The 144,179-nt window shown below is 38.2% G+C and overlaps 1 long non-coding RNA gene across 2 annotated transcripts; it reads right to left on the bottom strand.

Annotated features, from left to right (window-relative positions):
* Positions 1 to 72,266: 72,266 nt before the first annotated feature.
* LOC140608431 (uncharacterized) lies at positions 72,267 to 141,254 on the bottom strand. Of its 2 annotated transcripts, XR_012010466.1 has the most exons (4): positions 141,115 to 141,248; positions 125,756 to 125,849; positions 121,992 to 122,053; positions 72,267 to 72,438 (listed from the first exon to the last, which is right to left on the bottom strand). It is a non-coding gene; the product is annotated as an uncharacterized lncRNA (long non-coding RNA). The 2 variants fall into 2 exon arrangements; XR_012010467.1 differs by lacking the exon at positions 125,756 to 125,849 and having other exon boundaries at positions 141,115 to 141,254.
* Positions 141,255 to 144,179: the final 2,925 nt, after the last annotated feature.

The following is a 144,179-nucleotide window of genomic DNA, read 5'->3' as shown; positions in this document are numbered from 1 at the left end:
TTTTGTTTTGTTTTTATTGTTACTTTCAAAATCTCTGACTTTTGACAGTTATAATGTCTCAGTATAGACTTCTTTAACCTATTTAGTATCCCATAGGCTTCATTAATCTGCATGTTCATTTCTCACTAGGGATTTGGGCAGTTTTCAGCCATTCTTTGTTTAAATAAGCTTTCTGCCCCTTTCCCTCTCTTGAGAGTCCCATGACATGTATATTAATTCAGTTAATGGTATCCTGTATGTCCCATAAACTTTGTTCACTCTTTTTCATTCTGTTTCTTCTTTTTGTCTAACTAGGTAGTTTTAAATAACCTATCTTTGCATTTACTGATTCTTTTCTACCTTATCAAGTCTATTGAATTTTTTTCAGTCATTGTATTCTTCAACTCCAGAATTTGTTTCTCATTTCTATATCTTTGTTGAACTTCTCATTTTATTCATATATTGTTTCCATGATTTGGTTTAGTTGTCTATTTCTGTTCTCTTAGGTTAAAGACCATTATTTTAAAGTCTTTCTCAGGCATTTCGTAAATCTTCATTTCTCTAGAGTCATTACTGGAGTTTTATTTTGTTCCTTTGGTGGTGCTATGTTTCCCTTATTCTTCATTATCCTTGTAGCCTGTATCAGTGTCTGAACCTTTGGGGAAAGAGTTACCTCTTCCAGTCTCTGCAGGCTGGCTTTCACCATTCAGCCTGGCCAGAGATTCTGGGTGGCGTCCATGGGCAGCCTGCAGCCACCCTCCATAGGCAAACGGATCTGTTACTGTGGTGTTCAGGTGGGCAGGCTTGGTACTGGTATCTGCAGGCGAGCAGACCCACTGCTAGAGGCTACATGCAAGCCTGCTTACCAGGACCTCAGACCAGCTATTGATCTGCACACTGGTTGCTGAGAATCCCATCCCCCCTTCCTTTGTTTTTAACTCCCCTAGGTGATCTAACTGTACCAATTCCCTCAGTGTTCTGAGTAAGGAAACACAGAAGCAGGCCTCTCAGGTAGTGACCCCAAAGGCTAAGGGAACCAAATATTCACTTTATTTCTCTTTTTCCAGCAAAGGGGGACTTATGGCTAAGGGGATCTCTTTCACACTATGCTATGCTGGCATAGGGGAGGAGAGTGATGAGGTAAAGTGAAACTGTTCTCCTTACTCTTTTGGTGTTTTTAAAAGTTGTCTCTGTGCTCCACGGGGTGTTATATTCTCTCACATGGATTCTAGAGGTCTCACAAAGGAGTTTTCATGTGTTATTAGTTGTTAAATTAGTATTTTTGTGAGGGATGAAGATTGGAACTTCCTATTTATGCTATCTTGCTGATGTCACTCTCTTCTTCACACTTATGACACTCTATTACGAGTGTTATTTTTTCCTATGCAATATATTTTTTATTTCTAATAAAAATACTGACAGGATAGCAAACCATTTTTAAAAGGCAAAATTTCAAACTAAGTATTTATGCTGAGTGATATCAATGAACAATGTCAGACTTCCTGAAAAAACAATTGAAATGGACCAATATTGTATTAGTGGACATTTCTCAACGGTAGCTTTCCTTTAGAGAGAAGGAATTTCTATAGTAATTTCTTAGAACCTTAATAATTCAGAAAGTGCTTTATCAATATTCATACCTTTGACAAGATGGCAATTTTAACTTTAAGATATCCTCTGAAGCTCATTTTAACTTGGAAAGAGTTAATCACCCTTCTCCAAAGTCAGAGTGTTGACCAAACCCTTCTAGATTTAAAATCATAGATCTAAAATGCAAAACTAAAAGTCTAAAGAAAAATATCAAAAACACCAGATGAATTGCTTATTCATAATTTTTCTAAAAGAGTTTAGGGGACATTTCCAAACACTAAATATTGAAGTAATGAAGGTAAAGAAACAAGTAACAGGAAAGATAAACCAGAACTACCAAAAATACTAAGTTGTTTCACAGACCCAGAAACTCTGATTCTGATAAGTAGAATATTATGAGGTAAGAATACACTGAACATTCTTTTCCTCCTACCAGAGAATCAATTATAACAAGAAATATCTTTTGAAATAGCTATATTCAGGCATTACCCAGAGAGATGCTAGAGTTAAAAGCACAGAGCTGGCTTTGCAACCAAAAGTATTACCTTGTTGAGTCTCAATTTAGATCTTATAATCCTAGTAAAATGCCACTCTTGCGATAATGCCAAATCCCAAGGAAGCTTTCATTTAGACTTGTTTGTCTGAGTGATTTTTTAAAAGATTTTATTTATTTTTTTGAGACAGCAAGAGACAGAGAGAGAAAAAACATGAATGGGGGTTGAAGCAGAGGGACCCTGATGCAGGTGATCCCTGGGATGATGGCCTGCTCTAAAAGCAGATGCTTAGCCAACTGGGCCACCCAGATACTCCTGCCTGAGTTATTATTGATCTACTTTTCACTGCCAAGAGGAAAGACAGTTATACCCCACTCCTCAAAATGACTCCTTCCCTTCAGTGCAGTAAAGCAGAAAGAGCTTGGGCTTCTCTATTAGATGTATGTCTGCAGGCTTCACTTCCTTCACCTATAAAATGGAAAGAATGAGTCCATATATAGTTGTTGTGAGGTTTAAATGAGATAATATAAACCAACCATGTAGGATGCAGAAGATTTTTAAATAAATATTAATGTTCTACTTCCAATTGGTCTTTAGTGAGTAATCAATTTCTTTCACATCATTGTAAGAGTTACAAATTCATCTCTCAAAAGAATATTTAGAATTTAGCAAGAGGCTCTGAGGACTTACAAGACTTATGGGCACCAAAGACAATTACAAAAGTGCAATTTTTGGCTGTTCTTCAGCACATACTTTGTTTCTTTCTTTTCTTTCTTTCTTTCTTTCTTTCTTTCTTTCTTTCTTCCTTTCTTATCAGTACTGAAAACACAAAGATCAATAATATAGCATGTGTTCTCAGTGAAAGTAGAATAGCAATAGGATAATGTTGCTCAGAGGATAGCAACAGGATACTGCAAGGACAAGAATAAGAGATAAATTTTCCATAGAAGGAATGCAAAAATCATACCTTAGAATAAGAAAAGATAAGGGAATTTCCTTCCAGTAGATCTCTTGGTTGTGGGCATTTTGGCAGGAAGATTAAGCAATCTTCTGAACCCTACCCTGGTCCTTATGATCATTGGCTGTGAGGCTCCTAGGAACTTTAGCACAAGATTTTTTTTTTTTTAATTTGTACAAGAACTATCTTCTGCATTGATGATATCTTTGACTTTAGAAAACTGAGTAGGGTTCAGTTAAGACACAAATAAGAGAAAGCTGACTGCTAATTCCATAGAAATAGTTTTAGCACAAGAAAAGAGATAAAGGGAATCTTCAGATATTTTACTGTTCAGTCTAATTCATCAAAATGGTAAAGGAGAGTTTCTAGTAAGAATTGCTATCCAAAGAATGTATATTTATTTAGCTGAACTATGCCTGGTTCTGTATCTGGTGGAAACCTGAGAAAGAAAATAAAAAACTCCAGCGGTAGTAAACAGATATTGGCCATTGCAATTTCTTATTGTTGCAGAAACAAATCACCACATTTGGTGGCTTAAAACATAAATTTATTAGAGTTCTCGGGGTCAAACATTGGAAATTAGTCCCACTGGGCTAAAATTAAAGTGTTAGCAGAGATATATTCCTTCTGATTATAAGGGAGACTATTTTTGTTGGTTCTCTACCACCACTCCCCCCAGCTTCTAGAAGCCACCTACATTCAATCTTCAGCCCTTTAATTTTCAAAGTTAGCAAGATAACATATTAAAATTCCTCTCTCACTTTGATGCCTACTATCAGGATCATATCTCCCTCCTGGACTCTTACAATGTATCTCTCTCTTACAAGGACCCTTGTGATTACACTGGGCTCACCTAGATAATCAAGAGTGATCTCCCTTTTCAAAATCCTTAACTTGATTAAATCTGCAAAATCCTTTTCTGTGTATTCTAAGATCACATATTCATAGGTTTCAGGGATTAGGATGTAGACATCTTTAGGAGGCCACTATTTTGCATACTATAGTTGGGATTTGAGAATGAGGATATCAGCAATAACAGAAGCACAAAAATAAACACTGTGATAAACAAAACTGGGATTTCAGCTTTGCCTTCTTACCATTATGTAAACACATTTGCCTTTCACCTGGTGAGTAAGCAGGTCTGCCACAAAAATTATTTTTAGCCCCAATGCCAAGGGGAGAGTGAGATATTGATTTTGTAAGATACCATGAGATTCTATTATTTCTTCAAACCCACCTCCACCTGCACCCTTTCCCTTACCAGTAACCTTGACTCTGCACATTTACCACTGAATGATTACTTGCCTTACTTATAATGTAATCCAGCCATTAGAAGATCATGATAAATTTCTCTGTCCATCTATTTATCCTTTGTTTTTTCTTGACCACATTTCTGATAGATCCAAGGTTGTGAGTTCAGATTTTCCTCACCTTTGGCTCTAGGTAGACCTGAGCTAGCAGCAAATTAAGCACTCTATTTGTTTTGCCACTCATTGGAAGAGTAACGGGAGCATCTCTCTCACTGCAGCCATTTCACTTATGTGTTTCATATAAATAATGCCACTCTTCTCATACATAAACATCTCATTGGATATAATGTGCTGGAGACAGATGTTCACAGGTTGCCCAGTTATCAGAAATCTCTCCCTAGTTTGTTGTCCTGTAGAAGAGCTGTAAATCTAGACCTCTGGTTGATAAGGAAACAAAAATATCCATAGGAGGCTATTAAAGAAATTTCCCATTATCCTCAAATCTGACCAAGACAAAGAACTGAAAACAATAGATATTAAATATCCCAAAATACAGATCTGAGAATTGTCAGTGGATAGAGCCTATTTCCCTCCTTTCAAGTTTCAACTTGTCTCATGGTGAAAGTACATCCATTCAAATGTGTACTATATAATATAGATACTATTTTGAAAGTTGTGTCAACTAAGAAGTAGAACTGCTTATGTCCTATAAAACAACTGTAGGTTAGTGAGGAGATGAACAACACAAAATGTAGAATTTACATCATCAGTGAGGAGACTGGGAAGATGGTGGAGTAAGAGGTCCCTGAGCTCATCCCATCCATATTTACAACTAGATATCATCCACATCCAAATAAATAAGCTAGAGAATGAAGTGACTAGTGGCAGAAAAAAACTCTACCACTAAATGTAGAGAAGAAGCTGCATCTGAAAGATTAGGAAGGTTAGAGTCAGAGGGAAGCTGTCTGCAGGAGGGAGGGAGCGGCACACAAAGGTCAGAGAAAGTCCTTGTGCCAGGGAACTCATGTTGGAGATGGTGGGAGACTGATCCCCAGAACATTTGGCTTTGAAAACCACAGGGGCTTTAATCCCATGAATGTGTATAACCCATGGGACTTGGAGCCTGGGTTTTTCAAAGTCAGCTGACTCAGCACTGGGCAAGCAGAGGCGGCCAGTGATAGCTGGATCCCTGCTCTTAAAGAGACAGCAACCTGCATGGAGAGGTGACATAAAAATGGTAGTTTACACAATGACAGGGGGCAGGGGGTAAGAGGGACATAGATCTGTTCATATTCACTTCAGAATATGTTGGGGGACTTCTCCCAAAATGAGAGACTTGTGGGTTTTCCTCCCTTAACCACAACATAAACATAAAGCCTGTGGGACATGGAGCTACATAGATACTTGCTACCTAATCTGTTAGCCATGTGTCATGCCCATGAGATCTCCTGGGGACTTGCCCACTCCAAACCTGGTAGCCTCAGCCCTGAGCTCAGGGAAAATTTTATTAAAGTTGCATTTGTGCCATGCCCAGCCCTGGGCTCCCAGTCACTCCCATGCAGCCCTCAGCCACTACAGTGCTTTGAGGGACCTGGCTAGGACTAATGACCCAGCACTAGTTTGCTAACACTGCCTCCCTGCTCTCAAGTTGCTAACCCTAAAGAGCAGGCCTGCCTGGAACCTACAAACACCACAGAGAGCAAGCACAGCCTACAACATTTAGAATCAGTGCAGACAAATGCACAGAAAGGAAAAGTGATCCAGACACAACAGCAGAGCATAAGCAACACACCTAAGATACTCTCCTGAAGTGCCAAGTTCTGGTGAACAGGGGACACTGCACTGCAAACTGAAACAGGAAGAAAGAAAATTTGAACAGACTGATAACCAGCAAAAATATTAAATCAGTAGTCAAAAAGCTCCCAATAAACAAAAGTCCAGGACCATGTGGTTTCACAGGGGAAGTCTACACCAAACATCTAAGTAAGAGTTAATACCTATTTTACCTCAAACTATTCCAAGAAATAGAAAAGAAAGGAAAATTTCCAAATTCATTCTATGAAGCCAGCATTACCCTGATGCCAAAACCAGATAAAGACACCACTAAAAAAGAGAACTACAGGCCAATATCCCTGATGAACAGGAGGTGCAAAAATCCCACCCCCCCAAAAAAAAATACTAGAAAACTGAATTCAACAGTACCTTAAAAAATCATTTCCCATATTCAAGTGAGATTTATTCTTGGGATATGGGTCAATATTTGCAAATCAATGAGCTAGATCACATCAATGAAAGGAAGGATAAGAACCATATGATAATTTTAATAGACACAGAAAAAAATTTAACATAGTACAACATCCATTCAGGATAAAAGCCCTCAACAAAGTAAGTTTAGAGGGAACATATTTCAACATAATAAAGGTCATATATGAAAAACCCTTAACTAATATCATCCTCAATTGGGAAAAACTGAGAGCTGGACCTGCTGACCAGGAACAAGAGAAGGATGTCCATTCTCACCACTTTTATTCAACAGAGTACTAGAAGTCCTAGCCACAGCAATAAGACAGCAATAAATAAAAGACATCTCAATCAGTAAGGAAGTAAAACTCTACTTGCAGATGACATGATGCTCTATATAGAAAATGCTAAAGACTCTACCAAAAACCTGCTAGAGGAGGAGCAAGATGGCGGAAGAGTAGGGTCCCCAAATCACCTGTCTCCACCAAACTACCTAGAAAACCTTCAAATTATCCTGAAAATCTATGAATTCGGCCTGAGATTTAAAGAGAGACCAGCTGGAATGCAACAGTGAGGAGAGTTCGCGCTTCTATCAAGGTAGGAAGACGGGGAAAAAGAAATAAAGAAACAAAGGCCTCCAAGGGGGAGGGGCCCAGGAGGAGCCGGGCTGAGGCCGGGGCGAGTGTCCCCAGGACAGGAGAGCCCCGTCCCGGAGGAGCAGGAGCTGCACCGACCTTCCCGGGGGAAAGGGGCTCGTGGGGAGTTGGAGCAGGACCCAGGAGGGCGAGGATGCCCTCGGGCTCCCGGGGACAGTAACAGCAACTGCGCGCCCAGGAGAGTGCGCCGAGCTCCCTAAGGGCTGCAGCGCGCACGGCGGGACCCGGCGGGACCCGGAGCAGCTGAAGGGGCTCGGGCGGCGGCTCCGCGGAGGGGGCTGCGCGGCCCGGGAGCGTGAATCCAAAAGCGCAGGCTCCGGAGCACAGGGCGCCGGGACACAGCCCAGGATCCGGCCTCCCCCGGGACAGGCAGAGGCCGGGAGGGCCCAGGACAGCAAGGACGCTCCTGCCCCAGCTGAGCAGATCAGCGGCCCCGCCCGGGAGCCTCCAGGCCCTGCAGACGGAGAGCTCCGGAGTTCCTGCCGGAGCTGAATCCAGGTTTCCAGAGCTGCCCCGCCACTGGGGCTGTTCCTCCTGCGGCCTCACGGGGCAAACAACCCCCACTGAGCCCTGCACCAGGCAGGGGCACAGCAGCTCCCCCAACTGCTAACACCTGAAAATCAGCACAACAGGCCCCTCCCCCAGAACACCAGCTAGACGGACAACTTCCAGGAGAAGCCAAGGGACTTAAAGAACACAGAATCAGAAGATACTCCCCGGTGGTTCTTTTTTTGTTTGTTTGTTTTTGTTTTTGTTTTTGTTTTGTTTTGCTTTTTGATTTGTTTCCTTCCCCCACCCCCTTTTTTTCTCCTTTCTTTTTCTTTCTCTTTTTCTTCTTTTTTTTTTTCGTTTTTTTTCGCTTGTCTTTTCTTTCCTTCTTTCTCTCCTCTCTTTTTCTCTTTTTCCCAATACAACTTGCTTTTGGCCACTCTGCACTGAGCAAAATGACTAGAAGGAAAACCTCACCTCAAAAGAAAGATTCAGAAACAGTCCTCTCTCCCACAGAGTTACAAAATCTGGATTACAATTCAATGTCAGAAAGCCAATTCAGAAGCACTATTATACAGCTACTGGTGGCTCTAGAAAAAAGTATAAAGGACTCAAGAGACTTCATGACTGCAGAATTTAGAGCTAATCAGGCAGAAATTAAAAATCAATTGAATGAGATGCAATCCAAACTAGAAGTCCTAACGACGAGGGTTAACGAGGTGGAAGAACGAGTGAGTGACCTAGAAGACAAGTTGATAGCAAAGAGGGAAACTGAGGAAAAAAGAGACAAACAATTAAAAGACCATGAAGATAGATTAAGGGAAATAAACGACAGCCTGAGGAAGAAAAACCTACGTTTAATTGGGGTTCCCGAGGGCGCCGAAAGGGACAGAGGGCCAGAATATGTATTTGAACAAATTCTAGCTGAAAACTTTCCTAATCTGGGAAGGGAAACAGGCATTCAGATCCAGGAAATAGAGAGATCCCCCCCTAAAATCAATAAAAACCGTTCAACACCTCGACATTTAATTGTGAAGCTTGCAAATTCCAAAGATAAAGAGAAGATCCTTAAAGCAGCAAGAGACAAGAAATCCCTGACTTTTATGGGGAGGAGTATTAGGGTAACAGCAGACCTCTCCACAGAGACCTGGCAGGCCAGAAAGGGCTGGCAGGATATATTCAGGGTCCTAAATGAGAAGAACATGCAACCAAGAATACTTTATCCAGCAAGGCTCTCATTCAAAATGGAAGGAGAGATAAAGAGCTTCCAAGACAGGCAGCAACTAAAAGAATATGTGACCTCCAAACCAGCTCTGCAAGAAATTTTAAGGGGGCCTCTTAAAATTCCCCTTTAAGAGGAAGTTCAGTGGAACAGTCCACAAAAACAAAGACTGAATAGATATCATGATGACACTAAACTCATATCTCTCAATAGTAACTCTGAATGTGAACGGGCTTAATGACCCCATCAAAAGGCGCAGGGTTTCAGACTGGATAAAAAAGCAGGACCCATCTATTTGCTGTCTACAAGAGACTCATTTTAGACAGAAGGACACCTGCAGCCTGAAAATAAAAGGTTGGAGAACCATTTACCATTCGAATGGTCCTCAAAAGAAAGCAGGGGTAGCCATCCTTATATCAGATAAACTAAAATTTACCCCAAAGACTGTAGTGAGAGATGAAGAGGGACACTATATCATACTTAAAGGATCTATTCAACAAGAGGACTTAACAATCCTCAATATATATGCTCCGAATGTGGGAGCTGCCAAATATATAAATCAATTATTAACCAAAGTGAAGAAATACTTAGATAATAATACACTTATACTTGGTGACTTCAATCTAGCTCTTTCTATACTCGATAGGTCTTCTAAGCAAAACATCTCCAAAGAAACGAGAGCTTTAAATGATACACTGGACCAGATGGATTTCACAGATATCTACAGAACTTTACATCCAAACTCAACTGAATACACATTCTTCTCAAGCGCACATGGAACTTTCTCCAGAATAGACCACATATTGGGTCACAAATCGGGTCTGAACCGATACCAAAAGATTGGGATTGTCCCCTGCATATTCTCGGACCATAATGCCTTGAAATTAGAACTAAATCACAACAAGAAGTTTGGAAGGACCTCAAACACATGGAGGTTAAGGACCATCCTGCTAAAAGATAAAAGGGTCAACCAGGAAATTAAGGAAGAATTAAAAAGATTCATGGAAACTAATGAGAATGAAGATACAACCGTTCAAAATCTTTGGGATGCAGCAAAAGCAGTCCTAAGGGGGAAATACATCGCAATACAAGCATCCATTCAAAAACTGGAAAGAACTCAAATACAAAAGCTAACCTTACACATAAAGGAGCTAGAGAAAAAACAGCAAATAGATCCTACACCCAAGAGAAGAAGGGAGTTAATAAAGATTCGAGCAGAACTCAACGAAATCGAGACCAGAAGAACTGTGGAACAGATCAACAGAACCAGGAGTTGGTTCTTTGAAAGAATTAATAAGATAGATAAACCATTAGCCAGCCTTATTAAAAAGAAGAGAGAGAAGACTCAAATTAATAAAATCATGAATGAGAAAGGAGAGATCACTACCAACACCAAGGAAATACAAACGATTTTAAAAACATATTATGAACAGCTATACGCCAATAAATTAGGCAATCTAGAAGAAATGGACGCATTCCTGGAAAGCCACAAACTACCAAAACTGGAACAGGAAGAAATAGAAAACCTGAACAGGCCAATAACCAGGGAAGAAATTGAAGCAGTCATCAAAAACCTCCCAAGACACAAGAGTCCAGGGCCAGATGGCTTCCCAGGAGAATTTTATCAAACGTTTAAAGAAGAAATCATACCTATTCTCCTAAAGCTGTTTGGAAAGATAGAAAGAGATGGAGTACTTCCAAATTCGTTCTATGAAGCCAGCATCACCTTAATTCCAAAGCCAGACAAAGACCCCGCCAAAAAGGAGAATTACAGACCAATATCCCTGATGAACATGGATGCAAAAATTCTCAACAAGATACTGGCCAATAGGATCCAACAATACATTAAGAAAATTATTCACCATGACCAAGTAGGATTTATCCCTGGGACACAAGGCTGGTTCAACACCCGTAAAACAATCAATGTGATTCATCATATCAGCAAGAGAAAAACCAAGAACCATATGATCCTCTCATTGGATGCAGAGAAAGCATTTGACAAAATACAGCATCCATTCCTGATCAAAACTCTTCAGAGTGTAGGGATAGAGGGAACATTCCTCGACATCTTAAAAGCCATCTATGAAAAGCCCACAGCAAATATCATTCTCAATGGGGAAGCACTGGGAGCCTTTCCCCTAAGATCAGGAACAAGACAGGGATGTCCACTCTCACCACTGCTATTCAACATAGTACTGGAAGTCCCAGCCTCAGCAATCAGACAACAAAAAGACATTAAAGGCATCCAAATTGGCAAAGAAGAAGTCAAACTCTCCCTCTTCGCCGATGACATGATACTCTACATAGAAAACCCAAAAGTCTCCACCCCAAGATTGCTAGAACTCATACAGCAATTCGGTAGCGTGGCAGGATACAAAATCAATGCCCAGAAGTCAGTGGCATTTCTATACACTAACAATGAGACTGAAGAAAGAGAAATTAAGGAGTCAATCCCATTTACAATTGCACCCAAAAGCATAAGATACCTAGGAATAAACCTCACCAAAGATGTAAAGGATCTATACCCTCAAAACTATAGAACACTTCTGAAAGAAATTGAGGAAGACACAAAGAGATGGAAAAATATTCCATGCTCATGGATTGGCAGAATTAATATTGTGAAAATGTCAATGTTACCCAGGGCAATATACACGTTTAATGCAATCCCTATCAAAATACCATGGACTTTCTTCAGAGAGTTAGAACAAATTATTTTAAGATTTGTGTGGAATCAGAAAAGACCCCGAATAGCCAGGGGAATTTTAAAAAAGAAAACCATATCTGGGGGCATCACAATGCCAGATTTCAGGTTGTACTACAAAGCTGTGGTCATCAAGACAGTGTGGTACTGGCACAAAAACAGACACATAGATCAGTGGAACAGAATAGAGAATCCAGAAGTGGACCCTGAACTTTATGGGCAACTAATATTCGATAAAGGAGGAAAGACTATCCATTGGAAGAAAGACAGTCTCTTCAATAAATGGTGCTGGGAAAATTGTACATCCACATGCAGAAGAATGAAACTAGACCACTCTCTTGCACCATACACAAAGATAAACTCAAAATGGATGAAAGATCTAAATGTGAGACAAGATTCCATCAAAATCCTAGAGAAGAACACAGGCAACACCCTTTTTGAACTCGGCCATAGTAACTTCTTGCAAGATACATCCACGAAGGCAAAAGAAACAAAAGCAAAAATGAACTATTGGGACTTCATCAAGATAAGAAGCTTTTGCACAGCAAAGGATACAGTCAACAAAACTCAAAGACAACCTACAGAATGGGAGAAGATATTTGCAAATGACATATCAGATAAAGGGCTAGTTTCCAAGATCTATAAAGAACTTCTTAAACTCAACACCAAAGAAACAAACAATCCAATCATGAAATGGGCAAAAGACATGAACAGAAATCTCACAGAGGAAGACATAGACATGGCCAACATGCACATGAGAAAATGCTCTGCATCACTGGCCATCAGGGAAATACAAATCAAAACCACGATGAGATACCACCTCACACCAGTGAGAATGGGGAAAATTAACAAGGCAGGAAACAACAAATGTTGGAGAGGATGTGGAGAAAAGGGAACCCTCATACACTGTTGGTGGGAATGTGAACTGGTGCAGCCACTCTGGAAAACTGTGTGGAGGTTCCTCAAACAGTTAAAAATATAGCTGCCCTACGACCCAGCAATTGCACTATTGGGGATTTACCCCAAAGATACAAATGCAATGAAACGCCGGGACACCTGCACCCCGATGTTTATAGCAGCAATGGCCACGATAGCCAAACTGTGGAAGGAGCCTCGGTGTCCAACGAAAGATGAATGGATAAAGAAGATGTGGTTTATGTATACAATGGAATATTACTCAGCTATTAGAAATGACAAATACCCACCATTTGCTTCAACGTGGATGGAACTGGAGGGTATTATGCTGAGTGAAGTAAGTCAGTCGGAGAAGGACAAACATTATATGTTCTCATTCATTTGGGGAATATAAATAATAGTGAAAGGGAATATAAGGGAAGGGGGAAGAAATGTGTGGGAAATATCAGAAAGGGAGACAGAACGTAAAGACTGCTAACTCTGGGAAACGAACTAGGGGTGGTGGAAGGGGAGGAGGGCGGGGGGAGGGAGTGAATGGGTGACGGGCACTGGGTGTTATTCTGTATGTTAGTAAATTGAACACCAATTAAAAAAAAATTAAAAAAAAAATTTTGCAAGGGAAACAAAAAAAAAAAAAACCTGCTAGAACTGATTTTTTAAAAGTTCAGTAAAGTTGTAGGATACAATATTGATGTACAGAAATCTGTTGCATTTTTACACACTAATAATGAAGCATCAAAAAGAGAAATTAAGGAATCAATTCCATTTACAACTGTACTCAAAATAATAGTATACCTAGGAACAAACCTAATCCTAAAACTATAAAACACTGATAAAAGAAAATTGAAGATGACACTACAAAATAGTCATGAATTGGAAGAATAAACATTATTAAAAATGTCTATACTACCTAAAGGAATCTACACATTCAATGCAATCCCTACCAAAATAGCAACACCATTTTTCACAAAACTAGAACAAACAATCCTAAAATTTGTATGGAACCACAAAAGACCTGGATAGAGCAATCTTGGGAAAGAAACGCAAAACTGGAGGCATCACAATTCTGTGCTTCAAGTTATATTACAAAGCTGTAGCGATCAAAAAGGTATGGTACCAGCACAGAAATAGACACATTAATCAGTGGAACAGTATAGAAAATGCAGAAATGAACCCACACCTATATAGTAATTTAATCTTTGACAAAGCAGGAAATAATATCCCACGGGAAAAAAAGATGATCTCTTCAATAAATGGTGTTTATTTTATTAAAACTGACAGCAACATACAAAAGAATGAAACCAGACCACTTTCTTACACCATACATAAACATAAATTCAATAATGGATTAAAGACCTAAAAGTGAGACCTAAAACCATAAAAATTCTCAAAGAGAACACAGGCAGTAATGTCTTGGACATTGATTGTGGCAACATTTTTCTAGATAGGTCTCCTGAGGCAAGAGAAACAAAAGCAAAAATAAACTATTAGACTACATCAAAATGCAAAGCTATTGCACAGCAAAGGAAACAATCAACTATATTAACAGGTAACCTGTAGGATGGAAAAAGATATTTGTAAATGACATATCCAATAACAAGTTAGCATCCAAAACATGTAAAGAACTCAGGCCATTCAACACCCCAAAACCAAATAATCCAATGAAAAAATGGGCAGAAGGCAGGAACAGACATTTCTTCAAAGAAGCCATCCAGATGGCCAACAGACACATGAAAAGATGCTCATCACACTTACTATCAGGGAAATGCAAATAAAAACTACAATGAGCTATTACTTCACACCTGTCAGAATGGCTAAAATCAACAACACAAGAAACAACAGGTGTTGGTGAGCATGTGGAGAAAAGGGAACCACTTGGCACTGTTGGTAGAAATGGAAACTGCTGCAGCCAGTCTGGAAAACAACATGGAATTTTCTCAAAAAGTTAAAAATAGAACTTCCCTACAATTCAACAATTTCACTACTGGTTATTTGTCCAAACAATACAAAAAAAACACTAAATAAGAGATACATTGCACTCCTTTTTTTATTAGGGCATTATTTACAATAGCCCAATTATGGAAGCAGCCCAGTGTCTACTGACTGAAAGTGGATAAAGAGATTTTATACATATAATATATATCTATTATTCAGCCATAAAAAGAATGAAATCTTGCCATTTGCAACAACATACATGGAGCTAGAATGTATAATGCTAAGCAAAATAAGTCAGAGAAAGAAAAATACCATATGATTTTGCTCATATGTGGAATTTAAGAAACAAATGATCAGAGGATAAAAAGGGAGAGACAAATCAAGAATCAGACTATTAATTATTCACAACAATCTGATGATTACTAGAGGGAAGAGTGGTGGGGGATGGCTTAAGTAGGTGATGGGATTAAGGAGCAGACTTGTGATGAGCACCAGGTGAAGTATGAAATTAATGAATCCCTGTATTTTACACCTGAAACTAATATAACACCATTAACTGGAGTTAAAATAAAAATGAATTTATGACAGAAGTTTCTAGAAGTCCAATTTTGTGAGGCATACTTGTACATCACACCTATGGTTTAAAACAAGATGTTGACTTTCCTATTTGTAAGAAAAGCCAGCCTCATTGTGGTCCTTTTTGGGTTTTAGAGACAACGCATACCCCATTTAGTCATTCTTCTGTAATCCATTTAGTAGGTTATTTAGAATGTTATCAGTTTTGAGTGGCACTGCTCCAAGTGACCTTGGAAGGTAAGGCATATGACCCAGCAGATAAAATGTTACTAAAATTATTTGTGGTGATGCTATGTGTAGTGTCTGGCATGCCCCAATAAAGCCACAGTGCAAATCGCTGGACTTCTAGAACAAAGCTGTGTTCTCTGTCACAGGAAAATATCTCTCTTTGGAAAGCAACTCCTGATGTGCTGACTGAGCATCTAAACCTAAACCATCATGTGATGGTACAAGTACAGAGGCCCATAATGAACTGGTATTAGCAAATTCAACCAGGCATAAGGTTGGGGAACACAACACATTCATGTATGCTACAACTGGTACACTCAGGAATAGGCTTCCTTAGGGCCAAGGGACACAAGTTACATAAATTGTTTGTCAGTTCCTGTTACCTGCCTCAAATGTCTCTCCCTCCCCTCATTCCTCCTGAGGCATTCCCTATAACCAACTGACAGAAGAAAAAATCCTGCTTGAGATTCACACCTGGGTCAACTTATTGTCTTGGTGTAAGGCAACAACATACTGCTCCCACATCATAGCCCAACACAAGGGTTGCATAAAAGGAAAGTGAAGGAAATCCTTCTTAGGTAGATGTGAGAGCAGTACATTGCTTTTTCTGCTTGATGTGGAGGAAACAGTGGCCCATGACACAGATACTCATGGACTCCTAGGCTGCAGTGAACGACACAGCTGATGATATCTGGGAGGTTGTAGGCATCCATGGGGACATTCATCTGAGGGAACATTAACCATAGTTTAGACTGATAGCAGTGGGCTATGAATCTTTGTATTTCAGGTGTATGCTCACCAAACAGAACCCACTACAAACAAGATTCTCAATAACCAGTCCAACAGGATGACTCAGCCACCCCAGTGCTTGTGAAGTGGGCCCATACATGGAACGTCATGGCAGGGATGGAAGCTATGCATTTAATCAACGAGGCTGATCTTCTGACTTCCACTGTTGTTTAATTTGCCAACAGCCTTGCTGGCATTGAACCCACAATAAGACAATATCCCTCGAGGAGTCTAGTTAGAGCCTTAGTGTCAGGGTGACTGTACCAGGTCACTTCTATTCTAAAGGGATAGTGATTTAGGCTTGCCAAAATTGATAGTTATACCAGTCTGACTTCCCCACTTCCAATGCCTCTGTCAGAACCACCATTTTAGGATGTCACTTGCATGGAAACTTGTGCAACATTACATCAGATGAAGGGGCCTATTTTACAGCAAAAGAGGTATGACAGTGGGCACCTGCCAAAGGTATCCACCCAAAAGTTGATGTTCTAGTAGAATGATATACAAGGGACTATTAGAAGTTTGGCTAAGATGTCAGCTTGCAGACAATACCCTGTGGGGTTCTTTTGTCCAGAATGCAACGTATGCACAGAACAGACTGGGGAATGTATCCCTAGTATTTAGCATGCATAGATTTACAGTATATTTGGAACAAAGAGCCACTGCCTCCCAGCTTCACATCATATAAGTGACCTGCTTGAAAAATGTGCACTTCCAGTCTCAACAAATTTGGTCTCTGCTGGATTAGAAGTCCTGGTTCTCAACTGGGGAATGTTCCAGCAGAGGAACAGAGTAATGATTCCACTGAATTTAAAGCTACAACCACTATTCTGTCATTCTAGGCTCCCCATGTCAGTGGATTGGCGAGCAAAGAAAGGAATAAGAAAGGAGTCACACATGAGAAGATGCTCAGCATCACTCCTCCTCATCAGAGAAATACAAATCAAAATCACAATGACATACCACCTCACGCCAGTCAGAGTGGCTAAAATTAACAACACAGGAAACAACAGATGTTCCCAGGAAACACAGGATGCAGACAAAGGGGAACCCTCTTACAAACTGGTGCAGCCACTCTGAAAAAACAGTATGGCGGTTCCTCAAAACTTAAACTCCCCTATGACCCAGCAATTGCACTACTAGGTGTTTACCCAAAGGATGCAAAAATACTGATTTGAAGGGGCACATGCACCCCGATGTGTAGAGCAGCATTATCAACAATAGCAACTATGGAAAGAGCCCCCAAGTATCCACCAACTGATGAAATGAATGGATAAAGATGGTATGTGCATGTGTGTACGTGTGTGCGTGAAATATTACTAAGTCATGAAAAGGATGAAATCTTGCCATTTGCAATGACATGGATGGAGCTACAGAGTGTTATGCCAAGTGAAATAAGTCAGAGAAAGACAAATACCATATGGTTTCACTCATGTGGAATTTAAGAAACAAAACAAATGAACATAGGGGAAAAGAAAAACACAAAAAAGAAGAGAGGGAGGTCAACCATAAAAGAGACTCTTAAGGAGAGAGAACAAACTGAGGGTTGCTGGAGGGGAGGGGGCAGGGGGGAAAGGCTAAATGGGTGATGGGTATTAAGGAGGGCACTTGTGATGAGCCCTGGTGTTATACATAAGTGATGAATCACTAAATTCTACTCCTGAAACTAATGTTACATTATATGTTAGCTGACTAGAATTTTTTTAAGAACTTAGGAAAAAAAAAAAAGAAAGGAGTTACTATAATTACAGAGTTAACAAACCTTAATTATCCTAACATAGTGTGGCATCTATATAACTAGGGCAGAAGAGAGATGTTTGGAACTCAAAGTATTCAACCGACTGTTTCTTTCTGATCTCATGATCAGAAATAATGGCAAAAAGGCAATTGTAGTATTAACAGTTCAAATAGAGAAAACTAAAGGGTCACTAAAGGTAATTCAGATGAAGATCTGAATTACCTCACCAGATAAACAACATAGACCTGATGAAATGCTTTATGAGGGTAAGAGAAATCCAAGATAGATGATTAAGTAGGAAGGTGATGCATATTAACTTCAACCTTGGAAGCAATTATAGCCAAAAAGACTATATAACTGGTTCCATTAACTATTTTACATTCTATTTTTGTAGCTATTGGTTGGCGCCTACCTTGAGAAGTCTGTAATGGATTGCACTTAATGGAGGGCACGATCTGAGTGGTAGAAGGGGGGTATAAATACGATATTGTATCCCTCTTATGCTATCCTTCACATTTTCATGGTTTTAATTCTCATTTCAGTCATGGCCATGAGAATGTCCTTCCTTTCCTGGTTTACTTTCTCTGGTCCCACTCTGCTGCTTACTTTTCAGATATCTTTCCTATACACAAAACTTTGTCTAAGCCTTGCTTCTCGGTGAGCAAAGCTGAAACAATACCTAAGTCATACCATGTAACACATCTGTGCAAAAATCTCTAAAGATTTTCATCTCATTCAATAAAACACAAATACCTAGACTTGATCTATATGCTCCTGTGTTATCTAGTTCCTACTACATTTGTGACCTCATAGGGCAGAGACTGCTAACTGCCTACTCAATATCTATTATCCCCCTTTTTTCCCCTACTGAAAGTACTCCAATGTTAGGAGGATAGGTAATTTTCCCAGCTAAAATACTTCATTGGTCGCATGGCCATACATAGCTTTCTTCGCACCTAAGGGTGTTTGTGTGATATAGTTGTGTCCACTATGGACACTTCCATAACTATATCACACAAACACCCTTAGGTTTTAGATATAACCTTAGATATAAACAGAAGTTGCTGGGTAGCTGGGTAGTTTTCCAGAATGAAAAACTAAAACTATTTTTTTATTAGGAACTGATAAGGAACTGATTCAGCTGGCATGTGGCCTTTGGCCCTTCATCTTTCACTTTCTTTCCACCTGAAAGCTACAAGGGAAAACAGGAGGGGTCCAGTCATCTCAAAATCACAAATATATGCATTGAAGCTTTATACTTCGACTGCTGTAGAGAAAACCTAAAAAGAATCTGGGTTCCCGGTGGGATCATGAAGCTTCCATATTAGATTCTTTTACATGATGCAACTAAAACTTCTGTTTGATTCAGCCACCGTAAATGTGGTTTTCAGTTGTGCGCAGCAGGACATAGTCCTAACTGATGACTCCACTCCAGCTCTAAGAGCTTCTTTTTAATCTTCAAACACATCAAGCATGCCTTTGCCTCAGATTTTGCACTTACCATTTCTTCTGTCTGCAGAATTCTATCCCCAAGTGTCCACATGACTCTTGCCTTCGATTCATTCAGGGCACTTCTACATGACACCTCATCAAGATTACCTTAATGATCCTATCTAAGCATAATGAGATACCATTAATACCCACTAAGATGACAGTAATAAGTACTGTCATGGATGTAGAGAAATTGGAAACTTCATATAAAGCTGGCGGGAACGTAAAAAAGATGCATCCATTTTGAAAAATAGTTTGGCAGTTCTTCAAAAGGTTAAACATAGAGTTACCATATGACCCAGCAATTCCAATGTGAGGTGGACCCAATAGAACTGAAAACACCTGTCCAAACAGGAATGTGTACAATAATGTTCATAGCAGCATTATTTGTAGTAGCCAAAAAAACTGGAAACAACCCAAATGTTAATCAATTGATAAATAAACAAAATGTACTACATACATACAATGGAATGTTATTTAGTAATAAAAAGGAATAAAATACTGGCAAGGCTACAATATGGATCAATCTTGAAAGTACTACCTGAAATGAAAGAAGCCAGTCACCAAAGGCCTTACAGGATTCCATTTGTATGAAATATCCGGAATATGTAAATTCATAGAGAACAAAAGTAGATCAGTAGTTACCAAAGGAAATGGCATGTGGGGAGTTTAACATGACCGCTAATGATTATGGTCTTTCTTTTGGTGGCAAAGAAAATGTCCTAAAGTTAAAAAGTGATAATAATTGAACTGTGAATTAAATACTAAAACCCACTAAATGATTATCATTTTAAAAGGTGAATTTTATGGTGTATGAATTATACCTCAATATAACTCTTATTTTGTAAATGCTATAGTGGTATATGTGGGTCCATTCAGTGTTTTCAATAAAATCACTTATGTGTCAATTACTTTGCTTGTTGAAAAAATGAAGCAAGTTCTAGAAATATGAAGTGAATAATTTCTATGCCTTATCTAGATTTGTGTTTCCTATCTTATGTACACTTTAAATGTATAAATTGTAGGGATGCCTGGGTGGCGCAGTGGTTGAACGTCTTCCTTCTGCTCAGTGCGTGATCCTGGTCCTGGAATCGAGTCCCTCATCAGGCTCCCTGCATGGAGCCTGCTTCTCCCTCTGCCTATGTCTATTCCTCTCTCTCTCTCTCTCTGTCACTCATGAATAAATAAATAAAATATTTTAAAGAAATAAATGTATGAAGTGTAGAGTATGTAAAGTAGCTCAATAGAACTTTTAGATGGAAAAAAAAGCAAATGTGAAGAAAAGAACTGTATTCTTACAGAAGAATCTCCTTAGGGTAGGCTCTTGAGAGTCACGGTTTCTTTTTTTTTATAAATTTATTTTTTTATTGGTGTTCAATTTGCCAACATATAAAATAACACCCAGTGTTCATCCCATCAAGTGCCCCCCTCAATGCCTGTCACCCAGTCACTCCCACCCCCTGCCCACTTCCCTTTCCACCACCCCTTGTTTGTTTCCCAGAGTTAGGAGTCTCTCATGTTCTGTCTCCCTCTCTGATATTTCCCACTCATTTTTTCCCTTTCTCCTTTATTCCCTTTCACTATTTTTTATATTCCACAAATGAACGAGAGAGTCACTGTTTCTATTGGCTGTGCCAACCCTGTGACTGAACTCTTGTCCTTTTGAGTAAATGAGAAAATAACATTTGTATAACTGGTAGGAATGGTTTTGAATGTCAACATATTACAGGCCTTAATATTATAAGCTAGACACCCTCTGGTCAGTACAGTTTGACCTTGGTTCCCTCAAATGAGCATCCATCTGAGGTATATGGGCTTCCTCCCCTTAAAAAAAAAAAAAAAGTAAACAAAATTCAAGTGGAATGCCAACTCTTTAAGAGGTGTGGCATAATTTATAGCTGAAGGAAATTTTTTCTAGTGCTCCCTTCCTTCTACTGGTAGGGATGGGGAAAAGGACATAGTAGAATTTCAGTCCACCAGGGCTCTATGGCTAAAAAAACAGAGACTGAGTAGGAGAGCCCTTTATTTCCTTAGCACATAAGTGGGTCTTTGAATATGCCAAAGTACCTGGCAGTAGAAAAGAGGAAGAGGCTAAGTTACTCTACCCAATCAAACACAAAGAGAATGGCAATTCTTGGGAAAAAACCCTCCCTCACCACTGCCACTAGAAAAGGGAACACAAAGTACTGAAGTAGGGTAGCTATATGGTTGAGCACAGTCTTGAGGAAGAGATGTCAGGAAGCTGGAGCCCTCAGAAAACAATGGCCGGCAAGCATTTTCTAGTCATAGGAGAGCCAAAACAATTTACACAAAACAGAGATATCTGATATTCAATTTAAGGCTGTTATGTATTGTTGTGACATAAGCCAAAAAACTTCAGTAAAGTGTGCTGCATTTATAAATGTAGCCGGGGGAATTTGGGGGATGAACTAATCGCTATAGAAAAACATCTGTGCTATTTCAGGGCTGGTGTGACATAGAGAAAAGAGAACACTCATAGGAGTAGACAGGATTTTAGAAATAGACGTAATCAGAAAACATAAGGCACCATAATCCGCAGAAATTATGGGACTGGCATAAAATACCCCATAGGACTTGAGAAAGGAACTAAAGCCAATTTTAGTTACATTTAAATGACAGAATGACCTCAGCTTACATCTAGCCTAGAACAGCTATATTCACTTGAAAATAAGGCATGCTGAGCACAATTTTTCATTGAGGATTTTAGACTGTATTTGGGTATTGTCATTATAGAGATTAGTCAGAGCAGTGCAGATGGGCTTGTTAGCAAAAAGATGTCCAGTTCACCGAATGCTATTCCTCTTCAAATTTTCTTACTGTTATTTCAGGTCAGGAATGAGATTGTGCTTTGTGATTTTAATCTCAGAATAGCTTCTTACGTGTTCTCTTGTTAAGAATTATTGTTGTCAAAGATATCTTTCCAGCTTTTCTATTTAATAATGCATCAGCTAGCTCTCCTTATCCTAATGCGCCACGATATTTTACCTGAGAAAATTGTAATCAAATTCTCTAATAACTTTTTAGAATCTTAACTAAAATGAATTTTTATCAGAAAAGGATTGGAGGGATACAAGTACATGCATCTATGAAATGACATTAACTCCATACTAATTATTTTTGAGATCAGAATATTTTCAATGTTATTTGTTCCCCCTGACTAATAATTTCACAGACCTTATATAATGACCACTGTTATACAGATTTAATTTTATAAAAGAAATATCATTTTGATTTTACTAACACATGGCAGACAAAACTCTAGAGTTATCTAAATAAAACCTGGTTCATTATGGCATGAGATGATAAGATTGATATTTCACTATTGACTGTTGGCTTAGCTTTTTTGAACTTCTGTTGAACACTGGAAAAAATAAAAGGAATCGCCCCAAACTTAGCACTAAATTGTTCTCTGTATAGAACACACCCAACTGTTCCTTCCTCCTACACATACAACCCAGGTAAATTACATTTCCTTGGAATCAGGAAGTAAAAAGTTTTCCGCCTCCCTCACTCGGTCACCAGAGTCCATTAATGCTACCTACTAGATACAGCCTCCTCCTATTGCTATCTCTTGTAGCGTTGTTAACTGGCCATCATGACACTGATGGGTGACCTCCTATTTGGGCATAAAGAAGGGCATTTCTCCTTCTTTATTCTGATGCATGGGGTGGGTGGGCAAGGGATAGATGGGCCTCAATACAGTACAGAGACTGTACTGTTCAGTTTTGATGTCAATTAACTGCTCTAAAAATAGTAAAATAAATAAATAAAAACTTACAAACAAACAACTTCCAATGCCACTATACTGTTCAAAAGATATATTCCTAGATCCCCAATGTAGAAACCTACTTCCTTATCCTTTTCCTTCCTACACTATCTCTAGGGGCCTGTCCCTCACAAACAATGAGCTCAGATCACCCTAAGCACAACATCCTCTGATGGACGCTCCTCCTTATCTGTCACTCACAAGGCCTTTCTTGTTCATTCACTCAGAGCCAATTACTCCTTCCTGTACATCTGCTATGTTGAGTAGAGCCTTGAGCTCTACTTGATAGCAAGCATCTCATTGCATAATCATACATTAACACATTTCACTTCCTCACTGTGCTTCTTTGAAACCAAGAGTGAGTCCTATTCACTTGCTCTTTTCAAATGCCTAATTTTAGGTGTTTTAAACTAAAAAAAAAAAAAATGTTTTATGAATAAATGAGGCCTGATGAGGAACAATTTAACAAGGTCTTTAATCTTCCAAAGCCTCCCAGCTACTCAAAACCTTTGCCAGCTCCCTGAGGCCTCCTCACCCTTTTGTTCACAGTGAGAAAAATGTTACTGAGAAATTTGTGACCCTAATGTGTGTCCTCTCTTATCATCTTTTCCCACATTTCTCTGAATCTATTCTCACCAAAGTCAATGACTTTATATCTGCCAAATGGGAGGCCACCCCTAGATCTTTAAAGAAGGCCAAGGCCAACTGAGCCAAATGTAAATTAATTCCACAAAAAAATATATTCCTATCCACCTTTGTAAAGTGCAGAGAAGGGGAAATTCCAATGTGTAGCCACTGGGAAGGTAGATTCATATAATCACTCTGAAAAAGCAGAAGAAGAACTACCTAAGTAAAATGAAGATCTGCATAGCCTCTCTGACTCAGCAACTTCTCTTCTTGAAGTAAATCTCGGGAAAATTCTGGCACATGTACTCCAGACAACACACGCAAAGAATCCTTAAAGTAGTTTAAAACATAGGAAACAATCCAAATGTCTATTCCAGAAGAAATGATAAATGGGTTGTAGTATATTCTTCTAATGGCGTAGTATATGGTACTGTAAATGAAGAATAAAATATGACAAAAACTATTATGGTTTAAATAAGCAAAATGTTAAGCAAAAAAAAACTCAGAGAAACATTTTTATGACATAAAATTGATATACATTTCAAAAATGTGCAAAAAGAAATTGTATATGATTTAGATTTTAAATACATGTGTTAAAACCCCAAAGAAAGAGAATAAAGCCAAAAATTCAAGATAATGGATCTATTTTAGGAGTAAGTTTAAAGAGGGGCATAGGAGCTTCAAAGGTATGGGTTTATGTCCTAAGCTCAGTGCTAAATACGTGTGTGTTCATTTTACATTTAAGTAAAACGAGTAGTGTTGTTACACATAAGTAATATCAAAACATCCTTACAGATTTCAATGTTTTTAATGTGGAAAGGTGAGAAAAAAAATTACCTCTAAAATGACCACATTATTTTTCTGGCAAATAGGAGGTTTATACAGTATCTGGGATAAAATATATTTCTTTAAAATTTTTTCAAGGTTAGTAAGAATGAGAGAGATTTTCAATAGAAACCCATCCCAAAAGAAAACAAGTAGTCTGAAATGCATCCTTTTATGGGTAAACTAGCAAAATTTGGTTCTTGGAAAAGGTCTTTTTTATTATTTTCTAATGACTCACCACTGATACCCGCTCAGTGAAGCAACAGAAGCATAGCTTTGTCTTTTCTAAGTACAGGAGGCTGAACTCAACATTTTCTTCACAGAAAAAAATATCTTTAAAAAAGTCCATTTTGTTTCAGTAGCCTTCTTCCTGATTTCCACATTTATAATTGTAGTAAGCATCATGTAATATCATAGTTGGCATTAAACTAATACAAATGAAGGAGGACTGAAAATAAGAGTGGCCATTGAAATGCCACCAGCAGTTATCACCTCCTGAGGAAAAGGATGGACGTATAAAAGAAATTTCACTTTTATGCTTTCTTCCCTTCCATAATATTCAAATCTTTTACAGGTATGTGCTCTTTTTGGAACTTACAAGAGCAAAAAGATACCTTGTATGTATTAATTTATCTACTTATTTTTTTTCATCTTTCATTAACATTTTATTATGGACATTTTTCTATAGTATACACCAAGATTTACAACCATTTTTACCCAACCGTTTTACCCATTCATAGATCCATGTTATATTTAACTATGTTGCAGGGACCATTATTTAAGAATTAAATGTAGGAAGGGAGTTTCCTTTCCCGTTCCACCCAAGTTTAGATAATTAAGGCAGTGACCCAAATTTGCTTCTCTTACCTCACATGCTTGCCCCCTATGTCTAGTTCAGGCAGGCAGAGTTCTGTGACTAGTCATTTCCCCAGGACCACTTGGTGTGGACAGAGGTGGTTCTCCAGGAGATAAAAGCAGTTCTTTGTAGATATGAAGGAAGGAATGCTTGGCAAACAAAAGCAACATACATCTACTACAAAGTGAAATCTCTGTTAATATATATTGAAATATTTAAAGATAAATAATGCACTTTTAAGGAGTGTTTTAAAACCAATTATTCCAATATTGTCCATTATAGAAAAAAATTATATTCCAGGGTCAAATACACACTGCACTGAGATTTCAGGTCTCTAGTCTCTTTTAAATTCTTTTTTCTTTTTTTTTTGTAAATTTATTTTTTATTGGAGTTCAATTTGCCAACATATAGTATAACACCCAGTGCTCATCCCACCAAGTGCCCCCCTCAGTGCCCTCACCCAGTCACTCCCACCCCCCCACCCACCTCCCTTTCCACCACTCCTTGTTCGTTTCCCAGAGTTAGGAGTCTCTCATGTTCTGTCGCCCTTTCTGATATTTCCCACTCATTTTTTTCTCCTTTCCCCTTTATTCCCTGTCACTATTTTTATATTCCCCAAATGAATGAGACCATATAATGTTTGTCCTTCTCCGATTGACTTATTTCACTCAGCATCATACCCTCCAGGTCCATCCATGTCGAAGCAAATGGTGGGTATTTGACGTTTCTGATGGCTGAGGAATATTCCATCGTATACATAGACCACAGAATTCTTTATCCATTCATCTTTCGATGGACACCCGAGCTCCTTCCACAGTTTGGCTATTGTGGACATTGCTGCTAGAAACATCGGGGTGCAGGTGTCCCGGCGTTTCATTGCTTATTTTTAAGGACAGTTTTAACGTGTCTTCTCCAGTTCAAAAACTAGGTTTTTCTAGTAACTGTGGTATTTTTGTGTAAGGCCAAATTATGAAGCAGGTGAAGTTAGCCAGTAGTCACCTTCCAGTCTGCCTTTCTTTCTGTAAGCATGTGTCATACCCTTGACCTAATCCACCCTCTGGTCTCTCCTCATCGCTCTAACTCTCCTCAGCATTTCCCCTTCTTTTTCTAAATTCCCATAGACTCCTTACTCTGAGATTTCAGCTAGTGGTCACTAGAGTATCATAGGCCCAAATGATATGATTGTATATGATCAATCATATACCTTTGCTACTCCTCTGAAAAACACAAATTTCAGATTCCATAGTAGAGTTAAATACCACCAGTCCCCTAAAAACAAGATTCAGATTTCATTTACCACAATATATTGACCATGAGTAACTGCATAGAGTATACACTTTGCGGCTACCTCTTCAGTCTGCAAATCACTGGGTAAGCAAATGTGCATCAGGGCTAGTGACTGAGCATGTTACGTCTTTCACCTTATTATAGTGATGAGTCGTTGTGCATTTGTTACCCCAATCCCTCCATTGGCAGCAAATGTACAGTCACATTGCCTCCCCTCCCAGAGGCGGACCCGCATGATGTTTTACAAAGACAGCTACTCAAAAGAGGGACCTGACCAAGAAAGATAAAAGCACAGCAAAGTAATGCCAAGTGCTAACTCTGGATATGAAAATCAAATCCAGCATAAGTCGTGTGATGGAGGAAATAGCTGATCATGGCAACTTTAATCGTGGGGTGGTGCAGAGACTCTAGACACGCAGTGGGGGGAATTTATTGAGAGCAAAGTTACTGACATGAGTCAGAGAAGGTGAAACTGGTGAAAATCTTCAGATTAAGGGACTTCTGAGATATTTTCTAACTTTAAAAGAGGAAAGGATTAAATGTTAGAAGCTGATCCAAACCTAGAGAGGAGTATAGCCAATAGCCACTGGCTAAGGCATAGACAAAATGCTCACTTCATATCATAGATTATGCAACAACAAAGCAAGTACTATTCAAACTACCCTTGATACTCTTGTTTTTTTTACCAAAAAAATTAATTCTTGGGGCACCTGGGTGCCTCAGTGGTTGAGCATCTGCCTTTAGCTCAGGTTGTGGATCCCAGGGTCCTGAGATCCAGCCCCACATCTGGCTCCCTGCAGGGAGCCTAATTCTCCCTATACCTACGTCTCTGCCTCTCTCTGTGTGTCTCTCATGAATAAATAAAATCTTTTTTTAAAAAAAGTTAATTCTTAAAGCCTAATGATTTAAATTACAGTGCACCAAATGTTTGTTATAATTATATAGGGAAATAAATAAAACTAAGTTTTTAATGTCGTAACAAAAAATTTTGCAAGGCACGGAACATGGAACATTCTTGATTTTTTCATTGCACACTTTCAGCCGGCGTGATCATCTTTGCAGTTCTGTGCTACCACTGTGAGGAGTGTGGATTTCCTGTATTTGACACTAAGGTCAAGTAGTCTCTGCTACTACTCTAATTAAAACAGCTGCAGAAGACAGTAGGACCAGCACAGACTGTAGATGGGAAGACCAGGGGTAAAGCTCTGTAAGACTTGTTTGCTGTGACCTTTGCTTTTCCACTTAACCTCTCAGCCTTAGTTTCTTCCCCATTTTTAGAAAAGAGATGTCAGGAATACCTCATTTGCAGCATGGTTGTATAGGCTAGATGAGGCAAGGGAATGAAAGCATTAAATTACAAAGCATAATACAAATACTAAATTCTATTAAAAAGTCTAAGATTTGCAGGTTAACATCCTGTCCCCTTAGACGCAGCACACTCTAAGACACAGCAATCAGTGATATATACCCTTCCAAAAAATTTAATCTTAAATAAGAGGTTTTCAAACAATATTTTAGCAACTGCTAAAGACATTTAAAAATAGAAATCATTCCTGGAACTTCAGTCCTAAGCCAACTTCTGTTTCCTATCCCTAAGTCCTTATTAATGATACTTAAACTATCCTCAGAACTAAATGTATGTCTCATATTATCATTTGGATTCCAAACTTCTTGAGGTCTTTACCTGTTCTTAAATAATAGCTCCCTGGGGACCCCTGGGTGGCTCAGCAGTTGAGCATCTGCCTTTGGCTCAGGGCATGATCCTGGCACCTGGGGATCGAGTCCCACATCAGGCTCCCTGCAAGGAGCCTGCTTCTCTCTCTGCCTATGTCTCTGCCCCCCCCTTTCTCATGAATAAATAAATCAATCTTTAAAAAATAAAATAAAATAATAGCTCCCTGTTGCACTCCTGAATTGTTCCTTTGACTTAGTAAAGTGAGGTTCCATTTTACTAATGTTAATTATTCTCAGTACATAAAGAAATATAGAAGGGAGAAAAAGAGGAAAATGTTTAATTGCCTTGAAAAATGAGGTGTTAATTTTAGCTCGAAACCCGTGAATTTTCCAGAAGACTCATCATTTCAGAACTGACATTGAGTGATATGGTTGCATAAAACACAAAAAGTGTCCCTTTTGGAAGGAGTGAATGAGCTAGGTTCCTAGTAAAATTTACAAATGATCCCAATTCCTATCAACTTAATTTGCAATTTTAGGACATAGCAATGATCTCAAAAGTACAGAAATGTCCTTATACAAGGCCCAATCCTCGGCTAGGTAATAAAGTCAAATATGCCTTTAGTACTTATCACCTTTCATGTATCAAGGTCATTAATTAGATGACTTACTTATTGGGTTGACTCCATATAAAAGCTATCAAGGATTGGATCTCAGGAGAAAGAGAATGCGGTTAAGATCCCAAAAACCGGAATCCTCTACCAGCTGGCTACTCAGGCCACAGCTTCAGAAAGGAAGTAAGTAACGAGTACATTCCTAATAAATAGTCTTTAATACTATCTAGAGGTCTGAACCACAAGGCCCTTGTTGAATGCTCTGTGGTCTCATCTCCTGATCTGGGTCCTAGTCCACCCCAAAGCCTAATCAGAAGCAAACCAAATGGTTTTTTGTTTTTTGTTTTTTTTTTATCTAGAATTTCAATCTGATCTTGGTCTAGAGACTTTCATCTTGCAACCATGAAATTGCCTCAAGTCAAGACAAGCATAAGACAAGTCAAGGAAAATAGCTTCTTATCTAAGACCCCAAAGAAAACTCACTTATGCCACGCACACCAAGCATCCCTTTACGCCAAATCCACATTTAGCCATGTTTGGCAGGGGAATAATCCACTACTTCTACTCCCACCCCAAGCAGGGGATACGCTAGCATTTTCATTTCACACAAGCTTCAAAAGAACTGTAGGGTCCTTCTAAAAGGAAAATGCTACAAATGAGGAAAAGGCCAGATCAAGAAAGAAGGAAAAACCATACAGATGCAAGAGCTCACCCCATCAAAAATTCCTCCCCCAGCGTCAAGGCCAAATCCTTACCATTTCACAATCCTTCTTGCTGGTGGAACAAGGAGCAATTCTCTGACTCTCTGGACCTTATAGCACTGCCACTCAATCCAGTGTAAAATCTAGCTCAAGTAATTAGAATTCACAATAGGTTTCTCTAAACATTTGCCTGCTTGTACATCACACTCAGGGATATCTCCAGTTAGCACCTTTATTTTCCCCAGCATAGGCTCCACTGCCTTTCCTCAAGCGTTTTAGGAAATTGTGTAGCCATAGCAAACTCCTGCAAGTCTTGGTCAAGATCATGATCTCCTAATTTTTAAAATTATCATAATTCTTAACCACTTAAAAGTAGAGAGAAGAGTCCAATGAATTCCCATGTATCCATTGGCCAGGCTCTACAATGATCAACATTTTGTTAATCTTTCTTGGTCAATTATACCAGGGGTCAACAAACTTTTTAAAAATATTTTGAACTCGGTGGACCATATGGTCCTTGTCACAACTATTTAACTCTGCTGTTGTCTTGTGAAAGCCACCATAGACAACACATAAACAAATGAGCATATCTACGCTCCAATCGGATTTTATTTATAAAAACAGTCTAACCTCATCACTCACAGGCAACCACTATTGTGATTTCTATCTTCACAAATTACGCCTGTTCTCAAGCATTATGAAAGTGTACTCTTTTGCTTCTTTCATTAAGCAAAAATTTGAGACTTCATGTTGCTGCAGCAGTTTGTCTCTTTTATTGCTGAATAGTATTTCACTGAATGAAAATAACGTACTTGTTTTGTTTATCCCTTCTTTCACTGACGGACATTTGGGTTGTTCCCAAGGTTTTTGCTATTGGGAGTAAAACCACAGTTGATATTTTTGATTAAGTATTTTCAGAGAAATAAGATTTAATTTTCTTGGGGGTGAAATCGATCTATCATAAAGCAGATGTATGATTGACTAAAAATGAATACTACAGTGGGTATATCATCTCCAAGAATGTACAAGAGATCTCGTTGCTCTACATCCTTGCAAACATTTGGTATTACCAGTCTTTCAGAGTTTAGCATTATTAGCAATTATTCAGTGATATTTCACTGTGATTTTTACGTGCATTTTCATGGCAAGTACTGTCATTTCTTCAATATTGGCCATCTAATGCATGACTTTTATGAAATGTCTAAGACTTTTTAGCCATTATTAAAGTAAGTTGCTTCCTTTTTAGTCATTGATTATAGAGTTAAGAATTACATATTTGAGTCTTTGGTCAGATGAGTATATCGGGAATATTTTCTCCAAGTCTGTAGCTTCCTATTCTTTTTTAATAGACTATCCTTTAGAGCAGTTTTAGGTTTAAAGAAAAGTTGTGCAGAAAGTAGAGCAAACCCTTTGCCTGCTCCAAATGCTCAACCCCCACAGCTCCTCTTCCTAACATTATGTATTACTTCGGCAATAGAATATCAATATTGACACATTACGAACTAAAGACTGTAATTTAGAGTTTACTTTTTTGTTGTTGTTCAACTCTGTGGGCGTTGACAAAAGCATGTCACGTATCCTCTTTTACCGTATTATACAGAATAGTTTCATTAACCTAAAAATAGCCAGGCTCCACTTACCCACTAATTCATTCCTACCCCTCCCTCCCCATCACCACCTGGCAACCACTCATCTTCTTGCCGTCTGTAAACCTTTCCCTCTTCTAGAATGTCATATAGTTGGAATCATACAGACTGGCTTCTTTCATTTAGTAGCATGCATTTGAGCTTCCTTCATATTTTTTTCATAGATTGAAAGCTTATTTCTTTGTATTCCTGCATTATAGTTCATTGAATGGATGTACCCACATTTTGTAATCAACATTCATTTACTGAAGGACATCTTGGTTATTTCCATATCCCTAACTCTGTTTCTCAGGCCCAGGACCTTCACAAATCCTCAGTTTTCTCCAATCCCTGAGGTGAGACAGAAAAGCTGGTGCCACCTGGAGTGGGATGTTTGCCTTTCCCAACATGGAAGGCTAGGAGGCAGTGGAGCTTTGTATTTATCTTTCTCTACTTCAAAGGCTAAAGGGGGCTGGAATTGGGTATTTTCTTTCCCCACATGGGTTAGGCTTTGGTAAAACACACTTTGGTTGGGCTGTGGTAAAATCGTTTCCTTTATTTTATTATTTTATTTATTTATTTGTTTGTTTGTTTCAGTAGAATTCAGTGATTCATCACTTATGTACAATGTCCAGTGCTCATCACAACAAGTGCCCTCTTTAATACCCATCATCCAACAATCTTCAGTTTGTTCTCTATCATTAAGAATCTCTTATGATTAGTTTTTCTCTCTCTCTCTTTCTCCTCCCTCCCATATGTTCATTTGTTTTGTTTTTTAAATTCCACATATGAGTGAGATCATGTGGTATTTGTCTTTTTCTGGATGACTTATTTCCCTTAGCATAATACACTCTAGCTCCATGTCATTACAAATGGCAAGATTTCATCCTTTTTGATGGCTGCATAATATTCCATTGTATATATGTGTGTGTGTGTATACACCTATATGTATATATATGTATACACATATGTGTATACACACACTATACATCACATCTTTTTTGTCCATTCATCAGTCAATGGACATATGGGCTCTTTCCATAGTTTGACGATTGATAATGCTGCCATAAACATCAGGGTGCATGTACCCCTTTGAACCTTTTTGTAACCTTTAGGTAAATACCTGGCAATGCAATTGCTGCGTCATAGGGTAGTCTTATTTTTAACTTTTTGAGAAACCTCAATACTGCTTTCCAGAGTGGCTGCACCATTTTGCATTTTAGCCATTCTGACAGGTGTGAGGTGGTTTTATATTTCACCATGGTTTTGATTTGCATTTTCCTGATGATTAGTATGTTGAGCATCTTTTCATGTGTCTGTTAGCCATCTGGATGTCTTCTTGGAAAAATGTCTATTCATGTCTCCTGCCCATTGTTAACTGGATTTTTTAAAATTTGTTTTTATTGAAGTTCTATTTGCCAACATATAACACCCAGTGCTCATCCCATCAAGTGCCCTCCTCAGTGCCTGTCACCCAGTTACCCCAGCCCCCCAACCTCCTCCCCTTCCACAACCCTTTGTTTGTTTCCCAGAGTTAGGAGTCTGTCATGGTTTGTCTCCCTCTCTAATTTTTCCCACTCAGTTCCCCTCCTTTCCTTTATAATCCTTTTCACTATTTCTTATATTCTTTTAAAATTTGGCCTTTTTAAGATCTGAATCCTCTGGCAGTTTTTCAAAAACAGTTGCTTTTCCTCTCCCTTGCTGGAAGCCAGAGGGGATTTTTCTCTGATTCCCATGACAACCTGGCGGGGGTCCTCGAAATAAAACTCACAAAAATATGGGGCCTCCTCACATGCACCCTCAGGAGGTTTAATCTCTTAAACTAGTCCACTCAGTCTCAGGCAATTAGTCAACTATCCTTTAAGTATTCCTGCCAGTTGCTGGGTACAGGGAAGTGTTCAGCTCCTGATAAATTTGATTCTCTATATCTTCTCTTCTCTCATGTTTCAGGACAGCTATTTGCTTTGGGACTTCAATTCTCTGATGCATCTAAGAAGAGTTGTTGATTTTTAGTTTGTTCAGTTTTTCCTTCTTGTGACAACCTCCAGGCTCTTTACATGTTAGATTAGAAACTGGAATTTTCTTACTTTTAATTAACAGTGTCTTTTGAGAACAGAAGGTTTAAAATTTCAATTAACTCCAGTTTATTTTTTTTCTTTCTTTTATAGTTAGAGCCTTTGAAGTTCCATACAGAAACTCTGCCTGATTTCCAGTTTGCTAAGATTTTTCCTGAATTCTCTTCTGGAAGCTTTATAATTTTGGCTTTTATATCTAGGACTATAATCCATTTCATGATAATTTTTATACATCATCGGGAGTATGAATCAAGATTCACTTTATTTCCACACATATCCAGATGGTGATACAGCACTTATTGAAAAAACTATCCTTTCTTCATTGATGCCTTTTTCAAATACTTGACTCTCTCTATATTTACATGTATATGGGTATATTTTTGGACTCTTTTCTGTTGCAATGATCTATCCTTTCTCCAGAATCATAGTGTCTTCATTACTTTATCTTAAAATCAGGTTATGTGGGGGCGCTTGGGTGGCTCAGTCAGTTGGGTGTCTGATTTTTTATTTTAGCTGGGGTCATGATCTCAGGGTCACAAGATTGAGCCCTGCATCAGGCTCTATGCTTAGCAGGGAGTCTGCTTGAGGGTTCTCTCTCTCTCTCTCCTTCTGCCCCTCCCCCCCACTTGTGTATGTGCTCTCTCTCTAAATTAAGTATTTTTAAAAAATCAGGTAACATAAGTCCTCCAACTTTATCCTTTTGCATACAAATTGTAAGATCAGCTTGATGATTTTTACTTAAAACTGTGGCATTTTTTTACTGATATTTCATTGAACCTATAGATTAATGGGGGGGGGCAATATTAAATCCTCCGAATCTACCAAAATAAATTCTATGACTTACCTCACTTATATTTATAGTTTCATTTCCCTATCTGTACATATAATCTTCCTTAATTTCTCTCAAATATTTTTTAGTTTTCAATGAGGTCTAAGATTTATCCCTATTTGTTTTTTTATGATTTTGTAAGTATTTTTAAATTTTGTTTTCTAATTATTTTTGCTAGTATTTATCACATCTATTACAGCTGGATTTATGTAGATTTCTTCATGTTTTCTAATAGTCTATGATATGCAAAGGTGGGGATATCAGCATATTAATCTGGAATTTGAGTTGTGGATTTGTGTTTTTCATCAATTTTTGAAAATTTTCAGTTGACATCCTTTCACATATTTTTTTCTGTCCCACTTTCTTATTTATTCTTTTGTTTTGAGGTTTCCAAGCATGTTAGGCCACTTGATTAATTGTTCTATTGCTATCCAACCCTCTCTTTAGTCTTTTCTCCTTCAACTGCTACACTTTATATAATTTGAATTAGGCTATTTTCCACTTTGCTTAAATGTTCTTCAGTATTCTGTTCTTAAAACCATTTATTTCTTATTTTAGATATTTGCTTATCAAGGGTTTTTATGTTATTTTAAAGTTTTTCTATGCTGATATTATTTCTCTTTTGACCCATTCTATGTTTGCCCAGAAATCCTTAAATATTTATAATAATTTAAAGATCTTCATATCTGTTAGTTCCAATATCTGGTTCACCTATGGATTGGTTCCTTCCTCTGTCCACATCCCCAATTAAACTCGGATCCTATATTCTTCCTCTTCATGCTGAGTGATTTTTGATTAATAAGCAGATATTATATATAGAAAAATAGTGGAAATTGGGAAATATTGTTGCATTGCTTTCTTTTTCTCAGAGCAGGAGTTCCTACATGTGGTGGCTAAAAAGATAGAAGCAGAGGGCTGCAGCCACCACAGAACTATCACTATGTGGGCCAGTCCTATCTCCACTGTATGCCAAGAACTTTTCCTTCTTGCTTTCTTGCTTCCTTTCTCTCTCTTTTCCTCCTTCTCCTCCTCCTCCTCTTCTTCTTTGTTTGAACATTCAAAAGGCTCTTCACTTGACAAAAATGAGTTCATCAAGTCTTTCTCCTGTCTCTCTTAGACAATCCTATAGAAATCCACATCTTCAAGAGTACCTGAATGGCACATTTAGTTAAGCCTCTGACTCTTAGTTTTGCCTCAGGCCATGATCTCAGGGTGGTGAGATGAAGCCCCACCTTGGGCTCCACACTCAGCCTGAAGTCTGATTAAGACTCTCCTTCCCTCTGTCCCTCTCTTCCCTTCCCTCTCTCTAAAATAAATAAATATTTTTTAAAAATAATAACACATCTTGATTCCCAAAGATCAGATTAGGTTAAATCAACCTATTTATTTAAAGGTGAAACACTAAATTTTAAGGGAAACTTTGAAAAGACTATAAATGTTAAATGACAGACTTGGAATGTTCAAACGAAAATCAAAGATAAAATTATAAGATGGTAAATCACCTAGCATTGGGTTGTATGATTCACACTCTAGGTGCTACGGAAACTTCTCAATTATAGCTGAGATACACTGAGAACAAATCAACCTTAAGCTGAGACTTACGAAGAATGCTAGATTCGCATTTATGAAAAAGCAATCCTTGGAAGGGAAATGGGTCTAGGGACAGGAGGAGTGAGTGTGCTCCTAGAGGGGCTCAGTTATTGGAGTTATTGGCCACATGCATGGTTTGGGTAAGATGACGAAGGGAGAGCTGGATAAATCAGGCAAGTGAAACCAGTTGAAAAGGGCCTTGACTTATTGAGAAAGTTATGTGAGTTTCAAACTCTCCATTAGACCATACACTCAATGTAGAAAGGAATTTGTTTACTATTGTTTGCCCAGTGCCTGGCCCAGTGTCAGACAGGCATTCAAATAAATAATGAATAACTGAATTGATTCAGGTCAAATGGCTAGTTCTCTTTTTCAATATGAAGCTCAAAAACTGATGCAAATGAATATTTGTTTAACCAAACCTAAAGGCTATCTCATCCTAAGCTACTGTAGAGTTTTAGTCTTAGTAATAGGGGAACCGTTTTTCCCCAAAGTGCTACAACATTGTACAATAGCTTTGGAAGAATAGAAACTGTTTTAATTATATAGCATCTGCATGAATCTGGATGTGGATCTGTAACATCAATAGGAACAATTTTTATACTCAGGGATAAATTATTACCTATACGTGTGGATGTTTGTGAGCTTTGACTGTTTGGGGTGTATACTTTATTTGGGAAGCCACTGCTTTCCTCCATAAACATTTAACTCTAAGGAGGCTGATAATGATTATATTTAATTCCTTTGCCCGGGTGTGTACATAACCCATATTCAGACTAAGCCAATCATAGTAAATTGCAGGGTAAATATTTTTGGCTTAGTGGACCAAAAATCAAGAGATTTTAAAAGACATCTAAAATTTAATCATTTTAAAATGTAAAATATCATTCTTAGCTTAAGGTTTAAAAAATTAAAAACAGATAGTAGGTTGCATGTGGCCCACAGACCACAGCATGTCAAGTCCTGGTATATTTCATTCTCCTGGTTACAGTGATTGTTTCAGAAGCAGACATGTAAGTCAATCCAGTACAATGAAAGTTCATCTGGGACTTTTTAAGTTAGTACTAGAAGAATCACAGAGCTAAATTATATAAATCATTCTGCCTGTACCATGTCCTAAAGAGGAGAATAAGGCCCAAACTGAGGAAAGCAGACACACTAAGTAAAAGAAAATGAGGGATCCCTGGGTGGCTCAGTGGTTGAGCATTTGCCTTTGGCCCAGAATGTGATCCTAGAGTCCCAGGATCGAGTCCCACATCAGGTTCCCTGCAGGGAGCCTGCTTCTCCCTCTGCCTGTGTCTCTGCCTCTCTCTCTCTCTTTCTCCTGAATAAATAAATAAAATCTTAAAAAAAAAAAAAGAAAGAAAATGAGAACACAGGAGAGCTGATTATCTCATTATAGTCCCAAGATTCACTTGTGTTGAGAGCTACCCACATTTCTTATTAAATAGGCCAATTAACTCCCTTTTAGGCTTATGCTTTGTTTAATTGGGTTTCACTGATCATCAAAAGATGTACACATACACACCACACATAATATATATGGTATATAGATAGACATATATTTGAACACATACATATAAATTTACAAATACATACATATGCATATATTCAATTAACATATATTGAAGGCCTAATATTCACCAGATAATGTGCTAGGCACTAGAGATTCAAAGATATGAGATGCCTGGGTGGCTCAGTGGTTGAGTGTCTGCCTTTGGCCCAGGGCCTGATCCTGGAATCCTAGGATCGAGTCCCATATCAGGTTCCCTGCATGGAGCCTGCTTCTCCCTCTGCCTGTGTCTCTGCCCCCACCCCCTCTATGTCTATCATAAATGAATAAATAAATCTTAAAAAAGAGAGAGAGAAAAAAAAAGATTCAAAGATAGAAGACATATTTATGCATGAATAAGAACATAATTTCTTAAAATTCTGAGTTAAGATGGCATTCTAAGCACATATTTTTTTATTTCATTCTCTCCAAAAGTCCCTCTGAAACAACATTAAGATTTTTTTTTTTTAGGGCATAAACTTATAAGGACAAACAGAATGATAGAAACAATAAATTCTGGTAGCTAGTAAGCAGGTGATTGAGAAAGCTCTTTTTTTTTTGTGGCCAACAGCAGAAAAACCTAAGTGACTCAATCATGACCAATAGTGAACAAAGCTAAAAACTAACTTGATCTATACCCCAAACAGAAACCCCAGAAGTTTCAGAAGTTAACAATACCAATTACCTCAGCAAGTGAGGATATAGTGGCCAAAAAAAAAAAAAAGATGGATGACAATCTGTCTGAAATTCAGATCCCCAAATCATTGTCCTCAATATTGGAATTACCTAGTACCTTGGGGAAGGTACCTCACCCAAATGGGGTTGAGAATAGAAATATCACATGATCACAGAGAGGTTAAGTGAATATTTGCATCCAGAATAAGGAGATTCACACCTTCTTCTGCCCTTCAGTTCCTTCTCTAAGGATTCTAAGCAACCCAAAAGGCTAAAGAAACTCTCATCATTAGACAATCCAAGGAAATGTCCCAGCCAGATACACTAAAGTACAATCCACAGTTAAAGGGTTTCAAAGTGAAACCCATTAGCTCAGAGACATCAAATAGGTTTTTATTGTCTAAGTCTTGAACATGGATAATCAAGGATTAGCAAATATCTGAAGAAAAGAATCATGTAGCTATAGTACTCCTAGCAAGGACCAATAGGATCATGTAGCAATAGTGCTGCTAGCAGAAACAGAGACTCATCTAGGGAACTATAATTTTAAAATAGCAGCCACTAATGTACTCAAAGAAAAAACAAAGGAAAAAAAGCCATTTAAAAAGTACATTCAGAGAACAAGAAAGGACTCTTATAAATCTAAAATATCAGAGAACTGGAGACACCTGGGTGGCTCAGTGGTTGAGGGTCTTCCTTCAGTTCAGGTCATGATCCTGGGGTCCTGGGATGGAGTCCCACATCAGGTTCCCTGCAGGGACCTGCTTCTCTCTCTGCCTCTCTCTCTGTGCCTCTCATGAATAAATAAAATATTTAAAAAATAAAATAAATTACTAGAGAAATGAATAATACTATAGTATAGAAGATAAATTTATATGAAATTACCCAAAGATATGGAAAATAGGAGGGAGGGGAAGAATTTTATCACACTAAATAAGAAGTTCAATATCCAAATAATGAGAATCCAGAAATAGAAAACTGTAAAAATAGAAATAAAAACTAATTTATGAAGAATTTTCTGTGAATAAATGACAAATATTTCTTAGATTAAAAGGATTCATTAAGAGACCAGAAGAGTAGAAGAAAATAAACACTCAACAAGGCCGATCATCATGACCTTTTAGCATTTCAGAACCCAAAGAACAAAGTGAAGATTTAAAAAAAAAAAAAAAACAAAAACTGTAAGAAGGAAGGAGAAGGGTGAAGAGATGGGGATATTACTTATGAAACAGCAATAGGAATGATTTTTGACTTCTTGACAACATGGAAGCTAAAAGGAGGTGGACAGTATCAAGCAGAGTCTGAAGGAAAACAATTTCCAAAGAAGGGTACCCAGGACCATCCCGAGGTTCCAAGATTTGCTAGAACTCCCAGGATTCAGATATAATTGTACTCACTGCTGTGGTTTTTAACAGCAAAAGGGTACAAAGCAAAAATCAGCAAAGAGAAAAGACACATTTGGTGAAGTCTTGAGGAAATCAGGCTCAAACTTCCAAGAGTTCTCTTCCAGTGAAGTCACAAATGACGTGTTGAACTCTTCAAGCAGTGCTTAACATTTTCACATGTGACTTCACGTGTGGCAGATTGTCTACCAGAGAAGTTCATTAGAGTGAAAGTTCCCAAGTTTTATTTTTTTTATTTTTATTTTTATTTTTTTTACCGGAAGCTGGTCATGGAAGCAACTTCTGCTTCGCATGTACCAAATTCCAGACTCCCAAAAAGAAAGCAGGTGTTCAGCATAAACCATATTATTTGCACAAACAGCTAAGACTTAGTACTCTTATCATTCAGAGAACGTTTATATCAGAGGAAACTGTTTACAATTCCAGTTTGCAGACACCAGTCAAGGGCCATCGTTGCAAGCAGGACTTTCTAAGGTTAACATTATCAGGCCTACTATGTTAACTCTTTTTTTGTATACCAACCCATAATTCTTGATCAAACTATTGACTGAATATGAAATAAAAGAGAGTTTCAGATACTCGAGATCTCAAAAGAATTTCTATACTACACATTCTTTCTCAGGAGAGTAAAGAAGTATATAGACTTCATCAAAATGATGGGGAAAACAAATAGCAGGAAGAATGGAAAAAAAAAAAACAGGGATTCCCACACAGGAGAGAAGTAATGAAATCTCCAGAATGAGGAAGGAAGATCCCAAGATGATAGCTAGCACCAGGTATTGATGACAGGCAATTTTAAAAGGAACTGATCAGAAGGTTCCAAGAGAAATTTCTTTAGGGGTTATCATTAGGTTATTTGATGGCCTGAATAGATAGAGAGCCCAGTAGATAAAGTGCTTACAGTTGAATGAATAAGTTCATAGAAAAGGGAACAAATGTGAAACGAGGACAATTATTACCTCTAGTTAGACTGGAAAGGAAAGGTAATCATGGGAACAAATATATAGTTAAGTGGAAAAAATGCAAAGTACATTTTAACATATGTATATTATGCCAACATTTGTGATTTTCTAAAAACAATGTACAAACACAGACATTTATTTGTGCATAGAATATCACCAGAAAGTTAGTCAAGAACAGCTGCCTTGTGAGAAAAGAACTAAAGTAAAAGATTGAGTGGGAGCAGATTTTTTTTTTTTAGTCACTATTTGAATTTTTGAGATCTTATGCCATGAACATGTATGACTTTTCAAGCAAGCAAGCAAATATAATGACCCCTCCAAGTCCAAACACAAAAGCAAGAGTATCAGAAAATAGTAAGATCTATTCCTCAGTCTCTACCAGACAACCAGCTTCTCTTGACAATCATGGGACCCTTGGCTTCACATTTCCCAAATAAGCTGGGAAAAGCACCTATCCCCATGTGCAGGAAAAGGTTAAATAATTCTTGTTTCCCTTCATTAAGAAATTATGAAAAAGAATCTAGCTGTTATTTGCAAATGAAACTCATATTTAATAAGCGTGGGGTCTTCCTTTGGTCTCCAATGGGCATCTAAAAAATTTATACTCACTGATAATTTCAACTTAAATTGCAAAATCAGATAATTAAGGATGGCCATTTTATCATGGTCATGATAGCATGAGAGAAGGATGGAACATTGTGCAATAAAATATGATTATTATTATCTATTATTCTAATGGAACAGTTTACTACACCACTAATCAGCAAAATAAATGGAATGACTTACCCTACCTCCCTCATGGAAACTCTATAAATGTCATAAAACATTTTTTTTAATCCATCAAGCACAAAAGCTCCATAGAGATTTTTTTTTTTTAATGTGCCTACATTCAAGCTACTGATAAAAGCAGAAGAGCATTGAATTACTCTGTGGTTAGCACGGCCCAGAAGCAGAAAACTTATCAGCTTTTCTGCTTTCTCCTTCCCATTGCTGCCAGGGTAGGAACTCCTCTAGTCCCTACACACCACCCTTAAGCATCCACAGGCCTTTTCTCCTTCAAAAGCCTGACAAGCAGCAAGCAAAGCAGCAGTTATGTGTAGCTTTTAGTAATGAAGACATAATGGATAATTCGGAAGCAAGAGTCTTGCAAAGGACCTAAAAACACAAGTTTCGCAAAAAAGAACCACCATCAGAAACTTAAGGTAATGCAAGAATCATGATATCCAACGATAGGGAAGATATTTTGAGAGGCCAAGGTCTCAATATTGTCTTTCATTGGTTAAGTGCTACATGTGTAGGAGAGGGTGAGCCGATCCATCTTTATCCTCTTTTAGGAAGAGAATTTAAGGTCCCGAATAGAAAAGTATGTATGTATGTGTATTTTTCAGGATAAAATTTAAATGACACTTTTTACTCTAAACATACTGTGAATGCACGCAGGCTGTTGGGCATTTATTGGAGTAACGCTGCAGAGCCCCCAGTATCTGGTGGCCCACGTTGTTTAAAGTTTTGATTAGACTGAGTATTAAACTCAGAAATAAACTCTTCGGTGCACATCTCACAGCTAAACCACATAGCAAAGATTTGTTTACACTTGCTTTCAATCACTGGATCACTGCTTGGATGATAAACTGCAATTTTCAAGGTATGCAGCAATAATCACTTCCTTTGGAATCACTTATCAGTTTAAAAATTGACCATGCTAAAAATCATGCCAAAAGTGGTTCAGTCCAGGGTAGTCTGGGTGGCTCAGAGGTTTAGCGCTGTCTTTAGCCCAGGATGTGATCCTGGAGACCCAGGATCGAGTCCCACATTGGGCTCCCTGCATGGAGCCTGCTTCTCCTTCTGCCTGTGTCTCTGCCTCTCTCTCTTTCTCTCTCTCTCTCTCTGTATGTGTGTCTCTTATGAATAAATAAATTAAATTTTTAAAAAAGTGGTTCAGTCCAGCCCCTAGACTTACTGACTCAGTCTCCAGAGAGTGAATCTTAAAAATCCCCTACCTCCCAATGCAGGACTTGAACTCACAACCCTGAGATCAAGACCTAGGCTGATACTGAGAGTCAGACCTTAACTGCCTGAGACACCCAGGCGCCCCTTAGAGATTCCTTTTCAATGATTGTCAACAACAGTGAAGTTTGAGAACCAGTGGGGACTTCCAGTTTCTTAACACAATCCATAGTACTTACTGGAAACTCTGAACTTGCTTTTTATCTGCACAATTAATGTTTAATGAGCAAATTTTTATTGTGCTCTATTGTACCTTGTTCTAGGCAAGAGGATATCGTATTGAGTACAACACACATGGTCCCCGCCGTCACCAAAGCACTTATGTCTTAATGCATACCAGTATTTCATGAGACTATCCTGAAAGTTTTGGCTGCCCACCCAACAAATATCACATGGAAAGCTTATTAAACATCATGTGTATTCAGCAGATCTGGGGTGGATTTTATCATTAACAAACTTCCCAAATGACTACAATCATACTTTGAGAAACTCTATTCTGGAGAGTTGGGGTATAGAATACATCATTTGTTGTATATGCTTAGGCTTAAATTAATATATTGTACAATGTTTGTAGTTTGAATTAACAAAGATATTATATATCAATATATTAATAACAATCACAGTTATATACAACATATAACATAGTTATATGTTAATATATAATACATTAATAATACAATCACTACTATAATTCTATATCACTATGCTGATATATTACAAAATTTATAGAATTATAAATTATATTTATTTATAATCATAAATTATGTATAATATATAAATTAGAAAGTATATTTATTTCATATATTACATATTAATTACATATTACATATACTAATATACTACATATAATATATAATTATAAATGCATATATTTATTACCTTATCTATTTAGCAAGTACTGTTGAACACCTACTGTATGTGCCTGGTTCCACAAGGAGCAGAGAGGAAATAAAGATTGAAGGGACCTCTCTCTACCTCAGAGTTTATAGGGCGGGATGCTTGTCTGCAATGAATTTCCTCAAATGCTGTAATTATTACAGACAGAAGTGATTTGAGAACACAGGGGAAAAATGATGAGCTGTGCCTGGGGAATCTGCAAAGCATTCACACAGAAAGTGACGTGAACACGGACATGCAGAAGAACCCCAGCAGGCAAAGAAATCTAGGATTACGCTAAGTGCTAGGCATTGTGCAAAGTGTTCTCTAAATATGATCTCGTTAATTTGCACAACTTCTTAGCTAAATGCTCTTCTCATCACTATTTTATAGAAAAGGAAACTGCAGCCAGAGAGGACACATGACTCATTCCAGGTCACACAGATGCAGTGGCTGAGCTGTCACCCTGATGCTTCAGGACTTTAGAGCCTGCAGGCTTTGCCACTCTACTCTGCCCCTTCACAGATGGGGGCAGTCCACGGACAAGAACCCCAAAGCACGGGAGACCCTGCGGCGTTCAGGGATCTTAGGCTCACAGTCCAGAGCAGAACAAATGCAGAAGGAGGGGAGATAAAAGCAGACATGTGAGTGGGACCTTCATTCCATAAGACACACATTAAAAATTAGTTTCATTACTTTACACTCTGACCTGGTACACTTATATTTTCAGGAGTCCATACGAGAGCCCATTCATGTAGGCAAAAATAATTACTACAGTGATCCTCATTAGTCACAGATTCTACATTGTGAATTCAGTGACAAAATGTATTTACAATCTCCAGATCAATACTTGGAGTTTTTTCATGGTCCTTTACACACATGTGCAGAACCATGAAAATGTTGAGTCCCCCTCTCCCCAACCATGCCCAGTTCCCAGCAAAAATAAAAAAGATTTTTAGCTCTCAGAAGATAAACGAAGTTTCATCTCTCATAGTTAATGTGTTTTTCTCATTCCATTTAGGGCCACATTTTTCACATTTTTATGCTTTTTGTTGGTGATTCTGCTATTTAAAACGGCCTCCAAAAAAAAAAAATAAATAAATAAAATAAAATAAAACGGCCTCCAAGTATGGTGCTGAAGTGCTGTGTGGTGTTCCTCAAAGAAGGCAACGATGTATTTTATGGAGAACATACAAGTGTTAGATAAGCTTCCTTTAGGCATGAGTTATAGTACTGTTGGCTATGAGTTCAAGGCAATTAAATTTTATGTATACATTTTCATATATTTCATAAATATATAATTAATATTAATATCTGTATCATCATAATATGTGACGAGGTATAACATGTTATAAAACTATGTTTCTTTACATATTTATAAGCTTTATATATAAATATATATAAATTTTTATGTGTATATAAAATTCATTAACACTGAGCTCATGGTGGGTAAATCTTCAGAAGTTTCCTAAGCTCTAGAAGGATAAGTCTTAAAAGGCAAGGTGGGTCATTAAAATAAATGGCCTCGGATTCTCTCCATTGTTTTTTGCAACTTCCTGTAAACTTATCATTATTTAAAAATAAAGGTTTTTTAAAGCAACCTTGAAAATCCCTTCCAAACCTGAAATTCTATACTTTCCTGAACTTACTTAATGTTGGTCCTTAGCACGACATCATAGACTTGTGGATATTAAACCACAGAGGACAAGCATAGTGAAAGCATCACATCACTTCCCTGCCATGCCCAGGGAGATCAAGTTTTCAGACAGTGAGATCTCAAGGAGTCTGGAACTATTTAAAGACGATGTATCAACATCGATACTACATAAATACTGTGAGGACACTTCCAGGGGAGGCCACGTTGGTAAAGGAGCAGTTGACCATTTCTGTATTATAGAAGGTTTCAGCAGTGTTACCAGGGTGGTAACACTTGCTTTAAAATAACTTTAGCTTTCCTTGTTGGATTAACAGAGTAACCACCCAAAGCTATTTTAAAATGATATATTTAGAAGACAATTCAAGCGCACTAAATGCTAAAAAGCAAAATAAAATACCTGACTTTTCTCCACTGAAACACTGTATAATGAGATATATATTTAGAAATTTAAACTCATCTAAAATACAATATGCACAATATGGACAAGTTTGGGATTTCCTGACTTTAGGGCCTACATTTTTGGCCAACTCATTAAAATAGCTTTTTGGACTTCTGATTACGCTGTTTATAACTATAGAAAGGTTGTCACAAAAAAACTCATGAACAAAATCTAGCCTCAGAATGAGAAAAGTCAAAACGTTTGAGGCTCTCCAGTAATTCTTTATCTTGATGACTCAGAAAACTAACTGGCTCGGTATTGAAGGCAAATTTTTAAATGTTCTTTTTAAAAATCACTGAGGTAGCTGCCAGTCTACTACATGAACAGCCATAATATAATGGAATTAGTTTCCGGAAATTACATATCTAGCAGGATATGAAGGTCATTCTTATAAGGTATTAAACCATCAAGCAAAATTCTAATACCCACAGTAGGAAGACTGCATTGAATATTAATTTGATTTTCACTCATGTTTGTGTTCCTCCTGCTGAATCTGTGATCAAGTATTCATAGACTCAAAGGATTGGAAGAAGTTTCATCTATGACAATGATGTCACTGATGTCAATAATGTTGCACTGAAATTTCAAATTGTGTAAAATAAGACAAGAAATGTCACCAAGGAAGAGCCAGTAAACAAGATAAACAAGTTCCACACAGGGTGAAATATTCCCAATGATTTTTCTTTTCTTATTCACTATGGTTTTTAGTATATTCATCAATATGATTTAATCAAAAGCATTTTGCTTTTCTGTTTGAATCACATTGGCCCTTAAGGTCAAATGCATTTTTTTTCAAACATGCATCATCTAGACAACTGACTCTTACAGATCCAACTTATGCCTTTCCCTGGAAATTATTTGTAAGATAAATCTAAGTACAATGCTACCATGCTTAGAGATACTGAGCATATTCTCAGACCTCCAGATTTCTGTAAGAACTGCTTCATTTTAAGTGGAAGCAGAAAGCACAAACCTGCTATATTTTAGATAGAGAAACTTTCTTCGAGCAGGGTGGGCTAACAAATCTGAATTTCTTCTAAATAGCACTTAGGCCTTGTCTATAGATAACGGTACTGAAAGTTTGCATGATAAATTGAAGTCTGCAATTCTGAAATAATTGATAAGCTAGACTTCATTAAAATTAAAAACTTCTGTTCCCAAAAAGACAATATCGAGAGAATGAGTAGCCACACACTGTGACAAAACAGTCACAAAAGGCATAGTTGATAAGACTGTTATCCAAAATGTACAAAGAACTCTTAAAATTCATCAATAAGGAAACAGCCCAATTTAAACATGAACCAAAGACCTTAACAGACTCCTCACCAGAGAAGATATACCAATTCGATTAATAGATGCCCTACATTGTATATCATGAGAAAAATGCAAATTAAAGAGAATATCTCATACCTATTAGAATGACCAAAATCCAGAACACTGACAACACCAAATGCTGTCAGGGATGTGAAACAACAGGAACTCTCATTCATTGCTGGAGGGAATGCAAGGTGGTACAGACACTTTGGAAGACGGTTTGATAGTTTCTCATAAAACTAAACATACTCTTACCATATGATCCCGCAATCATGCTCCTTCATATTTACCCAAAGGAGCTGAAAACGTGTCCACATGAAAACCTGCACATGTTTTTATAAGCGGGTAATATATGGAAATGTTGAATCACTATGGTGTACACTTGGAATTATTACACACTGTATGTTAACAAATTGGAATTTTTAATCAGTACTTTTTTTTAATGATTTTATTTATTCATGAGAGACACAGAGAGAGAGAGAGAGAGAGGCAGAGACCCAGGCAGAGGGAGAAGCAGGCTCCATGCAGGGAGGCTGACGTGGGACTGGATCCCAGGTCTCCAGGATCATGCCTTGGGTTTAAGGTGGTGCTGAACCGCTGAGTCACCCGGACTGCCCAACAAATTGGAATTTAAAAACTTTTAAAAGTGAAAATAAAAATAAACTGATACTGCTCACTCATTTGTTCACCTCTTATTGAATTTGTCCAACTGTATTGCATGGCAGTATGAAAAATGCCAAGCTCCAGTTCTATCACTGACATGGAATGACCTAGAGAAAGCCCACAGGTAGGATAACCCGTTGCAGAAACCTCAGTGGCTTCACAATAAGTGTTTTGTCCCCTCTCATCCACTGTAATATGAAAATGTATTAGTTTTTTTAAAGAGATAATTACACTATGGTATAGATAATATACATGCTGTTGAAAAGTTGTGTTGTTTTTTTTTAGAAATCAATTTTTTTTTAATTTTTCTTAGGTAAGAAGTTGACTACGTAAGGAACATTAATACAAATCACTTATAATCAGTCACTTTTTCCCCTAAATATTTCATTTTCTGGTTAATAAAATCTACTCATTGTAGAAAAATCAGAAAATGCAAGACAATTTATAGAAACTAATTAAAATAAACAGCATCTTGTAAGGCAGCTAGATTCACCAAGAGCTGTGCTGAACAGCATCTTATTACAGAAAACATTCTGGTAGTATTTCCATGTAGTCTTTTATTCTATGCACATAAACATGTATATTCATTATGAATATAAAGCTCTTTAGTGCATGTAACTTAGAACTTTAACATTCAATGTTTAATTTTGCTATACTATGTGATAACTTGTTATCTAAAAAATATTTATAGGGCAGCCTGGGTGGCTCAGCAGTTTAGCGCTGCCTTCAGCCCAGGGCCTGATCCTGGAGTCCCGGGATTGAGTCCCACATCGGGCTCCTTGTATGGAGCCTGCTTCTCCCTCTGCCTGTGTCTCTGCTCCCCCCCACCCCTCTCTATGTCTTTCATGAATAAATAAATAAAATCTTAAAAATATAAAAACAAAAATAAAAAAATATTTATAAAAGGTATAGGATGATAACTTATTTAGTCAAAACTTTATTATGGGAATTTGGGTTACTGATAAATTTTTATTAATATATAAAAGTGTGATAAGTATCATCAAACAAATGTATATTACAAATTATGTCACACTTAGACCAAATATTTCACAAAGTAGACCTGTATATCCAAGAAACACATAGATGACAACTTTAGTAAGGTAAATCTTGTTGGTACTTTTTTAAACAAAGAGCTAATACCAAAATCAAGTAGTGACTCTCAACCGAGTGACTTAGCTAAAAGATTTACTACTTCTCTTCACTAGTGCGTACTAATTAAATGAAATTAAATGGACCTGCCTGAATATGACACAAAGGACCTAAGACATTTCATAGAGAGGATAATATGTGACACACATTTATCACTTTTCTGTGCTTTTCTAATATTAGATTCAGAAAGAATTTAGAAGCCAGAACAGTGCGGTCTAGGTTGAACCAACCAAGGAAAGATTTGGGAAGATAAAGTTTGAAGAATTTGTCATTTACTGTGTCTTGGTATAAGTCAGAAGACATGGACTTTGGAGTCCAACTCAGCTGGTTAGACTCCTGGATATATTACTTCTAGAGCTTTCATCCTGGGTAGTTCACATATACTCTGAAATTTTTACTAATGAAAAACAGAGCTAAGATGTCTGTGAAATAGTTATTATGAATTAAATACGACAAACTCCTAATCAGGATACTTAGTACATACATACTAGATGCTCAATCAGTGTCAGCTCTTTTCTCCTATAAGGATCCGAAACAAAACAATGACTCACACTCCAAGTAATCACAACCAAAGTCCCAAACTATAATCAAATGGATACAAATGTCAGAGCTCAGATCAAAATTAAGGTTTAGAATGTAAACAGTCAAGAATCAGAAGGAGGCAAAAGCTAGCAAGGTGTGCGAGGGGAGCAGATAAAAAAATCTAAGATAAAGGATCCCTGGGTGGCTCAGCAGTTTAGCGCTTGCCTTCGGCCCAGGGCATGATCCTGGAGACCTGGGATCCAGTCCCATGTCGGGCTCCCTGCATGGAGCCTGCTTCTCCCTCTGCCTGTGTCTCTGCCTCTGTGTGTGTGTCTCTCGTGAATCAATAAATAAAATCTTTAAAAAAAAATGTAAGATAAAACGAAAACAAATCTGGAGAAGATAAATGTGCAGGAAAGGGTAGGACCGAGCAGGCAGAGTTGAACAAAGAAAGGTTCCTGGGCAACTGAGACAACTCTAGGCATAGAGTGTTTTTTATTTTATTTATTTTATATATTATTTTATTTTATTTTATTTTATTTTGGGCAGCTGTTATTCCAAAACAGGGCTGATATAGATCTTCAGGGTAAGTTAAAGCACCTGATGGAGCTGGGAGTGGTGGACTAAGCCTTGAGCATTTTGAACATCTTATTCATTAGTGTCTCCCAAACTGCAAATGAACGACAGCTGTGTATGTTAGGATCCAGTCAGGTGCAAATAACTGAAAATCTGATGAAGACGATTTAAACAAACATGTTTGTTTACTTAACAAGAAGTCCAGAAGTAGATGAGGTTGGCTTGGAAACTCACTGTTACCATGGTCCGAGGAGCTTTCCATCTTTTCAGAAACTATCCTCTTTATACCAGAAATGTCTGCCCACATGGTAACAAAGGGGTCGTCATCCATTGCTTCAAATCTCATGTGACAATGTCAGTGATGGGAACCAAGAAGGGAGGTAGGGAAAAAAAGTTTTTCTCGTTGTGTTCCTTTCATGTGAGAACACTCTAAAAGGCCCCTAAGGACCTCCAGTTACGCTGCGGTGGACTGAGTTGGGCTTCTACATCTACTCCTAGAGTCATCACTAGCAAAGACGACATGGCTGCTGTTCTTCTCTCCAACGAATCATGATTTCTTTCCCAGAGCTGCATACTTTAAATAGAAAACAAAATTGGAATTCTCTTAACATGGAAGAACCTGATTCTGCCTTTTGGAGAGACCACATGTGTGCCACAGGTTACAAGACAATACAAAGGGCACTGGAGTTAGGTCAAAGGGATTAGGCATCGGCCCCGCCTCTTTCTAAATGCCCTGCTTAAGAATTTGCATTATCTCTAAGACAATGTTCATTCCTCTGTCCACTGGAAATACTGCTATACTCACAAGGGGTCATCATTAAATTATGAGGATTAAGTGAGATAACGTGTGAAAATACTTTGCAACTGGCACATGAAAGGGTCCAGATAGGACTTCAGTTGAATGACAGCAGGGCATTTTCTTTCAGGTTATGTCCTCTATAAGACAAGTGAAGTTTTATTCAAGAGGAAAGGAACTACAAGGTACCATTATTATTATTATTATTATTATTATTATTATTACACCTTTTGGAGAGTTGTAAGTGGTAATAGATGCTAAATAAAAAATTGGGTGACTTGGAGCTTTTAAAAACATACTGAACTGGGGATCCCTGGGTGGCTCAGCGGTTTAGCACCTGCCTTTGGTGCAGAGGGATCGAGTCCCACATCAGGCTCCCTGAGTGGAGCCTGCTTCTCCCTCTGCGTGTATCTCTGCCTCTCTCTCTCTCTCTCTCTGTGTGTGTCTCTCATGAATAAATAAATAAAATCTTAAAAAAATAAAATAAATAAAAACATACTGAACCTACCCTGAAGGTATAACACAGAAAATTGTTTACAGTGTATCTGATACCATGGAAGCCACTTAATTCTGTGAAAGACAAGTCCTGATTAAACCCTAGAAGGAAAACAACTTGTTGAAATCTCAGCAGGAGCAATTTTCAAATTACTAGAACTGAAAAAAAAATTACTAGAACTGAGTAGTATATGCTTGAGTTACCCCCTAGAACAAAAGTCCATGCATGAATAAACAGGTAAATTGCAAGGGGACAAACCAGATGTTTTTGTAACCTGTTTTCTCACAATAATCAGTTAACAGCAGTGAGCTGGTGACTGCTATCTCTTTTTCCTGATAAATCAACCCAGCATCTTGACAGTGATGAGAGGAAACGTTCAACAGCCAGAGAGTGATGTAACCATCTGATGAGACTCAGAGTTTGCAAAATCATCTGTCCTTATGCCAAGACTTTATTGATTTCCATGTCACACTATCATGGTAGCCTGGAAATTGCTTTGTGAATTATTTATACATTGAATCAGGAATCAGAAGCACCCGAGTCAGGATGGCTGGGTAATTACTAAGGGTCATCAGACTGCTGGGGCCTCCCTTTCTGTATGTGCAGAAAGAGAAGCATGACCGAGGTGCCACAGTGAGTCCAATACTCTGTGTCTTTCCATGGGGCTATATGCAGATGAGGAAAAGGCGCAGAGGGATGGACCAGACTATCTTTTGCCTTGTCAGCTTTGTGCCACCAGCTTCCCCATTTCTTGTACCCCTCTATATTTGTGTATGGTCTCCTAGCTCAACGTCACAATGTGTGCATAGCTTGACGTCATCACCTTTTTCATCTGACAGTTACTGCTTCACATTTTTTGCATACACTTTTATCGTAACCACTCCAGAAGATGCTACGATAAAAGAAACCAAGAGGTAATTGTTGCTGCCCAATTGACTATTATTTATGTCATATTCAAGCTAAAAATGGGATAAGAGGTGGAGAAAACAAATGACTATGTCCAGAAGGTGTGTAGGAGAACAAGAATGAAATAGAGAAAGTGGTGGAAGCAAAAGCAAGAATTAGTTGAGTTAACCCAGGAAATATTTATGAGTACCTAGTATATGCAGGCGTTGGGCCATTAGAAACTATTTGCATGGGATGAATTTCAGAATGTGGTGGCCTACTAGGGTGTCTGACATATGCCTAGATTTTTATTTTGAAATGAGGTGAATAAAAGGAGAGATATACATTTGGGAAGGCAAAGTACATAGAAATTCAATCAGGAGTTTAGAGAGCCTCTGCTAGGGGGAGAGAGTGCCTGAGTTAAGTTTTAAAGGATGAATAAGATAGTAAAACAGGTGCTTCATGCAGAGGGATTGACAGGAGGAAAGGCATGGAGTAAAGGAAACAGGTTATGCAGGAAGAAGGGTCATAAGGCAAGACATTCACCTGCTCAGAATCACAGTATGATCCTAATCATAATAAAATGTGCATTTTATAATATATACTTTATATTCATTACTTCACCTTTTCTTGTATCAGATGATGAAAGATGGATTAATTCAGTGAGGAAAGGCCAGGCCCGGCACAGTATTCCGTCTCCATCTCCACCGCCCTCCACTGCCCACTATTTTTGCTTCTCAATGGAATATTAAACCACTCACAAGGAAAGGAAACTTGATATGCCATACAATCCAGGAACTTCCACATTTTGAACATGACCAGTAAAAAAACATTTTCAATATAGCACCACCCTCAAAAATATATATAAACAAAATCATCTCAAAATAATACTCAGTACACGTGATGTGCTCTGATATTTCCTATTGGAATCTGTTTCAATCCATTTAAATAAAAAAAATACTGGTCCCTCACCATAATGGTAAAGCTGTTTTTCCCCATTGAGGATGACATTAATTGTGGGTTTTTCATATATAGTCTTATTGAGATATGTTCCTTCTAAACCCACTTTGTGGAGGGTTTTTATCATGAATGATGTTGTACTTTGTCAAATGCTTTTTCTGCCTCTAATGAAATGATCTTATGGTTCTTTCTTAAAAATATTACCTAAATTCAATTTGATGACAATATATTATTAGTTTCAGAGGTAGAATTTAGAAATTCATCAGCTACATATAATACCCAATGCTCATTCCATCAAGTGCCCTCCTACATGCCCATGCCCAGTTACCCCATCCCCCACCTACCTTCCTTCCTGCAACCCTCCGTTTGTTTCCTATAGTCAATAATTTTTTATGGCTTCTCTCTCCCATATGGTTCTCATTCTTTTTCTATTGATGTGATGGATCACACTGGTTGATTTGCGAATATTAAACCACCCTTGCAACCCAGGAATAAATTCCACTTGATTGTAGTGAATGATTTTTAAAATGTATTGTTGGATTTGGTTTGCTAGTATTTTATTGGGAATTTTTCATCAGTGATATTGGCCTGTAGCTCTCCTTTTTTTGGTATGAGAGTAAGGCTGGCCTCACAGAATGAATTTGGGAGTTTTCTTTCCTTTTGCATTCTACAAAATAGGTATTAACTCTTCTTTAAACATTTGGTAGAATTCCTCTGTGAAACCCTCTGGTCCTGGATTTTTTATGGTTTTGAGAGGGTTTTTCTATTACTGATTCAATTTCTTTGCTGGTTATCAGTCTGTCCAAGGTTTCTATTTCTTCTTGTTTCCATTCTGGTAGTTTTAGTGTTTCTAGGAATTTATCCATTTCTTCCACATTTTCAATTTGTTGGCATATAATTTTTCACAATATTCTATTTCTGTGGTGTTGGTTGTTATTTCTCCTTTTTCATTTGTGATTTTTTATTTATTTATTTATTTATTTATTTATTTTTGCATTAGCATTTTATTTTTTATAAATTTATTTTTTATTGGTGTTCAATTTGCCAGCATATAACATAACACCCAGTGCTCATCCCATCAATTGCCCCCGCTCAGTGCCCGTCACCCCCACCCCCCGCCCACCTCCCCTTCCACCACTCCTAGTTCATTTCCACCAGAGTTAGGAGTCTCTCATGTTCTGTCTCCCTTTCTGATATTTCCCACTCATTTTTTCTCCTTTCCCCTTTATTCCCTTTCACTATTTTTTATATTCCCCAAATGAATGATTTTATTTATGTGGATCCTTTCTTTTTTCCTTTTGGTAAGTCAGATTAGAGTTTTATCAATTTTATTAATTTTTTTGAAAGAAATAACTCCTTGTTTCATCGACCTGTTCTATTTTTTAATTTTTCATTTATTTCTGCTCTAATAATTATTATTTCCTTTCTTCTACTGGATTTAGGATTTGTTGTTCTTTTTTTGGCTCCTTTAAGTGAAAGGCAAAGTTGTTTGAGATTTTTCCTATTTCTTGATGTAGGGCTGTGTTACTATATACTTCCTTCTTAGGACTTCTTTTGCTGCAGCCTCAAGGTTTTGGATTGTGGTATTTTCATTTTCACTTGTTTCTATGTTTGTTTGTATTCTTCCATGACTTCCTGGTTGGCCCATTCATTTTTTGGTAGCATTTTGTTCACTTGTATATATTTGTGGTCTTTCCAAATATTTTCTTGTGGTTGACCTCTGGTTTCATAATTTTCAGATCAGAAAACATGTACGGTATGATTTCAATTATTGGTACTTGTTTACAGGCCTGATTTGTGATCTATTCTGAAGAATGTTCCATGAGCACTTGAAAAGAATGTGTAGACAGGGATGTCCACCCTCACCAGTGTTATTTAACATAGCACAGGAAGTCCTAGCCACAGCAATTAGACAACAACAATAAAGACCTCCAAATTGTGAAGGAAGAAGTAAAACTTTCACTATTTGCAGATGGTATGATACTCTATATAGAAAACACTAAAGACTCCACCAAAAAACTGTTAGAAATGATAAATAAATTCAATACAGTTGCAGGATGCCAAATCAACATTCAGAAATCTTTTGCATTTCTATACACCAATGATGAAGCAGCACAAAAAGAAATTACGGAATCAATCCCATTTACAATTATACCAGAAACAGTAAGATAACTAGGTGTAAACCTAACCAAAGAGGTGAAAGGCCTGTACTCTGAAAACTATGAAACAGTGATAAAGAAATTCAAGATGAAAAAAAAAAAAAGAAATTCAAGATGACACACACAAAAAAGGAAAGACATTCCATGTTCATGGATTAGAAGAATAAATATTGTTAAAATGTCTATACTGCCCAAAGCAATATACACATTCAATGTAATCCCTATCAAAATATCAGCAGCATTTTTCAGAGAACTAGAACAAACAATTCTAAAATTTATGTGGAATGACAAAAGACTCTGAATGGCCAGAGCAACCATGAAAAAGAATATCAAACCTGGAGGAATCAGAACTTCACACTTCAAGATATATTACAAAGCTGTGATCAAAACAGTATGGCACTGGCACAAAACTAGACAAATTGACCAACAGAACGGAATAGAAAACCCAGAAATGAACACACAACTATACAGTCAATTAGTCTTTGATAAACAGGAAAGAACACCCAAAGGGAAAAAAGATGGTCTCTTCAACAAGTGGTGTCAGAAAAACTGGACCAGAACATGCAAAAGAATGAAACTGGACCACTTTCTTACACCAAACACAGAAATAAATTCAAAAAGGACTAAGTTTCTGGCAAACTTTCCTTTTTAACTAATCATTTTTTTAACCTTGTATTGGGAAAGGCAGAAATATTTGAGATGACAGTGTCAACAGTAGGGCCCAAATGCAGGGTTTGTGTCTTCCAGAATAATCACAGAAACTGAATAATTTTATTCTGCCTTCTAAGGTAAAAATGCCAAAGAAGACTTGGTACATAAAAATGGCTAGAGTATCTAAACTAAAAAACCAAATGTCTACAACATACTATAAGAAGTCAAGAAACCCAAAATCATCAAGTTGTGCACATTAAATATATATATAGTTTTTGTATATCAATACCTCAATAAAGCTGATCTTTTTTTTAAAAAAAAGCTGATCTTTTTAAGAGAAAATTTGTGAGATGACCTTTCAAGCTATTTAGCACATCCTTTAATTAGATGGTAATTAATAAATACTGGAAACTACTATTTTACAGACTTAAAGTAATTTTAAAGTGGCACATTTTGTCTAATAAAACTGATTATTTAGAAATTTAGAAATGATAGCTTTCATATGTAACATTTTACATACAATGCAAGGACCTCTTTACTTATCACTCCACCTACCTACCTACCTACCTATCACCTGCCTCTACTTATTTACAAATTATCCCCAGGTTCTGAGATGTTATAGGAATCGATGAGCATTTCAAAATGTCATCTCCTTATCTCAAAATATTATTTTGACCACTTTTAATGGGCTTGAATCATAGGTGTTTCCTTGATTAGGAATAATGTAGATGACTCAGAATTATAGGTCTGGTAATACACACAGCTGGAAAAAATATAATTATTAAATCTTGGTCTTGCTGTGTCCATTTTAGCTTAGCACTGCTTCTTAAATTAAAAAAATGCATAATCAAACACCTGGAGAACTATGCTGCAAAAAACAAGAAGAAATGACATATTCACCATCCATCAACTAGTTATATAGTGAAATCTTTAAAAGTCCTTGACACACAAGTTTTGTTCAAGAAAATAAACATGCCATTAATGCCACTGAAAAAAAAAATAGTGAACTGATGTGTTATCTAATACATGCCATCATTTCTCTTAAAAATTCTTTAACTAATTCTTTGTTAATTTAAGATTTAATGAAAATAAACCTCACAGTTTTCCTTTAAAAAAAAAAAAAAGGATTGAAGACCTAAAAGTGAGACCTGAAACCATAAAAATCCTGGAAAACACAGGCAGTAACCTTTTTGACATTGCGCATAATAACTTCTTTCTAGATGGGTCTTCTGAAGCAAAGGAAATAAAAGCAAAAATAAGCTATTGGGACTCCATCAGAATAAAAGTCTTCTCCACAGGGAAGGAAATGATCAACAAAACAAGAAGGCAATCAGTAGAATGGGATAAGTTATTTGGAAACAACATATCCAATAAAGGGTTAGGATCCAAACAAAGGGACTTACCCAACTCAACACCCAAAGAAACAATCCAATTTTAAAAATGAACAGAAGTTATGAATAGACATTTTTCTAAAGAAGACATACAGATAGCCAAGACACATGAAAACATGTTCAACATCACTTAACAGGGAAATACAAATCAAAACTATGCTATGACCTCACACCTATAAGAAAGGCTAAAATTAACAATACAAGAAACAACAGGAGTTGCTGATGATGTGGAGAAAGGGGAACTCTCTTGCCTTGTTGGTAGGGATGTGAACTGGTACAGTCACTGTAAAACACAATATGGAAGTTTCTCAAAAAGTTAAAAATAGAAATACCCTATGACCTAGCAATTACACTACTAAGTATTTACCCAAAGAATACAAAGATACTAATTCCAAGGGATACACGCACCCTGATGTTTGTAGCAGCATTATCTTCAATAGCCAAATTAGGGAAACAGCCTAAGTGTCCATAAACTGATGAATGGATAAAGAAGAGATGATACACACATGCACACTGGAATATTATCCAGTCAGATGAGAGAATGAAATCTTGCCATTTGCAATGACTTGTTTGGAGTTGGGAGTATTACACTAAGCGAAATAGGTCAGAGAAAGACAAATACCATATGATTTCACTTGTATTATGGAGTTTAAGAAACAAAACAAGCAAAAGGAGGGGGAAAAGGTGAGGCAAACCAAGAAACAGACTCTTAACTATAGAAAATTTATGGTTATTACCAAAGGTGGGGGGTGGGGTCGGGGGGATGGGTTAAGTAGGTGATGGAGATTGAGGGCAATTGTGATAAGCAGTGGGTGATGTGTGGTAGTGTTGAATCACTATGTGTACACCTGAAACTAATATTCCACTGTGCATTAACCAGCTGGAATTTAAATAAAAACTTAAAGGAAATGCTGATCATGGCCACTAGTTTAACTACCATTAGACATTTGAGAAATTGGTGATGTTCTCAGCCAATTAGTTTAGAGAGAACAAAACTGAGCTCTTAAAGGAAGGCACTGGCTGACGATGACTTCCAGGCAGTAAGGTACCTGGCTGTTGGAGAGATCACCAGAACACGTCAAAGGTTACGAGGTCAGGTAGGGTCCTGTCCTGGCTTAGAACCAGCATTGACTGATGTCTCCTGCAGAACAGGTTTCGTTCCAGGTGCTTTACCAGTTCTGACTCATCTAACCCCAAGAACCTTGTGTGAAGGAAGTTCTTTCATTAATCCCTCTTCTCAAAGTGAGGAACTAAAGCACAGCAAGGTTAAGTAGCTGGCATGTCCATGATTGCCCAGCTGGTGCTGAACTACTACTGCTCTCTGGGCCAAGAAAAACTTGTTCCAAGAACTTGGAACGTTGGTGAGTAATTCTTTTACATGTGGATTTAAATTAGTAGGCTCTTCCCATTTCTCCATTTCATTCTCCTCAGAACCTTTATTTTTTCCAAACTACGCTCTAAGCTGGCAGGGAGAATGTACTGAAATATCTCAAGAACTCTGTGTTGGTTTGCAGAATCCAAAGATGTTATCAGGCTTTTCAGATTTAATAAATTGTATCAGAATAACTCTAGATTTGTTAGTATTGCCCGGATCTATTGGGGCTTCAGAGTTAATAATGCTTCCTCATTTCTACAGAACCAAACAGTGTCTTAATTTGCAGGAAATTACAGCTGCTATAATAATGGAAAGGGCCACTGGCTTCTACTAACCTATGAAGAACAGACAATTTTTGTGAAGAGCAAATCTACCAAATTGACAGATAGCATATCAGGGAATTTTAAGGCACATCATATGGTGCATATTTATGCTGAAATCCTATTTAATTATCTCTAATTATTTACCCTAACTGGCGATTTTCCAATGTTATATTTATACCCACAGTGGAAAAAATAAGTTTATACCAAGGTCCAGTCATTTATTCTCAAACCTGTACTCTGAGTGAAAATGTCAGGGTTCAGAAAATTATTTTTAAAAGAAGTGATTTTACAATAGGAATCTCCTTAAAGTAGAACTCAGAGGATTCAGAAATGCAATTCAATATACAGTTTAATGAAGTCTGACAGAGAATCAATCTTGAGAAAAAAAAAAAAAAAGTCTTGACTTTCCTCCAAAGCAAGAGACAACATTAAGAGATTCCAGAAAACACCAAGAAGCATTTTGGAGAGTATGACGTGAATTAAGCACAATCCTGCTTGCTCTTTTAACTCCCCCACCCCACCCCGAGTCACTTAGATAATCTAGGCAATGATTGATTACTTTTATTTGTTTTTACTTTCCAAGCATGATAAACCTCCAGAAAACCAGAGTCCTTAAGTGCTGTCACTTGCATAAGTAGTAAGCGTCCCCCCCGCCAATCCCCTCAATCCAAAAAATGACTTCACTATCCTTTAGACAAAAGCCAGGGAATCCTTGTCAAAAACACTGTTCAAGGGGATCAGGAGAGGCATTTTCATCTGGGTTCTGGTCTTAGCTCACTGTTAATGAAGCACATGCCCTTGACCACCTCACTTCCCCTGTTAGAGCCTCAGTTTCCCTTCCTGGATAAAGTCAGAGGATCAGGCCAGATAATCGGAGGCTCCTTCCAGTTGTGACTTTAGAGCTTTCTACTTATGCTGCACTCCTTTGACCACTGCTTCTGAAAGCAATGGTTTGCTCAGGTCACTGGATCAGAAGTCCAAGTGCTTCTTGCTCTTTCCCAAGGGACATTCTGGTTCTCTGATTGCCAGATGGTAGCAGGTGAGTCTTCCATCTTGGTTTCTCTGAGGAAGATGCGTTTTAATAAAATACTTTCCATGGTTACTCAGCCAAAGCCTTTGAGACAGACCTCTGGGTTTCCAAAGACATACTCTCTGGGATATTCAAAACTTCTGGTTCACATAATGCAACTCTACTTCTGGCTTCTCTAACAAACTTGTGTGTCTCAACCCCGTTGGCCTTTCACACTTTTTCTATTTCCTCTAATACCCACTCTGGCTTATACCTTTTTCCTCAACCATTGGTTGTACTTATTTTTCTATTCTCTTCTCAAGAGTCTGTCCATCTAACCTGACAGATAGACACAGCTCCCCCACGTTAGAACCATGCCTTCCATATCATAGACCTCCAACAAGCCCAGTGCATTCCTCTCCACTAAGGGAGGCATCACATGTGTCTGGCTGGCCTTTCTGTCAAAGCCAAGTTTTTACGCTGACAGAAATTTTTATTTTATTTTATTTTATTTTAATTTTTATTTATTTATGATAGTCACACAGAGGGAGAGAGAGAGAGAGAGGCAGAGACATAGGCAGAGGGAGAAGCAGGCTCCATGCATCAGGAGCCCGACGTGGGATTCGTTCCCAGGTCTCCAGGATCATGCCCTGGGCCAAAGGCAGGCACCAAACCATTGCGCCACCCAGGGATCCCAAATTCTTAAAATAAATAAAACACATGCATGCATACATAAAAATTATAATTAGTCAAAATTTAAAAGAAAAATAAATGATAGCTGAGGTGGTGAGAAGAATAATGGTCTCAAAAAAAAAAAGAATGATGGTCTCAAATGTTATTAATTCTTTATTTTACACATGATAGAATTCAAGATGATATTGAAAAGACAAAAATAAATTCTGATACCTTGGCAGGGACTTATTACCTGATAATGGATACTAATACATAACTATTTTTTATAAATATATACACAAATATGTATACATTATATATAAATATAAATGAATATAGCCTCTGTGTATATATACCATGTGTGTATACTTGCAATCAGTATGTATATGCATTTTATATATAAATATACATTTTATATTTGTGTGTGTATATATATATGTGTGTGTGTGTGTGTGTGTGTGTATCACATATACCCATGCATCTGTTTTTCAAATAAAAAATAAAACATTTTCACTCTTCATTTCCTTCCATGGAATTTTTAAAAATTCTCTAAAGGAGAAATACCAACTTACAAGCATTATATTATTATGGGAGAATGATTTATTATAGTATAAATTTTGCTTTTCCTGCCTCTAACTTTCCCTCCCTGCTCATTCATTGTCTTGCCTCAGAAACTGTGGCTCATCCTAGGGAAACAGAGAGAGAGTGTGCCTTTGACAAACAATGAGGCCAAGAGAAGAGATTCTTTGGGTCTTGGAAAGACACAAAGCTCTATGGGTCCCTGAAATAAGAAATGTTTCCTACCCTTTGGAAACTTTCTCTTTGGAGAACTGGCAAAAGCCAAAAAGACATGATTTGATGGTCCATCCCCAGGTCCCAGTATTCCCATAGATTCTTACCATAGGGCAGGGCACAGAAACCAGAGTTGGCTGTTTACAGGAAGACCTCATGTGGTCTGGGGCAGTGGGTGGCCCAGCATGGGTTGGCACCTTTATTAGTGGAGCTTCCCCAAAGTTTTAGGCTTGGAAAACCTCTTCACTCTGTGCCATCCATTCCCAGGTGCAAGGAACCCAAAATGATGGTTTGGAACTTTCTACCAGAAAAGGGGAATAGGCACATTTTAAGGGAAGTGAACAAATGCAGTTCTTCTTGATCACCTGGATTGTGAACCAATTCTTTCCTGCTACTTTACATATGCAATATGTACCGACTATTAGTATTTTCTTCAAACGTCTAGTTTAGAGACAATCCAAGAACCCCAGTAGCCTAGTGAATAAGGTACTGGCCTCCCAGAGACAATGCAGTATGTTAGGTTAGTTTTTCAGGGAGGAGACAGGGGCATACAATATGGAGATATTGTATTTCTTATATTCTGTATAAAGAAATTTCTTTTTTTTTTGTATAAAGAAATTTCTTGATGAAAATCTGAGTAAGCAGCATTTTGTTATTTACAATGTGTTACATTATTGGTAACAAAGCAGCTACTACAAAGCCAAATTAGAAAATCATTGTTTCAGGAATGAATCTCTTGTCACCAATTATTAGATTTTACAGTATGAAGAAATTCACAGGATTGTCTTGAGAGAATATTCACCTTGTACATGTCAGCTAAAAAACAAACAAAACCCCACTCTTCTTCATTCATAATGTATGGCTAAAAGGCTAATGATGAACCTGTGATGTGCCAAGAGCTTGGGATCCAACTCTACCCAAGCTTCCCTAGTACACTGTGAAGAGGTGCTTGAGATCTTGGGAGATTTAACTGAGTTTGCTCATGGGTCATAGACTACTTTCATTATTTGGGCCCAGTATTCTCAGCCTTATGACTCCTCCCTTCTCAAAGGTAATGGAGAAATCCAGCACAGGGCCTGGCCCTGGCTCTTTCGATACTTCAGAGGCTGATTGGCCAGCATGCTATGGACTATAACTGGTGAATGAGTGTTAGTGGCATCCATTTCTAGAAAATGTTCAGGACCAAGGTCCAAGTGAGCAGCGAGCCTTTTCTTCTCATCAGATGGAAATAAAGTACAAAGGAGACAGTAGGTAGTGTAGCAGAATTTGGAGTTATGATTCCCATTCTGCACTCTCCCCCACCCCCATTTGGCCTATACCTAAGTAGCCATGCTACTTGGATGAGGTTCTAAGCCTGTTTTCACCTCTAAAATGAGGGTAAAGATGAATAATCATTATGCTTCCTTCTAGATTAGTTATTGTGGTTAAGGTTCATATTGTTACAAAAGGCAAAAGAGGTCACATTAGTGATTAATCATAAAATAGTTTTTTTAAAGATTTAATTTATTTACTTGACAGAGAGAGAGAGCCCAAGCAGGAGGAGCAACAGAGGAAGAGGGAGAAGCAGGCTTCCCACAGAACAGGGACCCTGGTGAGGGGCTCCATTCCCAGACCCTGAGATCATGACCTGAGCTGAAGGCAGATACTTAATCCACTGAGCCACCCAGGTGTCCCATAAAATAATTAATCTGCTTGACTCCCTGTAATGATCACTGCCCTCTAGCTCTACAAATTGCCTTGTCATTTCTTTGTTAATTTCCTCCCCTCTCCCTCAATCTGCTTCTCCCTCCATGTATTCATACCCTGATTTTGTGGGAAGGGGACCTGTGAAATAAATCTTAAAGCATTGGGACACCTGAGTGGCTCAGCTGTTGGGCATCTGCCTTTGGCTCAAGGTGTGATCCTGGAGACCCGGGATCGAGTCCCACGTTGGGCTTCCTACATGGCACCTGCTTCTCCCTCCGCCTGTGTGTCTGCCTCTCTCTCTCTCTCTCTCTCTCTCTCTCTGTGTGTGTGTGTCTTTCATGAATAAATAAATAAAATCTAAAAAAAATCTTAAAGCATTTGTTTTTGCAGAAAACGTAGATATTATACTGTCTACTGCTTGATCAGTACCTTATACCATAGGTTGTTGGAACCCTGAAAAATTGAATCCTGATTGATTGCACCACATGGGGAATTCCATTTCTCTTATTTGAGTGATTTGAGAGAACACGTCTTGGGCCTTCTTCAGCAGAATGCAAAGTTTCATTTTTCTCTGTATTTCTACCATAGAGAAAACACTGCAGATTACAGAAGTTGGCTGCTGGAGCATATGTAGAATGGCCTGCTTCCCTCCCACTTATTTCCACCATTCATCTACTACTAATAATTGAGCAAAGTGATAAAGGGGTGTGGAATGCAGCCAGACGCAGGCAAAAGTGAGCTGGCTTTGCCACCAGATAAACCTAGTTCTGAATCTCACACTGTGTGCTTTTAGGGAAATAACATCAACTCTCTGAGTATCAATCTCCCTTGATAACTAACATGTACTTTTACAACGACATTTATTTGCAGGTACTTTAAGATTACAAAATACATGAGGAGTGTGCCTTGGCACCGCGTAGGCGCATACAGTGGATTTGTAGCCATTGTTCAATTCCCACTCAATTCCAATTTTAGTCACTCTTCTTTTCTACCTGCAGCCTTACACCAGGGGTAAAATCATTTTTTTTATATTTATGTTCGTAATTGTTAAATATACCACATTTATTAATAAATTTTAGGTATACATGTAATTTAATAATTAAATGAACTAGAACTAAAACTAAATGGCATTGATGAAAGAAACTGAAGAAAACACAAATAAATGGCAAAATATTCCATCCTCACGGACTGGAAGACTTAACATGGACATATCCATACTATCTAAAGCAATCTATAGATTCAAAGCAATCCCTATTAAAATTCCAATGGCATTTTTTTCCACAGAACTACAACAACCCTAAAATTTGTATGGGACCACATAAGACCCCCAGATAGTCAAAACACTTTTGAAAAAGAAAACAAAGCTAGAGGGATCATATTTCTTGATTTCAAATTATATTAAGAACTATAGTAATCAAAACAGTATAATACTGGCATAAAAACAAACATATAAATATCAATGGAATAGAATAGAATCCAGAAATAAACCCAACATATATAGTCAATTAGCTTACAACAACAGAGTCAATGCAAAAAGGGCAATATCTTTGATAAATGGTGCTGGGAAAACTGGATAGCCACATGCAACAGCACGAATCTGGACCCCTTATACCATTACATTTAAAAAAAAAAATCAACTTGAAATGGTTCAGACTTGAACATAAGGGCTGAAGCCATAAAACTCATACAAGGAAACATAGGTGGCACGTACCTCAACCCTGGTCTCAGCAATGATTTTCTCGGGTTTGACAGTAAAAGCAAAGGCAACACAAGCAAAGACAAACAAATGGGACTACCTCAAACTAAAAAGCTTCTGCACGGCAAAGGAAACCATCAACAAAATGAAAAGCCAGCCCACTGAATGGGAAAAAATTTTGCGAATTGTATATCTGAAAAGGGATTAATATCCAAAATGTATAAAAACATCTTACAACTCAATAGTAAAAAAAAAAAAATAAAAACCCAATCTGATTAGAAATGCACAGAGGAACTCAATGTCTCATACATGTAATCTTAAAAACAAACAAACCAACAACAAAAGACATTCATAGCTACAGAGAACAGATTGGTGGCTGCCAGAGATAGGGAAGGCTGGAGGGAGTGAAATGGGTAAAGGTGCTCCATAGGGACAAACTTTCAGTTGTAAGATAACTAAGTCTTGGGGCTGCGACGTACAGTACGGTGACTGTAGTTAATGCTGTATTGCACATTTGAAAGTTGGTAAAAGTAAATCTTCAAAGTTGTCATCATAAGGAAGGTAACCGTGTGGTGATCGTTTTGCAATATATATGTATATGTAATAATTGTGCTGTACACCTAAACTAATGATGTATGTCAATGATATCTCAAAAGATTAAATGAATCCATTTATCTCCCAAGTTCCTAATTTTTAATATACCTCCATGTGGATTAATTTATCTCATTTCTTTTCTGGCTTTATCACATTCCTTAAGTTTCTAATTTTAATTACTATATATATATATATATAGTATATATATACTATATAAATTACTATAGTATAGTATATATATACTATATATAATTACTATATATATATATATATATTTACACCTAGAAGTTCTACTTAGTTGTTTTTAGGATATTTTTGTCACTTTTTATATTCTTCTGGTTTTTCTACATACTTTCAATGCCTCTTATTTCTTAAATCATGTAAAACATCTGTTTCTAATTTCTATCTGAAAATTACAGTATCAACCATCTTTTCAGTTCTTCTTCCGCAGTGTATTTCATGGACTCTTAGTAATGTTCACTTGTCCCTTCATATGTTACAGATTTTTTTTTTTAATTGTGATCCCAGGTTTCTTTGAGCTCAGTCTTGTGATAACTCTTCAGAAAAGCTTTTAGTTTGCTTCTGCCAAGTAGCTGAAGCTCTATAAATTAATGATCATTGTTAATTTTGTGCTTTGGTTTTTGACCCAGATAGTATGACCTTTAGTTTTAAAACCCATGTGAGGATGGATTTCTAGCAGGCATCAAGGGATTTTTTTGTCTTATTGCCTCTGCAGAGCAATTTTTTTTTCTTATTCACCCATCAAGATGTCATCTATTGGTGTTCCCTCCCTTGTATGTGAGTCTCTGATCTAATTTTCATACCTGTTCAGGCCCCAGGTACGATCACACAACTCCAGAACATATACTATTTAAAACCCAAGCTCTGTGCAATATATTAGGAATCAGCAATTTCCAACCCCCCAAGAAACATGCTGGTGACAGTGCTACTCTGAATTAATATATTCTCTTTGCTTCTGGCCTCCGCACCTTACCCCTCTCCTCCTCAGTCTCTTCTTGCTCCTTGCATGGTACTTTCATGTACTTAAAAAACATGTTTCAAAAATGTCTTAGCAAGAATCTTTACATGTTATGCACAAGAAGGGATTTTTCTGGACATTTGGCTCACCTTAGCTAAACACAAGAATTATTTTAGTGTTGCATTCCCCAGTCATCTCCTGTCCAGTTTTCTCCCGATGACCTCTTTCCCATTGTCCTGACCCCACCTCCATGGGCTCCTCAGATGCTTTGCTTTGCTCTGGACCTGTATTTATTTCTTGCCCCAAAACAAATTTTCAATTGAGCTAAATAAAGAATATAAAAACTGGGGTTAAAAGACCCAGATTTGAGTCTGCTCCTTTGCTCTTTCTCACTATGTAATTTGGGGTGAATCACTTAACATCTCTAAGCTCAGTCTCCACCTGTGAAACGACTCCTGCCCCATTTGTCATAAATAACTGTTCTAAAGGGCAAATGAGGTAATATATGTAAAAAGTTTTATAATTGGTAAAATATGCAAAAAATGTAAACCATTTGCAGAACTTGACCTACAAACTAAGGGTGCTTCTCTCCATCATTCGTCCCTGAGGAAAAGATATAATAAATGGTTTTATACTGATTAAATTGTGCTCCTAGGTCATTTGTGTTTTATTGGAGAAACATCCCAAATACAGAAGAAAGTAGTTCTGAGTGTTTTCAGGATGCTGGGGGGGTGGGGAGGGCATATTTTTGGATGGTGGCTTTCCTTTTCCTTATGCCTCCATTATCAGCACATACATATTTATAGGAGGCCAACAATTCTCTTACCTCCAGAAACAATCACACTGCTAATTTCCAGTAATTGCTTTTTTGCAGAAATAATGATTGCAGAAAGGGAAGGCCACTCCATAGCACCTACAGCACGGGCTAGCTCTTACTAACTCCTGTGGGCACGTCATAAAGCTTTTATGGATGACGATTTGAAAACAAAATTCTAGAAATTAGTTTTAACACTTCCCCATGAGGTGATGCCTGTTGCCTTTATTGGAATTTAAACTGGAAGCTGGCTCCAGCCATCTGTTAAATGGCCACAGAAACTCCCCAGATGTTTCCCATGGGCCAGAGATAATATTGTGGCCATTCCTCTGCCCTCCTGGGAAGCTGGATGAGTCGAATTCATAATCAGGAAAAAAGAGCAGATATGTAGTGTCAGCCCTGAAAAAGTGTGCAGGGTAAGTGCAGGCAGCATTGAACATCTATACAGGTAAAAAAGATCCTCAAAGTTAGGTATTCTTAAGATGACAAGTCCAGAAATTCAAGCTTTCTGTGTTTTAATGGAATTCCCAGTATTTTAGTACTGATTTGATTCCTGTTATTTTATATGAACACATTCTCCTACATACACTTAATTTGGAGTGATTATTTTTATTTCAAAATCCTGAAGGTTGGTTTTCAGCCATTTACACACTAATTCTCCTGTCCTCTCCTATTACAATTTTCAGTAATCCTTGGCTAAATGTAAGTTTTAATAGAAAACTGAATCCAAGGTGAATCCAGCAGCAGCTGTCTGAGCTGCCCACTGGGCAGAAGCAGAGGTATACAGCTTACCAAATGAGGTGGTCAGCAGCAGTGGCCCATCCATGGGTTCACTGGCCCGTGCAGTAATCCTGCTGTCTAGAAGCTGAGATTATGGGAGTCAGGAATAACCAAGTGCTCATCACAATCAGCAGACAGGTAGAAGCAGGAACAGGGAAATACATGGAGTTTGGTCAGAGGATGGGGCGGTGCAGACAAGTGGTGTGGAACAACTGTGTGTGTCAATGTGATGCACCCAACCAGTGTGCCTTTGGGCCAACTGAACCAGATATGAACATGGCTTGTGCTGCTACTGTGGACTGTATTTCAAAGTTTATCCAAGTTAGTAAAATCTACAGGCTGATTTATTCATTACTGAATGCAGTATCTCTTAAAGTCTTGGCTTATCTATGTGTCCTAATTTCAAGGAGTAAAAAAAATAAGCATTTGTTGAATTAATACTATTTACAATGAACAGAAAACAAGTATCAGAAAAGGCCTGGAGATGCAGTATAGTTCTCAAGTCTAAATTCTAAATGCCTTAATACAATTTTCAAGTCTTGCCAAGAGCTGTAACTCTTATCCCCCTGCCATTCTCTCTGATTCGGCCACTACCTGAAATTTGGTTCACTTTTTTTTTTCCTGACTGTGCTAAAAAATTTATGCATCTGTCACCTTTTTCTCACGCCTTTCTCCTTTTATGGGGTTGCCATTTAAAGTAAAATTAAATAAAGACAACTTAGCAAGTCTATAATCAACCTCACAAGCCTTGGAGATTAATAGTAGAAAAATCTGATGCAGTTGTAAGTCTTCTAGGTAGAAATCAGATCATAAACTTTTGTAAGGATTTAAAGTCAATTCTTTGATTATCTTTAGAGAGATTGTTGTTTCAATGCAATGCCTATCAATATATCATTAACATTTTTCACAGAGCTGGAACAAATAATCCTAAAATTTGTATGGAACCAGAAAAGATGCTGAATTGCTAGAGGATTACTGAGAAAGAAAACCAAAACTGATGGCATCACGATGCCTGACTTCAAGCCATATTACAAAGCTGTGATCATCAAGACAGTATGGTACCGGCACAAAAACAGACACACAGATCAATAGAATATATAACCCAGAAATGGACTGTCAACTCTATGGTCAACTAATCTTCAACAAAGCAGGAAAGAATATCCAATGGATAAAAGACAGTTTCTCCAAGCCACATGTAGAAGAATGAAACTGGACCATTTTCTTACATCATACACAAAGATAAACTCAAAATGGATGGAAGACCTAAATGTAAGATAGGAATCCATCAAAATCCTAGAGGAGAAGAGAGGCAGCAACCCTTTTGACCTTGGCTACAGCAATTTCTTGATAGACAGGTCACCAACAGCAAGGGAAACAAAACCAAAAGTTAACTATTGGGACTTCATCAAGATTAAGAGCTTCTGCACAGCTAAAGAAACAGTCAACAAAACTAAAAGGCAACCTCCAGAATGGGAGAAGATAGTTGCAAATAACATATTAGATAAATGGCTAGTATCTAAGATCTATAAAGAATTTATCAAATTCAACATTCAAAGAACAAAGAATCTAGTCAAGAAATGGGCAGAAGACATGAGCAGACATTTCTCCAAAGAAGACATATACATGGCCAACAGACACAACAAAAATGTTCCATATCACTTCTTATCAGGGAAATACAAATCAAAACCACAATGAGATACCACCTCACACCAGTGAGAATGGGGAAAATTAACAAGACAGGAAACAACAAATGTTGGTGAGGATGTGGAAAAAGGGGAACCTTTTATACTTTGGTAGGAATCCACGCTGGTACAGCTGCTCTGGAAAACTTCCTCAAGAAGTTAAAAATAGAGCTACCCTACAACCCAGCAATTGCACTACTAGGAATTTACACCCAAAAAATACAGATGTAGTGATCCAAAGGGGCACCTGCACTGCAATGTTCATAGTAGCAATGTCCACAATAGCCACACTGTGGAAAGAACCCAGATATCCATTGTCAGGTGAATGGATAAAGAAGATGTGATCTATATATACAATGGAGTACTGCTCAGCCATCAGAAAGGATGAATACCTACCATTTACATCAATGTGAATGGAATTGGAAGATATTATGCTGAGTGAAATAAGTCAGCCAGAGAAAGAAAATTATCATATGGTTTCACTCATATGTGGAATATAAGAAACAGTGCAGAGAACCGTAAGGGAAGGGAAGGAAAACTGAATAAGAAGTCATCACAGAGGGGGAAAAAAACAATTAGAGGCTCTTAGCTATAGGAAACAAACTGAGGGGGCAGCCCGGGTGGCTCAGGGGTTCAGCGCTGCCTTCAGCCCAGGGGGTGATCCTGGAGACCCGGGATTGAGTCCCATGTCGGGATCCCTGCATGGAGCCTGCTTCTCCCTCTGCCTGTGTCTCTGCCTCTCTCTCTCTCTCTCTCTCTCTGTGACTATCATAAATAAATAAGTTGAAAAAAATTAAAAATATAAAAAAATAAAAATAAAAATAAATAAAATAAAAAGTTGTCTTGCTGGATGCCTGAGACACAGAATAGGTAAACTTTTAAGATCTGTCTCTCTAAAAAAAAAAAAAAAAAAAAAAAAAAGATCTGTCTCTCTAATCCTTATGTCTCTTACTACTGTTTTAGAGTCCTCAGGTCCAAATGTTGAAACAAAATTTAGGTTAATTATGGGAGAGCTAATAATTATATTTATAATAAACAGAATTAAGATGAATTACAGTGAAAGAAGACTTTAATGTCTGTCTAGTACCTTCATCTCAATGACAACTAAGGATCTGCACTTTTCCCTAACTGCCTCTGGGCTTAAGGTTAAGGGGGAAAAAAAGGAGAAAAATTCAGTCCACATCTGTACCACCAACTAAAAATAATACCAGTTGGATTACAGACCAAAATTCTGGAATTATCAAAGTTTTAGAAGAAAGCATAGGAGAAAAAATTTTAATTTGGCTTAGACAATTTCTTAGATACAACATAATAAATATAATCTAAGTGAAAAAAAAATGACAAATTAGACCATCAAAATTAAGAACTCCCGCTCTTTTTAAGACCCAAGGAATAAGAAACTACATAGTGAGAGAAAATATTTGCAAATTACATATCTGTAAGAGGACTTGCAACCAGAAAATAAGACCACTTTCAAAAATCAATAATAACAAGTAACACAAATACAAAGCATACAAATGATTCACACAGACATTGCATCCGAGGAGACACAGCAATGATAAAAAAAACACACCTTCAATTATCTTGAGCCATTTGGGAAATTCAAGTGAAAACCACCATAAGATAACACTGTATACTTACAAGAATATCTGAGAAAAAGAAATCAGACTTAGCACCACCTCCAATCCTCCCAAAAAGAACACATAGTACACAATTCTATTGATTCCAAATTGTAGAAAATAGAAGATAATCTATAGTACAACTGAGGGCTGCTGTGTGTGTGTGTGTGTGTGTGTGTGTGTGTGTGTATGTAAATTTCCTTCTCTGTGTCCCATTCCTGTATCTACCAAGGCAGAACCTTTGCCCAATATGATAGCAAGAGGATGATGAAATCAGTCACATGTGCTTTGGGTCTTTGGGTCTGACCTCTGTACATTAGGTAGAGTTGAAGGTGCCATAGCTCCAAGAGGCCAAACCCCTTTGATATGTATAGCCACAACCTGATGGCCCTCCCATTCACAGGGAGCCTGGCCAGAGTCTTACTACTGTCCATTATTGACCATGTAGAATGGAATAAGACTTTGCCCACAACTGGGATTTTATTTTCCCTTTGGTTAAAATGGTGCTATTATTCCAACCGTCGCCTTCAAAATTCCTGTGAGAATAGAAAGAAAATCCCTTGATCTATCAAGATGAGTAAGTTTTCCCCAGGATCAGCATGTCTTGGTTTCTCAAATGACAGAAATCACCAAAAATTATTTTACATATTGCGGGCACTTCAGCTGTATACTTTTTCACTTGTTTTTTTTTTTTTAATTTTTATTTATTTATGATAGTCACACAGAGAGAGGAGAGAGGCTGAGACACAGGCAGAGGGAGAAGCAGGCTCCATGCACCGGGAGCCCGACGTGGGATTCGATCCCGGGTCTCCAGGATCGCGCCCTGGGCCAAAGGCAGGCACCAAACCGCTGTGCCACCCAGGGATCCTCAGCTGTATACTTTTATGATCATTTAATTATTTCTATATCTTCATGAACATGTTATTGCTTACAGCTTCATTGAAACTTCTAGGGAAATAAAACATAATTCTACATTCCCAAATGGCTTACTCATCCTAACTTTTAGCATCTCTCTTTTTTGCTGCCCTTCTTCAAATCCCTCTACCCAGATGCATCTTAGAAGAGTTTGCTTTTACACATCTAAATCTTCTGATAATTTTATTCAAGAAGGTATTCAGAGATGAAGTTTAAATGAAAGCACCAATGCTTTCCTTAGTTCTATCTAGGAGTGTCAACATTCACTCATGTTCTGAAAGTCAAATGTGAATGTGGCATATGAAGCCACATGTGCCATCAAAAGACCTCTCTTGTCAGTCCTGAAGCCATGAACCAAGAGCTGATTAAACACATTGTAAGTGCTACAAAGGCTGTTACTTACTACAAGAAATCTGACATTGTCGTTTGCAAGACTTTCCTTTATTAGCCTCAGATTCCTCTTTAGTGAAACTCAGGTTGCTCCTTCACAGTAGCCTTGTGACAAATAAAAGCAAATGGAGCGTATATCAGTGGTGCAGACAGCACAAAGTAGGCACCGTTGTGCATGAGTGTGCTCTGGCTACTGGCACCTGGTATGCATAACTCTTGGCTCTGAAGAGCTGTAACCTAGTAGGAAGGCGAGAAAAAGCAAAATAAATGCACAGAGGAACAAAAACTGGGTTACATGTGGTGCCACTGAAGCCAAGGGCATCAGTTCTGCAATCAACTTCCCTTAGTTCATATCAAAAACACTCCAGTTGCAGGCTGAGTGAACTCGGTTATGTAATTCTTATATCTCAATTTTCCCAAATGTAAAGTAAAATAAGAGTATTATCTAATTCATAGAATTTTTATAAGGATCAAGTAAACAAATGGATAGAAATGCTTAGAACAATGCCTGGCAAAGAGCGCTCAGTAAGCTTAAGCTGTTAACCACACTTACCGAGGCAAAATAACCAACGCAATCTTCAGTAAGATCTGACTCATTTTAATTTTTGGTTCTAAAATGTGTTTCATCTAAGCCCCCTTACCTTCCATGAGCAGGCCCTCAGCTACCTCTTTAGCCTGTCCTGGACCCCTTGTTACTGTTACTTATATTCTGCGTCCATTCAATCACTTGCTATACTCTAACCTGCCATTCTCTGCAAGGAATGTCGTTTTCTATAGACATTCAAAAAGAGGGAAATTTGGTAACACATAGTGAAGCAGATAGGTATGCGAGCTCAAGAGGGAGGAAGGTCACCTGTCACCCACACAACCCTGTAGGTTGGTCTTCAGTCCTTAGGGAATCTGTCACACGTTTCTCCAACTCAGAGATCTAATTTCATCAGCCCAGTGCAAATGGATACCAGTCTGAGAATCAGATTTATCAACATACTGTAGTGTGCTAAAGAATAGCTCCAAAGTTATCAGGTCCTAAGCCCTAGAACTGTGCCTAGCACCCAATAGATGCTAAAACAATGTTTGCCACATTCCTCTTGGTTGTAAAATAAGCCTCCTCATATAATTTTCAGGCCAATGAACCAATTTAAATCTCAATCATACCAAAGTGTATGGCCACTAACTATGCAAATGCTCTCCCTCAGCCTTTGTTTCCCACTTTCTTGCGTCTTTTGCCTTCCAGAACATTTTCTACCATCTCCACTTGTTCTTCACACCTCCTTCCCCCTTTTAGCTTCCTCACACACCCACACCCTGCATCCTCCACCCCAGCTGGCTGCCTGCCACTTGAGAGGCTCCTATGGAACCACCAGTTCTCTGTCCACCTCCCAAGTGCCGCCTTCCTCACCATTACCCAAGGAAACAGCTCTCAAAATACCCAGTAGAAGTGCTGCTGACACTTGGAGTCTGTCTTCAATGTTACAGTTTCAAAAAACAAAACCAAAACCAAAACAAAATAAACAATTTTAAAAAAAAAAAAAACCTTAAAATACGGGGCCTGGAATTACTTCTTTTCATTTGCATGATAATGGACTCTAAAATGTCTCAGGAAAATAACTTCAAGGCTAATGGTCATGGATATTGGTTTTTCAGAAGGAAGTGAATATCACATGAAAATATACAACATAATTAATTGTAGCTGAACAGAGGAGATGTAAGCCAGTCTACAATACTAAATATACAAAAAGCTAAAAAGGCACCATACTAAGGAAAGTTATTTTCCACAGTAAAGAAGAAAACATTGTAGTCATAGTTCTTATAACAAACTTACTAGATTCCTTCAACCGTATGTATGTATGTATCCTTTCAGTATACATACAGCATAAATAACATATGTTGAGTAGCAGATAGGCCTTGGTAATGCCGATGTTTTTGTAAAATTTCTAATTAAAATCTATCTTTCAGGGTTGCACGATATTTATGTGTATCTAATGTCTTTTTGTCATGGTGTCCATCTATCTCACTAAATAGCTCTTGTTAAATTAGTTAGCATTAGGTTCCCATGTTCAGTTTTCCTACATTTTAATGCATTTTATCTCAACCAAGTATCTTTCAGGAGCATTAGAGGGATATGGATATATTTTGTGCTACTACTTGATAATACTTGGTTATCTATTAGAAATCTGATAACTTCACTTGTGTAAAATTTAAACCCTGACTTTCTCCCACTAAAAGCAAACAAAAACTGACTCTCAACCATGGGCTTCCTCTTCTCAATTAACTGGAACTCAGATTTCCAGTATTTCAAGTCCCAAACCCCACAGTCATCCTTGACTCCTTTCTCTCACACATCATGCATCCAATCTATTAGCACTGCTATGAAAATATATCCAGAATCCAACCACCTCTCACCTATTCACTTACTATTACCCTGGTCTGAGCCACCAGCCACTCTGGCCTATATTTATGATGTGATTATATCACACTTTTGTTCCTTGAATATCTCTTTCGCAGATGGCATGCAGAAGTAACCTTTAAAAAATATGTCAGGGGACTTCTGGTGATGATGCCAGAATAGGAGGATCCTAGGCTCACCTCTTCCCACAGTTACACCTAAGTAACACCCACAGAAGAGAAAATAAACTAGAAAATGTCCTGAAGATTGGCAAGACTCTCCACAGCTAAATGTAGAGAAGATGCTACATCAAAGAGGATTAGAAAGGTGAAGATGTGACTGGGAGCTAACTGACCATAGGATTATATGCGGGAGAGAAGGACATCTCAGGCGAGGAGAAAGGAGAGGAGCAGACCCCACAGCAGGGACCCCAGGTATGGGGGACCAGCACTAGGAAGATAAATCCCTGTATCATTGGGCTTTTGAAAAATAAAGAGGCCTAACTTTGCAAGTTCTTACAATCAGTGGGGCTTAATAGCCAGAACTTCAAAAATCAGTGGCTCCACTCTGGGAGAGCCTAGAGAACAATAGGAAATGGAGTCCTCACCTGAAAAGAGACAGCACAATGAACAGCCCAACAGAGATAAAGCACAGAAACAGCAGTTGGAAAAATGCCTGGGGTATATAGGAAGTACATTTATTTACTGATCTCAGAGGATGTGCTGGAGGGGCTGGGATCTTTAGGAAACCTCTCTAAGAACAGAAGAACTGGCAGGCACTATTTCTCTCCCCTGCCCCCCAAACCTAGATACACTGACACCTGCAGGAACTAACACAGGGCAAACACTCTCCATCTAGCTTGCTAACAGCAGGCCTTGCTCCTGCAGGCTTCTGTAGATTGACCCCCTCTATCTTGTCCTGGGCAGGTTTCCTGGGGAAGCTGCAGGTCCCCTTCTGCAGCAGACAGGCCCAGAACTTGCTGGCACCCTATACTCCACCCCTTCCCTCTCCTGTAGACACACTCCCTCCAACATGCCCTTGGCCGGAGACCATCCAAAGAGGTGCCAAAACCTGTCAGAGTGCAAAGCAATTCTAAAAGGGTCAGCATTACTCAGAAGTGACTCCTGCCCTGAGGAGAGGGAAGGATAACCACAAATGCCAGACTATCACCCCAGCAGTGGGCTGGGGGCAGATACCTGGTCTGATTGCAGGCTCTGCCAACCAACAAAAGCTTCCCTGGGGGCAACAGAGGGAGAGTGCCCTGCACTCTGCTCTTGTGTAGCTCTGGCAAGCACCTGGTCTGATTCAATTCAAACCTAAGGCAGCCCCAATATGACCCACTAACACAATGACCACATCCTACCCACAACCGCAAGGTGAGCCATTGCTAATTAGTGGACTGAAAGCAAATGTGGCTCAGCTATAACAGCAGGATGCAGAAACACATAGAGGAGACATCTTTGAAGCACCAGTTTCTGGTGAAGATGGGGTATTATACTGCAGGGCTCCACAGGACTTTTTCTACATAAGACCAGTACTTTCAAGATCAGGAGACATAGCAGAATTTTCTAATGGATAAAAAGAGGTACAGAGAATAAGATAAAATAATGAGACAGTGGAATATGCCACAAGTGTAAGAAAAGGACAAAATAAGCAAGAGAGCTAAAAGAAATACAGATAAGAAACATGCTTGAGGGGCACCTGGGTGGCTCAGTGATTGAGCATCTGCCTTTGGCTCAGGTCATGATCTGGCGTCCTGGGATTGAGTCCTGCATCAGGCTCCCCACAGGGAGCCTGCTTCTTTGTCTGCCTATGTCTCTGCCTCTGTCTCTCTCATGAATAAGTAAATAAAATATTTTTTAAATGAAAGAAACATGCTTGACAGAGAATTTAAAATAATGGTCATAATGGTCCCTGGACTTCAGGAATGAGCTGAGTGAGACCCTTAACGAAGAGATGGAAAAGAACCAATTGGAAGTGAAGAACTCAATTAATAATTTTTTTTAAAAAAAAGAACTCAATAAACAAAATACACTAGAAACAAAATACACTAGAAAAAATTAATATTTTTTTTTAAAAAAAGAACTCAATAAACAAAATACACTAGAAATAGTCTAGAGAAAACAGAAGAATAGACCAGTGACCTGGACACCAGATTAATGAAAACTGATCAAGCTAAATGGAAAAAAGTAAAAATAATAAAAAATGAAAAAAAGACTTAGTAACTCAGCAACATCATCTGCATTATAGGGATCCAGGAGGAGAACAAAGAAAAAAGGGGGCAGAAAATTCATTTGGAGAAACAGCTGAAAACTTCCCTAATCTGATATAGATGTCACAGAGAACCCCCAATAAAATCAACCCAAGGAGGTACATACCAAGACATGCAGTAACTGAAATGGCAAAAAGCAGTGATGGAGAATTTTAGAAGCGGCAAGAGAAAATAGTTACATACAAGGGAAACCTCATAAGACTCCCAGCTGAATTTTCATGATATATTCAAAGTGCTCAAAGAAGGGAAAAAAAAAAAAAAAAAAAAAAACTATAGCCAAGATACTCTACCCAGCAAGGCTATCATTCAAAATAGAAAGAGAGAGAAAGAGGTTCTCAGACAAACAAAAGTAAAAGGAATTCATGATGATTAAACCAGCCCTATAAGATATGTTAAAGGGACTCTTTGAGTAGAACAACCACTGATAAGATTAAGAAAAGTAAGAAGCACGAAGGCAGTAAAAAATAAATATATCTGTAAAAATCAGTCAAGGGACAGCCAAGGACTCACAACATGAAAGGATGTGAAGTATGACACCTATATATGACACCTATACTATATAGGTATATATAGTATACCTATAACATTGACAGGGGAAGGAGTGGAGTATGGAATGGATTCAAATTCAAGTGACTATCAACTTCATATAGACTGCTATATGCAGAAGATGTTATATACAAACCTAATGGTAACCACAAATAAAACCCAATAATAGATCTGCAAAGAATAAAGAGAAAGGAATCCAAGTATATCACTAAAGAAAGTTAACCAATTGTGAGAGAAGACAGCAAGAAGCAGAAAAGAACTATAAAAATAATCATAAGTAAAAAAATGGCACTAAGTATATATCAATAATTACTTTGAATGTAAATGTAACAAATACTCCAATCAAAAGACATAAAGTGTCAGAATGGATAAAAAAACAAGACCCATGTATATGTTGCCAACAAGAGACTCATTCCAAACCAAAAGACACAAGCAGATTGAAAGTAAAGAGATAGAAAAGCATTTTACATGCAAACAAAAGTGAAGAGAAAGCTGGGGTATCAACACTTATATCAGACAAAATAGGCTTTAAGGCAAAGACTATAACAAATAACAAAGAAGGGCACTATATAATCATAAAGTAAATAATCCAACAAGAAGTTATAATAATTATATATATATACCCAACATGGGAGAACTCAAATACACAAAAGAGCTAATAACAAACAAAGGAAGTAATTGATAGTAATACCAATAACACTAGGGGAATTTAACACCCAAATTACATCAATAGACAGATTATCTAAACAGAAAATCAGCAAAGAAACAATGGCTTTAATGACACATTGGATTAAATGAATCTAACAGATATATCTTTTTTTAAAGATTATTTATTTATTCATGAGAGACACAAAAAGAGAGTCAGGGACACAGGCAGAGGGAGAAGCATGCTCCCTGTCGGGAGCCCAATGCAGGACTCGATTCCAGGACCCCGGGATCACATCCTGAGCCGAAGGTACATGCTCAACCACTGAGCCTCCTAGGAGCCCCTCTAACAGACATATTCAGAACATTTCATCTTAAAACAGTAGAAAACACATTCATCTCAAGTGAATATGGACCCTTCTCCAGAATGGATCTCATATTAGGCCACAAAACAAGTATCAATGAATTCAAAAAGATCAAAGTCATACCATGCATCTTTTCTAAACACAATACTATAAAACTAGAAATCAACTATGAGAAAAAATCTGGAAAGAACAAAAATACATGGACATTAGATAACATGCTGCTAGAAAATAAAGGGTTAAACTAGAAATAAAAGGAAATCAAAAAAGTACATGGAGACAGATGAAAATGAAAATACAGCAGTCCCACATCTTTGGGATGCACCAAAAGCACTCCTAGGAGGGAAGTTTATAGCAATACAGGCCTACCTCACGATGCAAGGAAAATCTCAAATAACCTAACCTCAGATATAAAGTAGCTATAAAAAGAACAAACAAAACCCCAAACCAGCTGAAGGAAGGAAATAATAAAGATTAGAGCAGAAATAATAAAAAAATAAAAGATAAAAAAGGAATAATCAGTTAGGAGCTGGTTCTTTGAAAAGGTCAACAAAATTGATAAACTTTAAGCCAGATTTACCAGAAAGAGAGAGAGAGAGAGAGAGAGAGAGAGAGAGAGAGAGACTCAAGCAAAATTAGTAATAGGAGAACACTGACACCACAGAAATACGAAGAATTATAAAAGATTATGAAATTATATGCCAACAAGTTGGACAAATTAGAATAAATAGATAAATTCCTAGAAACATACAACAACCTAAAACTGGATCAGGAAGAGATAGAACATTTGAGCAGACTGATTAGCAGCAATGAAATTGAATCAGGAATCAAACTCCCAACAAACCAAAGTCCAGGACTAGACCCCTTCACAGGTAAATTCTACCAAATAGTTAAAGTGTTAATCTAATCTCAAACTATTTCAAGAATTAGAAGAGGAAGGAAAGCTTGCAAATTCTTTCCATGAGCCCAGCATTATCCTGATACCCAAACCAAATAAATATACCACCAAACCGAATCCAATATATTAAAAGAAAACAATCACCATGACTGAGATTTATTCCTGCAATACAGGTGTGGTTCAATACTTGGAGAATACTAAGGCGAGAATACTAATACATGGAGAATACTAAGGTGAGAACACCTCCTAGTTTATTGGAGATGGATCATAGGATGTCAAATCAATCTGATACATCACATCGTCAAGAGAAATAATAAAAATAGTATGATCATTTCAACAGATGCAGAAAAAAAATGACAAAGTACAACATCCATTCATGATAAAAAAAAAATTTCTCCATAAAGTGGATTTAGAGAAACATACCTCAACATAAGAAAGAAAAATATGAAAAACCCACAAATACATCATACTCAGTGGGGAAAAACTGAGAGCTTTTTCCCTAAGATCAGGAACGAGACAACGATGTTCATTCTCACCACTTTTTTTTTTAATTTTTTTTAATTTATTTATGATAGTCACACAGAGAGAGAGAGGCAGAGACACAGGCAGAGGGAGAAGCAGGCTCCATGCCCCGGGAGCCCGACGTGGGACTCGATCCTGGGACTCCAGGATCGCGCCCTGGGCTGAAGGCAGGCGCCAAACCGCTGCGCCACCCAGGGATCCCATTCTCACCACTTTTATTCAACATGGTACTGGAAGTCCTAGCCACAGCGATCACACAACGAAGAGAAATAAAAGGCATCCAAAGTGGTAAGGAAGAAAAAAAAAAAGTTCATCACTTGCAGAAGACATGATACTATATTCAGGAAATTCTAAAGACTCCACCAAAAGCTACTAGAATAGATAAATGAGTTCATTAAATTTGCAGAATATAAAATCAATATACAGAAACACCTTGCATTTCTATAATAATAATGAAGTAGCAGAGAAATTAATAAAACAGTTCAGGGACACCTGGGTGGCATCTGCCTTCCTCTCAGGGCGTGATCCTGAAGTTTGGGGATCAAGTCCCATATCAGACTCCCTGAGAGAAGCCTGCTTCTCCCTCTGCCTGTGTCTCTGCCTCTCTCTAGTGTCTCTAATGAATAAAATAATATCTTTTAAAAAATAATAAAAATTAAACAGTTCAATGAACAATTACACCAAAAAATAATAAAATGTCTAGAAATAAACTTAAGCAAGGAGGTAAAAGACCTGTACTCTGAAACACGAAAATGCTGATGAAAAAAATTGAAGATGACACAAATGGAAAGATGTTCTAAGCTCATGTTCTATGCTTCAAGTATTGTTAAAATGTCTGTAATAACCAAAACAATCTACGAACTTAATACAATCCCTATCAAAATACCAGCGGTATTTTTCACAAAACTAGAACAAAGTATCCTAAGATTTGTATGGAACCACAAAAGACCTCAAATACCCAAATAATCTTGAAAAAGAAAAACAAAACTGAAGCTATCACAATGCCAGATTTTTTTTAATTTTTTTTTTTTTTTATGATAGTCACAGAGAGAGAGAGAAAGAGGCAGAGACACAGGCAGAGGGAGAAGCAGGCTCCATTCCCCGGGAGCCCGATGTGGGATTCGATCCCGGGTCTCCAGGATCGCGCCCTGGGCCAAAGGCAGGCGCCAAACCGCTGCGCCACCCAGGGATCCCACAATGCCAGATTTCAAAGATCTACTACGAGCTGTAGTAACCAAAACACTATGGTACTAGTGCAAAAACAGACACATGGATCAATGGCACAGAACAGGGAGCCCAGAAGTAAACCCATGATTATGTCATCAATTAATCTTTGACAAAGGAGGCACAAATATGCAATGGGGTAGACTGTCTCTTCAACATATGGTGTCGGGAAAATCAGACATAACCTGCAAAAGAATGAACCTAGACTGCTTTCTTACACCACACACAAAAATAAACTCAAAATGGATTAAGGACCTAAATGTGAGACAGAAAACCATAAAAACTCTAGAAAAGAGCACAGGTAGTAATTTGTTTGAGACTGGCCATAGCAACATCTTTCTAGATACATCTCCTGAGGCCAAGGGAAGAAAAGTAAAAAAAAAAAAAAAAAAAAAAACGTCTTGTGACCACATCAAAATTAAAAGCTTCTGGACCCTAGGATCAGATCTGCAGCTGCTAAGTCCTGCTGCAGAGATGGCACCTGGTACCCAGACCTTCCCACTAGTCCTGAGGGTGCTGAGCACACAACAAACAGCAGCTGCAACCCCATGTTACCAGCTACCATAGCACACCTTGGAGCCCAGGGTGCTATCCTAAGCTTGGAGGAATTACTGGTGGCCCCACAAATTAGAGGCCTCATTTTCTAGCCCTTGTTCTCAGGAGCTATCCTATCTACCAGTCAAGCTTCCAGATGCCCCAAATGGAATACTTCCTGGAGGCATCCAAAGAGGCGTGGGAAACTACAACAGGGCTGCCAAACAGAATTCAGTAAACTGGTTCAAACTTTTTCAACTAAGCTGCCTCAAATGTGGTGATACATGAGAATCTTCTTCATTGATCATATCATGGAATAGATTGAGATAGTTTGAAGAGTATCAGAAGCAGCTCTTAGTTTACCTTTTTTGAAATTTCAGAAAACATTCTCCCTTGAGAATAATGATTTCTGAAAAAAAAATACATGGATAAATTTGCTTTTGAAATATAATATTATGCCACTGTGGACCTGGGAGATATTTTGAAAATGAAAAAAAAATGAAAAGCTTATGTATTGCAAAAGGAAAAAACCAACAAAACTTTAAGACAACCGAAGGAGGAGATGACCTATCTCATAAAGGGTGAGTATTCAAAATATACAAAGCACTTACACAACTCAACCAAAACCCCCAAGTAATCCAATTAAAAATAGGCAGAAGACATGAGACATTTTCCCAAAGACGACATCCAGATGGCCAACAGTCACATGAGAAGATGCTCAACATCACTCCTCATCAGGGAAATGCAAATCAAAACCACAATGAAGTATTGCTTCACACCTGCAGGGCTAAAATCAGTAACACAAGAAACAACTGTTGGTGAAGATGTGGAGAAAAAAACACGTGTGCACTTTGCGTGGGAATGCAAACTGATGCTGCCTATGGAGGTTCCTCAAAATATTTTTAAGAATTACCATACGATCCAGTAATCACACTACTGGATATTTAACCAAAGAATAGGAAAACACTAATTCAAAAACTTATATGCACCCCTATGTTTATTGCAGCATTACAATAACCAAATTATGGAAGCAGCCCGGGGCCTTTTGTTTTTGTTTGTTTTATATTTTTTTTATTGCAGTTCGATTTCCCAACATATAGTATAACACCCAGTGCTCATCCCATCAAGTGCCCTCCTCAGTGCCCGTCACCCAGTCATCTCATCCCCCCGCCCATCTCCCCTTCTACTTCCCCTTGTTTGTTTCCCAGAGTTAGGAGTCTCTCATGGTTTGTCTCCCTCTCTAATTTTTCCCACTCATTTTCCTTCCTTTCCCCTATAATCCCTTTCATTATTTTTTACATTCCTCATATCAGTGAAACCATAGGATGATTGTCCTTCTCCGATTGACTTACTTCACTCAGCATAATACCCTCCAGTTCCATCCCCAGTGTCTTTTGACAGGTGAATGGATAAAGAACTGGTACTCACGTACAGTGGACTATTACTCAGCCGTAAAGAAGAATAGAATCTTGCCATTTCCAACAACTTGATGGATCTAGAGAGCATCGTGCTAAGTGAAATAAATGAGAGAAGGACAAATACCATATGTTTTCACTCATGTGTAATTTAAGTAACAAAACAAATGAACAAAGTAAAAAAGAGACAAAACAAAAAACACACTGTTCACTACAGAGAACAAACTGGTAGCTACCAGAGAGGAGATGCCCGGTGGGATGGATGCAATAAGTAAAGAGGATTAGGATAATGCTTATTGTGATGAGCACTGAATAATGTGTATAACTGTTAATGCAACACCATCTGTTTATACCATAATTTTAAGCTCTTTAAATGGTAAAAAAGAAAATATAAGTTATACCATGTCCTACCTTTGCTCAAAACCCTGTTAATTCCTCTCCTTCCCCTTAGAGCGAAAGTGAAAGTTCCTTCCAACGCCCTATGTATCAGTTTGCTAAATGCTGTAGTAACAAGGGACCACGTAAACAGGGTGGCTTGCACACAGAAATGTATGGTCTCACAGTTCTGGAGCTTCGACATCTGGGTGCAAGGTGTTGGCAGACTTAGGTTCTTCAAAGGCTGTGAAGAGAACCTGTTCTAGGTCTCTTCCCTGAGTTCGGGTGTTCCTTGGCTTATAGAAGCACCACCCCGGTCTGTGCCTTTATCTTCATGTGGCCCTATGCTGTCTATGTCCATCTCCAAATTTCTCCTCTTCGTAAGGACACCGATCATATTGGGATAAGGGCCCCCTCTGAGCCCAGGATGAAGTCATCTCGACTGATCACACTTCTATAATGACACTCTCTCCAAGTGAGGTCAATGATCTAGAGTACTCGTGGTTAGGACTCATACAAATGAATTGGGGGAAGGGGAGAGAATACAATTCATGATACTACGTGGCCCAAAGGCTGTGATCGCAGACCGCCTTCCTTTCTGGGACTCACACATGGCCTTTACCACTGACTCACTCCATTCCAACCACACTAGCTTCCTTGCTGCCCATGCACACAGCAGGACGCTCCCCGCTCCATACTTCTGCACCCACCGTCATCTGTGCCTGGGAATGCTCTTCTCTCAAGATGCCTAATTTTGTCAACTTCAAGTCTTTGGCTCCAGAAGTCACTTAATCAATGAGCTATATGCAAACCACTCTATTTTGAATTCAAACCTAAATTCTACTCCCCTACAACTCAACGCAATCCAATCCTCTTTACCTTGCTCTTTCTTTCCATAGCGCTTATCACCTTCTAACATATAACCTACTGTCCATTATGTTTATTGTGTTTGTCTTCTCACAGTGAAATGTAAACTCCTTGAGGGGAAGCATTTCTGTGTTACTCACTGATGTATTCCAAAAACCCAGACCTGTACCTGAAGTGGAGTAAGCCGTCAAAAAATGTGTTAAACTGTGTGAACTGGTGCAGCCACTCTGGAAAAGAGTGTGGAGGCTCCTCAAAGAGTTAAAAACAGACCTGCCCTATGACCCAGCAATTGCACTGCTGGGGATTTACCCCAAAGATACAGATGCAGTGAAATGCTGGGACACCTGCACCCCGATGTTTATAGCAGCAATGCCCACAATAGCCACACTGTGGAAGGAGCCTCGGTGTCCATTGAAAGATGAATGGATAAAAAATAAAAATAAAAATAAATTAGGGATCCCTGGGTGGCGCAGCGGTTTGGCGCCTGCCTTTGGCCCAGGGCGCGATCCTGGAGACCCGGGATCGAGTCCCACATCGGGCTCCCGGTGCATGGAGCCTGCTTCTCCCTCTGCCTGTGTCTCTGCCTCTCTCTCTCTCTCTCTGTGACTATCATGAATAAATAAATAAAATCTTTAAAAAAAAATAAAATAAAAAAAATAAAAATAAATTAAAAAAAGAAAGATGAATGGATAAAGAAGCTGTGGTCTATGGATACAATGGAATATTCCTCAGCCATTAGAAACAACAAATGCCCACCATTTGCTTCGACGTGGATGGAACTGCAGGGTATTATGCTGAGTGAAGTAAGTCAATCGGAGAAGGACAAACATTGTATGTTCTCATTCATTTGGGGAATATAAAAAATAGTGAAAGGGAATGAAGGGGAAGGGAAAAATAATGAGTGGGAAATATCAGAAAGGGAGATAAACCATGAGAGACTCCTAACTCTGGGAAACAAACAAAGGGTGGTGGAAGGGGAGGTGGGCCGGGGGGTTGGGGTGACTGGGTGATGGGCACTGAGGGGAGTACTTGATGGGATGAGCACTGGGTGTTATGCTATATGTTGGCAAATTGAACTCCAATAAAAAGAATTTTTTTTAAAAAATGTGTTAAATGGACAAATTGTCAATTCACAAATTCCTCTGATTCGTAAGGGAAGTCATCAATGGGTCAGAGCTCTTTAGGGATTCGGAACTAGGGAGGCATGCAATTGTTCAACTGGAATCAATGACGCTGGCAGAACCCGGGAAGCAGCCCTATCCGCAAAAAGTAGAGGGTGTATCTGCCAGAAACAAACCTGATCAATACAGACAAGGGAAAGCCATCAAACACTGTAGCCTGAAAACCCAATTCATTATTTCTGTTTAGCATTCTGAATTAACCATCTTGCTTCTATAGATAGTCAGAAATTCTCACTTCACGATAATTCCTCACTTCATTTTGGGCTGTGTAGGTATCAAAAATCCTGGAAGTGAGGTATTTTCATTAAAACGTGTGAAGAGAATCCCACTACAATAGGCCACAATGCAATATCCATAATTGCCCTTCATGATGTGACACTCCTTGCTCTCGGAAGCCACGTGCTGGTAACGAAATTTTATTTTAAGCAAACTGTTCTTCAGAAGAAAAACAAATCCAGGAAAATGGAAAATGGAAAGTAGATGGCTTTCTTAGTGTTTTTTTTTTTTTTTAATGTTCTTGATGTACGAAGACTCAGGACTCACTCAGACCCAGCAGTCTTGCATTTGCAGTTTGTGTGTCCCTCAGAGCTAATGTTTTCCTAGTACCTTTGGAGAATCCGCATGGAGTCACCCACACTCTCACCTGCTTTCTTGTGATGAGCAGCATCCTTTTCTGAGATGATGGAGCAGATTTCAGAAGCAGACTCTCCTGAAATCTGCCTGCTTTTGTGTCCCTAAGTTCCAGGAGATACCTCTGCATCATTATAATGCATCTGCTCCTCCGTTTAAGCTAAGAGCTATTTCCAACCAAACATATGTGTCTGACATCTGCTTTCCACAGCTTAGACTATATGGACGGTTCTTCCTTGGTGTAATGTTCCAGTATGTGACATACACTCTCTTCTCCATAGTAAGAAGTCAGTCCTCTTAAAACTATTCTTATTAACAGGGGATATTTACAGGCCCAGGAGTGAGGCTTCGACTGCAGAAGAGCCATAAGCCAGGAAATAGGCAAAAAGATTCATGGTGCATATGCACAGCTTCTTCAAACAAAATTCTCACATGTAATATAGGTCTTTAAAAATTTTAAATATGAGTATTCTATCACTATGATAAATAAAAAATCACACTGCCTCAATAGAGACATTTATATTACACTCCGGTTTTCAAATAGGAGTGTATGCAATATCCCCAGGTCACTGAATTTTTTGTGGCTCATTGATTTCTTTGGTTCATTCACACGACATTTGTGAAAATTACTACTATCGTTCTCTTAGTGCATAGTTTCAGCCTTCTAATTTTCCAACACATTATTCAAACCCTAGCTTTAACGGTCACTTGAAAAAAGCCAATTCTTTCTTTCTGAAATCAATCAGCCTCCTACTCCACCCCCTCTCTCTTATTGACTGAGAACATACACATAGTTTTACAAAATAAGGAAAAGGAAGCCTGAATAAAGTAAATATTTATATAAACACTATCACCCAGGAGGTTTTGGAGCCTCTAAACAATCTGTGCTTTTACTGCATTTCATTGTCAGAGGTAGTAGCCTAGGTAGCATAAATGTATCCCATGCAAAAGCTCTTATGTCCTGCCCCCCACTCCTACCCACCCAATTCCCCCAAAGAGCCTTCTACTTCTTTCCCTTTGGTGTAGATGCAGCAAAGGAGGCAAGCATGTTTAAGGAGGAGGGAGTGCTACAGAAAGATGGTAGAGAAGGGTGGGGGTTCCGTGACAGAGGCAAACTGAGCAATACCTGCACACTACGACCACCTTCCTATTTCAAGACCCCTTGCCATGGACCCATTTGTTTATTCGACACAGTTACTGATGACAGAGTACATTAGGCTCTGACTGTAAATGCAGAGAGAAGTCAAACAATGGCAAGTGGGGCATCATACATCAGTTTTAAGCGTGATGAGCATTACACAGAAATGTGTGAGTGTGCCAAACGCAGCAGGAAAACCACATTGAGGGGCCCTGTGCTCACAGGGCATGCTCTTGCTTTGATTGTCAAAAGCACCTCTGTCCACAGGGCCGCATTAGTGCTGGGATGACTTACATCATGGATAAGGAGAACCAGAAAGGCCTAAGGATTCACCTGAAGCTGTAAGGCTTGTCATTCACGGAACCAGACCTCGCTATGACCAACCAGCCTGGTTTGCCTGCAACGGACAAGTTTCCCAGGCCACAGAACTTCCAGTTTGGGACAAAGTAGAACAGCTGTTCACTTTACCAGAGCCCAGATTTCCTAAATCCATTTCATGTTCTCTTCCCGATCCACCAGTATGTATATTTTTTTTGGTTAAGTTTGCTGTTTTAGATGATGGGGTTTTCCAGGCATTGCCAATACACTCAATGTGTGCTGGGGTCAAATGGGAATAGAAGAAATAAAATCCTTCAGCAACTAATGAAAGAAAAGAAAATCAGTGTACCTAACATACTGTCTACTATTTTGGCAGATCTTATTGTCTAATATTTTTATTATCAATAATATATATATATATATTGCATTCTATTATAAATAGAATTAGCAGTCTTCTGAGAAGCAGTCTCCTGAGAAGGCAACACATTGATGGCAGGGATTCAATAGAAACCCAAATGTATACATTACAATTTTTCATGCTGACCACAGCATTGAGATTATCTATTCCATATTAGATCTTCCTCATATTTTAAGTGATTGTCTGATTTCAGAGTTTTCTTCTATCTTCGAAAACAGTCATTTTATCTAATCATCTATTTTATCTGTTTCCTGATGTCTTCTGCTTCATTAACAATTTCCTACAGTTTCTCAGAGTTCTTCTTGGAAGGAAGGACAAGATAATCAAGAACTTGAGCCCTGACATCAGGGCATGGAAGTGGCCCTATGCCACTTTCTTCTTGTGTGACTTGGGGGAAAATGCTGCTCTATACTTCAGATTCCTCATCTGTAAAATGCAAATAATCATAGTACTATTTTATAGAGTAGTTCTAAGGATTCAATAATTATATACATCTAGAAGACATAAAACACTTCCAGCACAAAGTATATGCTTAGTAGGTGTTGACTAATATTATTTTTATATATAGTTCAATATTTTTTATTCTAAGCCTCTAGGTTATAACTCTAAGATTTTTAAATCAGAAATAAACATGTCCTAGAAATATGTACACTGATTTTAAATAGTTGATGCCAACTTAATGTTATTTTTGTTAAGAAAATATGATTCCCTTCACACAGGGTGGGGATGCTTACTGGTACGGACAAGGCTATTTAGGTCTAGAACTCAAGAGAGACTTGGGCAGTGGTCTTGGAACTAGAAGAAAATGGTCTTCTAGCTCTAGTTCGTAGATCTAGAAGGAAAGAGATCCCAGAGAGGATCTCAGGAGAAAGTGAAAGAAATAGATTCTAAGAAATGGGAAGAAGAGCCATCAGAGAGATAGAAGGAAAAGCAGGAGAATAAATGTGTTTATTCAGAAGGGAATGTTTAATTCTGAACATAGTCAAATAAGTTAAGGATTCGGGCTTTCCATATAAAGATCCCAACAATGTGACTGCTCTCTGATCATCTTATGAAAAAAACTAAGGTGTAGTGATGAAGGCCACAGTGAAGCTACTGCGGTAGGTGTAGGAAGTGAAACCAAGGGAAGGAAAATCATGACAGTAGCAACTCTATCCAAAGCTAGAAAAGAAGATAATGTAATCGTTAAATTGAGAATTGGTGTCGAAAAAATATGAGTCAACTCCCCTCCTCAAAATAGGTGGAAGCTAAGGTAAGATTCTTTGCATCTTTGGGATACACCTGAATGAGGGAAAGCCCAAAGCTGAGATTCAGAAATGGGGTCAGAACAGGAGAACAATAGAAAGGGACAGCTGTCACCACCCAGTATAAAAACAACTTGGTGTACAGCACCAGGGATCCAAGATGAAAACAGTTGAAAGTGAGGAGTAATGAAAGAAAAGTGTAAGATAATTCAGAAATTGCCTAGAACAGGATTTATTTTTCTGCAGTTGGCTTCTTTGTAACAGTTGCCATGCATATGGCTGACTTGTAAGAAGGGCTTTGAGAATTTAGATTTATAGAACATTAGAATTTAAAAGGGTTATGGAAACCACAGTTAGTCTTTCATTTTTTTATCAATTCATTAATATATTTGGTCATGCAATGATTACTATACTGTGGCGTTTTAATACTGCATGCTGGACATTGAGGCAGGACAGCTTTATAGTAATTTTATCTATATTCAGCATAGAGTCTACCATCCTAGTTTTTAATCATCCTGAAATTTCTTTTTTCGGAAATGTATGCCAATTTTGCATTTCAATTCAGTATTTTTTCTATCCTCAACAAGTCACTCTGATTTTTAGGCCATTCATCTTTGACATACTTCTTGCCTTTTCATTCTTTTTCCATTCTTCTAAGTATTGCACATTCACTAATGAAATCAACCAAGAGTCATCTCCCAATCACGCTTTATTTGCTCAGAGTGAATTATATCTTCCCTCTAAAATCATGATGCCTTAGCACCTGTCCCATCCGTCCCTTAGCTCCTGCCAGCCTCCTCATTTCCAATCAAATGATAAGCCCTTACATGGAGTGGACTCTTCAGAGCTATTTATTATGAGGGAGTTAGGGTTCTAGGAATAAATAAAGATGTAAATAGTATTAGTCAATAAAGTCATACAGGAAAACAAGATTATAAAATGATGTATCCATTTGTACATTTATACCCTCCTTTGCTTCTCTTAAGAATATTATTCTTTAAAAAAAAAGAATATTATTCTTTATATCGGCAAATAAACATTCGGCCCCCAAAATTATGATTTAATAGAAATTAAGGAATAATAAACACACAAGAATCCCTATTCCAATAAGCTTTCATCAGAAGAACACTTATTCCAATAAACATCCATATCAGGCAACTGGAATTAGTCAAGGGTAATTAATGTAACCACATAGGCATTTATTAAAAAGATTTATTTGAGAGGGAGAGAGTGTACATAGGCAGGGGAGGGAGGAAGAAAGAGAGGGAGAAGCAGACACCCCGCTGAGCAGGGAGCCCAACGTGGGGCTTGATCCCAGGACCTGGGGATCATGACTTGAGCCAAAAGGAAAACAGATGCTTAACCAAATGAGGCACCCATCCACCCCAAGCATTTTTTACGAGAGGGAAAGGTGGGGGAAGAGTAGAGGAAGATAGAGGAGGAGACTTTTTTTTAATTTATTTTTTATTGGTGTTCAATTTACCAACATACAGAATAACCCCCAGTGCCCATCACCCAATCACTCCCACCCCCCGCCCTCCTCCCCTTCTACCACCCCTAGTTCGTTTCCCAGAGTTAGCAGTCTTTACGTTCTGTCTCCCTTTCTGATATTTCCCACACATTTCTTCTCCCTTCCCTTATGTTCCCTTTCACTATTATTTATATTCCCCACATGAATGAGAACATATAATGTTTGTCCTTCTCCGACTGACTTACTTCACTCAGCATAATACCCTCCAGTTCCATCCACGTTGAAGCAAATGGTGGGTATTTGTCATTTCTAATGGCTGAGGAATATTCCATTGTATAATAGACCACATCTTCTTTATCCACTCATCTTTCGTTGGACACCGAGACTCCTTCCACAGTGTGGCTACTGTGGACATTGCTGCTATAAACATCGGGGTGCAGGTGTCCCGGCGTTTCATTGCATCTGTATCTTTGGGGTAAATCCCCAACAGTGCAATTGCTGGGTCGTAGGGCAGGTCTATTTTTAACTGTTTGAGGAACCTCCACACAGTTTTCCAGAGTGGCTGCACCAGGTCACATTCCCACCAACAGTGTAAGAGGGTTCCCATTTCTCCGCATCCTCTCCAACATTTGTGGTTTCCTGCCTTGCTAGTTTTCCCCATTCTCACTGGCGTGAGGTGGTATCTCATTGTGGTTTTGATTTGTATTTCTCTGATGGCAAGTGATGCGGAGCATTTTCTCATGTGCATGTTGGCCATGTCTATGTCTTCATCTGTGAGATTTCTGTTCATGTCTTTTGCCCATTTCATGATTGGAGTGTTTGTTTCTTTGCTGTTGAGTTTAGTAAGTTCTTTATAGATCTTGGAAACTAGCCCTTTATCTGATATGTCATTTGCAAATATCTTCTCCCATCCTGTAGGTTGTCTTTGAGTTTTGTTGACTGTATCCTTTGCTGTGCAAAAGCTTCTTATCTTGATGAAGTCCCAATAGTTCATTTTTGCTTTTGTTTCTTTTGCCTTCGTGGATGTATCTTGCAAGAAGTTACTCTGGCCGAGTTCAAAAAGGGTGTTGCCTGAGTTCTTCTCTAGGATTTTGATGGAATCTTGTCTCACATTTAGATCTTTCATCCATTTTGAGTTTATCTTTGTGTCTGGTGCAAGAGAGTGGTAGTTTCATTCTTCTTCATGTGGATGTCGAATTTTCCCAGCACCATTTATTGAAGAGACTGTCTTTCTTCCAGTGGATAGTCTTTCCTCCTTTATCGAATATTAGTTGACCATAAAGTTCAGGGTCCACTTCTGGGTTCTCTATTCTGTTCCACTGATCTATGTGTCTGTTTTTGTGCCAGTACCACACTGTCTTGATGACCACAGCTTTGTAGTACAACCTGTAATCTGGCATTGTAATGCCCCCAGATATGGTTTTCTTTTTTAAAATTCCCCTGGCTATTCGGGGTCTTTTTGGTTCCACACAAATCTTAAAATAATTTGTTCTAACTCTCTGAAGAAAGTCCATGGTATTTTGATAGGGATTGCATTAAACGTGTATATTGCCCTGGGTAACATTTTCACAATATTAATTCTGCCAATCCATGAGCATGGAATATGTTTCCATCTCTTTGTGTCTTCCTCAATTTCTTTCAGAAGTGTTCTATAGTTTTGAGGGTATAGATCCTTTACATCTTTGGTTAGGTTTCTTCCTAGGTATCTTATGCTTTTGGGTGCAATTGTAAATGGGATTGACTCCTTAATTTCTCTTTCTTCAGTCTCATTGTTAGTGTATAGAAATGCCACTGATTTCTGGGCATTGATTTTGTATCCTGCCATGCTACTGAATTGCTGTATGAGTTCTAGCAATCTTGGGATGGAGGCTTTTGGGTTTTCTATGTAGAGTATCATGTCATCAGTGAAGAGGGAGAGTTTGACTTCTTCTTTGCCAATTTGAATGCCTTTAATGTCTTTTTGTTGTCTGATTGCTGAGGCTAGGACTTCCAGTACTATGTTGAATAGCAGTGGTGAGAGTGGACATCCCTGTCTTGTTCCTGATCTTAGGGGAAAGGCTCCCAGTGCTTCCCCATTGAGAATGATATTTGCTGTGGGCTTTTCGTAGATGGCTTTTAAGATGTCGAGGAATGTTCCCTCTATCCCTACACTCTGAAGAGTTTTGATCAGAAATGGATGCTGTATTTTGTCAAATGCTTTCTCTGCATCTAATGAGAGGATCATATGGTTCTTGGTTTTTCTCTTGTTGATATGATGAATCACATTGATTGTTTTACGGGTGTTGAATCAGCCTTGTGTCCCGGGGATAAATCCTACTTGGTCATGGTGAATGCTTTTCTTAATGTATTGTTGGATCCTATTGGCCAGTATCTTGTTGAGAATTTTTGCATCCATGTTCATCAGGGATATTGGTCTGTAATTCTCCTTTTTGGTGGGTCTTTGTCTGGTTTTGGAATTAAGGTGATGATGGCCTCATAGAACGAATCTGGAAGTACTCCATCTCTTTCTATCTTTCCAAACAGCTTTAGGAGAATAGGTATGGTTTCTTCTTTAAACGTTTGATAAAATTCCCCTGGGAAGCCATCTGGCCTTGGACTCTTGTGTCTTGGGAGGTTTTTGATGACTGCTTCAATTTCCTCTCTGGTTATTGGCCTGTTAAGGTTTTCTATTTCTTCCTGTTCCAGTTTTGGTAGTTTGTGGCTTTCCAGGAATGCATCCATTTCTTCTAGATTGCCTAATTTATTGGCGTATAGTTGTTCATAATATGTTTTTAAAATCGTTTGTATTTCCTTGGTGTCGGTTGTGATCTCTCCTTTCTCATTCATGATTTTATTAATTTGAGTCTTCTCTCTCTTCTTTTTAATAAGGCTGGCTAATGGTTTATCTATCTTATTAATTCTGTCAAAGAACCAACTCCTGGTTCTGTTGATCTGTTCCACAGTTCTTCTGGTCTCGATTTCATTGAGTTCTGCTCTAATCTTTATTAACTCTCTTCTTCTCCTGGGTGTAGGATCTATTTGCTGTTTTTTCTCTAGCTCCTTTATGTGTAAGGTTAGCTTTTGTATTTGAGTTCTTTCCAGTTTTTGAATGGATGCTTATATTGCGATGTATTTCCCCCTTAGGACTGCTTTTGCTGCATCCCAAAGATTTTGAACAGTTTTATCTTCATTCTCATTAGTTTCCATGAATCTTTTTAATTCTTCATTAATTTCCTGGTTGACCATTTCATCTTTTAGCAGGATGGTCCTTAACCTCCACGTGTTTGAGGTCCTTCCAAACTTCTTGTTGTGATTTAGTTCTAATTTCAAGGCATTATGGTCGAGGAGGAGACTTTTAAGCAGGATCCATGTCCAAGCAGAGCCCAACTTGGGACTTAATCTCATGACCCTGAGGATCATGACCTGAGCTGAAATCAAGAGTTGGCCAATTAGCTGACAGAGTCACCCAGGTGCCCTAGACACAGGCATTTTAAAAATTAATTTTAAGATTTATAGTCCAAAAAAACTCCTGAGGAAACTCTGAATCTGAGAAAGAGGTGGGCCTGTCCTCTCCTATTTAGTCCTGTACAACAGAATATTCTGTTCAGTCCTGAGGGCCAACCATTGAGCCAAGCATAAACTTGTCTAAAGGAGAACAAACACTAGAATATGAAAAAGAGTTTAAAGAAGCATATGACAAAGAGTTGCATGCAGGGAGACAGTTTTGAATTTGAAGAATTCAGGAAAAAAAATAGCTAAGGTAAAAGGGGCAGCCCAGTAGCCGCCTCCAAATAATCCAAAGACGATCATGAGAAGAGGTTTCAGGTCGTGACAAAAAGAAAAAAAATAATTAGTTCTGGCATGTTTTGTGGCTTTTTGTCATTTATAATACCCTATTCCTTACTAAGAAGAGTGGATTCTGGTACCTGGTGGGTCCTTTGTTAAACACTAGGATGTTGTGGGAAAGAGAAAAAGGGCTAAACTCACACTAGGAAGATGAGAGAGGGACAATGATTCTGACAGGACTGTGCTTGGAGAAGAAAGAATCCAGAGAGATTTGGAGGCTGGTCTGGGACAGAGAACAACAACAACAACAACAACAACAACAACAAAGGACCCAGTATATGTCTGCCAAGAGGAAACTTTGAAGAATACATAATTGTTATGGTTAAAAAATAGTACAAGAACATTTGTAATGACATAGAGTCTCCCACCGCATTACTCTTTAGCCTCTGAAACTCTGCACTTTTAAGTATGTCTGGTTTTAGTTCTCTTTGTTTTCAAATACCATGAGGCTTATACTTTACCACACATACTATCTCTTCTCTTTAACCACCACACATATTATCTGTAACTGCATTTAATATGCTTAAAATTCATCCTTTCCCCATCCTCCAGTACAGCCCAATATCATTAGATCCCTTTTTTTTTAGTTTGTAATAAAATATGTAAGCCTTTTTATGATGTATATTCATACCCTTACCCTCATCCTTTCCTGCCTCTCTCCATTCCTTTCCCACCTCCACATCTGACATTATCAAGTATGAAAACATTTACATTTTATTCTGTAATCATAATTGAGTAATCCTTAGTCTACAGGGGATTACAAAACTGAAAGGCAGTAAATAGCATTTACAAACAGTGTGGTTTCTCAAGTAAACAATATTCCTTCGCGTTTTCAAAGCTCACAGTTTCAGTGCCACCCGACAATGCTACACAAAACAATCTCATTCTTATACTCCACCAAGAACCCAATGCTGAGTTTTAATTTCCAAGACAGAGTAAGGGTTGTTTGCAAAATTAATGTGACAGTGTCTCACCTGGAATTACAGATTGCTGCGTGTCTGGTGTTAAAGAAACACCACACTGGACAGAGATAGGCAAGGAAGATTTCATTCGAGACTGTTACAAGAGAGCTTGAACTCAAGTCCTCAGAAGCAAAAGATGGGACAATTTTTAAGAGATACAGTGAGCTAGTACAAAAGTACTAGAAGGCATTACAGGGGATTTGGTCCATGTAATCATACCATTTGTGTTTGCTAATTGTTACTTATCGAAGTTCGGTTCCCATTCTCCCACAGCAAGTGGAAGGTAGGGATGCTGTCAAGACAAGGGGGCCCTGGTAATAAATATCTATAATAGGATCTGAAAACCAGCACTCGGTAATTCACCATGCTCGTAAACTCCTTGCATTTAATTCACTCTCCATTGATGCTCCATAAACCTTTGCAAGGTCCAGCATAGTTCCCTGAGCTAAAAGGAGCCAAGACAATGGTCCATGGCTACTCTCTGGCCACAGTGGTATTGATGAGAAGAGAAAACTCTAGTAATAGTAAACATTAAGAACAACAGCATCAGGGTTACTTGGTTGGCGCACCTCCCTCCATGTGGTGAGTCCCTGCTTGACTTGGCAGTTCTGAGCATTGTTCCTAAGGAAGGAAGCAATCCGCTAACTCCTAATGTATAATCCTTGCTCTATCTCAGCTGTGTCTTTGAGACTTATCCTAATTCTAGGTTCATGCCAAATGCCACTTCTTCTGCATAAGGATTTCTAGTCCTCCAGGGAGAACAAGTCATTTGTTTCTCTACTCTGCCATTAAGATATGTCGTTTTATTCAAAATCTCTGTGCAGATGTTCCCTAATCCATAAAGGTGGAGATGTTAAAACCTCTCTCCCAGGGACATTGTGATTATTCAAGTAACACATTGGAAGGCTTCTAGCATGATCCCTGGCATCTTCCTTCTTTCTGGCAGTCCATGACTCCAACTGCAATGCTATTTCTTCTCATGTATAGCTCTGACATCCTTAGATTGTGGCCTTCTTGAAGGCAAGGCTCTGATTTGTTAACTGTTATATCCTCCATCCCCTAGCACAGCTCTAAGGGCAAAGGATGATAAATGTTAGCTCAGTTGAGTAAAAGTTTAGTGTAATCCATTTGCTTTTCTATTAAAAACCACCTGAAATCAAACTAAATTGAAGGGGGACACACGGGAGGAGAAATAGTTCTTCCTGAAGCATTGGAAGTTATTTTGCAGCAGTGGAGTAACTTTAAGATGAAAAAAAAAAAAAAGGCACAAATCGTTTTGGAAGGGGCATCAGGAACAAAAATAAGATGGTGCCAAATACAAATATCATCCATTCCTGCAAATTCTCTTAAGTTTTCTTTAAGGCACAGAATTTTTTGGACATAAATAATGGAAGCTCTTTATCCAGGAGACAGGACTGTGAAAAACACATATGCATTATGAACATCTGGATCCCCTGCTACAGGCTCTGGTGTCATGTGACACCTAGCTACAACTAAGAGGAAAAGGTGGGAGTAGGCCCAGAGGGAGGGTTCAGCCCCAGATACTGGAGTCCATTCTCCTGCAACATAAAGACAACTCTATGATCCCTAAGTGAATGGACTAAACCCCAGCTACCTCAACTACCCTCACATTCCTTTTTCTCCAGTGACCCTAGGAAGCCATATGCACTGATGGCCATTTTGGAGTCTGACATGGTTCCAGGCACTTTACCTGTGTTCACTTACATTTGTCTCATGAAAAATATCACATTTCCATTTTACACAATGAAATGAGGCCCAGTGGAATTATATCACTTTAGTAAATAATCAAGGATTCAAACCTTGGTCAGATCTTGTTCCTCCCAAAGCTTTGCCTCTTTTGCTGTCCGTCACTGATGCCCCATATGCTGGTATGCTAATAATGGAATCCAGCTTTCCTAGTGGAATCCCAGGACGGTAACAAAAGTGTCTGGGGCCTAGGAATGAGAGCAAGCAAAGACAGTGACAGTTTCCTAAGGCACACAAGCTTAGTTGGACGTATATCCTGCACATTTGTTGAGAGCTGTACTCTGATGGAACACATTCATGTAATCAGTCTGATCCTGAGCTCTTTGAGAAAATTTCAGCTTTTGGTGGAATTAGAGACATGACAGTGATCCTCCTGTGTCTGTATTAATTTGTGCTCATTAAATTACTTGTTGCTACTCCAGGAAGTGCCAGTATTAATATTTTGACCTGGCAAAAGGCAAAAATGATTAACTCAGAAATGTGAAACCAATGATACAAAGTTTCAACTATAATTAGAGCACAGACTGAGATCCAAAATCAGCCTCCTATTTGCTGTTTCTAGTATCATTTTACATGATAAGCTAAGAATGAAAGTCAGATCAAAAGTGGTTCCATCCTGTGAATCCTGAAAGACTTCGTGGGTTGTTCATCCAGAGCGTGAAGTGCTGTGTGCCCAGAAACACGGTTCCAATGTCTAAATTACACCTAGGCAGTGTTTATTTATACATACAAAGTCATATAGAGGACTGTTGTAATTTTCAGTATAATTCAGGCCAAATTTTTCCTACATGAATACTTAACTAGTCATCACTAAGTGGAGAGGCTTCCTTGAGCCATTTTGCTAACGGTCTCAACTCTCCATTTTAGATTTCCCAGATAGAGCTTGAAGAGGCCAAGGCCTTGCTAGTCAGTGCAATAAATCAATATGCCCTTTAGCTTCCTATCGCTTCCCTTTTGTCCCTCACAGGATGGAAGTGGACTAACATGCCTTGTAGAATGATCCTGCTTTTTGGTCCATACATTGGATCTGTACATTTCTGCATAAGAGGTGGGTTAATAAAGAATTGCCACAATCTATGAAACTTTGATCTCCCTACTTCTCCTCACCCTTCCTAATACTCTCTTGAATTATAAACAAGATGAGTGATTTTAATATAGCCAGCGTAAGATTAAATTCTACCCCCAAATAGTCCATTATATGCCTCCACCAGATGCTATTTGAATTGTGTGCACAATTAATATTCTTTATAATTTGATGAAACATATTTGTGACATGGCCTATATAGGGTGCTTAGAAGACAAAAGGCAGTTTTTTTTCAGGCTATTGAAGAGCTAAAACAGTAAATTGCTATGATGTTCTGAAAAACTTACACAAGTTGTAGAAAAAAAAGATACACCCCTAGAAGAATATCTCTTAATCTCTTTAGCAACTGAGAAGATCATGTTCAAGGGCAGGTCTTACAAAAAATTATATCAAAATCCTTGACTATTTCAATCTTGTTTCTCCAGAGAAGCCATTCTTCGTATGCCTCATTTAAACAAAACTCAAGTACAATACCTTATACTTGTATGGCACCCTTCAGTTTATAAAGCACATTCACACATATTATCTTATTCTACCTTCTGAACAACCCTCTCATACAGATAGATAATAATGTGAACATTTTTATAAAAGAGGAATAAAATAAAGCTCAGAAAGGTAAGTGATTTGTCCAAAATCACAAGATTCATTAAGAGCAGCCTGGGGCCCAAGCACCTACTTCCTAACCCCACGTTCTATGCTGCCTCTATTCTGCTTGGCCAGCTCCGTCCTCATGAAATGTTGGCCAAGATGGAACTATCGGAGTTGATCCTTTCACATTTGTGCTTTCCCACTCCCAGTCCTTCAAAGTCAGGTGCTTCAAGATTTTCAGACGTGGTGCAGGTCTTAAGAAATTAACAAGATTATGTTTCATTACTGGAAACTAATTTCTTTTCTCATTCCCTCTGCAATCTGTAAGGTATAAGTAACCTAAAGATACTTACTGCAATAAGCAACCTGAAAAGCAGATGAGTGATGAATAAGACCTTGGAAGGCAACCGATTGCCTTTTCCATTCTGCGTATCTTGAGTTTTTTCACAAATACAACAGAAGTTTGCTTTTGCCTTATTTGTCTATTTCGTTATGTAACTGACCTTAAATGATTGAATAACAGTCCAGACTGTGATTCAGTGCACTGTTATTTCCTACTTAGTATTATCAGAAGCTATTGGAGAAAACACTCTCAGTGCTATCCAAAAAGAAATCTTTTAAGATTCTATTCAAAGATACTGTGTTTTCCTGTGAAAAGGAATAAAAGATGAAATTGTCAAACAGAAGATTATAAAATTATAATTATTGTTATGAAAAACGTTCATCCCCCTCTAATTTTTTTTCTGTGATAGAAAACTAAGGGAAAAAACAGATATAATGAAACATATGATACATGCACAACAGATGTGCCAAAGGTAATACTAAGACTTCAGCATGGACACTTAGAGTTACTTCCTTAAAATTCTTAACTGACATGGTATGAAAAGAGAACATTATGTTGTATTCTTAAGTACACTATGGTATTCATGTGAAACCATCTTGCAGATTTTTCTCCCTAAAAATTCTATAGCAGTACACATGAAAATATGCTGAGAATTAAAGGAAAAATATTTCTTCAGTAACCAGAGAAAACCATTAAAAGTTGGTATGCTTCTGGGTATTATTCTATATGTTGACAAATTGAACACCAATAAAAAATAAATTTATAAAAAAAAAAGTTTAATATAGTCAACCAAATAACAAAAATAAAAAGCACTAAACAATCAAGTTCACCAATGTTCTTTTGTTTTGTTTTAATCCTTTGATGGTTACATGTCTGTGCCTTTGTGCAAAGTTACAGTCACAATGGCTTTCTTCTTTCCTTGAAATATATCTGCTTATCTAAGGCAAGCGACCATTCTATTGTCCATACTCCAGGCCTGTATCCTGAACTACTAAGCATGACATCCCTTTTTCACCTTTCAGGCTTCCTCAGTTCTTTCCTTTTATTTAGCAAATCCAATCTGTGAGAAATTTATTTTACATGGATTATATTTTACTATTATGATTGATGCAATCAACAAACTCATTCCTAAAGGAAGATTCCTCCCTTTCTGTATCACCATCTCCTGCCCCACCCTATCCACACCAAGTTCCCTTATCCATTATGGGGCTATAGGATAGCAGCATTTCAACCACAAATTTAATATTATCGTTGTGGGTACCTGGGTGGCTTATTCAGTTAAATGTCTGCCTTCAGCTTAGGTCAGGATCCCAGAGTCCTGGGATTGAGTGGCCTTGGCCTCAGGCTCCCTGCTCAGTGGGGAGCCTGCTTCTCTCTCTGTCCCTTTCCTTACTCATGCTCCCTCACTCTCCCACTCTCTCCCCCCATCTCAAATTCTAAAAAACAAAAACAAACAAACAAAAAAACTAAATAATATATGAATGTTAAGAACTAGTACCTGAACTGTTATAGACAAGTCATTATCTGCTAGGAGAATGCTCTAAAATTGAGAGGAAGTCCTACTTTGTACTTATGAGAGATTAACTTGAGGTGTTCTACCAAATAAGAAGCTCTGCAAGCATCTACTTCTTTTTTCAACATACAGATCTAGGTCTCTATGGAGTATGTGGCCAGCTCTACTTTGAAGCCTGAGCCCTACTTTCATCTTCGGGCAACTCATTTCTGAACCTATAGATATACTGGAAGAAGGCTCAGAGGAAAAAGAAGAAGAATGATTCATGGCTTGGATGAAATCATTAGTTAAGGGAGTTTACAGGAACTTTCAGATGTACAAGATGTCCTAGTAAGACTAAGGGAATTTCATGGCCACATATCTCATGGGTGAAAATGTGAGACAGTCATAAGAACATTTTTGCTAGGTTAGAAGGAAATGAACTGAAGGTAGGACTTTTCCTTGCGAAAAAGAAAAATTCAAGCTTTCATGGTGCTCAGATTTGATCATATTAGAACTTCCATCTTCATATGTCAAAATAAAGAGAAGACTATTAAAGAATAAAAGCAAAAATACAGTAGAATATATTTATATGCCCCACCTCCTAACAAGATTCAAATATAGTTGGGATCCCTGGGTGGCTCAGCGGTTTAGCACCTGCCTTCAGTCCGGGGCATGATCCTGGAATCACAGGATCGAGTCTCACGTCAGACTCCCTGCAGGGACCCTGCTTCTCCCTCTGCCTGTGCCTCTGCCTCTCTCGCTCTCTGTGTCTCTCATGAATAAACAAATAAAATCTTTATTAAAAAAATTCAAATATAGAACTTATACAGGTTTCCAAATAGGCACAGACACTAGAATAAACTTATCAGAATGTACTGGGCAAAAAAGGAGAATAGCAAAAGGATCTTAAAATATAAATAACCCAAATAAAATGATGTGATGTCTGAAATGTCTTTAAAATATATAAGAGAGGTGAGGGAGAGGGAGATAAAATTGTCCATGAGTTTACAATTGACTAAACTGGGTGATACATACCTATGTTTCATTATACAGTACTTCTTTCCCTACTTTTGTCTATACTGGAAAATAATAAGTAAAAATATAATATATACATACAAAAGTATTATATATAATATATATAAAATATTATATATTTTATACACACACACACACACACACACCTACTAACTTGATAAATTTCTAAAGAGAGCCAGACTGAAATCTGCATTTAATAGGAGGACTGGTCAAAAAGAATAATCAAAATTATTACAATGGCCTTTAATACTAAAAAGTTACCTGAAATCAATACAGATACAATACCCATGTGCCAACTGAAAACTAAAGATGAATTTTGATCACTTTACCTTAAATTTGTTGCTTAAAATTGGTCCCTCATTATATAGTGAGGGACTTGATAGATTCATCTATCAAAGTACCATTTCAGTTATCTTCCTGTTTTCTGGAGATGTGTGATATAAAATTGCTTTAAGTGGATTATGTCCTGTGTTCAACCTTCACACTTTGAGAGAGCAAATATTCTGATCGTTGGAAGCCCATTCTCCACAAGTCTTCCATGTTCCTGTGCCTTGCAAGCCAGACTTGTATCCTGAACTTCTCACCATTTGCCACAACATTCCTTTTTCACCATTCAACTTCCTCGGTTCTTTCCCTGTATTTAGCAAGTCCAATCTGTGAGAAATTTATTTTACATGGATTTATTTTCACATTCCATTTATTACAGACCATCCTTTGTTTTTGTTTTGTTTTTATCCTTTGTTTTAAGACTATCTTTTCCAGGATTTTTATGCAGGAATGGCCTTGAAAGATAGAAATAATTTCTCCCACTGGAGCAAAGGGCAAATAGGCTTACTTCCCATGATTAAAGTTTGGGGTTCTAACACAACTTGTGAGGACCGGGTCGCAGCAAATCATCATGAATGAGCACAATGCTCATGCTGTTTACTGTGCCATGAATAATAAAATTCTTCGTCTCTGACCCAAGAGTCTCATGTCTTGCTGGCACCAACAAAACAGCAACAAGAATCTAGTAGCTTGCTAGTAGAATAAAATCTCAGATGCTTCACAAATCTTGACCCTCCTAAATTGAAATGGTAAATATACTGTGCCTGGCATGAAAGTGACCTATATTGAGATCAACTGCAAAGAAGCCTTCAACTGAATTCATTTTGAAGGACTCTAGTTAAAAATTAGCAATGCCTGCCAAGCAAGACAGCAGGGAGGCTACATTATGCACACTATTAATGCTGTCCTTGTGAAGTTACTTGTGTCAGTGCCAGCTACATAGAAAGTGCTCAGTAAATGATTACTAAACCGAAATGATTGTTAAAGTTCTAGAATCTAATACTAGATTTTAATGTATTGAATCCTGAAGAGTCACATATAACTTTCAGCATTAAGTTGGTTTTTAATTTAACAGAATTTCTTCAAAAATTAAGTAGAAAGGCTCTCTGCTTCTCCCTGTTTGACTGAGAGCCGCATCTTTTGGTACAGGGCCAGCCACATCCCCGAGACACAATGGTGAAGGTCGGAGTGAAAGGATTTGGCTGTATCGGGGCCTCATCACCATGGTTTTTTTCCAACTCTGGCAAAGTGGATATTGTCACCATCAATGACCCCTTCATCGACCTCAACTACATGATGTACATGTTCCAGTATGATTCCACCCACAGCAAAATCCATGACACGGTCAAGGCTGAGAATAGGAAACTTGTCATCAGTGGGAAGTCCATCTCCATCTTCCAGGAGCAAGATCCCACCAACATCAAATGGGATGATGCTGGTCCTGAGTATGTTATGGAGTCCACTGGGGTCTTCACCACTATGGAGAAGGCTGGGGTTCACTTGAAGGATGGGGCCAAGGTCATCATTTCTACTCCTTCTGCTGATGCTCCCATGTTTGTGATGGGTGTGAACCATGATAAGTATGATAACTCCCTCAAGATGGTCAGCAATGTGTCCTGCATCACCAACTACTTGGCTTCTCTGGCCAAGGTCATCCATGACAACTTCAGCATCATGGAGGGACTCAGGACCACCGCCCATGCCATCACTGCCACCCAGAAGACCATGGACAACCACTCTGGGAAGCTGTGGCATAATGGCCAAGGGGCTGCCCAGAACATCATCCTTGCCTCCACTGGTGCTGCCAAGGCTGTGGGCAAGGTCATCCCTGAGCTTAACGGGAAGCCCATTGGCATGGCCTTCCGTGTCCCCACCCTCAATGTGTCAGTCATGGATCTGACCTGCCACCTGGAGAAAGCTGCCAAATATGATAGCATCAAGATGGTGGTGAAGCAGGCATCAGAGGGCCCCCTCAAGACATCCTGGGGTACACTGAGGACCAGGTTGTCTCCTACAACTTTAACAGTGACACCCACTCTTCCACCTTTGATGCCAGGGCTGGCATTACCCTCAATGACCACTGTGTCAAGCTCATTTCCTGGTATGATAGTGAATTTAGCTATAGCAACCAGGTGGTGGACCACATGGCCTCCAAGGAGTAACAACCTCGTGGACCACCAGCCCCAGCAAGACCAAGAGGAAGAGAGAGGTCCTCAGCTGCTGGGGATTCCCTGCCTCAACTTATCCCCCAACACACTGAGAATCTCCTGACCTCCAGTTTCCGTCTAAGACCCCCTGAGGAAGGAGAGGGAGTTGGGGAGCCCAACCTTGTCATGTAACATCAGTAAAGTATACTGTACTCAAAAAAAAAACTAAGTAGAAAAACAAGGCAGGCATTTTACACTCTGTATGTAAGATATAAGTAATAGAACTCAAATTTTTCCATGTAAAACAGAAAAGTTCACAAATTTTCATTACTTAAAGAGAATTAGAAAAATCAAATTATAAGTAATATTTATGAAGCTATAAACTTAAGAACTGCCAAAATTGTAATCCCATGTATTACATCAAAATGTTGGCAAAGTTCTCATGCATCTAAAATGCCCCAATTTTCTTGGTGTAAATAGACAAGGCTTTCAAAATAATTCAGAGGTAACGTATTTAGGATCAAACCAGGACAGGTGCTCCAACAACACTGATAAATGAGATGAGTTTTATTATCCACAATGAATAATGTAATGCTTTCCACTGAATTAATTAATAGATTTCATGGGGGGAAATGGCTCAACTTTGGATTTCTCTATCATTGTACTTATTTGGCACAACTTCACTTACTAGAATGCCATAAGATGTCACTGAAAAATGGAAAGGGGAAATCTTACTATATTCAATCCTATCATAAGAGTACAACACCTTTAATAAGTGAATTTTTTTTTTGTGAAGCATTTATGTGGATAAGACCACAAACAAGCTTGTGAAACTGCTGGTTCTACCAAAGCGTGTAAAGATATTAATTTACGTTAGTGGACACAGTCAGAACACCCCCACAAAATCCCACCAAAAAAAAAGAAAAGGTATTAGTGGCAATGGCCATTAAAAAGTATGAGTGTCAATTTATTTCTGTATTTAATATGTAGTTGTGATTCACTGATTAGGAATTGTTCTAAACACTTTTTTTGCTTGATAGTATTTGATTTCAAGCATATACAATAAATCCTCAGCAGAAAGGTTAAACAATCTTGATTTGAGGTATTCCTAGGCTTCCAGCTTCAATGTTGGTCAATTATTTACCAAATTGAGCAAGATTCTTTTTTAAGATTTTATTTATTTATTCATGAGAAACACACAGAGAGGCAGAGACATAGGAAGAGAGAGAAGCAGGCTCCATGCAGGAAGCCCAATGTAATACTCAATCCTGGGACTCCAGGATCACCTCCTGAGCCAAAGGCAGAGGCTCAAACACTGAGCCACCCAGGCTTCCCAAACTGAGCAAGATTTTAAGAGTAATAAAAGGAGAGGGAAGACATTTATGAAATATGTTAAGATGATATATGGGGCAGCCCGCATGGCTCAGCGGTTTAGCGCTGCCTTCAGCCCAGGGCATGTTCCTGGAGACCTGGGATCAAGTCCCTCGTCAGGCTCCCTGCATGGAGCCTACTTCTCCCTCTGCCTGTGTCTCTGCCTCTCTCTGTCTCTCATGAATAAATAAAATCTTTTTTTAAAAAAGATGATATATGAAATTGAAATAAATATGAAATAAACATTGAAGATGTCCAGCATCAAGGAGATGCCTTCAAGGAAGAGAATTTGAGATCTGTCAATACACAAAGAGAATCTAAAGCCCTGAAACAAAATTATCTACGGAATAAGACAGAAGCATTTCTGTACTGAGCCAATATTGTAGTCTGGTAGGAGGAGCTTAGAAAACAGAAAGGCATATCCAGCAAAACGGAGATGGTTCCAAAGATGGAGTAATCAATTCTAACGTGAGTTACTGATGGATTATGCAGATTAAGAACTTAAAGGATTTTCAAAGATGAATTAATGTATCTAGTAACCTTGAGAAAAGTTTCTCTATATGGAAAGAACAACAAAATGAGTTCAAGAATGAATTTTTAAAAAGATGTGAACAAGGAATAAAACGTGTAGAAAACATTTCTGAGAATTCAGAAACAGAGAATAATGAGATAATCATTGAAGGAGGATAAAGTGTGAATGAAGGGTTTTGTATGATTGAAATAATAGAATAGAAACTGAATATACAGAAAAGACAGGATATTCCTGAAGTAAGAAAGTTCTTAGGATGATGAAAATGGAAGGAATCCAGAGCAAATATGGTGAGTTTGTATGCAGGAGCGAAGGAGAGGTTGATGAATGTGCTTTCATATATGTAGATTTAAAGATGGCAGGATGTGGACATATGTTAATAAAAGTCTTTTCTTCAGTGATATATAAGACACAGTATCAGATAAAATGATAACTGGGGCTAAATGGAAATTTTGAGAAGAGAGTTGAAGTATGAAATTGTCACTGAAGAGGGTGGAAGAGTGAGCTTCTTAGAGAAACACGGCAGATTTGTAATAATAGGATTGCTCGGCATCTGCAGCTAAAATGGCTCTGTAATAGAGTGTTTTCCATAATTTTCGCAGCTCTCAACTCTTTCATTTTCTCCTTATGAATGTCAAGGATTCATTGACTAGTTCTAGGTTATTTTGAACTGGTAGGCCCTCAGAGATTTGAGAGCAGTAGTCAAGTTAGGGTCAAGATTCCCTGGAAGTCTGGTACCAAACAGATAGCTTCATTAAATTATGTAAATTTAGGTCTCACCATCCACAGAACTAGGCAAATCATCACTCTAAACCAAGGTAGTACTATTGAGCTTTTGCACTGGTATTTGTAAGGAAGCTGGAAAAATAATAATTTGGGGAAAACTGAGATTAGCTATTTTGTATAACTCAAAGGGGGATAAGCCATATTACTTGAGGGCATACATGGAACAAAGCAATACTAAGGCAAAAAAAAAAAAAAAAAAAAAGACTGGCCAACACTCCATGTCTGCTATAGCTATCATTAAGAGTTTCATATTTAGAGCCCTCTTCTATATTTCCCAAAGTCAACATGTTCTCACCATAAGACCCTTTTGAATGTTGTTGGCAGCATCCAACATGCAACGCTGTCCTCTGGAGGCAGCCACCTGAACCAGTGTAAGACTATGACCCAATGACCAACAATGGGGCTGGGCATGAAGCTCTGAGTAAAAGTGATATAAGATAGCAATCAGTTATAACAATCTTTTTTTTGAGATTTTTAAGATTCACAACAGAAAGAATGACTCTGTTATCAGTCACAGCAACATTTTTTCTATATATTTCTCTGGAGGCAAAGTGAATAAAAGCAAAAATAAGCTGTTGGAAATACATCAAAATAAAAAGCTTCTGCACAGAAAAGGAAGTAATAAACAAAACTAAAAGACTCAGTCTCCTGAATGAAAGAAGATATTTACATATGACATATCCAATAAAGGATTAGTATCCAAAATACATAAGGACCTTCTAGAACTTAAAACCAAAAGAAAAAAAAAGAAAATCCAATTTAAAAAATGGGCAAAAGACACGAACAGACGTTTCTCATAAGACGACATACAGATGGACAACAAACACATAAAAAGATGCTCAACATCACTTATCATCAGGGATATGCAAAGCAAAACCACAGTAAGATATCACATCATATCTGTCAGAATGGCTAAAATAAAAAACACAAAAACCAAGTGTTAGCAAGGATGTGAATAAAAAGGAAACTTTGTGCACTGTTCATGAGAATGCAAACTGGTACAGCCACTGTGGAAGACAGCATGAAGATTTCTCAAAAAAATAAGAATAGAATTACCCAGGGTCCAGGAACTCCACTGTTGAGTATTTATCTAAAGGATATGAAAACACTAATTCAAAAAGATATATGCACTCCTAGGTGTATTGCAGTATTTACAATAACCAAATTATGTGAGCAACCCTAAGTTCCATCAATAGATGCATGGATAAAGAAAATGTGGTATACATATACAGTGGAGTATTACTCAGCCACAAAAAAAGAAAATCTGTCATTTGCAACAACATGGATGGATCCAGAGTGTATAATGCTAAGTGAAATAAGTTAGAGAAGGTCAAATACCATATGCTTTCACTCTTATGTGGAATCTAAGAGGCAAAACTAATGAACAAATTAAAAAGAGACAAACCAAAAAACCAGATTTTTAAATATAAAGCATAAACCGATGGTTACCAGCGGGGAAGTACACAAGGGGGTGGGTGACATAGATGAAGGGGATTAAGAGTATACTTACCATGATGAGCAGTGAGTCATGTATAGAATAATATACCTGAAATAATACATCTGAAACTAAGGTAACACTATGTTAATTACACACTGGAATTAATTTTTTTTAAGAGCAAGCTGAGCTATTAGTGGAGACAACAGAAGCCAAATAATGTACAAATGTTTGGAGAAAGAACAGTAATAGAATACAGAGGTCTGTGAATTCCTGGTATAATATGATAACCCAGTTATATATGTCTTACCAGTACCCTCAGAATTCTGGAAGTCTTTTTCATTGATAGCACAAACATCTAATTAAGGGGTAGTACCTTAATATTCTTGAGATAGACTGTTACAAAGTGATCCCTTATGATTTCCACCTTCCTATCTGCCCGCTTCTGTCATCTGCTCCTTCTTTGACTCGGTTCATCCACGTGGGCCATGGAACATAGCAAGCCATCTAAGGCTTGATACATATTTGTACACTGAGGCTTGTCCTTTTGGAATACTTTCCCTTGAAAGCCAGGGACCACGGTATGAAGGAGCTAAAATTGGACTACTCACTGGTGAAAGACCATGTGGAGAGAAGCCCCAGAGGATGAGAGGCCATCTTGGATGTTCCAACACCAGTAAATTCCAAGCTGAACCTGACCCATGAATGACGTCACTGATGCCAATATGCAGCTGAAGAAATACCTAGCTGAGCTAGTCAACCCGCAGAATCACGAAAAACAAAGTGCAATTGTTATTAAGCCAGTGAGTTTTTCAGGTGGTTGTTTACAGAACAATAGATTACTGAGACACTTCTATTAACTCGGAACAACTTCCATTAATGAGCCATTCTACTCCAATGATAGAGGCAGACATACTGGATTAGAAATTAGACAAACCTGAATTTGAGTTCTTGTTATGTTATGTAAATAAGATTTTCTGGCCTTACTTTTTTTTTTTTTCTCCTTTTCCTCTATCAGCTCCTTTGTCCTGCCAGCCCTAACAGATTGTCCTCACATGTAGTGAGTATTCAGTAAACGCTTAGGTATCAAAGATATGAATGAGTGAAATCCGTACTAGTTTGCTAGGACTGCCATAATAAAATATCAGACTTATGGCTTAAACAACAAAAATTAATTTTCTCGCAGTGTTGGAGGCTGGAAGACCAAAATCAAGGGGTGAGCAGATTTGGTTTCTTCTGAGGCCTTTGTCATTAGCTTGCAAATGACTGTCTTCTTCCTATGTCCTTACATGCCCTTTTCTATGTGTGCACAAACCCCTCATGTCTCTCCCTCCTCTTCCAAGGACACTAGTCCTATTGGATTAAGGCCCCACTCTAATGACCTCAGTTTAATTTAATCACCCCTTTGAAGGCCCTATCTTCAAATACATTCACAATGATTAGTTTCCATCTATATGACCTCATTTTACCTCTTTAAAGGACCTATCTCCAAACATGGTTACATTCTGAGGTAATGGGGGGGGGTTGGAATTTCAACATTACAGATTTAGACAGGGATCCAATTCAGCCCATAACAATAGCTAAAGAACCTTAGGAACTCTGAATAATTATGCAAATATTCAATTCTGCTATTAAATTTCCATAAGCAAGCAAGAAAGCCCATAATAAAAGACATGAGAAATGATACAAGGGGACTCAATTCTGAACCACATATGATATATAAGTGGTACTAGGAGTTTGTTAAGGTCAGGTAGCAACCATTGTTCTCCTGTTTCTTCATGGTCAGGGCTACCTGGGTAAAGAGTGCTGGCAGCAGGGTTAAAGGATGCTAAATGAGCAATGAGTCTTAGAAGTTAAAAATAGGGATATCTGGAAAAATTTACTAGTTTATCTCCCCAGGAGCCATTTGTTCTTATTCCAAAGAGTAATAGACCTAGTACCTGGGTTTGTCTCCCTAGAAAGGATTTGTTTCTATTCCACAAAATAGAAGCTCAAAAGTATTCTTTGTCTCTGAAGGTGAGGTTAGATGTGCAAGCAGTTCCAAAATAAGCTCCAAAATTCACAATTTTAGACATCCTTTTCCGTGCATTAAACCACTGTATGTGCAGGAGATACCTGCCCTTACCATGTTGTCTCTAGAGGGACTGAGTCCTGGAAATGGCCACAGAGGTTCTAGAAGTAAATAAGTAATCTGTTCTTTAACCTCATGTTTCCTGTCAGCCTAAAGTAAACATGTACATACACATCAAAATGTATGTAAAAATACTTAAAAAAAGATGCCCTTAATAGTTAGAAATCAAATACTAGAGCCTTAATTATTTCCCCCCCTTCCAGACAGACCACTCTATCCATTTTAAGCGGTTTTATTTTTATCTTTTCCATCTTTAGTTTCTAAAAATCATGGACAGCTTTTCACTGGTCCAAATTTTTCTTTTATAATAAGCACAAGAAATCTTAATATCAAGAGAATTGGGGTTTTGTTGATGTGGAAGTAATAGGATGACATGGATTCGGGTTGTTTGTGGGACATTACATCAACATGATGTTGCCTGAAACTCACGCTGTTGTCTTTAAATTAGTGCCTAACACTCTGAAACTTCAGACAACTGTGTGCTAAGGACAGACAGCCCTACCTATAAGCTCATGAAAGTTTATCTTGCGAAGATTTTCCTAATTAGAAATAATATAAACAACTATATTATAATTAAAAAAGAAAAGATGCCTTATCTCCAAAGGTGAGATCTTTTCTCTAGGTAGTGGTCCTTTCAGCTTGCCTTACGTCCCTGTGCAACTTTTCTGCTTTTTCAAATCTCATCATAAATGTGACCGGTTCCTTTGCTTTAGCAGCTTCTTTTATCCTTTAGCAAATATCTAGTAAAAAAAATTTAATGAAATCAAAGTACTGCTGAAATAAATGTATTTAGAGAAAGTATATCTTTACATTTGCCAACAGACTCATTGACTGTAGATGTACACTAAGGTGAACTTCTCAGGGGTTATATTCAAATGCAATCCATGTTCTACCTACTAACTGCGTGTACTTCTGAAACCACTCTCAGATTTGAGTTCAAGAGGAGCTTGGGTTATCTAAACCAGCCATCTACCAAAAATTTATAATATTCTTATAGATGAATGTGCAGCTGAACAAGTAAAATGGGCTCACGATCTTATAAAACCACCTATTCCATCAATGAAACTTTCTAATTGTTAGAAAATTCTTCTTTATATTGAACCAAAATTTACTCTCCCACAAATTACATCTATTGATCCTAAGTCTGGCCTATATGGATCATAAAATTTGAATCTTTTTTTCCCTCTACTCGATATCTCTTTAGATAATTGAAAGTCATTGCCATGTCTTCTTCAATTCTCCTTCTTCTTCAGTAAGATATTGACATCCAAATCAGTGTTTCTTCATGCTCTTTTGACCTAAGTTTTTTACACCTCAGACTCAACCAATAATGCCTCAATACTTACTCCAAGATCGAACTCTACAGCATCAAATTATTTAATCTTTCAAATATTACAGACATATGGCCTTGGACCTACAAGCTTTTCAGAGCTAACTATATGTAAAAGTGAATTATTGGCTCCAAAGTACTAACTGAAACAAATAATTGAAATAAAATTTTTGTGAGATAACTGCAAATTTTACCATTTCCCAGATTCAATTTAATACTAAAAAGTAATAACAAGGGCACCCAGGTGGCTCAATAAGTTAAGCATCTGCCTTTGGCTTAGGTCATGATCCTGGGTCCTGGGATCAAACCACACATTGGGCTCCCTGCTCAGATGGGAGTCCGCTTTCCTTCTCCCTCTGCCTCTTCCCCTCTGCTTGTGCTCTCTCACACGCATTGTACATGCTCTCTCTCCAATAAATAAAATCTTTAAAAAAAAAAAAAAAAAGAAATAGTAATAACAAATGTAAACAATCAGTATGGTTTTCTCACTTGTCAATAATTTCCAAGTATGTACAATGATTGCAGAGAAATGGGAGCTTCTCATAAATTAAATTATTATAGCCATCTCTCTTTAGGAGTCAAAAACAAAACTCAAAAATCTTCATAAAATATAACCAATATACATGTTTATGATCTTAATGCTATCTGCATTTTAATTTAATATTAAGGACTTAAACAGAATTAAGAGAGCCTATAAATATCTAAAAATTGGTTCTTAAAATTATAAAATAAAACCTCAACAAAAATCACCTGAGGGATATATGTTGCATGCAGGGTTCTGGACCCATTCACCCCTACTAAATTAATAGTCTAAAGTTTCAATGCTACTGATTTTAACTACAAACTTCCAGGTCCTATTCCTAATTTTGCTTGTCATTCGGTCACCCTTATCTGACTTCTGGCCTGCAATCTGTTTCCTGTTAGGTACACTGATACGTGTAACCGCCTGCTAGCTCTAGGTAGTCAATCCTCACATTATCATCATAGTGCCCCAACTAGGGACCAAAATCAACATAGAGCTTTTAATTTAAATTGTATTCACAATATATACCAACAAGAAAAATGACAAGGCGATTTGTCAAAATAAAATCTTTCCAACATCCCCAGAGCTAGAGTACCGCACATTTTTTAATTTTTTTCCTTCTTGCTCCATGATTCCAGCTTTAATTACTTCAGACAATTGGAAACTGCTGCCCTGAGAGCAAAAGTGAAGTTAATCCCCCCAAGGAGGAGGAAGAACTATCCCTAAACCAAAGTGGAGGTTAATTATAGCTCAAGCAATTCATCTTGAGTCATGGCTAGAAGACTCTGAAGTAAAGAGTCTCATTTCTTGAGCCACTTAAAAAAAATAGAGAAAACTAGGATCTTTTTAAAGACTCATTACCAAGCCAGGGAACGTTGCCAGATTTTTTTTTTCCTAGTGGTAGATTTTGGTTAGTCATTTTTCTCAGAATGATTCTAGCAGCTACAGTGCCTTAAATGGTCTCCAAGGAACCTGAAAATAGTGATAGCGTCTCCGTAAATACTACTAGGGTATGACATAGAGTCCAAGAATTATGGAATTCAATAAATATTAATAAATTTTAATGGCAATATCAAATATATTCCCATAGGATATTCAGCTTATCTGCTTTTTATATCATTTTTGACAGGAGGATTTCATCTCCTGTAGAAGATGACACAGCCAACACTGCCCTAATACCACTATCTGAAGACATAAACATTTATTATTGTGAAACTTTACCAAAAAAGCAACTTCCTCTTTATTAAATTAAAATCAGCCTCTTGGAAATCAAATATATCTATTTAAGGCCTTAATGGGGGAAAAAATCCTTTAGGGAGGATTTTATTATTAGACTTGTCAATGTGTCTGTCCTTTGCTAAAAATATACTAAGCAGAGTGCTAAAAGACAACTTTGATTACAGAACATAATTACTGAACATTCAGAATGGAACATTTATAAAAATACACACTGGACACATGCCTGGGCCCATACAGAAATTGGGCCTGGTTCTGTGTAACGATGCCACATTCAACACATCCAACTAATCTTGCTATAGATTTACCAAACCCCCAAAGAGCTATATACAATGAGTTTTCTTCTTCTTCCTTTTTTTATAGGCATAAACTAATAAAACAAGAAGAAAAAGAGGCAGTAACAAGAGAATTTTGGGAAGTAACCTGATTTACACAGTAGATGCACAAAAGAGTAAGAATTCAGCCCCTCTACAGTAGGTCTCCAGGAGGAATGCTATGATAAGACTGGTTTAGGGATACGTGAGAAGCATTAGTTTCCTACATTCCATACTTATTTCATGCTCCTGGGTTGCTGCCCCTTCCCCAGTACAGCAGAATGCCAACATTTATTCTTTGGAGAAAATAAGATACAGATCTCTGCGCTGAGAGGAACACGCAGAGAGATGAAGATGGAGCTACCTTACTGCAAACAAGGAAGTTTAGCAACCTTGGGTATGATGCTTGCTGAGATTCCCCAGGCTGAATCTGCCACTTGGCTCCCTGAACAATGGCAGCCCTTCATTAGCCTCCAGGCAAGGGGTTGCAAGAATCTTCTCAGGGGAATCAACTCAGCCTAACAAGAAATATCTTCAGGTATTAGATAGGTAGTAGTACCTACCTACTTGTAGGTACCCCAGTATCTACCGCATCTGGGGTTTCATCAACAGTGAGACCAACCTGAAGTGAAGGACACCGAGTAAATCCCATTCAAGGCACTGAACTTTCAATCACTTTTGCTAGCCCTACCCCGACCTGGACGGACAACCAAAGATCACCAGCATGAATGACTCCAAGATGGATACCAAAGGACACAAACAGAAGAAAGAAACTGAGAAACAGACTACTTGGGGGAAAGGGAATTCCAGAACATTACAATAAATATCCTCAGAGAGGTAAGAGAAATATTGTATACATGAAAGAATATGATAACCTAATAAGTAACAGAGCAGTAGTTCTACAACTTTCTGGCTTAAAGATTCCTTACCTAGTACTTTTCTAAAAAATTACTGCGGACCTTCCAAAGCTTTTGTTTATGTAGATTTTATCCATCCATATGTTTTCTGTTAGAAATGAAAACAAATTTTAAAATATATATTCAACCTAACTAACCATTGTATAGATATGTAGTAACTATAAAAACCAAAGTAACATATTACAAAGGAAATATTTTATACAACAAACAACAATCAGTTGCAATACTGACTTTGCTTTACATTTTTTCAAATCTCTTTAATGTCCAGTTTAGTAAAAGACAGCTGGATTCACATATCTGTTTCTGTATTCCATCTGTTACAGATCATCTAATATTCACATAAGAAATTTTAGAAAGAAAAAACAAAGGATACCGTTAAGGAAATGATTCAAAAGAGTTTTTCAGAACGAAGGATATGAGTTCCAGATTGAAAAAAATCCCATCAAATGCACAAATGAATGAATAAAATTAGATACACTCATCTACATTTCAGAATCTGAGCTAAAGAATAATCACACAAGCCTCCAGAAAGAAAAAAAAAATGCAAGTCACATCTGAAGGAGCGGGAAATAGAAAAACCTCAGATTTCTCAATAGCAATTCTGGAATCTAAAAGAAAATAAAACAATGTCTTCAAATCCCGAAAAATATTTACAACCAAATTGTTATCAAGTGTAAGGGTAGGAGAACTGAGTCATTTATAGAAGCACAAGATCCCAGAATGTTTTTCTTCATACACCATTCCCAGAAAACTACCAGAAAATGTGTCCCTACAAAACAAGTCCTTACACCACATATTAAAAACAAAGACAAGGGATACAAGAAACAGAAGATGTGACAAGGAAATACTGGGAATACTCAGGATAATGATGATGGAAGATTCCCAAGATAGCACATCTGTGACACAGGTGTAGAGAGTAAATAGTCCCAGAAGGAGCTGATCAGAAGGTGCCAAGAGACGTCTATAAAAAGATGAAACTGGTGGAAATCCACGTATTGAGAATAAATTTAGGAAACTGTTATAAAGTATGAGATTAATGTCACAAAGAAAGGTAAGCAAGTAGGGGCCTGGGTGAATCAGTTGGTTAGGCATCTGCCTTTGGCTCAGGTCATAATCCCAGGATCCTGGGAACCAGATTCGTGTTGGGCTCTCTGCTCAGCATGGAGTCTGTTTCTCCCTCTGCCTCTAACCTCTACTCGTTCTCTCTCTCTCAAGTAAATAATCTTTTAAATTTAAAAAAAAAAAAAAATAAAGATAAGCAAACATGCCTAATTATTAACTCCAGGAAAGACGAAAAGCTATACATAAAAGAAATATGATCATAGCTTACCAATTAACTCAGCTCTAAATAGCACTTGTGTCATCTTTTTTTTTAAGATTTTTATTTATTTATTCATGAGAGACACACACACAGAGAGAAGCAGAGACACAGGCAGAGGGAGAAGTAGACTCCATGCAGGGAGCCTGATGTGGGCCTCGATCCCGGGACTCCAGGGTCATTGCCTGGGCTGAAGGCAGGCGCTAAACTGCTGAGCCACCCAGGGATCCCAGCACTTGCATAATCTTAATAGAAGATGTAGCAAATTATAATCTAGCTATATTGAGATAGTAGAATAGGGGAAGGCAAGTATGCTGGTCAACATAAAACATAAATTTGGAAGCTCCTTATCTTCCAAAGTGGGAATTCAATAGAAATTATTAAAAATTGATTTAAGAAGAAGAGTACTGCAAGCATATTATGTATAGACAAGGAAGTAAATTCTGAAACCTTAGCTAAAAATGTGTAAAGAGAGTACCTCTGTGGAAGGAGAAATAAGGTTACTTTTCATCCTAACCAATATTGTCTTGTTAGCTAACTCTTTTATTGTATAAATATGATGAGAATACAATGTTTTTAAATGTCATACAAGTTTCAAAAAGCGAAATAGGGCCACCTGGATGGCACAGTTGGGTAAGCATCCAACTCATGATTTCATCTCAGTTTATGATCTCAGGGTCATGGGATCAAGTATTGCATTGGACTCCATTCTCAGTGGGTAGTCTGTTTGGGATTCTCTTCCTCTCCATCTGCCTCCTTCCCTGCTCATGGAAGGAAGTGTGCTCTTTCTCTCAAATGAATAAATACATCTAAAAAAAAATTATACTAAAGCCTATCAAAAAAGCAGGGGGGGGGAAGAAAAGGTAATGCTACATTCTCATTTTGGTTAGATCATAAGCATTTGAGTTTTTTTTAAGATTTTATTTATTTATTCATAGAGACAGAGAGAGAGAGAGAGGCAGAGACACAGGCAGAGGGAGAAGCAGGCATCATACAGAGAGCCTGACGTGGGACTCGATCCAGGGTCTCCAGGATCACGCCCTGGGCTGCAGGTGGCGCCAAACCGCTGCACCACCGGGGCTGCCCTGCATTTGAGTTTTTGAGGAGATTGAACACATTTACCACAAACTGAAGCTAATATTCTTAAACATTATATCTTTGCTAAATTTTAGAACTCCAAGGTAAACAGATAATGATATTAGCCCATGTAAATTGGGGCACTGAAGATTTGCCAGGCAATATAATAATGACAACCTAAAAATTTTGATAATTATTTTCAAAGCTAACAATCAAATTGCAGAAGGAATCTTATAAACTGCTCTATACAGGCTTACTCACTTAGTATTATTACTTCAAAGATCAAATAAATATTAAAGCTAAAAGTTGGTCCCATATACAATCGTACTAAGAATAAAACCAAGGCGAAATTTTTATTCCATCTGATATAGATTATTGGTATAGACTCCCTGTCGGTGTTTTGGTTTCCTCTCCACTAATGGCCACATATTAAATCTCAGTAAATGCTAATGTTAATACACTTGAAGGCAATTCTGCTAAAACTCATATGTTGGTCTAGGAGATTTTATGTTCTATTCTGTTTGGGTGCAGGACATCAAATGGGGACCAATGCCAGTTTTGACACATCTGAATAATTGGGTTGAATTTAGCAAGTATTGGGCACCATCTTTCTCCCACATGCTTTGTTAGGCTGTCCAGAAAATGGGATGTTTACACTAAAAAGCCTAGATACGTGCTTGGTCTATTTCTCTATATTAATCATAACGCTGTAAGAAACTGATTTTGTTCTCATTAAATTTCAATATGTCTTGCCTGTTGTCAGTCACCCAAGTTACCCTGAAACAGAACTGGCAATGCTCATTGCCTGGGAAGAAAGAGACATCACGTTTCACAAGAGCAGCAATGGGGTAGGCTTCTCTGAGCTTTACTAAAAGACATTCCTTTATCTTATACAGTCAAAGCCTTGAGTGCTTTGAAGGAAGCTCTCTCCTCAACTGTACTGAAATGTAAATGGGACAATTAAGTGTAAGAAGTCATACAGAAGAACATTCTATGACTTGCTATGGGAATGAGGATGGGTCTTCAGCCACCCAGATACAGCGAAATGATAATGAACAAAGCACGGAAGGCCCATTCACGGTGGGACAGGGCCTGGGGAACCACTACAGTGGAAGGCAAAGAAGCAGCATGAAAAAAAATGGAAAACATAGAATTGAAGTCAATGCTTAAGTTTATTTTTTAAGATTTTATTTACTTGAGAGAGAGAGAAAGAGCATGTGTGAGCGGGTGGGGCAAGGAGGCAGAGGGAGAAGCAGACTTCCCCTTCCTGTTGAGCAGGGAACCTGATGTGGAGCTGGATCTCAGGACCCTGAGATCAGGACCTGAGCTGAAGACAGACGCTTAACTGACTGAGCCACCCAGACATCCACAAAGACCAGCGTTTAAATAGCAGGCCTATTTCTTTCCATTTGTCTTTTTTTGAGCAAATAATTTATCCTTTTTAAGTTTCAGTTCTTGTTAGTAAGATCAAAAAGCTAATATATGCCTTTCCTTTCTTTTTTTTTTATGTTTAATATCATTCATATAAAGCTCCAAAGCATCTGACTCTGTGCATTGTTGTAGTAGTAATTAGGTACAGGGCAGGTTAATCTCATTTATACTGCCGAACGTGGTCTCTGCTGATATGAAGCACATTGAATCCCCAGTGGCAGCATTTAATATTCTGGTGTCAAGTAGGAGGGGTGGTCATGATCAAGTAATGTTGAGGCAGTATCCCAGCAAGAAGACTAAGGTCTGGGGGGCTGGGGGGTGGGGGGAATTAGGCACGGTACTTCTTCCCAACTCTCCTGGTTTCCATAAAGACAGGAATAATAATGGGATGCCCAAAGAGATCTACATCCTCATCCCTGAAACCCGTGACTATGTTGTTACATGGCAAAAACATGATTAAAACGTATGATTAAGGAATCATGAGGGAAAGTATCCTGGACGGTATCCATTGGTGGGTCAGTGTAATCACAAGTATCCTTAAAGGCAGGAAAGTCAAAGTCAGAGATAGGACAATAGAAGCAGAGACTGAAATGATGCCAAGTAAGCCAAGCAAAGTGAGCAGCCATTAGAAGCTGGAAAATTCTCTGCTAGAGCCTCAAGAACACGGCCCTGCCAACATCCTGATGTTAGCTCACTTTGACTCTTAAATTCCAAAATTCTAAGATAATTGTGTTTGAGGCCCTTAAATTTGTGACAAATTTGTCACAGTAGCAATAGAAATTAACACAGACTTTCTCCTAATACCCCTGACCTGTTCCCACTCCTCACTCTTCTCCCCAGAGTTTCAGTGAGGAGCCATACAGTTAACTCAGCCTCCCCGAACCCCCTTCCTCATAAGGGCAGGCCTTCCAGGAAGCAGAAACTCCCCTCTGCTCTTCCATGCCATTCTTCTAGAGGCACCAACTCCCATGCAGGGCGAGTAGAAGGTGTGCAGGCTGTCAGTGCTGCCTATGTCTGCATGAGTAAGTCCAGTTCTGGAACTAGATATAGGGAACCTGCCAAAGCAACAAGTGTAAACTAGGTCCTCCGATCCAGCTTTAATGGTTGATAAAGCTAATGGCTTCATCCCCATCTGTCTGTTTTATTTCTCAAATGATTTAGGATTCAGGGAGAGAATGGGACAGAACCAAGTTTCAAGCACTGAGACCCTAAGAAGTTATACGTGAGGGATGCCTGAGTGGCTCAGTGGTCGAGATCTCCCTTTGGCTCAGGGCATGATCCTGGGGTCCTGGGATTGAGTCCCATATCGGACTCCCTGCATGGAGCCTGCTTCTCCTTCTGCCTGTGTCTCTGCCTCTTTCTCTCTATGTCTCTTGTGAATAAATAAATAAATAAAATCTTTTAAAAAAAAGTTATACATGATACTAAGGTAGAGATTCAGTTCTTAAGAAGGGACATGACAACAGAAATCTAGCCCTTTCATTGATCCATCATGGAAGACTGAGATTGCTATCCTTAAGGTGTCCTGTTAGAATTAAGGAGCTAGTCCACGTATGTCAGACTGCAGGTGGAGGTGATCCATGGATCAGGACATTACAGAAAGCAAGAGTACAGCTGACACTCTAGGCACACTGCTCATAAAAAGCCGAGACTGCCAGCCTAAAATATACCCAAGTTCTATCAACACATAAGTACTCAAAATCAAATAAAATATTGTAAGAATATGAGTTGGCATCTTCACTCTTCCAAAAAAGGAAAGGTAATCACTCTCAAATTTCCTAATCAATTCCACAAGCTGGTGCTCTAGGATTCCATCATTAGAATTCTCTTTGAGGCTACACATAGAACTACTGGAAGCAAACCATGTATAAAGCAGTTCTGTTGGAGTCTAATGGTTGCTGGTTTTGCTAGAGCAAATATATGAAATTTCCTTCCATCCACAGATTAGTTGAAGATATTCACTATCCTTCTGATAGGCATAAAGCAAACAAACATTTTACATCTTTTCTATTAATTTTTTTTTTTGGCCAGGACATATTCACAAGGCCTTTAAGAGATACTGATTGCAATTATCAATCATTTCACAAAATTGGAAAGGCACTTCCCAGCTGTGGATTGATCCCCGAGGAGGTTGGCTCTAAAGATCTTAGTCATTATCACAGCCAAGAGCCACCTACAGGGAGTCTCAGGCCCCAGAGTGAGGGTTTACAGCCCAAAGGAAATTTCATCACACCAGAAATTGGAAAACAACTAAATCTAAGCTGAACATCCTTCCCTTCCTTTGTTCATCTTTAGTTTTTAGAACATTCCCAAAGTTAGTGCATTCCAGGCACTAACTTCACTCAAGGGAGTGAAGTCAGTTTCTCTTTGAAGAGTAATTTGGAGCGTGTGGTTATCTGGAAGAGATGCAGACAATATGGGAAAAGTACGTGGATAGAGAAGGTGGGGGTGCGGCAAAGAGCAGGAGCTCCACCTTGGAGACAGACGAAATGGGAAGAATAAACTCCTTCCATTTCTCTATTTGTAAAAAGAGAAAAAAAGTTTTGTAAACACAATCAGTTCTTAAAGAATATTGAATAGTTAGCTTCCATGGCACCCCAGCAGACCACCGTATGTATACAGATTGACTTGACTTACTCTAGAAAAAGTCACATTATTGGAGGGATCTGATTTTAAGCAAATTCCCTTTTTTTTTTTTTTTGACAGTAAGAAAAAAGCTCAGTACATGTTAAGTTACAGGCTTTGAAACCAATTGGAAAAATGCAGTTTTCAAGGAAGGTATACTGTCAAGGAGATTTTTCACCTGTTCATTTCAATCAACAGGAAGTGAGACCCTGGGAGGGATCCTTTCCACCCAGGGTCATGTGGAGATCAGATAGAAGAATGTTGATGGTATTAAGTTTCATCACAGAAAAGTATGAGAAATTTAACTATATATTATCTACAAAAAGTAGTTTCTTTTTAATTTTTAAAAATATTTTATTTATTTAGTCATGAGAGACACAGAGAGAGAGGCAGACACACAGGCAGAGGGAGAAGCTGGATCCTTGTGAGGAGCCCAATGCGGGACTTGATCCCAGAACCCTGGGATCCCAACCCGAACCAAAAGCAGATGCTCAACTGCTGAGCCACCCAGGGGTCCCTGTAGTTTCTTTTTTAATTTCCTTATCTAGGTTAGTAATTTTATTTACTCAACATAATTTGTTGAGCACCGACTATATGTCAGGCACTGAACTAGACTCAGAAATACAAAAAAAAAAAAATACAATTTAAAAATACTGACACACTGTCTTTAAGGCACTCGATCCAAGTCAGATAAACAAGCCATGAAACTACAGAAGACAGGCAAGAGCATCTGCTTAACGGCTCTTACCTGGAGGGATGCTAGTCACTACTCCAAGTGTCCTCCTGGTCCGTCAACTGCCAGGTACTGGTCTACAAGGAATTCAAAAGAAATTGAGAATATACCTTTAGAAAAAATTTTTATGGAAGCCTGAAATTGCCACAAGACCTAAGTACATGATCACTTTGAGTATTTATATCGTATGCTGCAAAATTTCTGACCATAACAGATTTGAAATTAAAATGCATACATTACACACAAAATCAGCCCTTAACCACAGATATTTTGAGAAACATTGCTTAACATTTTAGAGACTTCATATTAGAATTAACGGAAGTTAAATTGTTCAAACAGGAGCACTCTAGAATCCTTTCCCATCTCACCCTCAATTCAGAGATTAAAGTTCCTTTTTTTTTTTTTTTGAGATTAAAGTCCCTAAAACAGATTCACTACAAAGTCCAGAAATCTTCCTAGAAACTTACTTTTAGCTTATATAGCCTGGGAACATGCTGGCTATCTAGGATCTTCAGGCAGCTTTATTTGTCCTGTTCAGTATCTCTAAATTTTATATCCCTGTATTTAAAATTTAGGAAATTTCAAAAAAAAAATCTAGGTAATTGCCTTTTTTTTAGAAAATAAGAAAATGTGGGAACACAGACCTATAATCCAAGTGAATTGTTGTCCAAAGAAATGGTACCCTGATCTCTCCTTTGAGTTGTATACCTGTCCTCTCTAGACACTTGAATTTGCCACCTTTACTTTTTTTCATTTCATTGGTCAGTTGGGGATGTCAATATATCCTCACTAGTCCCCTATAGCTATCTTATCTATCACTTTTTGTTTTTGTTTTTTTGTTTTTTTTTTTTTGTTTTTTTTATTTTTTTTTTTTTATCTATCACTTTTTGGAACACAAATAGGAAACAAAGTTTCCCTCTGGTAAATAAAATGTAGACAGGCTGTAATTTTCAAAAGCAGTTAGACTAGTAAGTCTTGGTTCAAGAAATTCTGAAATAATCAGAAAAATGAAAGGTTTTCCAAATACCCCTCATTAAGAGACAATCCTGCAATGATGGATGGTAAAAAGTCCTACTCTTGGAGCCTAACAAAGAAGAGATTTTGGAAATCAAACTGAACTCCTAGAAGAGGAACTTGAGAAGCTACCTTTCCCCATAGTATCTCTTAATTTAATAAAAATGTATTCACTAAAGAAATGTTTATGCAGTACTTGCTATGTAACAATCCTATGTACCATGGATTCAGTTGTGGACAAAATTAAGTCCCCATTCTTATGGAACTTATCTATGAAGAGACTTAGATAATAAACACACGCACATCCCCCCAAGAAGAAGTATGAATATGTAAGTAATGTAGTTTCAAATAGTAAGTATGATAAAGAAAAAATAAGACAATAGAATAGAACATGGCTGAATATTTGTATCAGGGAGACGAGGTCCTCTGACTATAGTGGCGGGGAAAGGACTCAACAGAGGACAATTGACCTGAGACCAAAATTATGAGGAAACAGCCACGTGGTCACTTTGTGGGACACAAAAAGTCACAGAAAAGGAGATGGGGAACTGGGAGGGATATACTAAGGTCATCGGCCACACTGATGCAATCAAGAAATGCAGAAGTGGTAAACTCAAACACCTACAGGTAGACAGACAACTCCAGGAAGAGAATGGAGACAAGCATTCCAGGACAAGGAAAGAGTACACGTGTCCTAAAATGGGAGCAAGCTTGAAGTGTCATGGTATTTATAAAAGACCCCACATAAAAAAAAAAAAAAAGATCCCACATGTTTAAAATTCTCTTTGTCTTCTTTGTAAGACTTTTTCTGAAGTTTCCTAGGACCCTCTGCAAACCATTACTGATAGAAGAAATCATCATCCATTGACTTTGGCATAGTCCATATGATCTCTGCCATGTGTTCATCTTTGCTTCCTCTCCATGCCACTCCCCAGTACCTCCTAACACCTCCATCAGTACCATTATCACCATGACCCCAGTCTCAGACAGAAATTTGAATTTACAGCCAAGTTATATGCCAGGTAATGACGGTGAATCAGATATGTAACAACCAGCCATAAAATGAAAGTAATGGTATTTGAAAGTTTGTCCTAAGCTTGTTGTACACATTTTAATAACACATGTCTTAAAGGCCCTTAGTGAATTTCAATGATACGGGAAAAAGTTTTTTAATGATAAATAAAATGAAAAAGTTTAATGATAAATAAAACTTAATCAACATTTGGACATTTGAAACCTTTACCACATGGACCAGAATCGATTTAGGACCTGAAGAAGTACTTTAAAAAGCCAAATATCAACATGAGTTTCAAGGACAACCACACTGTATATTATACAAGGCCTAAAGAAAGAAAACTATCTAGTACTAAAAAAAATAAATAAATAATCACGCGATTTTGTTTATCATTTGCTAACATGGAATCAGATCAATAACATAAGTCCCTGCAAGTAAATGATACAGAACAAAAGGTTTCAAAAGTGAAACTAAAAGGAAAAATAAATCATTCCAAGAATATGAAATTATATATTTCATATTTAGAAGATTAAAAATGAAAAAATATTTAATAACTTCCTTCAGTGAAAGGAATTATTTATGTTGGCACTGTGAGTATAATTGAAAAGGAGGAATAAGAACAAGAAAAGTGAATACTAGTGTGAAAACTCCCATGTGGTACAAAATACAGATTTTCTCTTTGTTATTGCTCAATATTCATTAAACATCCTGTTTTTCCAAATGTTGTCAATTATGAAGTTCCAAGCGTATGTACCTTAGTGAAGGATCTGCTATGATTTGCAGACTCATAAAAATTGGTAGAACTATTGAATTTTACCACTGAATGAGCTTCCCACTTCCCTTTCAACATTCCTTTTCAATATTATTCAGTTATTAAGGCGCTAGTAGGGATGAGGCACTGGATTACAAGCAAAGGTGTAACTCAAACTCCGGTCTTCTTTCCAGGCTATCAACTCACATTACCTAACTTCCATACAGACCCATTAAAATTCTTAGTCTCTGTCTACAAAGTAAAAGAACAACTGGATTCAAGTAATTCGCATGGCACTGGGAATGACTAATAGGTTTAATTTACTGATACAAGCTAGCATTGCCCATATTCCTGGGAACATGCATAGTTTATCTGTGCCCAGAATTTTCCCAGAACTGGGTAAGGATGAAGTATGTATGAATCAGGCCAGAAATGCTTCATAATTAACATCTTCAGCTAGCAGCCTTCAACTAATGATTCTAGGAAATCGGTAGTATAAACACCCTAGCTCCCCCCTCCTCAAGTCAGCAAATTCTGAGAAGTGTGTTTTATATATTTCCTGGGGTCTATTTGCTGGATTAACTTTCAGCCTCCTACCATGGTTACCGGCATCACAATGTACCCACTGTTGACTGACTTATCTCCTGTTTCAATTCTCTACTCCCTGCACCTCCCAAATAAACTCTTTGCACCCAAATTTTTGCCTCATTAAGACACTCATCATGAACTCATTTGCATGTGAGAAGATGTTATCGTTTATCCAAATGGATTTTCTCTACACTAGTAGCTATGGGGCAATTGTGATTGGGAGGGTTGCCCTATACCCATTACCTACATCAGCACCTACCTCCTCTGATCTTTCTGTCCTACTCAGCCCTCAGGCTATCCCATATTCCTACCTTGCCCCCAACATTCTGTGCTGCTTCCAAACCCCAATGATCTCTTCCACATCTGAGATCACGTCTCACCTACTACTTCAACCACATGCCTAACACTTACCTCCAATGTAACAGGACCTCAGGTGACTTTACATGGGGAAGGATTCCCTTCTACCAGGATCTGTCTAACCACTCCTCCTTCAAGGTCAAGATTCCTTTAAGGGGCAAGGTGAGAAGCATTAGATCAAGTCTTCAAAATGCCCTCACACTCCTTCAGGTACCTGAGATGTGGACTCTCACCTGGCCTCCAGTTACACCTGAGCTCTTGTCCAACGTTACTTATGGCTCCTGAGTGATTTGTGATATGTGGATATCATCCTTTCACTTCATTCCCTTCAAAATTTTTTTTAATTTTTATCTTTATTTCTCAAAAGACTAATCATTGGCCATCATTCAAGTCTAAACTCTTCTTTCCACCTGTCTTTCCAGAAAATCTCTAACCAAACACCCAACTGCAGACACTTCAACTGATTTCCAGAGCTGCCTGGTTTCACAGGTTGCAGTTGGATTTAATTTTTCTGATGCTGGGATTAACTTCATTCTGCTTCTGAACAATGAAGTCATTATCACTGTCAGCATTCCCAACAAAGAAGATGATTTCCATAGACTAAAACATTCATATTGGGTATATTCCCATGTATTATCTTTTTAGGATGTCTTTTAGCCTTTTTTTGTGCTATCCTTGAGTTTGTTTTGGTTTAAAGACATTTATAATACCTACCAGAACCATAATGAACATCCATATGGCAGAAATAAAATCCACACTATATTTTTCTTTTGAAAGGTGCAAATCTGTGAACATCCTCCAAGTGGACACTTAGCTTTTCAGTTAGCTTCCCCCATTTTTTGCTTTCTTTTTTTTTTTTTTTAATAATAAATTTATTTTTTATTGGTGTTCAATTTGCCAACATACAGAATAACACCCAGGGCTCATCCCATCAAGTGCCCCCCTCAGTGCCCGTCACCCATTCACCCCCACCCCCCACCCTCCTCCCCTTCCACCACCCCTAGTTCATTTCCCAGAGTTAGGAATCTTCATGTTCTGTCTCCCTTTCTGATATTTCCTACCCATTTCTTCTCCCTTCCCTTCTATTCCCTTTCACTATTATTTATATTCCCCAAATGAATGAGACCATGTAATGTTTGTCCTTCTCTGATTGACTTATTTCACTCAGCATAATACCCTCCAGTTCCATCCACATTGAAGCAAATGGTGGGTATTTGTCATTTCTAATGGCTGAGGAATTTTCCATTATATACATAGACCACAGCTTCTTTATCCATTCATCTTTCAATGGACACCGAGGCTCCTTCCACAGTTTGGCTATTGTGGACATTGCTGCTAGAAACATCGGGATGCAGGTATCTCGGCGTTTCATTGCATCTGTATCTTTGGGGTAAATCCCCAACAGTGCAATTGCGGGGTCGTAGGGCAGGTCTATTTTTAACTCTTTGAGGAACCTCCACATAGTTTTCCAGAGTGGCTGCACCAGGTCACATTCCCACCAACAGTGTAAGAGGGTTCCCTTTTCTCCACATCCTCTCCAACATTTGTGGTTTCCTGCCTTGTTAGTTTTCCCCATTCTCACTGGTGTGAGGTGGGATCTCATTGTGGTTTTGATTTGTATTTCTCTGATGGCAAGTGATGCGGAGCATTTTCTCATGTGCATGTTGGCAATGTCTATGTCTTCCTCTGTGAGATTTCTCTTCATGTCTTCTGCCCATTTCATGATTGGATTGTTTGTTTCTTTGGTGTTGAGTTTAATAAGTTCTTTATAGATCTTGGATACTAGCCCTTTATCCAAGGGCAAAGGTCATTTGCAAATATCTTCTCCCATTCTGTAGGTTGTCTTTTAGTTTTGTTGACTGTATCCTTTGTTGTGCAAAAGCTTCTAATCTTGATGAAGTCCCAATAGTTCATTTTTGCTTTTGTTTCTTTTGCCTTCGTGGATGTATCTTGCAAGAAGTTACTATGGCCGAGTTCAAAAAGGGTGTGGCCTGTGTTCTCCTCTAGGATTTTGATGGAATCTTGTCTCACATTTAGATCTTTCATCCATTTTGAGTTTATCTCTGTGTATGGTGAAAGAGAGTGGTCTAGTTTTCATAAAGCAAGGTTTACAGCAGAGGAACTTTGTAGCTTTCTGGTCACCTTCTTAAACATCTCAAAATTTGCGACTATCTTCCATGTGAATTTCTTCCTAAGATTTTCCAAGTTGCAAATATTTAAAAATGCAAAATCAGCCATGATTTTGGACTTGTAGTATTAATCCTATAATGCTCCACCTTCATCATGAAACCTTCTGGTCTCCAGCGATCTCAGCACTCAACTGCATCTTGACTACTTTTTCTCAACATAAAGTGGCATGCAATTTTCCAGCAGCAAAATCTTTAAGGCTTGCTTTCTAGTCACATGCATCTGAAAGACAGCTGTGTTTTCCATGAATTCTTTGCTGCAGATTATACACATGCCACAGAAACTGGTACCCTTTTTTTCCATGCTGCTGTTGCTCCAGAAATTTTTCAATCTGTTTCTGAAGCTGTTCTGATAAAACATTATACCACAAAATAGAGTTGTCATTTTCTTTCCAAAGAGCATTTGGGGTTGATTCTCACTGCACTACAGTGTTCAGTGATAGACCTCTTTGCCTGGGTGGGGGTGCAGGGTTCTCTCTCGGTTCTGTCTCAGCTCTATGCACAGTTCCCACCTCCTGGTTTGATGGCTTTCTGATTCAGGTTTCAAGAAAACTGCCCCACAACATCCCTGACTTGGTTCACTTTTTCCCTTTGAATTTCAATTCTCTTGTGATCTCCCTGAAGTAAGCTCTCCAGCTCTTATACTGACAAAAGATGCCAAAGAGTATTCAGGAAGAAAAACTAAGGATTTAGCAAGCATTACAGTTTGGAGCTGTAAGTGAACCACTTTTTATAACTTTTGAAAACAATTGGGAGATCTACAGAAAATAGTATAGTCAACTCTAAGTTACAGGAGCAGTTCATATATGAGGGATGTTGAAACAGAGCAGTCTAGAGCCAGTCTACCCTGCTGTAGGTCCTGGTCCCACCATTTACCACCTAAGAAATAGCTACTATTTATGACCTTGCTCAAGTTTCTTATCTAGCTTCTATTTCCTCACCTATAAAATGAACAAAAATAGCACCTAATAGGCTGGTGTAAAGATTAAATGGAGAAAAAAAATACCTGTTGATAATTTCCTACCTTATCATAAACGTTGGCTATTTTTATTGTTCGGTCTAATGAGAAGGATATTATAAAGGGGAGCATTTATTTTCAGGCAATGCCTGCATGTCATTTTTGATCATGTGACTCAGAGGGTAGCCTCTATTCCCTTCTCACCAGCTCTGTGTTTTAGACTCCCAAATCCAACAGTCTTTCCACACATGCCAACCAGCTGTTTCAGTTGTTAAATTCCTCCTGAACCCCATGTCACCATTGGCATGCTTTCTGGGTACATGGCATTACATTGAACAACTATGTCCAGGCATAAATGGGCGCAGTAAGTAATATCTTTCTCCTTCACAGAGGTTTGGAACCAATGGGAAAATGCAGTATAGTTAGGCAAGGAGAAAAAACACCTCGTTACAATCAAGGTGATATTAGAGAAGATAGCTTGTATCTACAAAGTAGGTCTCCTCAAACCAAATCTCTAAAACATAGAGACTCTATATAGATATAGAGACTGTCCTTCTCAAGTTGTAACTATCGATCTTCCCAACCTTTACAGCAAAGCTGACCACATAGACAAGGGCAAAGTGCACTCTGTGGGCAGATGTGCTCCCAAGAAAGGGAGGGGGGAGGAACTGAAATGCACATGCTTTGTTTCTCCCTCCCAAACCCCTGTTGAGACTGTCACATCTCTAGAGAACTTGCATGAGGAAGTAGAAGCAGGCTAAGACACAAATGCTAGTGGTGCTGCCTCTACCAGAGAGAAAACATCAGGAGTGGGAAGCAGCACTCCTTCCCACACAGACTGAACACTATTCCAGCATAAGACTGGCCAGTAGTCATATTAAAGGAGAAGCCAAACTGCAAGTTCACAGTCCTATCATCAGAGCCCTTGCCTTCCTGTTTCCTGCCTTGAGTTTCTGAGTGGGGGGGGGGGGGGGGGGAGGAAGAAGGAAACAAAAAGAATTATCCCACAAGCCCACATTTGAGTTTTAAATAACTCCGTTTTTCTTCACTTTGATATGTCTATTATATTCTCTGACATTCCAGGAAGCCCTGCAAAACTGAAAAATACAGCCAGGGCTTACAAGGAGGCGTTTTGGGGTGCCACAGATGTGCACCAAATGATGACAGTGGAGCTGGGCATCACCTACATCCATCTCTCCCTTCCTATCCCAGTCTCACCAAAATATGAGATGACACTTGATACTGATCATAGACAGTGTGACACAGCATTTTTTTTTTTTTTGGCATGCCCTTAAGCACAGTGACACTAGAATTTGTTAAAGAAACAAAATGCAGTGGGCAGGGAAAGCTGTCAATTATAACTTCATGGTTTTGTTTCGTTTCATAAGAAAAGCGCAGAGTATTTTAATGGCTAAATCTCCTATTTGCCCTTTGTCTTGCTTGCTTCCTTTTAACGCCTCCTCTGCTTTCTCTGGGGTCCAGACAGAGGATTTCAGAGGTTCTCCTTTTCCATACCACATCCAAGCAAGCTCGTCAACCTTGTAGCGAAGCTGTACTTTTTTTTCTCTTTCAACCACTCTATTTTCTCCATCTTGTGGGTGTTGTGCTAGATTTCAGAAATAAGCCCAAGTCGAAATAAGAACTAAATTATTCCCTTTAACTTTCAAAGGTACCACCTTCTGACACAAACACAGGCCTTCCTTGACGAAGGAAGGTTCACTTGCTGGAAACATGGCTGACCCAAGGCCTAGAGACAAAAGGAGGATATAGGGAGAGAAGAACATTTGAAAAGCCCCCTTCCCTCAGAAGAGCATCAATGAAAGAAAAGAGATATTTTAGAAAGTATCTTGAACTCTGAGGTGGAAGCACTGAAACAAACACAACGTTTTTTTTAAAGTTGTTCTTTTTTTTTTTTTTTTCTGATAACTCAATATGTTAAACTCCATGGGAATATACACAAACACGTGACCTTTATACTCCCTACTATAGTCTGACCCAAATTAGAGCATTTCTTCAAAAAATTGCCAACAGAATACAGAATGCTACTACCATGGCCAAGTAGTCCACAATTTTTCTTTAACAAGGCTATCTCCCTCAAGTGCTGGTTTTCTTTCTCATTAAGAGATAATAGCCCCTTTATGACAAATAAAAATGAACTTCCATGACTATTTCTAGCAAGTCTGAGGATTCTAAACAGCATTATTGTACACAATCATATGAAACAATGCAGAATAACACCACAAATTATGTAAAAATGAGTTTCCTCTCATCTGTACTAAAATGTTTGGTAAATTGTAGGGTATAAACCATCTATTTGCCCAGGGCATAATTCCTCATACTAAATATCACAATTTTCCAGAAACCAAAATAGAGCTTGAAGTCTATCCCACTTTAGCCATAAAATGAAATATGTTGTATTTTAAATGTCTACAATTTTTTTTTACTTTGGATGTAGGCAGGGACAGGAGTAAAGTATGTTTCAGAATGGAAAGAACAGGACTCTATTGGGTCTATGTCTACAAAGCCAGGACCGCCTCAACACCCCACAAAGACATCACCCAGCAAAGACAGCGTTCTTTAGCATCACACGTGTTCATGTTGGTAGATAAAATATAGAAAGCTTAAGTTTGAGTTTCAAATAAGCAACAAATAATTCTTTTAATATAAGTATGTTCCAAATATTCACACTTATATGAAACTCACGTTCAGTACTTAATCCACTGAGTTTATTTTCGTGTGTGGTATTACAAAGTAGCCCAGGTTCATTCTTCTATGAGTAGCTGTCCAGTTTTCTCAGCATCATTTATTGAAGATCCTGTCTTTTCTCCATTGTATGTTCTTTCCTTTTTTTTTTTTTTTTTTGGGCACAGATTAATTGACCATACAAATGTGTTTATTTCTGGGATCTCTATCCTGTTCCTCTTATCTGCATGCTTAACTTTGGGCCAGTACCACATGGTTTTGATTACTACAGTTTTATAGTGGGTCTTGATAGCTGGAATTGTGATATCTCCAGCTTCTTTATTCTTAAGATTTGACTATTGGGATCTCCTGTGGTTCCATACAAATTTTAGAATTATTTGTTCTAGTTTTATGAAAAATGTTGCTGTTATCTTGATAGGTATTGCATTGAATTTCTAGATAGCATTGGTACCATGGACATTTTGATCATATTAATTCTTCTTATACATGAGTATAGATTATTTGTGTGACCTTCAGTTTCTTTCATCAGCACTTGATAGTTTTCAGAGTATAGATATTTCACCCCTTTGGTTAGGTTTATTCCCAGGCATTTTATTCTTTTTGGTGCAATTATAAACTGTGCTCTCCCCGCCCCCCCCCATTTCTCTTTCTCTGATTTCATTGTTAGTGTTAGATACACTACCAATTTCTGAGTATTAATTTTGTCCTGAAACTTTATTAAATTCGTTTATTACTCCTAACACTTTTCTGGTAAAGTCTTTAGGATTTTCTCTGTATAGTATCACGTCATTTACAAATGGTGACAGTTTGATTTCTTTCTTACCAATATGGATGCCTCATTTCTTTTTGTTGCCTGATTGCTATGGCTAGGACCTCCTGTACTATGTTGAATAAAAGTGGTGAGAGTGGACATCCTTATCTTATTCCTGACCTTAGGGGGAAATTTCTCAATTATCCAACATTGAGAATGATGTTAGCTGTAGGTTTTTTATATATAACCTTTATTATGTTAAAGTATATTCCCTCTAAACTATTTTGTGGGGTCCTTATCATGAATGGACGTTGAATCTTGTCAAATGCCTTTTCTACATCTTTTGAGATGATCATGTGATTTTCAACTTTCATTTTATTGATGTGGTATATGACATTGGTTGATTTGAAAACACTGAACCACCCTTGTATCATTGGAATACACCCCCCATGATCCTGGTCAATAAGCTTTTTAATCTATCGTTGTATGTAGCTTGCTAATGTTTTGTGGAGGATTTCTGCATCAGGTTCATCAAGGATGTTGGCCTACAGTTTTCTTCTTTGTGTAGTGTCTATTTGCTTTTGTTACCAGAGTAATACTGGCCACATAGAATGCATTTGTTTGGAATAGCTTGAGGAGAATAAATATTAACTTCTTCAAATATCTGGTAGCATTCACTTGTCAATCCATCTGGTCCTGGGTTTTTATTTTTTGGTAATTTTTTCAATTACCAATTCAGTTTGTTGTACTTAATGTATTCAGATTTTCTATTTCTTCCTGGTTTTGTTTTGGAAAGTTCTATATTTCTAGGAATTTATCTTTTTCTTCTAGGTAATCCAGTTTGTTGGCATACAATTTTTCATAGTATTCTCTTATAATCCTTTGTATTTCTGTGACATCAACTGTTACTTCTTTTTTCTGATTTGAGTGCTTTTTGCTTTTTTCTTGATGAGTCTGGTTAAGGGTTTTTCAATCTTGTTTATCTTTTGAAATAACTGGATCTTGGTTTCATTGTTCTTCTCTATTGTCTTTTTGTTAAGACTCTATGTCATTTATTTCAGTTCTGATTTTTTTTTTTAGTTCTGATCTTTATTTACTTTCTCCTACTCACCTTGGGATTTGTTCTTTTCCTAGTTCCTTTATGCATAAGGTTAAACTGAGTTTTTTGTTTGAGGTGAAAAACTTATTTTGAACTCAATGATCACTTTTCAAACACTAATAAATATGTTTCCAATAGACGTAATTTTCCTTAAAAATTGTATGAGTCGGGCAGCCTGGATGGCTCAGCGGTTTAGCACTGCCTTCAGCCCAGAGTGTGATCCTGGAGACATGGGATCAAGTCCCATGTCAGGCTCCCTCTGCCTGTGTCTCTGCCTCTCTCTCTCTCTCATTCTCTCTCTCTCTCTCTCTCTCATGAATAAATAAATAAAATCTTTTTAAAAAATTGTGTCTCTCATGAATAAATAAAATATTTTTAAATAAAATATTTTTTTAAAAAAATTGTATGAGTCATTTTTCTAAATACTTACCTAAATCTTATTTTTGACCATATTGCCTTCTAAATGCCTCCCATAAATTCACTAGCTGCTATCTTTAAAACTATGTATTTTAAACTATATGAAGCGTTGCTAGTTCTGGTTCCCCAGATTTGAGAAGGGCCACACTGTAGCTAATAACAGATTTGTGAATAAAATTCAACCAGAGCATATCCCTCCTAATATTATTGTCATTACAGTGAAGAATGTGACATTTCCCAGTCATTACCCACCCACTTCCTGTCTTTACTGAGAGTAAAACAGGAACTGAGATCTGAAAGTGACCATACTCTGGTTCTTTACGATGACAGACAAGACTTTCCAAAGGACTTCTTTTTTTTCAAGCAAGGCTTCCTAGGGTTTGGTGCTACCTGGCATGAATTAATTTTGTTATCAGTTCACCAAATGTCTAATGAAAATTTAAACTGTACCAGGCACAGTATAAGGACTGAGGGGGGGGCGGGAAAGAAACCAGTCTGATCTCAGGTAGTTTAGAATCTAATGAGTGGCACCTAAAACTGCTTACAGTGACTTGTCATTCTCCTTTATCTGAATCTGTACCATCTGCTTAAAGCAGCTTGCTTTATACATTCTAGATCTCAGATGGGATAGATTCTCTGAAGAGATCCAAATGCCTTTCAACACCAGCTCTGCATATGTTGTCCCACAAGAGCTACTACTGAATGTAGACAAAGATGGTTGATGGCTCCTGTCCTGCCTGGCTCACTGGCCATTACTCTATAGCCTCCTGAGAATGAGAGTCAACCCAGTGTCACCAGCACTGTCTAGCTAAGGTAAAGGGAGATTTCAAAATGGAGTGAGCTAGCAAACCTAGTCCAGAGTCTTTTCAAAATAGGGTTGGAAGGGAGGAGGAATTTATGCACATCCTCCTTTGAGAAACCATGAACTTATTTTTTAAAACCTTTCCAACAGCTGGAAACCCTCAACCAGCACTTAACTTCCTCCTCACCACAAGGACACCTGAATCATTGATATTGTTTTCGGAAAGAATCAAAGCAATTTAACAAGTTTCAATCCCTCATTTGCATATTAACTCAACCAATCCCAGTTTAACCTAGTTTCAATCCCTGCTTTGCCTAGAAGATCTAAATGAGGGATCCCTGGGTGGCGCAGTGGTTTGGTGCCTGCCTTTGGCCCAGGGCGCGATCCTGGAGGCCCGGGATTGAATCCCATGTTGGGCTCCCGGTGCATGGAGCCTGCTTCTCCCTCTGCCTGTGTCTCTGCCTCTCTCTCTCTCTCTCTCTCTCTCACTGTGTGCCTATCATAAATAAATAAAAAATTTAAAAAAAAAAAGACCTAAATGAGAACCACACTTGTAGTTTTCAGCCTATATAATTCTGTATACACACACACACACATTTCTCAGCACAGGAGTCAGGTTCCTACCTCAATCTGTATCTCCCAAATTGCAATTCTAATAGCCCAAATAAGCATCTGTTAGCTTTAATTTTCAGTGAATTCTTTCTTGGTTAATGCTATGTTCCAAAGAATTCCAGCCAGACAAAAAGGTATGACAACAGGGATCATGCCTTAAATAACTTCAATCTTATATAACAGTAATTCTTGATGGTACCTACTGTTAAAAAGAAAATCACAGGCCCCAAACGGTGTCACCTAAGCCAAGTCACCAAACTGGGGCTTAATATCTGACTTAACTGCAGTTTCAAACTCCTTCAGAGAGGTCTTAACTTGTCAATCATAAATTCTCAAACCAGGGGACACCTGGGTGGCTCAGCAGTTTAGCACCTGCCTTCAGCCCAGGGCGTGATCCTGGAGATCCAGGATCAAGTCCCACGTTGGGCTCCCTGCATGGAGCCTGTTTCTCCCTCTGCTTGTCTCTCTCTCTCTCTCTTTCTCTCTCTCTCTCTCTCTCTCTCTCTCTGTATCTCTCATGAATAAATAAATAAAATCTTAAAAAAAAGTAAATTCTCAGACTAGTATTAATGAGGTAGTCTGTCACATGGGTCCTCTCCATCCTCCAAAGCAAGATGAGCTAATCCACCTAATAAAACCTCCTGCCTTTCTCCCTAACGGAAGGTGACCTTGTCTGGAACAATCTTTTCTTTTGCTAGTAACTTTCTTGCCCCTTCTTATGAAAAGACCTTCCATCTTGTACAACTCCTCAGAGCTCTCCTTTACATGCTAGTTCAATCCCTCATTTGCATATTAACAATAAGGGATGCTGCCCAATTTAAGAATCACTTAATAAAGCCAATTGCATCTACAAAAGCTTACTCAGATGGATTTTATTTTATTACACCACATTTACACCTCTTTCATCTGCCAGCTCAACCACTTGTATAGGAGTTGCCTTAGGCTTCCTTTCAGTTTCTCTCCTAATGAATTGTTCTCACATGGGTCACAATAGCCTGATAATTTAAATTCTTGGAATCCTATTTCAAACAAATCAACTTAGTTTTCTCAAGTTTTCTTGTCTCACATGACACTCATTCAAACTCTTTCCCATGTAGAGAGAATCATGTTAGCTGCCTCTGCATTATTCAGTCTCCCCTCCTTCACTTTCTGTATTCCCCACTCACTCACCTACCGGGTTATTATCAAGCACCTGCCAACACCTGCCATCACCACATATAAAGTCATGTTGCTTTTCCACTGAATAATGTTGCTTCTGTTGACCACAGGGCCTCATCAAGTGTTGAGCTCCCTTAAATGCTGTAAAATTTGCTGACAAAGCTGATGCTCTAGAACCCTGGACTATGCAATGTTCTCAGAATAGGAGAATGCTTTACCAAAACTTTTTAAATGTTTTTACACCATTTACACTATCTTCTTTGGAGGAACTCATACCCAAGAAACACTGCCTTCCACTCCAGTGAGCTACAGTAGAAACAGAATTTTAACATTTGTTTACAAGTCTCCTACCTATAAGCCCAGAAGAGTCCTAGGATCACTATGCTCATCCCTTCTGAAATTGAAGCTTATTATTGAGTCAAGTTTATTGGTTTGAACTTCCCTTATGTTTATTTTTTTCCCCCAAGAGGTAAATCTCAGACCTTCATGGTAGGACTTCTTGACAGTCTCATAAACAGATCTGAATCCCACATAGACATATATCTATAGATAGACATAATCTATATAGACATAATTTATATCTATAGACATAGATTAGGTTTAAGCAGCAGCTCTGCTGTCTTTGTGAACTTTTTTTTCTAATCCAGAGAGTATAAAAGTCTTCATAACTAATTAATCTTGAGAGAATACGAGAATAATATTGAATGCTGTGAGGATTACAGAAATTTCTTGACTATTAAAATGTCCTATCAATATAAATTGGACTCCTTAAGAATTTACAACTTTACAAAAGAAAGAGGAAAAGGCAAATGAGAGATGGGGAAAATATGCAGATACACATGATAGATTACTTATTTCCTTAACGTGCACATAGCTCTTACAAATCAATAAAAAAGATGAATAACACAATAGAAAAATGAGCCAACAATGTGAATAGAGAGTTCACAGAAAAAGAAACAATAGCCAAGAAGTCTATAAAGAGATGCTGATCTTACTCATAATCAAAGAAATGGAAATTATAACAGGAAGGTAATGTTTTTCACCTAGAATATCAGAAAAGGTATAGAAGAGTAAAAATCTAATGCAGGTAAGGTAGGAAGAAATGAGCATTCTAATATGCTGCTGCAAGAAGAATAAACTATAATTGTTTGGAGAGCAGCTCGATATCAATAAAAATTAAGTTTGCATAGCATTTGACCCAGGAAACACTAGGAATTTATCCAACATACTACTTGCAAACAAATATTTAGAACATCTATTCAATAGAGCAATTGCCCTTAGGATCTACCTCCGTGTTTTCATATGGAAAATGTCTCTATTAACAAAACAATCGTCTGAAATTTATGTATGGAGTAACACAGTTGATATAAAATAAGTAGGTGGATGGATGGATTGATAGGTGGATAAGTACTTTTAATGCATAGTAAATTAGGTTAAGATAAAGTAGAAAACAAAGTGGTTGGGTGTGGGGAATAACAATAAGGATGGGCTTGAAGTAGAAACGACTATAGTCATAGCTGCATCTAACTTTTCACGATATTCTCTTCTCACTGTACCAATTTTTTTTCCACAATGAACACGTGTTACTTTTGTAATTTAAAATACTGTTGTTTTTTTTTAATTTTTTTTTAAATCACCCCGGCTTAAATAAATAGCTCCTTTAAGTAGCAGGGCACTTCATAAAAGTGTCCCTTAAAGGACTTGGTTCCAAACTAATTCACTTTCTCCAAGGTTGGATCTGTCTCCCTTCTCAGATTTTCTTCTGCCAAGCTCACTCCTCTCTCAGGTTTACAATCTCCATCTCTGCTCTTCATGACCCATACTCCACTTTCTCCTGGTCACAACCTTAGCTGTTTCATGTGTTACACTCCTGTCTCTCAACTTGTCAACACAGTGACCTTCACTACTGCCTGTCCAGCCTGATGCTACCCCACCGTCTTCCCACCAGAATTGTTCTAGCCAAGGTTTCAAGGGTATGCTGATAAATTGGAGGAGCAGCTTTGTTAGTCTTCAGAAGATGAAATAAAATAACCCATCATAGCGTAGATCCACATAGTTTAATAAGAACCTTCATATAAATGGCACTTTTTTTAATGTAGCAGAATACAGAGGCAGGGATACCCTAATAAGTCATTCAACAGCCACTTTTGAATTTTTTCTGGCCCCCAAAATTACACACACCTTTGTAGAAAATATAACTAGCAAATGGAAAACAAGTTAAAATAGCTCCATTGCTTTTTCACATTTTGACATTGATCTGTGTTGGCTTTACAAAAATGGATTTTACCTATTAATGTACACCTCTTATTGTGATAATTTTTCTATGAGCAAATATACAGTCACATTATAATTTTGAACCATTATTTAATATTATGTTCTATTACTTGATACATTCATTCATACAACAAATATTCAGGAGGCTGTTCTGGGCTCTGGATGTATAATCATGAATAAACATATCCCTGCACTCCTGAATTTATATTCTAGTGGGAAAGCAACAAATATATATATGTATTATATATATGTTATATATATATTATATATATATTATTAATATAACTTATATATATATAATTATAAATGCACGTGGAGACAAGTGTAATTTACAGAAAGAAAAGAGGGTGATGTGATGCTGCATTGCAGGGTTACACAGGGAAGGGGCCAGGCTTTTAGGAGGACTGGCCGGGAGGGTGACTTTTGAGCAGGGATATGAGTGAGGTGGGAATGAGCTACTTCAGTGGAGATATGGAGGCAGAGTCCCAGGCAAAACCAATAGGAACAGGCCTTAAAGGCTGATATAGTGTTTTCTTGTCCCATATTTATTTCTCACAGTTAAAGATTATATAAAGATTCTACTTTATCTTCCTCTAGTATTTGGGGAGGAGGGTTTAACTGTCACATTTAAATCTTTTATTCAAACTAGTATTTAAAAAAATAAATAAATAAAAATAAAATAAATATAAATTAAAAAATAAAAAAACTAATATTTATTCTAAAACAGGGATCTTAAGCAATATTCTTGTGAATGAGTACATGTATCAGTGTATATGTTCCCATTATTTCCCTAGGATGATTTCCTAGAGGTAGTTTTAAAACATTGACTTTTTAAAGATTTTTTGATGCACGTTGCAAAATTGCCTGCCCAGGACTTTAACAATTTAAAGTGTTTAGGATACATCTTGTGGCACCCTTAAAAACATGTGAAATTAGGAACGTTATCACCTAGGAGAACATTTAAGGTTTTTCCACTGAACGATCTTCTTAAAATTGCTTTATATATATCTATTTAGTTAGGTTTTGTCCTTTCCTGTTTCTCCATTCATTTGTAATCACTTTTTAGTGTCTGTTTTACTGCTGTGATATTACATCCACAGAGGTTGATAAAAATTATAACTTTATTTTTTGGTAATCTCCTTCATTATACAATTCCACCTTTAATCAATTTAATGGCTAATATTTTAAAATCCCCTTTTTCTGAAAATACTGCAGCCCAACTCTTTAAAAATGTTCACTTTCAGGGCACCTGGGTACCTCACTAGGATAAGCACTTGGCTTTTGGTTTCAGCTCAAGTCATGATCTCAGGGTCCTGGGATCAAGCCCCGAAGGGGCTGTGCTCTCAGTAAGAGTCTGCTTGAGAATTTTCTCCCTCTCCCTCTATCCCTTCCACTACTTATGCGCACTCACTTTAATAAATAAATCTTTTAAAAAATGTTCACTTTTATTGGACATCTTGTCTGTTCTACCTTAGTTTTTCTGAGGCACTATGTTATAGGTGTGCCACTTGTTGATAACATAGAGTTCCATTTTGGCTTGGTAACCAAAAGTATACATTTTGCTCAATTAACTTCATGTAATTTATAATTGTTATATCGGGCATAGTGGATCTTATTTCTGTTTGCTGTTTTTAACTTTTTTTCCAGTTGGTTCCTTTTATAATTTGCTTTTGCTTCTCTGACTGGGAAAGCATATTGAGTTATTTTTCATTAGCAGTTAATTTTCAGTTTTTAGAAAACACAATTTAAATGATTGTCTAAATATCAGTGAATTTTTAAAAATTTCTTTCTATGTAAGTGTAAGTAATGCACTGAACTTCTCTTTTTTTTTTTTTTAATTTTTATTCATTTATGATAGTCAGAGAGAGAGAGAGAGAGAGAGAGAGAGAGAGGCAGAGACACAGGCAGAGGGAGAAGCAGGCTCCATGCACCGGGAGCCCGACGTGGGATTCGATCCCGGGTCTCCAGGATCGCGCCCTGGGCCAAAGGCAGGCGCCAAACCGCTGCGCCACCCAGGGATCCCTTCTACATGTTTTTGTCTGACTTTTTCATCTATTGATTTATATCAGATTATCTCTTTGGTCTGGCCGGGTCTTCAGATACAGACTAACTTTATCTAGTCTTTTTTTTTTTCCAGTGCTTCTCCCTGGTCAGGTGAAGAATAATTACACCCACTAGTTATTGAATTTTCAAGAGAAACATCCTATTTTGCTCACATATTTCCTGCTTACCATAGCAAATGTGTTTCCAGTGCCTTTGCTGAAACCCTTGAAAGTCCTTATCCATGAAGCTAAAATTAGAAGTGAAATAGTCCTCCTTTTCCCATAGTACCCCTCACTTCCATACCCAGACCCTTGAAAATAGTGTTGTGGTCTTCTCCAAAACTATGTGTTTCCTAGAATTCTGTACCATTTTATTGGGAAAGAGTTATGAACTGGCTCGTTATGACTTACCTTCAATATAGAACCAGGCAGGCCAAGGTTTCTCAAGGATCCTGATACGTGCTTGGCATCATTCCTTATTTCAGCACTGATGCAGGTTTCTCCCACACCTTTGGTGTTCTGTTTATCACAGGTAGTTTCTATAAAGTGAGTTTGTGTCTGCTGCTTCCTACAGTTGACCCTCACCATCTATGTTGAATATATAATTATGAACTCATCATGCTAGCTAGGTAATCAAAGACAAAGGACTTGCCCTGCCCTCAGGGTAACTTTTTTTTTTTTTTTTTTTTTTTTTAATGACCAAAGTAAGACCTCAATCCATAGCCTACTCATGCCTGGTGCCTCTTCTCAGTTTCTATGTACAACCTTAGCTACCTGTCAAGATACCATTATTGAATTGGCTGCTGAGAATCAAGCAGCGAAACAAGTTACTAGAGCAGTTTCCAGAATCAGCAACAAATAGACCCACTTATTCTTCTGAAGGGCATTTAAGAGAACATAGAGGGCAGGGAGTTTCCTTACTCATGCTTTCATTATACCTGAGAGGCAGACGAGGAAACAAACTAAAACAGAACTCACTGGGAGATGGAAAGAAGTGGCGCAGGAAAAAAAAAAAAAAAACATAAAAACACCCTAGTCATTTAAAGTCTGAAACCTCGGCTCTAAACACTGAGAAGTTCCCAGTTAACTTTCTGAAATCTTGTTATAGCAGGGGCCCAAATTTTACACTTTGTTTTAAACTAAGACTTGACAATTGATTTTTTAAAATTTATTTTGAGAGAGAACATGCGAGAGAGCAGAGAGCGTAAGTGCGGAGGGGCAAACAGAGGGAGGAGCAGAAGCAGACTCCTCACGGAGCAGGGAGCCTGATGGCAGGGCTCCATCCCAGGACCCTGAGATCATGACCTGAGTGGAAGGCAGATGCTTAACCATCTGAGCCACCCAGGTGCCCCCAGACAATTGAAATAATCACCTTATAGAACAAGGGTGGGGGGTTGGTGTAATGTTTCAGGGGCCGATTACAAGAGTTCTTCTACTCATGCAGAACATTTGTTTTGTCGGGTTGCATTTTTTGTCTTACTGTCCTAAGGAAGACTTAAAGAGTAAAATTAGGTAAGAACCTCAAGAACTTTCACTTATCACTACCTGAAAAAAATTTTTAAATGAGATTCAATAGAGATGAAATAGGTCTCTTTATATGAAAACTAACTCTTTTAATTGGATTCCAGCTTCTGTGAATTTTACTTTTTAGGTGCTGGATATTTTCCTATCCCTATAAATACTCTTGAACTTTGTTCTAGGATGCAATTAACTTAGTTGGAAACAGTTTGATCCTTGTGAGGATTATTATTTTCCAGGTGAGACAAGAGCAGTATGTAAAGCTAATCATTCTTCATTTCTGAGAGACTCTTCTGATCCTTCTAGCTAATGTCCCATGAATTAAGGGTTTTTCTACTTTAGCTAGTAGAAGGAGGCCCAAATTCTGGCCCTGTGTGAACTTCAGGGACTGTCACTTCTCATTCCTTCACATGATTCTTTCTCTAGACTTGAATAGTTTCCTCCTATATTTGCACTGATTAGTTCTCTGCTAAATACTCAGGGAGGACCCTCTGCAGATCTCTGGGGTATCTGCGTGGTGCGGCTCTCTTTTCTCCTGTACCCTGCCCTATGAACTCTAGCTGCCTTGTTCTCCCAGCCCCCTCAGCCTACACTAACTTGACTCAGGGGATCTTTCCGATTCCTCCTCCTTGCACAATGGTCTGGAAGTCCTCTCAAGGCAGTTTTTGGAACTAGACTGCATTTTGCTTGTTTCCCATCCTGCCTGATGTGATCAGAGATCACATGCATTGGCTGATATCCATTATCTTCAAAACTGCTGGTTCACATATTTTTGTCTAAGTTATTAGTTGCTTTAGGCAGGATGTATGTTCCATTTTTCCAGCTCAGCCAAAATGGTAGTCTCTAATGAAAGGTTTTTGAAATCTCCATAGGTGAGCTTTACGGTAAAGAATATCAATACTTTCTCTTTAATGTTTTCTAATGGGAGAACAGAGGTCTACAGATGCTTTAGTTCTACCAACCACATAACAAAGACCCCAGCTGGTCAAATCAATCTATTGTTTTGGGGGGGACTCCGATGCTAACTGCGACTTTATGTGGAGGATATACTGGGGAATATAAGAACCAGCACTCTGGTTTCTCTTTATAATAGCCCCAGTGTGTGGCTCAGTCCCCTGGTATTGCAAATACAATATACACACACAAGAGTTGATTCAAGCTAGAGTTAAGGACTGATTGACCCCGTCCCCCACTCCTTTTTGTTAAGACTTTCCATCTGCCTCTTATCTGATAAGGAAAATCAAAGAGAAGGCTTGGCTCTACACTCGGGTTAGATACCATACAGGGGTAGCCTGGTATACCCCTAAAGGACAGCATTAAAACACCACTGAAGTGAAAGCTCTCTCCAACCATAAAGAAGACAAAATTCAGAAAGAATCAGTTTCCTGATCTAGCCATCAGGATCTAGATCCTGATCTAGCCACTCCTCCTCCAACCACCTCAAAGTCTCTTCTTTCAAAACTATGATCTTGATACATCTGTTTCTTCTATGTATTTATTCTATGTCTCTCACTTACTAAACACAATCACTGCTTCACTCACTCAGAAGATAGGGATCTCTTACCCCACGGTCAGTACCGACCTATGTGGGACAGCCTGTGGGGGAGTCCTGATGGGGTTTGGAATATTTCATAGGAAGCATAATGGAGGAAAATTCAGGAAAGCAGTAAGAATTAAGGGCAGCCTCTGTGTCAGGTACTGTCCCTCAAATATTCTAATTCTTACAACATTTAAACATTGCTTTTATGTGCTGTATTTACAGATGACAACAGATTCAGAGTTAAAAAATGTGTACTTTAGACCTGCCTGATTCCAAAGCTTATACCCCCTACACCATAATACTACACTTCCCATCTCCAAAGAAAGACAGCTCTGCTCTGGAATGGAATAAAAATCAACTCATCTCAAAAACATAATCAAACCCAAATCCTACCATCTTTCCCTACTGGCAACATCTA

Source organism: Canis lupus, chromosome 17, assembly GCF_048164855.1.
Source record: "Canis lupus baileyi chromosome 17, mCanLup2.hap1, whole genome shotgun sequence".
NCBI lineage: Eukaryota > Metazoa > Chordata > Mammalia > Carnivora > Canidae > Canis > Canis lupus.
Note: the sequence above shows the minus strand (reverse complement) of the source record. Positions and strands in the feature narration are given on the sequence as shown.